This window comes from Amblyomma mixtum, chromosome 6, assembly GCF_055824585.1.
Source record: "Amblyomma mixtum isolate Tamu chromosome 6, ASM5582458v1, whole genome shotgun sequence".
Classification (NCBI taxonomy): domain Eukaryota; kingdom Metazoa; phylum Arthropoda; class Arachnida; order Ixodida; family Ixodidae; genus Amblyomma; species Amblyomma mixtum.
Genome location: NC_143017.1, coordinates 91,724,301 through 91,868,479, shown reverse-complemented (window position 1 = coordinate 91,868,479; position 144,179 = coordinate 91,724,301). Strand labels below are relative to the sequence as shown.

General features: G+C 49.6%; 4 protein-coding genes across 4 annotated transcripts in view; all 4 read right to left on the bottom strand.

Moving 5' to 3' along the window:
* LOC149339658 (uncharacterized) overlaps positions 1-137 on the bottom strand; it is a 2,486-nt gene extending 2,349 nt beyond the window's left edge. Inside the window, exon 1 of the mRNA XM_089550530.1 lies at positions 1-137. This exon is cut by the window's left edge and continues 68 nt beyond it. Coding sequence (XP_089406656.1) covers positions 1-137 — 137 coding nt within the window.
* Positions 138-1,143: 1,006 nt separating this feature from the next.
* On the bottom strand, positions 1,144-6,808 carry LOC149339657 (uncharacterized). Its single transcript, XM_089550529.1, has 3 exons — positions 6,569-6,808; positions 5,772-5,952; positions 1,144-1,236 (listed from the first exon to the last, which is right to left on the bottom strand). Exons 1-3 carry the CDS (start codon positions 6,792-6,794, stop codon positions 1,215-1,217), a joined length of 429 nt encoding a protein of 142 aa, XP_089406655.1. The 5' UTR covers positions 6,795-6,808; the 3' UTR covers positions 1,144-1,214.
* Positions 6,809-14,678: 7,870 nt separating this feature from the next.
* On the bottom strand, positions 14,679-16,162 carry LOC149339656 (uncharacterized). The gene is made up of 2 exons (XM_089550528.1): positions 15,967-16,162; positions 14,679-14,863 (listed from the first exon to the last, which is right to left on the bottom strand). Exons 1-2 carry the CDS (start codon positions 16,160-16,162, stop codon positions 14,679-14,681), a joined length of 381 nt encoding a protein of 126 aa, XP_089406654.1.
* A 7,205-nt stretch (positions 16,163-23,367) lies between these two features.
* On the bottom strand, positions 23,368-98,665 carry ci (transcriptional activator cubitus interruptus). Its single transcript, XM_089548357.1, has 13 exons — positions 98,101-98,665; positions 50,576-50,826; positions 42,635-42,748; positions 41,494-41,676; positions 39,943-40,124; positions 39,471-39,692; positions 38,339-38,488; positions 37,068-37,232; positions 34,035-34,292; positions 32,075-32,263; positions 31,135-31,300; positions 27,407-27,508; positions 23,368-26,534 (listed from the first exon to the last, which is right to left on the bottom strand). The coding sequence occupies exons 1-13, from the start codon at positions 98,259-98,261 to the stop codon at positions 23,764-23,766; spliced, it is 4,914 nt and encodes a 1,637-aa protein (XP_089404483.1). The 5' UTR covers positions 98,262-98,665; the 3' UTR covers positions 23,368-23,763.
* Positions 98,666-144,179: the final 45,514 nt, after the last annotated feature.

The window sequence follows — 144,179 nt, the reverse complement described above, 5'->3', positions numbered from 1 at the left end:
GGGGTGCAGGTGGTGTATGCGCAGTCGCTGTACCGTCCTCTGTTGCTCGGGCATGCCGCGTTGGCCAGACACGTCGCGTGCAGGACCAGTGCCAGGACAGTGAGAGCAGGACATGATGTGGAGAAAGACATCTTCATGTCTGCAGCAAACTTGTATATCCCACCAAGGAGGCACTGCAAGCTGCAGTCTAGGTTCTCCTATAGCTTTGATTCAGGCGCGTGACACCCGGTGGTGTGGCGTCAAGCGTAAGCGCGCACACCGACTTCAGAAGCAGCGCACTGGTTATACAACCAAGCTACGTGTTTCCTGACTCGCCAGACGCGAAGGATACGGAAAAAGCAAAAGAGGATGGATCGAACACATCCGAGCCCTTATCGCGGGTATTTTCCGGATGCAAACGCGCTCGCCGTCACCTCGCTACCTCTTTCTGCATCTGGTTTTGCCCTCAACGCAGTCTTCTGCTTTTGTTTCGTTCATCTCATATCTGTTGCCGCATTGTTTCAGCGTTTGCGCGTATGCGCGTATCATTTGTCACCGTCGGGAGTTTTTTTTTTTTTTCTAGATTGCTTTTCTGATGTCTACCCACCGTTGTCGCAGCCCTTTCCCCCACTGTCTCGTCTGACGGCGCGGCGACCGAGCACGTGTCGTCGCCCATATGCGAGGGGCAGGAAATCCCCCGCTTGCTTCCGTCAGTGGCAAGAGGGACACTTTTATCGGAACTGAAGCACGCGCTTTGGTATTATCTGCGTGCGGTATGCACGTGTGTATGATGCCGAGGATTGAGGCGCTCACGAGTGTCAGTAGTCACTAACACAGCGGTTGATTGCACCTTCGAAAAAGCATTTTCGGTGTTTCATAGGCGCAGCATATACCGCTGTTTATTCGACACAGCACAGACGAACGCTTCTGCTCGATAGTAATGGGGTGTCTGATCAATTACAGTAGGAAGCCTGAAACTGGTGCTGTCAAGATCTGCTGAATGATGGGCTCGTTTGAGAACATATTGGAGCATATTGGCACCCAGAAGCATCAACAGAGACCATTCGGCGCCGTACAATGATCACATGCTTCTGAGCAAGGCTGGAGTGTAGCTCTAGCCACTCGTACGTGGCTCTGTGTTTACCCACACAGGCAACAGATTCCGCTGCCAGCTATGTGTCCGTAGCAGTGATGACATCCTTGATAGCTGCCGGAAATGACGCCATGCAGTGACGTCAGAGGATCCGCCTGCGACTACTGCAAGTAAGAATCAACAGAAGTACGAGGAAATACCTAGTAGTGATCCGAACTCCGTCACTTGTGGTGGCGGTTGCAAATGACTTCGACGTCGAGGGTGGCAACAAAGTAGAAATAAATGAACATGGTTCGAAGAGCAAAAAAAAAAATGCTGGTGGTTTAGCATTGCTAAGCACGAAATACTGTGCGAAAGCACAGTTTTTTGCAGGTAGACACCACCGCCACGTACCTGAAAGCGCGAATGAGGAGCCCACTGATCCAGGGAGCCAGTGATGCGCGTCTTCAACTTTTTCATCTTCAATGCCAATTTGCCCAATGCACGTCGGTGGCCTATGCACCGTGCCACGTTTTTGAATTAATTTGTCAACGTCAGTGAGTATTGCTGCAGTTCCTTGTTTCTGCCACAACGTTTCCCAAGCCAATTCATACAACGCATATATCTCTGTCACTACTGCCACGTAGCTCAGAGAGCGTGTATTAGTTTGATAGAAATATTAGTTGATGAATAAGCCGATGTGCAACGCACGGCGTGAGACTGTGTTGCAGCTTAACGCAAGGCGTGACCGGCTGCGTCGGCAGCGTAAAAAGTCGACGCAGCCGATTACGCCTTGACTTTTTAGCGGATCAGTTTCCTCTCGTGATACGCTGTATATCCTTGCCGGCCTTTTACTTATGTTGTGTTTTCTATCATATTTGTGCCACGTAGCGCCTACCTAGCTGCTCTGTAAATAGTTTTTTTTTTTGTGTGTGTATATGCACACACGCATATATATGTATATATACCCTTTCTGTTCATAACCATGTAGCATAAATACCATGAAAGAAAAAAAATGCGTCGACAGCGTAGTGCTTTCGTGCAGTGCCTGCGAAACTTATCTGCTCACGCCGACGCCGGCTTGAGTCCCAGTCACGTCAATATTTATTTTATATATGGTTTGTCCAAGGTCACCCTCAAGGTCATGCACCACACAAACCGGTGAAACTTTCAGTCCTGCACTAAAAGTTGTGGGCCGGTGTGACACGCATTGCCAAATGGCGCTTGTGTTTTATGTGGTTTGCCTGACAGGCAGGAAGTGCTTGAAACAGTGCGCAATATTACTGCATGAGCCACCGTTGAATGGTCAGTGAAGTACATTAAAAGCGTTCGCTGTGATTGTACTCAAACAGTGGGCTCCCTGCACAACGCGCTCTATATATTCTTGACATACGGCACGCAACACTAGAAGAACAGAGGTCTGGAATCGAACCGAACACGTCTTCTCGTGCCACTTGGTTTCTACTGATGCCCCTACATCGCAAACAAATTATTGACACGCGCTCTTCTTCCATAGACAGACGTCAGCCTAAGGAAGGGGGCGGATTATTTTAGAGCGCAGTTCCTAAGCGCCCATTCGTGGGTTGAGGCGCGTCGCCGACATCGGTGTAACGCAGCCCAACCATAAATAAATGAATAAAAATAAACCTTGCCACAAGTAGAATTCGAACCCGCGTCAGCACGAACAAATCACCTTCACTGGCCACTGCACGAGGGCACTATAGGCTGTCGCCGCAGCCCATCACCCCCTCGTGTTCAACTGGAACACATTCTCGCGCTGTGCATTGCGTATCGTCGTCGTCTTCAACTAATACTGCTGTCGGACTAATATGGTTGGTTGGTTGGCCTCAAGTAAAACGGCGCATACCCACTACGGGGGAGTGGCCAAGACGCAGCAGAGCAAAACAATGAACCTAGAGAGACTGACACCACTAGGCTATCGCCACAGCCGATCACGCCTCGTGGTAAACCGCAACACACACGCACTGTGCGCCGTCATCTTCTACTAATACTGCTATCGAACTAATATACACATTCTCGCGCGCTGTGCATTACACATCGTCGTCTTCATCAACTAATACTAATATCGAACTAATATCGTCGCTAGACGTGCAGACGACCCAGCAAAACAATGAGCATACAGAGCCTGATAAACCTACAGAGCTGCGCTCAAATTTCACATTAGGGAGCATCATAATCGTCCATAGAATTTTTAGCAGATGATTTGTTGTGTGCCTGTTTGATCTTGATTTTACGAAATGTATTTTTGGCTCCAAGTTTGGGTAAACCACTGATCAGCTTTTTCACAATGTTGGCACAACTTTCGACCCAAAAAAAAAAAAAAAAAACGTCGAGCACAAATGTGCAACATGCGTCATGACCGGCAGGGTCTGCGCGTTCAATTGATAAAGATTGCTTCGGTCGATATATATCTCTGTCAGGTATGCTGTCTAGCGACCTCGTAGTGATGCAGTTCGATAGTCGTTGTCGTAAATTCTCGTAGAAACAAATGGGTTCAAGGAGTGCGTTTGTTTTACTAGCTTATACAACTCAGTTCACAAAAGGATCAACCTTTAACTAACCGGAACCTGCACGTGAGATTTCCTATACAGCCAGCACTTATTGGAGAACTTGCTGAATTTCGAACCACGGCTTGAGTTTTCTTGAGCGAAAACAAAGCCCGGCTCGAATATCTTGGGCTTGCGCGTCTTGGCCTCTTCCTCCCGTGTATCAGGACAATAGGATCAGTGACCCGACCGCGATACACCTCATCCTGCCGCTGTTTTTGTGCCTGTATAGCGGTGCCTGTATAGGACATTGCCATGCGAAAGTAGGGGGCGGATTTCCTGCCTCGCTGCCACTGAAAGCAGCTGAATCACAAGCATCGGCTCACCGAGTAGCGTACCGATTTCTTTAACTCGTATATGTACTTTTCGCTCAGCTGCTGCTACCGTCTTGCCTGATGTGCGTCCTGTTTTCAACAGGGAGCCATTGCAGGTAACACTCGGCGCTCGAAGAACAGACCAAGCCACACAAGGCATGAACGTGTCTGCATGAAGGCGACATTTGATGTCGAATAGAACACACGTAAATTTGAACATAGTTTATGACAGACAAGTAGCGACCAAACAGTTTATGTTCTGGTGAATAAGCGCGTTTTTATGACTGCACAGCTGGCTTTTGTAAGGTCGTTGCAATGCACTCATTGGCACGTGGAAATGTTGAGCGAGACCATGGATTATCGCAACGCTGATTTCAGTGCCCTCGGCGATCTCTTTTTTTTTTTTTACGCCGTTGGATATTTACGCTGGAACCGGATTTCGAAGCAAATGCCTCCGGCGCATTAGACGGATTCTGTACTCAAATGTAAACCTCAATGCCAAAACACTTTTCTAAGGTATGGTGACCGTGTCTGAAGCAAGACAAAGTTAACTGCGGGCTTGTGAGAGAGCATTTTTGTCTTGCATGGGATACAACCAGTGTGATGATGATGATGGCGTCGTTGACGACGATAACATGGACGGTCGAAGGCACATTAAATTATGTATCATGCGCTTTGTGAATTTCTCGAAACCGGTTCAGCAAGTTTTGACTTGCAGCAAAAAGCTACTTTCTCGAACTAGCAATTTCGGGCACGATAAAATGTATGTGCTTGACAATGCACAATGTAACGCACGCCTGTCAAGCTGTGCTGTTATTGCCGAGTGTACCGCTCGCTATACCATTGGGGCAGTGGACACTCTAAGCGCAAATACACCTATATGGGAGTCAAAAAGGAGTATGCTGTCCTCTAGCGCACACCCTTTCATAAAAGAGAGTGCGCCTGATGACAGCTTACTCACTTTTAACTCCTTTCGTTTTAGAGTGTAGTTAGGTCACGTTTTGGAAGACAGCCATGGAGCTCACGACAAAAGCGTTGTATACATGCACGACCAAGAGACATCACCAGAAGTTACTTGCTAGAGCACCGTCAAACCTATATCCAACATAATGCGCGATGCCATTTCTCCACCCATTCTTGTCGCACTTCGCGGTAGGTGCCTTTCGTTGGATTTCGCCCACATTTACTTGAACCCGCAGAAAATAAGGACATTTTACTCATTATTGTTCATTTACTACTCAATCGTCTGGCTTGGGAACAGCATATGAAGTGATGCCATGTCAAAGATTCATGACAACCAGTTCGCGTTTCGGTGTCGATGCGAAGAAATAGAATTTTCAAAAATTACTATTCGCTCTCCAACGCGGCACTCACTTCCAAAGCTACAGCCTCATCTTACTTTTCGGTTTAACTCGATCTTTTCGAAAGTAAGCTCCTTTATAGAAGCCAAAATAGCCGGCAACACAGCTAGGGAACCAATTTTCCTGAAGACTACGTCTTAGCAAGTTTTATTCGCGGTAGTTATAATGAATTTCCTAACCCATAGTGCTAAAGAAACCACGATAGAACGAGCACAGAAGACAAGATGCTGTGTGTTTTGCTTGTTCACCTGTTTTTCGCTTATAGCATCATGTTACTGCATATGCAAATCGTCATTCTCAAAAACAATGCAAATCAAATCGTATCAGCTGGCTAAGCAATCGGATATTCGCCCGGCTTCATTTAGCCTTTGATATTTGTGCACTCGTCTTTTTCTCTCAGAGAAGACGCCAGCGAACTGCGAAATGATTTTATTAAACTATTCGATGCTGCTAAGCAGGTCATAAACGATGTCATCACACCAAGCTTGCACTTCCAGGCACCTGGTAGCAGTAGTCCTCGTTGCAGCTGTTGCGGCAACAAATGAATCCCAGCTTGGTGCAGTTGAGTTCTTCGCAGGTCGCGTTGCTTCGGGGGCAGCTGTGGTCTAGAAGAACCGCTGTCGGACAGATTTCCGGGTATTCAGATGGGGGGCCGACACCTGCAAGTTGAACAAAACTGTTTAATAGGTGTAGGAAGCAAATATTTGCATATCTCCGGGCAATCTATCAGTTCGCGTAGTCTTCCCCAGGTGTCGTACATTGAAGCTCGAGAATTCAAATGAAGTGACCAGCTGTGCGATGCAGCCACAGCGTAGTCTTTCGGCGGCACTCGCTAATTCCAGACAGGTCAAAAACCTATTCGCTGTTGAAAGGCGCTTGCAGGCGTGGGAGCAACCACCGCGAAAGTTTGACATGAAATGGATAAAAACTAAATATTTATTCTCTACTGTAGTACTAATTGGCTGAAAGAAATTAATTTTCGTCGCTGCTAGTAATAATTTGAATCAGCAGCTGTCAGTTGTTTTTGTATGACTGACAACAATGGTATGCATGCCGCAATGTTTTACAGCCGGTCAATTTTTTTTTATCTGCAAAATAAATTAGATATTTGGAAGTAGCATTACTTTTGTTGCTTATACTTCTCCAGTTTTATTTTTTAGCGCGCAACTCTGCCCGCCCTTTGTCCGAGAGCGTCAGCTCACCAGCTCGCGTTTGTCACGTAAGCTTTACATGAGCCTATCAGCCGTTTGCTTACACTCAACGCCAGCACCGTACCTTTGACGCACCAGCTGCCTCCGCATGGCTTGGGACAGCACTCCAGGCCCTGGGTGGCGCACTGCTGAGGGGTGCACACGGTGTAGGCGCAGTCGCTGTTCACATCAGTACGAGGCTTCGGACACGCACCGAGCACTACCTCCGTCACGACGAGCGTCAGCATCGCAGCGACGCCGGCGAACGGGAAAAAGCGGCGAGCGCATTTATTACCGACAGGTGTCATCATGCTGGCAGAAAAAAACAGCCTGTTTCTCCGACGAACAAACTGAATCATAGGCCGCGCCGTACTGGGTTATATACGTTGGTCGTCCTGTGCTTACGACCAGGAAGGAGAAGAGCCTCATCGTGACGTCACGGACTGCAGCTGTGCGCATCTGGGGATGATATGGCGATGCATCTCACATGTGCACGTGCCTCGCTTCTGTGACCACTGTAACTGTCGCGGTCGTGCACTTTCGCTCGGGTGAGCAAGTGCTAGCCGCGCATTGAACCGTTCCCCTGGAACGGGGAATTTTTTTTTTTTTTTAAGAAGAAATTAGCACGTTTTGGGTGCCTCGGCTGTGCCATAATTTCCGTGGCCGGACACATTTTTCAAAAAAAATCTGGCCATAAACGAGCAGATGAGGCACCTTTTTGCGATTTCTTTTCTTTTTTTAAATGTATATGCTCCAAACACACGTCTACTGAGTGTTCTGTCCTCTGTTCTCATCAAACAAACCTCACCTATGAGCCTGGAAGCAGGGCACCAAGTTGAGGCGCTCTCAGTTTCCTGTGCAACTCACGCAGCTTTTTCGTTATTTTTTATTTTAACTCCTCTGCGCGAGTGAAGAAAAATTGTACATTGTAAATTATACATTGTAAGCGACAGGCGGGCTATGAGGGACGCCGTAGTGTAGGGATCCTAATTGATTTAGACCGCCTGGGGTTCTTTAACCTACGCTTACTTCGCGCATCACATGGGCGCTTTTGCATTTCGCTTCCGTTGAAAAACTGCCGCCGCAGCCGAGATCGAACTTGCCACCTTGAGATCAGCAGCCGAGTACCAACGTCACCGAGTCATCGTGGCGGGTGAGGTAAGGAAAAAGTATTGGGTATTTCCCCAATAGAGGCAGCAAACTTCAGCGCTTGCAGATTGGCAACACCGAGGTAACCTCAAGCCCTTGAATAAAAATAAATAAAAAAAAAACACTGCGCGCTTTTTCTTTCCTGCATTATCGCGAGAATCATTGTTTCGGCCAGAGATGAAAAGACAGTTATATTCACTCGAAAGGTCGCGCTTGGTGCCTTCCCCATGCGTGCGCAGGGGAAAGGGAGAGATATGGGCGGCTGCTACGAGCTGCTGCGGGCGAGCGGGAAGGTGCAGGGCACAAACAAAATGTGCACGCCGGAACGATTTACTAAACATGTGCAATAATTCACACAACGGGAGCAAAAGCAGGATTCAATGCGACTGTGCGAAAACATACGCCGCAATCTACAAGAGCATGATATTTTTACTCCGTCTGTGAAGCCCCACGGCGAGTTATCTGTGTTCCATTGTTGTTCGTATCTCATCGAGTGCTACTATCAATGATTGTGTGCGAGTTGTGTGTGAATATTAGCGATTAAAGCAAGTCGAGCAGCACGAAAATTGGGTAGTTGTAGAAATCGTCGCTGACATTTAAGGTGCAACTCGAAAGGCCCCTATACTATATGGATAGGCGCTACTGTGCTCCACTGACGACGGCGCCTAAGCAATGGCGCGTGGGCGCCCGCACTTGCTACTTCGCGGCAGCGGTCCCCGATAGCACTTAGACCTATGCTAAAACTCTCCATTGCCACGCACCGGTGATGGGAAGTTTGCTGGAAAATACTCGGGAAACTCGGAAGTGAATTTTTGCTCCCAACAGGAAGGAACTCGAAGGAGGTCGTAGCGATACGCGAGTGCTGCGACCGTCCGTCACAAGGCCGAGAGTAGAATTTTTAGCAGATTTTCACTGTTAAAAGAGTAGAAAACAGCGCTGTATGGACAAGGGCACTAGCATAAAAGGAAAAGCGCTGCTCTCAAGTAAGCTTCTTTATTCTGGCTACAATATATAGTGCACACTGTACAAGGCAAAGAAAAAAAACCCATGAAAGTAACAACCAGCTTACCCGAAAGCACACGCTAAGCCATTTTCAATTAGTACAGTGTGCCACACGCTTGGTAACGCAGATTATGCGATCCTGCGTTGGCGACAATAAACATGGAAGACAGGAAACCAGGTGCTCAGATCAAAAGAGGCAAAATAACTGAAAGAAAGCAAATGAAACAAAAAATGCGTGCTCTACGTTAGCGTCCATCTGTTAGCGGTCGTAGTGCGGCGGCTACAATCACGCGACGTACACCATTTCTGGGTTAGCACGGTGCCGGTGCATGCGCTGTATTCTCGTAGGGAACAACTTCGTAGTCCAATTGGCCCAGTGGTCATGGGATCTTACAAAGCCCCCAGTACCAGCGCAGCAGTTTTTTACGCAGTTATCGACGGTGAACACAGGTGGTAACTCCAACACACACGGCCACGTGACTTGTTTTCTGTGTCGTGACGACGTTGAAGCCGCTGACTTTTTGCAAGCATTTTTTTTTTCAATATCGCTCCATTTTTACCCCCTCCTCCACCCTCACCGCTCCCAAATTCCTTCCATAATACCGTTATATGGGTACTCCGAATATAGAAATAAATAACACTGTCGGGACGCGTCTGCAAGCTGCACTTGGGAAGAGACGCCGAGATTAGTTTCGTCAGAAATGTTCGGCAGCCTGACGTCCAGCGTGGTCATAGCTTCCCTGCCAAAGACGGGCTGTAAATGACACCACCTGCGTTGTTTCCTGAACAGCATTGTAGAAGATCACGTAGGACAGCACAGTGTTTTAGCTGTGTCCAGTGTCTGCAGTTCACATGCATTTTAAGCATGCCGACAGAGGACGCTCATTCATTAAAGCAAGAAACAATGATTTTTCTAATGTCTCGCTAAGTCATGCTTAAAAGCGCTGATGCCGGAACGCAAAGCGGCAGACATCACGATCTTGTGATGTCTGTCCTTCGCGCTGTTTTAAGTATTAACCTTAACCAACAAGCCCAATTCGCTACACATGCTAGGAGACTCAACTCACTTTCCTTGTATGTATTCCAACTGAGCACAGTTCTTGTATGAACCGCCAAGGGAGGCGCTGTGATCCCGCTCTTCTGTTATTGAGCACGATGTCGTGGGTTCGAGACCTCGTAGAATGAGGTTTTTGGTGCTTGTCAAGGAGCTTCAGTAGGTCGTTATCAGTCGGGAGATTCCAGTGCAGGCCATCCCATAGCCGGGATGACGTACGAATGACACCAAACCAAACAAACTAACCGTCTCACCTGTTCCCAGTGGTAAGAAAGCTGCAGGCTTGGGGCGGCAGCTTCCCGTTTGTGGTTGACTCGCGACTGCATGGAGCCGTCGCATTGCACCTATAGTTCCCACTCCACTGCGGACAAGTTGCCACAAAAGCATATCCTTGGTGCACCACGATCCATGTCTTTGCGCTCGGCTTTTATGCGGTGAAATGCTCGCAGCAATGGGCCTCTGAACGCCATGGCGCCATGCCAAAACAACTTGTGCCAAGGCGCTCCTTGGCCAAAGCTGTCCTCGCGACACTAAAATTTGTCGACAGCATCATCTAATATCATCGGCATATCTTCTCTGCAAATGACTGACATCGCGGCATTTATTCGTGAGTGTTTCTCGAGGGCAGCGTATTTATGAGTTTTACAAAGTGTGCATGAGTTTTTACCGTATTTATTTTTGCCGCCGTGGTGGCTCAGTGGTTATGGTGCTCGTCCACTCACCTGAAAGACGCGGGATCGATCCCGGCCGCGGCGGTCGAATTTTGATGGAGGCGAAATTCTAGAGGCCCGTGTACTGTGCGATGTCATAGCACGTTAAAGAACCCCAGGTGGTCGAAATTTCCGGAGCCCTCCACTACGGCGTCTCTCATAGCCTGAGTCGCTTTGGGACGTTAAACCCCGTAAACGAACCATAAACGTTTCACCGTATTTACAGTCCCATTTAAAGAGTTTTCTGAGGAGAGCCGGATTGCTATTTCAGCTTGTGCAGGAGGGGAGAGAAATGAAGCCTGGTATGCGGTGGAATATTCTAATGACTACGCGGAAAACAATACATCACCGTTTGAGAGCAGGTACAAGTAAAAGCTGAAGGGTAGATGAACAAGGTCTGTGCTACAAACTGCTGCGCGTGCTGAAAATGTTGTTTTTGACGACACATGCGGGACCTCTATACTGCACAGCGCTGTCGGTACCGCAGCTGCTCCAGCTGCCTTGCGACGAGCCACCATCACTACGACTACCAGAAAAACGGCTCGTCTGTTTTGCCTTATTGTTACGAAAACTTTTCTGGTGAATCCTGTAGCGAAACAAGGTTAAAGCGGGTGTTTACAAAAGTGTCAATTTGTATGAATGTGTCATCCTCATTTATGGGTACTTATGGCATGCCTATTTTTTTGCTGTTTGTTTCGTTTTTAACACGATAGCGTTATGGCTCCCGTTCTGCAAAAAATATGACGTCGACGGCGTCATTGTCAGCGAAAAAATCCCAGGAAAAGCAACCTAGGTTTGCCACATAGGTCACGTGACCTTATGGTGTCACCACAACCTGCCCATCGGATTGTGAGTCATTACGGATAGATCATTCGCTTAAAGTTAACGAATGCAGGTGCCAAACTGACCTTTTTAAAATGTTGGTTTTAGGTTTTATGGGGTTTAACGTCCCGAAGCGACTCAGGCTATGAGAGACGCCGTAGTGGAGGGCTCCGGAAATTTCGACCACCAGGGGTTCTTTAACGTGCACTGACATCGCACAGTACACGGGCCCCTAGAATTCCTCCTCCAAAGAAATTCTAGCCGCCGCGGCCGGGATCCAACCCGCATCTTTCGGGTCAGCAGCCGAGCACCATAACCACTGAGCCACCACGGCGGCCTTTTTAAAATGTATTTTGCCAAAAACGATTTCGGAATGAAATAAGCTGCCTGAGGACTAGTGGCCATATTATCAAATGGCTCATTTTCTCCCTTCATTTCACATTTTCTATGTACATAGATTTCGTGTTGTTTATATCACAGTTTTTTTTTCTCACCACCTGCGCGCAGTGGTTTTTGTATACCTTTCCTCCTCCCCTACAACGCCAGAAAATGACACAGGGGGAATTATATTATGATAAATAAATGAATAATTAAATAAACTGTCTACCGCAGCAGGTGGCAGTTAAATTAAAGATTGGTCGCATGAGGTTGCTCGGGAAAAGCAACCTGGGTCGCGCAAGCATCACCGATGGCAGCATCTGCCATCGCAGGGCAGTAGCGCATCGCTTACCAGCTGTAACCCTGGTCCAGGAGTGGTATGAATGTAAGGTAGAGAATGACTAATCCCGCGTATATGACCATTAACCCATTATATCCAATTATTTCATTTTCTTCGGTGAGTGCTACAATAGGCATTGTACTTACTCGTTTTCGAGCGCACTCCGCCTAGTCTTGATATGCAGGCGGTGGTTTGGGGAGCGTTGGTTCAGCCACGGCCGCTTGATGCAAAGCTTGTATCTAGCGGCCGTGGTTCAGCTTTCTGTAACCTTCAGTTTGCACCTTAGTATGGGAAGGTGTCAGCGAGGACTTCACTGTGATTAAGTTGATGGCACGATAGGCCACATCTTTATTCGAACGAGCCCTTCTTCGAATAACGACGTGGCTGATGAGTCATGGAAGAACTTCTCCGCCAAACTGCACCACGAAGAGAATGCTGCATTTAGCATTTAGCGAAATTAATTTTATAAACGAACGTTTCAGCGACAAATTGTTTCCAACAGCAAATATTCAAGGATAGAATAACACGGGCGGCACAAACGCTCGGCTTCATTGAATATTTATTTAAATGACGGCTTTAGGTTGCGCACACCAAGAAAGTCTATCTTCGCTCTTACAGTATGATGTTTATTTTCATTTTTTAGCTGAAAACATGATCAATAGGGCGCCAATCAATGAAACCCGTAAAGAGGGCAAGGAAGCATGATTAAATCAGTGCCACTTCTCTAAATTTTCTGTGGTTCTTTCTTAGCGTTTCTTTTGCAAGAAAAATGAGGAAATTAAGTGTGTTTGATACCTGTTGGCAATTAAATTTGCGAAAGTAAGGTTCACATCAGCACTCACAATCTCTAGTTGTACACATGGTCAGTGGTACTCGAAATTTTGTGCTCTAAATTAAACCACAGGCATTTCAGGACTACAGACATACTTATTGGGGCTATGGTGTTACAGTGTTGGTGGAACTGAGCCCCAAGCCCGAACTCATCGTTCTTTTTTATTTGTTAAATTTCGATTGAGAGATAAAAAAGCTGAGACGACGCTTACCTAGTCATAACAATACATGGCGGTAGGGTTAGAGATCTCTCGCGCAAGCGCTCTTTCTCTTTCATGGATTCGCACATCGTGTGAAGTCCTAATATCACTGCAGGAGCATTGCTGCAGCGCTTAAGCTATTAATTTCATACTGATTAACACCACGAATTAAAAAATAGAAACTTTCCTCTATGCTCTCCTTGCTTTAGGTCCTTCAAATGTATCTCATAACGAGCCCCTCATTACCGTGTACCCTCGTCTGTTCAGAGACAAGGCCAGGTTTTGCATGTGTCCTGGCTACACGAACTTTGTTTTTTTTTATTTCCTGAATTCTTCGCAACCCTTTTTTTCTGTTTTAGTGTCACAGCTATTGCTCTTTCGCTTTTGCCTCGTTCATTAAGCATTGATACTTGGTTCAATTTCCAATAAGTGAACACGACCTCTTAAATGCGATTATATGTCAGACCAAACGTGCCTTTCTCCATTGCCAGAATGTGTTGCACAAGTTGCCGCTCTGGCCGGCCTTAAAAAGTGCGCCGCGCGGCTTACAAAGAAATTCGATACAGTTACCGCCTCTAAAACTCCCCGGTTTTCTTCGCTGTCCTGTGGTGGGCCCCTTTAATAACACCAAAACGCTAGGTGGCACAAGCGTTACTTAGCGCTCTCCAGAGGATTATTATCGCTTTCTGCGCGCTGGTCGTCAATCTGCGTTTCCTTTTGTACGTTCATACTATCCTGAAGGACGATAGACCGAAGGGGCAGCTTTGAAGTAAAGATAAAACAATTATCTTTACTTTAGGCCCTTCAGAACACTTCGAAAAACTATCATGTTTACTTTTTACCCTGTTGAACACCCCGTTGATGTGTTTTGTCACGCATGCATGCTGCTCCTAATGCAATTCTTCTTAACAACGCGAGGCGGAAACGCTCTCAAATTTCTATAAGATAAGGCACATAGCATACTGCAATATCTGAGCAATTATGCGTTAGGTTTGGTTTATGGTTTGGTTTGTGGGGATTTAACGTCCCAAAGCGGCTCAGGCTATGAGGGACGCCGTGAGGGGCTCTGGAAATTTCGACCACCTGGGGCTCATTAACGTGCACTGACATCGCACAGTACACGGGCCTCTTGAATTTCGCCTCCATCGAAATTCGACAGCCACGGCCGGGATCGAACCCGCGTCTTTCGGGTCAGCAGCCCCACAGAGGTTTCTTGTTTTTCGATGTCTCTATACCGTTCACCGGGGCTCTAAATTTCTCGTCATCCAAATCAGAATCATGGTGTTACGCTGAATCTTCCGAAAACCATGCGTTATATATCATCTTCTAAAACAAGGTGGTCGGAATGTCTTTTTGCGAGCAGTATAGGAAAGACAGGTCGATAGAAAAAGCAGGGAGGGAACGTTCTTATGTGTTTGTTCTTGCGACGTATTGAGCGCCATTTGCAAAAACTGAACTTGTTTCGATGGTTTGCGGTTTGCTTCGCAAAACACCATTTCAGTGAAAATGCAAGTCTTTGTTCTCGGTAATGATAAATCAAATCATTCTAGTTGAGTAGGCAATCAGCTATGATAGGACCTTTGATGTGAGCTATCACCTTTGATATCAGTATATTCGTTATCTCTCAACGAATGTATGAACGAACTGCTGAATGGAATGCTTTTATTGGACTGTTCAACGGTGGTGCGCAGGCCATAAACGATGCAATATCAGACCGAGCTTCCAGGCACCTGGTAGCAATAGTTCTCTTGGCAGCCACTGCGGCAACAAATGAAGCCTAGGTTGGTGCAGTTCAGTTCTTCGCAAGTCGTGTTGCTCCGCGGCTCGGGACAGTTCTGGCCTCCAGAAAACGCCGCCGGACAGATCTCAGGGTATTCAGACGGGGAACCGACTCCTGCAAGATCAGAAAAAATACTTAAGAACCGTGCGAAGAAAAGCATCTTCATATACGAGTATCTGGGCAAGCGTGCAGTCCGAGTATTCTTCCCCGAGTTACGTATGTTCCAGTTCGAGGATTAAAAGAAAATGTCCAGCTGTGGGGTGCATTCACTGCATAGTTTTGCGATGGTACTTGCCTAGTCCCAAACAGCTCAGAATACGTGTTCTCCAGTTTTGATGTGGCTCCTGTAATTCTGCTGGCATGCAAACAATCAGGCCATACCCCTTAACTGAATCATTATTCGTTCTAGTAAAATGTCCTTTAAATAAATTTTGTTTTGGACAAGATGCAGTCTCATTTACGCACTTTTGAGCAGGCAGCTGTCTGACATTCTGGCATGACAAGCAAAAATGATGTGTTTGCTGCAGTGTTTTAAACCTGGTGACTCGTCTGTCTGCAAAATAAGTAACGATTCTGAGCTAATTATTTTCTTGGTACTTTTATGGTTTCATTTTTCAGCGCATAGCTGTGAGCACATGCTTTCATTGCTAGCATCCAAGTCCCTCGAAACCTCGGTAGAATTCCTCATAACTCATTTGACTAGCAGGAGCCTAACAGTAATAGAAAGCGAACTATTCGATATTAGTTAATTAGCCAGCTAGTTAGCAGGTCTTAGCTGCATTCAGATTTACTAGAACGACCACAATGCTACGTCAAAAAATGCGCTCTTGTGACTGAAAAGCCTATTTGTAAAAGTTGTGCAAAGTCTTACGTGAAACACGTTCTGTATATCAGGTGTTTCAGGCAAGCCCGAACCCTTGTGTGCTGAGGTTTGGGGGCTTGTTGAGAAACTGCAAGTGAACATGATTAGTTCGGATGCTTCTACAGCTTACCCTAGGGAGCATACAACTTCTCGCGTAAAGGTTACTCCAACAAGCAAACTTCCCGTCTCACAACTCCTTTGTATTGAGTAAACGCTATATACGAGAGTGGTGCGACCACTTCCTGGTGTCGGTCGGCTCGCACGAAGCCGTCACCTTGCGCTCGTAGCTTTCACTCTACTGCGAATATAAGTTGCGAGATAGGGGTCATCAACGCAGTAGTAGTAATGAGCTTACCTTTGATGCACCAGGACCCCCCGCATGGCTTGGGGCAGCACTCTAGGCCCTTCAAAGCGCATTCCTGTGGTGTACATGCGGTGTAGCGGCAGTCTGAAGCCCCTTGTTGCTTCGGGCACACAGCTTCGCATTCGGGAGGCGGGTAGCCGGCAATCACCAAAAGTGCTACTATCAAGAAGGAGCGCAACGTCGACATATCTTCTCTAGAGACGACTGACGTCGCGGTTTCGATTCGCAAGCATTTTTTTTTTTTTTTGACAGCTTATTGATCTAGCTTTAGAGAGTACACACGTACTTTTCAGCGTATTTACCAGCGTAATTAAAGCGTTTTAAAAGCACTGTGATATTGCTACTTCGCCATATGCTGGATGGGAGCAGAATGTACAGTCTGGTTAACGGCGTACAGCAGGAAGCATGAACGGAAAGGAAAATGAAAAAGGTATGTGCTACCAACTACTGCATGCGCTGGAAATGTTTTTAACGACACGTGTCGGCTCTCTCTAGTACAGCGCCGCCGCAGCACCTGCTCCTGCCTATGAGCCAGCGGATATGCGACTACCATGCGATCTGTAAGTGAATGAATGCTCGCTGTTTCCCGGCGGGATTTTCTTTTCTTCACCTGTTCAAAAACTTTTCTGATTAATTTCCGGCACCGAAACAGGGTGAAAGCGCAGATTCCCAAATGTATCAAGTTGTTTCAATGTGCTGCGTTCTGCATATGGCTACTGAACGGCGTGTAGAGATTTCCCCAGGAATTGAAATTATGGGGGTATCTAAACTGCAAGGATTAAGGAGAAGCGGTAGTGGGGCGTTCTTTTCTCTGCTCTGTCGCTTCGTGAAGCGGATAATAATCCCTTGCACGTTGCCTTGCCAAGCGGGCAGCTGATACAATAAGACATCAGCCTCTGTAAGCTGATGTACTACCTGCAGCTTATTAACGACTTCACTTAAAGAGGACACGTTTTCATCCTCCACAACAGGGACTCCGTGGACTTCTCGATTCAGTTACCAATTCAGAAATTAATATCATTCACCTGCCGTTGCAATTTTAGTATATGTATACTTTGGAAGTTTCGATGGAGGCGAAACGCAAAAGGCGCCCGTGTGCTGTGCGATGTCAGTGCACGTTAATTATCCCCAGGTGGTCGAAATTATTCCGACCTCAGCGATGATCCTGACCGTCAGCACTGGCTGGTGGACAGGGCCAGCGGAGCAGCAGCAGCCAGTGGACTACCGGACTAGGCGGCCTACCTACATGTTCTGAGAATGTTGAAGAAATAAAGAGGTTTTAATCAATCAATCAATCTACTACGGCATCTCTTTCGTCTTTCACTCCCACCTTCCTCCCTTCCCTTACGGCGCGGTTCAGGTGTCCGCCGAGATCTGTGAGACAGATACTGCTCCATTTCCTTTCCTCAAAAACCAATTTACCAATTTACTATCCCTGCCGTTGCAGGTCGGATTCTGCAGATGCATGCACCTTTACTCTTTCTTCCAGTTGTGTCACTCTTTTTCGAGCTCAATGGTTTCAGAAAAAAGAGAAGAACCTGCACTTAATCACGAACGCAGACGCGAAGACAAAACAGCCGTGCTGGGAAGGAACGAAGACGTCCGAATCGCTCAAGCAGCGCGTTAGAGAAGACGGAGAAAAAAATCCAGTGGGGCGCTTTGTTGACCTAAAGTGCTGTGAGGCGAAAACCTTGAGCACGGTGTAGCTGCTTGTGTCACTGATGTGTGGTTCAGATGTTAAGCTTCGCCTCTAAGAGTGAAACGCGAGAGCGTCTTGCAACGCTGCCAGGGAGTCCACAGAACGCCATCTTTTGAGGAAAGGAAATGTATCTGTCTCGCACACCTCAGTGGACATCTGAACCTCGCCGTAACGGGAAGGGAGGAAGAAGGGAGTGAACGAAGACACCGTATTCACTAGACGCGCCTTCGTTTACTCCAAACCAGCGAGCTGGCATGGCGGAGTGGTTAGTGTGCTCGTCTCGCACTCCGGAGACCCTGGTTCAATTCCCCAGCTCGACCAATTTCCTACTCGGTTTTATTTATGTATCTGAACTGACTAGAAAGGTTCATTAGGCTAATTGGTTAATTAATCAATGAACTAAACTTACTTGGAGCATCACTACACGATTCCTTTAATTGGTTGCATGGCTACCGGCCAAAGTACAATTGGCCTCGTTTGAAATTCGCGCACTGTGACGTAACGACCATTTCGACCAATTGAAAAGCGTGACATTTCTGTCGACAACTCCTGCTTTCAACGATGAGGCATTAAAGGCCTTCCGCCTTAAAAGTTAAGGGTCGGTCGCCAAGGCCCTGTTGGGATGTGCCATTAAGACTGAGGACAACATCATCATCGTCATCAAGGCCCCGTTCGTCGCGAAGGACGCCAAGGGGGTTCGGTTTCGAGAGCCTCCGCATTCGATGGACGAAGGCAGCACCGAGAACCTCTGGCAGCTCCTTCGGAAGGCCACCCAGGACATCCTTGAGAAGGACGAAAGCGAGCGGCGCCAGAAACAAGGGGCAGTACTCCCCGGCGGACTACGCGAAGCCGCAACCGATCACCTAGTGAACAAGTTTCGTCCGGCCGTCTTGGCCTCCGCTCACGAAGCCTTCCTGCAGACACTAAATCGAGCCTGGAACGACCATGAGTCAAGAATGAGGCAGATCAGGGACATGGGTTTGTGCCTGGAGACGATATACGTGTCACATAACAATGTGTGCAGCGTTCAAAATTTCGGGATGATTCTGTTCCGGGACGAGGTAGCGCACCCCGGAGGCATACGAGCAAAAATTCAGGGGACACTTCACCTGAACCGCACCGTACAGGAAGGGAGGAAGTGGGAGTGAAAGAAGAAAGAGGGGCCGTAATGAAGAAAATGAAAAATTCAGGGGGGCACTTTGTTGACCTAAAGAGCGGTGAGGCGAAAGCCTTAAGCGCAGTGTTGCTGCTTGAGTCACTGATGTGTGGTTAAGATGTTAAGCTTCGTCTCTAAGAGTGGAACACAACAGCGTCTTGCAACGCTGCCAGGGAGCCCACAGAACGCCATCGCCCGTTCGGCTCTACGCCTTGCTCGACGGTAAATTGGTTTTTGAGGAAAGGAAATGTATCTCTCTCGCATATCTCGGTGGACACCTGAAACTCGCCATAAGGGAAGGGAGGAAGGTGGGAGTAAACGAAGACGCCGTATTAGCTATATAGACGCCTTTGTTCATTCCAAACCATCGAGCTGGCATGGCGGAGTGAGTGGTTACCGTGCTAGTCTCGCACTCTGGAGACCCTGGTTCGATTCCCCAACTCGACTAATTTCCTATTCGGTTCAGAAGAATGCGATATCCCCCACCGCACAAATCTCTCAGCAGAGAGGAAGCTGTCACTTGGAGACAATTATAAACAGGCTCTTTCCCAAACCTACATATAGTAAACAAAATGCACCCAACGATATATACGCGGACAAATGTCCCTGGTGCGACGAAAAACCTATTCTATACCACATCACATGGGCCTGCCAAAACATAGACGTGGTCCCCAAAATACAAAACACGAGTGCGGAGCAGTGGGAGACTCTGTTGTCCAGCGACCGCTGTGAAGACCAACAAGGTCTGGTACAGCGGAGCCCTGGACTGAGGGCAACCGACCACTGATTAGAGGCGGACGACTTCGACAGAGAAGGCTCCTGGGGGTAGAACCAAGACGTCTCTGAAGATGCCCCCAAACCGCAGACAAAACCATTAGTGAAAATAAAGTTTTCCCTTCCTTTTCCCTTCCTTCGGTTTTATTTATTTATGTGGTCTGACTATAAAGGTTAATTGGGCTAATTGGTGTTTACCATTGTTCTAATGCCATGCATCATGTCCTGTCACTCACCTGTCAAGTGATGGAACTCTCTAGAATGTTCGACACAATGTCTATGAAACGTCTAACTATTATTAATGGTTAATGATAAGCATGACTTGCACATTTCGTGATACTAGATAATGTATGGTTAGTGATAATTAACGTGACCTTAACTAGTACACTGATTAATTAGTGTTAGTTTAGGTACAGGTGCAGTGCACAGTCGCACATGCCACTTCTTAGTCATTAAGTGCATTGATATAATCATGAAATCCCTTTATATCATGTTCCGATGTCTTTCGATTGCACCCAATTAAATATCATTGGCTATTGATTGGCATATGCCCATATAAGGCATGCATCCAAAACGCCGACACAGTTGCTAACGAGTCTTGGTCACGACAGGATGAGGCAATAAAGGCTTTCGCCTTAAAATTGCATTTGAGGAAAGTAAATTACGCAGTAACTGTCTCACGTATCTCGGTAGACACCTGTCAAAAGCGTGACACCTCTGCTGACAAGTTTGTGCTGACAACCTTCTGTCGACAACGATAAGGCATTAAAGGCTTTCGCCTTAAAAGCTGCAAGAGAGTGTACTTCAAAGGATGAGCCGCGACCGCGAGGGCGAGATGGTTGACAGGCTGGCAGCCAAGAGTGCCTGCCAAATGCTTGAAAAACTGGCCATTAATTCGAGATCGGTATACGAGGAAGACTTCAAGCGACCCTTTTTTGAACGAGTCATCAAAATTCTGCGCTCTCGAAAGCCAAAAGCAGTTGGCAGAAAAGAGCGCGATCGACTATATCGATATGGCGGAGCAGCGCATGAAAGAAAAGTCGGAGTGGGCACAGCTTTGCCTGGACACCGGCACCGAACGCCTCATCCAGCAAGTGGCCTACCACAAGCTGGTTGCCGACCACGTGAAAGCCAACGCACAGAAAGACGGTGTAGTGGCCATGTTGAACAGCCAAAGGGTGCAGGACCTCACGCGCATTTTTTAGGATGCTCAGCCGTGCAAAGAACAGCTTCAAAGCTGCAGCAGAGTGAGTGAGCAAGTATACCTGCGCCAGCTAGGCCGATCTCTAATTAATGGTGCAGGACGGCGACAAAGCTGACTCACTGCAATTAATAATCTTAAAGATCACTGCGACCATCTTCTGAATAGCTCTTGCTTTCAACGATATACGTTTTGTAAAGCAGATTATCACTGCCTACTCTGTCTCTTTTTTTTTATGCTCCCGAGATGCGCCTGCAAGATACGATTTTGCAAGGCTGTGAACCTCCGAATTAGTTATTTCGCACTAAAAGACGCGATCTTGCGTGCAGAAGCCAACAGAAGCTTCTAAGTACGCGCTGGGCAGCCGGGCAGCTCCGTGCCGATCGCACAACCGCAGCCGACGCTTGGCCACCTTGGCTCTTGCGCCATGCGCCATGACGTCAGCGGAGCGTAGTTGGCGCGCTAAAAGGGTCTGCACTGCGGACACCGACGAGGGCGCGAAGGAACGAGCCAAGAAAAGCTAACGCTTTAAAATAAGGTGATCTTGTAAACGGAGGCAAGTGCGTAATTCCTCACGTGCGTATTTCTGTATCGAAGCATGAAAACCTGGTGCGCGTCACAATGCAGTAAATATGGTAACTGAAAACCACATGGCCACAAAATGTGATCAGTTGCCAGCGTAGGCGCACGGATACTCGCTGATGTGCGGAAGGCGAGCTGCAATTCGCTGTCGCTTTTCACCAGCAGGTCCGAGTCCGCAATGTGGCGTGCTTGATTTAACCGTTGCGTAAGTTCATGCGTTCCAATTGACGGGCGTCTTCTCTTGTTGAAATACACCTGGTATTGAACGGACCGAAGGCTAGTTCAGATAACCGGAAGTTTAATTAGCGATATATATAGCTAATTTGTTTAAACATCCTTCCTATAGGTTCCCCTTATCCGATTCACTGTCTGGCATTAATATGCTCCTAGGGAAAAAATGATGAAGATTTTGAATTTTGTGGCGCAAGGGCATCTGCGACCTAAGGGCGCCATGACACAAGGTATTTGCTTCTATTCAAGGTGGGGTCAAGGACCCATTTCCCAAGCATTTCACCCTGAATAAGCCGAGCACTAGGCCAGAGGAAGCTTGCACCCATTGTATCACCCGTGGGTACCCAGCGGCACTGGGAATCGAACCCCGCACCTCCTGCATGCGAGGCGGATGCTCAAGCCACTAGGTCACTGCTGCGGTCTGGGGAAACAATGAACAAAAAATGATATTTGCTATGAAGCAAGGAGATGGTAAGAGGAAGGGGTGCTGAGGTATAGTGAACGGGGTTTATTCATGTAGATAATTTTTTGAGGAATGAGCGCATATAATGTGCATGACAGAGCTTGCGCTCCTCTTCTAGCTTACGGAGCATGGATCGCCATTTCTTTAATGGCATATGCAAGCGCAGAGCTGCGGCAGCTGTGCAACTGAGTGCATGTCTAAGAATCCCAGACATGGTACTCCTACTCCCTTTGAAAAATATAGCCGCCTCCGGGTGACCTAATTACCAATCCTTCTTTCCAGCAGTGGGAGACCGTGTTGGCTAGCTCTGACTCCAGAATGCAAGTTCTGGCAGTGGAGTGGGTTGACAAAGTCAACGAGGGCTATGTACTCTTGACCACTTAACACGACCTCTTAGCACCAAGCACTTTCCCACGAATAAAATGTTTTACAGTCAGTTCCTTTGCCTCAACTGGAACTCCGGGAGGACCTTCTGTGTGTTTATGTAGGCAATGGCATTCAAGCACCGTGCAGTTGCTGTGTCCTTTATTTAAGGTCCACTCAGCTGAAAAAAAAAGTCACTATATTGTTATGCTGTGTTGGGTTTAGTGGCACGAACATCTAAGGCCAAGCTCAAAAATTCACTGCACTCAAATAGTGACCAATGCAAGTATTACCCTCCTGTTTCCATTTATGATAAATACAACATACTATATTTCAGTTTGCATTGTAGTGCCAGTTAGACACTGGACTATATCCCAGTTAAATGGCAGTAGCAATGCTCTGATATTCCGCAACTGAAAACTAGGATTGTGGCAGTTTGTTAGCATGTTATTCAGATGGCTTTAAAGATTGGTTCTCTTGCAATGATGAAATACTGTTACCATTGCACCTTTGTCTAAGTGCGTTATCTTATCTTCCTCCTTTAAGTTAGATTTCAGAACTGTTTTGTTGTGAAACTCTCATCAAAGTAATCTGTTACTCTGTTACACTTGTACCCAATTTGACGCTTTTCAGAATCGACGATTTGTGCAGCACTCAATTGAGCCACACTATTGCAGCTTAAGCTTCCTTGGTTTTTGCACTGACCTGTACAGGCACACATGCTTTCTGTGCTGCTTGCCATAAGAATGTCAGGCAACGCAACTGATGTAGTGCTTACGTTGGCAAACTGTGGCTCAGCAGAGCCAAAGCTAAAGTCACTCTCAAAGCATGCTTTTAATTTGAAGCAACCTGCGTGGGATGCAGAATGTCTGGCTGGCGAGAAAAAGTGTGTGAGCAACACTGCCAAAGAAGACAAAGTCATGGTGAATGGAGCAAACAGCACAGCTTTAATAAAGCTACTTCATTATGGGGACAAGAACAAATAATTTATGAACTGCTGTTGCAAGTCTGTATACACAAGAATTGCACTTTGATAAGGCAACATTGGTGACATTGAAGCTGCAACAAGGCGGCAGTAAAATGATAAAAGAGCAGTAATGAAACATGGCTCAATGATACAACAAATGCATATGCCGATTTCTTTGTACATCTATTTACAAGTGCAACAGTACTTCCTGAGTTTATAAGAAACTATAGGAGTCAATCTTCACCACAAAACTGCTCTTCATGTTCAGGACACACCACACACCTGTTGAGAGCCACGTCTTTCTTAGAATACACAGCCACCCTAAAAACAAACATGCAGACACAACTACACTTCACTGTAACAGCTGCAGACACTTGGTCTCCTGCATAAGGGATGATAGCGTGGCACTCATGTCGTTGATCACCATGTTACTGGTGCACAGGAGAGGGGAATGTGGATGTGGTCTACTCTCCCTCGCACTCAAGGCCCTGGCCGAGTTGATGGGGTTCTTCTGGGTGGTCACCTTGTTAGGTGAAACCTTGGGCGATGGCACTGTGCCGCAGTTTTCGGTCACACCTGGCTGTGTTTGCTGCTGCTGTTGCTGCTGTTGCTGCTGCAGTCCTTCTAACAGAGGACACTGTGACACCTCTGACTTATCCGTGGTGCTGGTAACTTTGTTACATCCAGGAGACAAAACCATTCCCACCTGAGCTGGAGCTTCAGACGGCTGGAGTGCAGTGCCAGCTTGCTGTGCTCCAGCTACAGATGGCACAGGCACAGCTGGCTGCGTGGTAGCCGACTGTGCAACTGGAGGCACAGGCTGCACAGGCTGCACAGGAGGTTGCGGCAAGTCCTGAATTGCGGGTCCGTCAATGCCATTAGTGGCAGCAAGCTGCTGGCATTGCTGCACGTACTCTAAGGTGCGTCGATATGTGTCCGGAGGCATGGCTGCACGTGAAGACTGGCTAACACTGCGGCACTGAATCTCGGGCTGCGACCTTGAGCAGTTGCTGCACCTTGAGCATTTGTGGTTGCTGAGGCTCTGGCTGGCTTGGCTATATTGAGCATGCTTTTCAAAGCAGCTATTTCTAACAGATGCTGGGTAGCTGCTGCACTGGTTGCTTTGAGATCTGTGCAGGCATGCTCCCTGGCAGCTGCTGGAGTGCGATGTTCCGTACGTTGCCACAGCCGACTGCACGGATGGCGTCTGTGGCGCTGGTGAAGGAGGAAGCGGAGCACTCATGGGTGAAGCAGGCGGGTGGCAGACTTGCTGGGGTTGTACTACGAGATTTGGTTGAGGCATGTGGACTGCATTGTTTGGCATAGCTCTGTATGTGCCTCGGTTTTCTTGATACGGTTGCACAAGATTTGTTTGGTAGGCACCATGAGAAGGTGGCTGCTGATGAAGCGGCACATTTCTGCAAGTGGTTGCACCACACTGGCAGTAGGTGGCATACTGCTGCTGCTGCTGCTGCTGGCAGTGGCTTGGCTGGTATGGCGGAGGAGGAGGAGGTGGTGGTGGTGGTGGTGGTGGTGGTGGCGGTGGTGGCAATTGCTGCATCTGGTTGTATGCTGGCGGGGGCATGTGTCTGCTCACCTTGTGCAAATGGCAGTCCTGTGGCAGCTGCTGGTTTGCATGCTGCTGGTGACAACAGTTGTTGACTGGCTGGCTTTGAGCATGGCTATAGCTGCCTACACAGCCACGGCGCTCCACCTGCCCAGTAGCTAGCATTCTGTGCTGGTCACCGCCACTGTGCCCAAACTGGCTTCTATCACAGTAACTAGGAGGCTGCACATTGTAAGTAGGCTGAAAACTGGAGTGCTGTTGCTGTTGCTGCTGTTGATGGTGGTGGTGATGATGATAAGGTACTGAAGCTGAGTATCCCGGCTGAGAGATGTGGCCCGGTTGCTGAGCCTGTACAAAAGGCTGCTGCTGCTGCTCCGGGCCATAGCTGGATGCTGGCAGGTGCATATGTTGCGAGCTCTGGTGATTGTGATGGTGATGACCTGGAGACTGTGGAGCTTGGTTTGGCATTTTGCTGTGCTGTGGGTGAAGTCCCTGCTGGTGCATGCCAGAATGGTGGCCAGGCTGGTGAGGAACTTGGTGTGGTGGCAGAGGTGGCATGTGGCCCATTGGAACAGTGTGCTGCTGCTGCTGCTGCTGCTGCTGATGGCCCTGGTGCTGCATATGCCAGCTGTTGACAGGCTGGCAGCCTGGAACAGCTTCCTGACTAGGTTGATAGAAGGCCTGATTGCCTGATATGGCGGCAGGGACCTGCACAGGCACTGGACACGCACCACTGCTACAACTCTTCAGCTGGGAGCCACCTGAACATGCAGTGCTTGGCTGCAGGCTGGCCGGAGCTTTGTGTGCCTGACGGGAGTGCCTAGTGTAAGACGAGTTGGAATAACAAGAGTGGCTGTTGCTCAGGGGCCCACTGGCATTGGCTGCTCCGCAATTCTTGTTCCGAATCTCATCATACTGGCTCACACTGGACACAGCTTGACTCATGGCAGAGCCTGGTCGCTCTCTCTGTAAGTAGTTGATGAGTTCATCTGGTAGCACCAGGTCATCTAGCTCCTCCACTGGCTTGTCAGTGCCGCAGTTGAGCACTGCTCCCTCGTTCGGGTGTTGGTGATCCCCGTTGTACTCCACAGCTGTGGGAGGTGCACAGCTCGCCGTCCCGGCATTTCCTTGAGCACAGGCGCCGACCTGGGTGCTCTGAGAGCCAGGAGAGCCCAGCTGTGACTGCATGCTTGAAGAGTCCTCCTGCTCATGCAGAACCTCCATGTTCTGTGGTGTCGCTGGTGGTAGCATCATGCTGGCGGTCATGGCTACATTCTGGGGTTGAACAACGAGGTTCGACGTGTTTGCTAACGTTGGTATGTGCACTCTACGAAAATGAGTGGAGAGGCTGCTGATTGGATCATGAGCTCTCCTCGATGAGCAGCCGCTAGCGATGGGATCGCAAGAGGAATTGGTAGCAAGGCTACGTGAAGCTTCACTGCCAGTTGATGCTTGTGGGCTAGCATCGGAGCACATGCTGCTGTAGAAGGAGCTGACTGTACTCGTACTGCTGCCTCTTCGGCTTATCAGCAAAGTGGTTTGGCGAGGAACACAACCTGAAACAAAATTAATAAGCATCTTCAGAAACATGTCTGATTCACGTGGTTAGATGAATAGACTTGTCAAATTAATTTTACTTTGATAAAGCAATGAAACATGGCGTAGTTATGTCTTCAGATTAAATTATACCACCTAGAGTGCAAAACTTTCCTGAACTATCTGTGCCAAGCTACTTTTGCATTCTGCTTCCATAAAAGTGTGGCCACTGAGGCCAGGACTCAACCCACTACTTTAAGCCTAGTAGCATAATGCCATAGCCACTGAACCAGTGTGCATGGTAATACAAGTTTGATTAATGACCATTAAATCTCAGTTTTCAAGAAGCTTCGCATTACCTTCATAGGCCCAATGTATACCTTCCCCTTTTGTACAAGATACACATACGTGTTGTGCAAGGAACACATATGTATCATACAAGATGAAGAAAGATACAAAATTCATAAATGAAATGCATAGTTTTCTTTGAATGCATCTTGTATAATTCTGCAATAAGCATGTGGCTCATGAACTGCCGTATGAGACCATCATCACTGCTTTGCCAAAAAAGGTGCAAGAACCATGCAAGTTTTTCTTATAATGATCTTCTCAATATTATAATGCCCTGGTCACAAACGAAAGAGCCACTAAGAAAGGCACTGACAAAAACTTCTTAATTTCACAAATATACTATAGTCTTCACTGCAGAACACATCATTTCTGCAGCTGCACTCACTACTATAGCTATAAAATCTCACTAAAAATTTTTGTAAATAGTTCTTTTCAGATATTACGCTTCTCTTTTCGACAAATCTCCAAAAGTCAGCACGAGCTTTCCACTCCTTCCAAGTAGGGCATTAGTGGCTAATCATAAGCAGCCTAAATATTTCACCTGGAGCCTGAACTGAATTTGCAGAGTTGCATAGGTTGGCCAGGTTCTTCTGATCACCACTGTACAATTGCCGGCTCCCACTGTGTCGATGCAAGTGCATTCCTGTAAAAAAAGAAAAAGTTATTAGCACAGCAGAAAGCATCACCTCGATAGCTCAATCCCAGCGTGTACTAATTGCTTGACGAGATTTGAATGGGCGTATTACAAAAAATAGGATTTGCATTGCACAGAAAAATTTGGTGTTCCATTTGAATATACTGCACCAATTTGATAAAGCCTAGCAAACAGTTACGCTTTTCCAAAATTAAAAACATTACTTCTGTTTGAGAGGTGAAGTAGTTGTCATTTGTATAGCCAAGATTTGAACGAATTACCATATAAAGGTAAGGGCCGCACTTTCTTTTTTTCTAGTAAACAGTTACGCTTTTCCAAAATTAAAAACATTACTTCTGTTTGAGAGGTGAAGTAGTTGTCATTTGTATAGCCAAGATTTGAACGAATTACCATATAAAGGTAAGGGCCGCACTTTCTTTTTTTCTAGTAAACAGTTACGCTTTTCCAAAATTAAAAACATTACTTCTGTTTGAGAGGTGAAGTAGTTGTCATTTGTATAGCCAAGATTTGAACGAATTGCCATATAAAGGTAAGGGCCGCACTTTCTTTTTTTCTACTAAACAGTTACGCTTTTCCAAAATTAAAAACATTACTTCTGTTTGAGAGGTGAAGTAGTTGTCATTTGTATAGCCAAGCATTGAACGAATTACCATATAAACCATATATACCGCACTTTTTTTTTTTTCAGACTCGAGAGACAATTTTCGGGGTGCGGCCCATGCACAGGTGTACGACAAAAGTTTGTATTTTTTAAGTAAAAACACACCAATTGGGGAATGAGCGACATTTATTCTATCTTCAGTCATCACTCGCAGAGTCTTTAAACTCCGAGCTGGTGCTGTTCTCTGGTGCATGCCCATCCCACCATATGAAGTCACGCAACATGTCTGTTGTCAAAGCATAGCCATTGTTCCGCACTTCCATCACAAAGGTGAGCAGCTCTTCTTCCAGTTTAGGAAACTTGCACGGCTTGCCTCGGAAAGCGCGCTTTTTGCAGCTTGTGTTCCTCGACGCACACTTTTTGTTGCACCAATGTTGGGCGCACTTCTTGCCCTCGTCGTATTTCCAACCCGCCGCACCCTTGCCGTGTTCAAGAGAAAACTCCCAGCCATGTAGATATTAAGGTGCTTGCCCATCATGGTAAAATTGCAACGCTCAGTGGCAGTACACGAAAGTCACAACTACACCACGCTTCCACAACTCCCGTGCCTTTGCCAGCCACAGAAACATGCCCAAAAATGGAGCTAGTGGTACTGATGCCGATATGGATAGCAAGAGCTCGTGGCAGAGGAAAATGTTGATGACAGTGATCATGATAATCCGTGGCCTCGGGCGCCATCTGTGGGCAGCACCTCAAAGCTCCTGTGCACATGCATTTCAATGGCTATTCTCACGTGTGTCGTGGAAAGTTAGGGTAAAGCCCTTACACAGATCTTTCTTTTTTTTAATATTTCCTTTGGGAAAAAAGGGCCGTACATGGGTGCGGCACTTACATACAGGTGTTTATGCTGTGCAATAGCTACAGTCTGCTGCTCAGAGCTAAATAATACGTCGGGAGACAATCGAGGGCTTTGGGCCCACTAACTCCTGAGAATGCTTGTTATACCCTTCACACCTCAAGGTAATGGTCTCACCAGAGATGCAGTATAATGGATAGAAAAGGACTAGTAGAAGCAAGCATAAGAAACACAGAACTGCAATAGATTGCTATTGCACTCCCCTTTGCAAGAGTCTCATTCTCAAGAATGAAAATCTTGCATTAGAATAAATTTAAATTGAACATCACGAACCTCCATGTGGCGAATTCCTGAATATTACAAAGTTCCTCATTTCCTAATGTTTCCCTCTGACCTTTGTGTATCTGTGAACTCCGTGTAACAAACATGTTTCAGCAGTTGACGTTGATATAGCAAACTTATGTGCCGACTATCTATCAGCTAGTGGCGAGTTTCTTGAAGTTTTGTGCCTAAGTTTCATGACAATAAAACACTAACCACCATGACATGAACGTTTACAATTGCAAAGAGTGAATGCAGCTCAGAAGATGTGTCGTGTTCTAGCAGGATCGGTGCGTTTCCGTGTCAAATGCAGCAGCCTCTGTAGTTTCCCTTTGAAGCATTACATGAAGCGATACCACAACAGTTCATGTTCGTAGGGATTGCACAAATTGGCAGTGGTTTAGCTCTGGTTAAACCTGGAGGATTGCGAAAGCAACGAGGGGAGAGAGAGAGGAAGGAGAACGTGCGGCAGCAGCGACGGCCACGGCACGCTAGCTATGCGCCACTACTGCGCATGCGCCACTGGCGAGCACAACAGCGGCACCTCTGAGTCACCCACGCAGCGACGGCGGCGGTGCGCCAGCTGTGCACCGTGTGACGTGTCACTGCTCATCGCGGATGCGCAGTACGACCTTTCTTCAGCTCCGCGAAATGGCTCGGTGCTTCGCATAATGTTGCTTTCGCAACAAAAAAGAGAACGCAGCAAAGACACTGGACAAGCAAGATGTGCCCAATGCTGCTGCCCGGTTGCTCGCATAATTCTGGCGCTGCCAGCAGATACATGGCAGGAGCAGGGAAGGCGAAAAGAATACTAAGAGGAGGGACACAAGGGAAGAGGCGGGCACCTCTTGACTCCTACCTCCCTCACTTTCCTCACCCACATGGAAAGACGTCTCATTTTTTATAAAAGCGATCATAACAGGATTTCCCGTATTTACGACTTCCAGTGGCTGCGATATAATGTAAGGTTTCCTAGGTGATTTCATCTCCATTTTATTTTTCGTTTAGGGTTTCCATCCTGCATTGTGGTCTTCAGGAAAAAACTGCGCGTAACAAAAACCTCCACGTAATGAAAAATTGTCAACTCTTAGCAATTTTATTTCATCGAGGTTGAACTGTATTTAACTGTAGCATGTACCACATGGCAAATTTAATGCCATTAAGTGCTTGCTACCATAAGTTTTAATGGCATGCATGAATTTAATGGTATTTGCCTTACTTTCATTCGCAACCTACTGAGTTTGCCACAACTCATTTGCCCTAGCAATGTGTACCCTCATAGCAATTCCACATGAAATATAGTATGCCACTTTGTTAGTAACCACTTCCTAATATGTAGCAAACGGTTAGTCCATAAATTTTAGTCAGATGAGGCACCTCTACTGCATTTCTGATTTGAAGGGCGCCATTTTTACCAGCACCTCTGGCAGCTACTCCCGGCTCGTGTGCTGACACACGAGTTTATGGCCCACTTTTTTTACTTTTATTTGTCAAGCAAAAACAGCGGTATTTTCTTCAAAATAATGTTTATATTACATTTGAGCAACATTCTTGAGATATTCTGCTATCAGCGCTGTTTACATTCAGGTGAAATTTTTGACTGGTTTGCAAGCGTTATTGCCATTGTGACTTTCATATAATGAAATTAAATGTTGACGTGTAGCATCAACCCCGAAAATAATGGCATTAATAAACCTAAGGACTTGAGCCTTTACTGCCATCTCTTCCGCACATGTGGCACAGCCATTAAATGAATATGCTGTGTTAGATATTTATGCTATTTGTAATGAGAGCCACTGGCTAAAAGCACAGACCAGAAAAGTGGAAGGTAATCACCATTTTCACCAACGTGCGGTCCCGGCACGAAAGAGCCTCCACCTCCGATGTTTTTGAACGGTGCATGAAGCTTCCCTCTGAGTCTGTTGTGGGCATTCCTTTCAGCTTCTGTGTGGTTGCCTGATGATGTCACTGCACAAGTGATCGCAGCTGCAAACTCGTCAACCTGCATGAGAAAAAGTACACGGTAAGTGACAAGTGGTGACAGTAATAGGAGACAGTGAGAAAATGCAATACAATTTTGTACCTCTTTTAACCTTTCATGGCACCAAATGGTACTGAAAACCACATTGCAACGCAGGTCTTGACAGGGGACTAAGTTCTAGCAGCACATCAAGCATCTCCCGTTCCGGACTTCCATCAGTGGTCGTACAGAGTGGGGTGTGCATTTTTTTCCATTGTATATTCAAGGCTATTAGTGCATTATACCTATGTGAGAGTCATCAGCACCGTGCCAATTCGTCATAAAATGCGGGTTTCGCATGAGTGGGTAACACATAACCTGGGTTCCACTGTATAAAAGTGTGTGACCACTAAAAAAAATAGTCATAATCATAAATCAATAAGGCTGGTGTTGTAGTGAAGTCGTAAACTATAAACGATTACAGCACTGACAAGATTCCATGGTAAAATGAGTAGCAAAAACGAGGGGGAGAAGCATGTACAGAATTGGTGGTTGAGGAACCCGAAAAGATGGCCCATGAAGTTTAAGAGTCTCTCAAAACAGAGTCGGAGAACTTTTATAACACAGTATAACATCTTACAAGTCCTGCCCAGGCACTAAAAATCCCCACTGCTTCAAGAAATGACAACAAATAGAACTCAGAAGCCTCCTTTCCTAATCAGCATTCTGATAATTTCTGTAACAATGGTGCTGCAAAGGAGCAGAATACAATGACACTCAGTGTGACAGGTGAGAGGTTTAATATGGATACCTTACCTCAAGATCTGCAGGGTCCATGACATCCCAGCCATTGTCATTGGTGTCGAGAGCTTCCAGCTGACCGCAGGTGGTAGAGACGCTGTTATCACTGATGGGAGCATCTAGCGACCCTTGATCAAACGAGCCCAGGCCGTCGGTGGTGCTTTCTTCGCAAGGACTACTGTCATGCTGTGGCGAGCCCTGGTCCTGAATAAGGATTTTAAAAAAAATGCCATGGGAACACAGTTAAAAAGGCAGCTGTAAGCTCCAAAAACACATTCGAACGAAATGAAGCTCAAGTGGTTCCAAATCTGCTGTTGGAGCAAAAGCGGTGCACTGCATGATGAGAGTTTCAGTTAGATTGCATTGCCAAGCTGCTTTCCTGCAGCACCTGCTTTCAAGACAAGTAAGGAGGAGAAGCCTGTTTTTATCTAGTGACATGCCACCTTTTCTCATTTAAATAAGTGGACAACCCGCCTAGTATGCGGTATAGATCACTCTTGCACACAACAGTACTTTCACAACTTTCCAAATTTTCAAATCTTCCTCATTTTTCTTTTTTCTTTCAACTAAAAAAACACCAGAGTACTAACCTGCAGCTAATGATCTCAAGCTTTATCCTTATTTTCTTACTCAAGATTTATCACCTTTCAATTCTGCAGCAAATGCCTAAGTAGGGTCCTTCTATCTTAGGCAGAAGTATATCATCCGAGTTATAATGCTCTTATCTAGATACATGAATAAACTTTGTTAAATATGATTTATCCACAAAAAGAAATTTCCAAGAATGTAGAACAGTTCGGCCCACTTATAAGAGCCACAGTTATAATGATGCTCACTTATTATGAACGAGAGCAGTGCTGCCTTCAGAATATGTATTAGAACAATGGCACTACGTCTCAGATAAAACAATAATTTGTAGCCATACTACTCAGTCACAGCAAACAAGCATGTGCTCTAAACTCGCCCCTGAAGTCAAAAAACGTGTGCCTCCCGGCAGCATGGAGACAGAAGAGCTGCCCTCAACTACCACGAACCGCCTTCCTGTGAAAGATTACGGGGACCCAAAGAAAGCAATAAAAAAGGCAGTACTGAAACTGCATATAACCAGTAGCCACGTGCACGCCAACAAGCTAAAAGGTCAATCAGTGCATGCATAAGTACCGTCAGCAGAAGTGAAATATGAAAGCAAGGGTATGGTGGGTGCGAGAAAGGGCAGTGCTGAAGGACTACTACACACAGTCGATGATCAACTAATGGCGGCGACCTGTCAAGTTTGAATGCTAGACACATGGCATTCCTTGCTGATCAAGCTGCTCATGTGGTGGCCTACCTAATCCGCTCTCCACCATCCGCGCAGCATGCAGGCATGCAAATTGTACATTTTACACATTGCGCTATCCTCATCGCTGCATCCTTGCAACTTTAACAAAGATCAAACATGAGAACAATTTACCACTAGTTGCCTTGAACACTTCAATCGCAATGAAGTAGCTTTGCAACCCTAAACCAGCTGATCAGCAGCAATGGTCTCAATGAGCACATGGCCACTTTGGAGAGCTTGAAGAGTGCCGTAATATGGAAGCACATATGTAAAGTGGACTTGTTTAAGGAATAATAAATGCGAATTTTCTCTTACTTTCTATTTTTTACTGAAATATAAGAAGTCCACCTCCTACGAACTTCTAACACAGTGAATATAATTTGTGCAACCGTCGGGTTTGTTATCAGTAGGCTTGGATTTAGTGTAGTCAAATAAAAATGTAAAGTTTTAGGATGCAAGAAGATTACAGAGAAAAAAGAGGGAACAAAAAAAAGGGAAAGAAACAAAAATGCAAATGGAGACAAAAAGAACAAAAAAAGGAGATGGACTGTTTCAAATTATGCACCTTTGCCTCTCAGGCACAAAACACAGTGCCACTTCATTCACAGACACAAAACCAAGGTTGCATGAAACTTTTAAAAACATTGGGCCCACCTCAGACTTGACGCTGGGACTTGAAACACTTGCAAGCTTGCTGGCACCATCATCGGACCGAGGACTGCCTTCACTGCTCGCAGCTGGGTCCATGCCATCTCGGAGTGTCCCACTGCCATCTCCAGAACCGCCCTCAGAGCCCTTGTGCTTTTTGTTGGCATAAAACTCTGCCCCATGCACCGTCTTCACATGCTTTCGTAAGGAGCTCGGATCTGTGTATCGCTTGGTGCAGCCAGGGGCCTTGCACACGTAGGGTTTCTGAAAGAAAGAGAGGAGACACTGCTCTTACCATCCCTTACACAAAGACCTCTCTCCCAGCACGACAGTAATGCATGCATGGATATAAGCACTGTTGGCCATGCTACTCTGAATTTCCTTCATCAAATCAAATCAAATTCAATTTCTTACCAAAAAGTTTGCAGAGACACTCAAGATTGCTTACAAGTGAGAAGGCGTAAGCTTGCCCGCTCACTTTGTGAACACAGTCGCCGCGCGCTGCGGTGTGATGCAAGCCGATGCCACACAGCTTAGCAATTATACCACTGCATGGCTTAACGCAGCCGCCGCTGCGATGATGCCACACCCCGTATGATCTACACGCTAACTTCGTGAAGGCACTCGCCGCTGTACTGCGGCCTGCGCTCCGCTTCAAGGGTATAATGCGATAGCTAATGGGTTAATGACCATATGCGCAGAATTGGTCTTTCTATACTTAACATTCATAGATCTGTGACAGCCCTCATACAACTCCTGGCACAGTGGAGCAGCGGTTAAGCAGTGCACCACTGCCCCAAGATCACATGTGCTGCCACCAGTGAGATTTGTGTGATCCAGGTTGTCCCGAGCAACCTTGTCCGACCAATCATTAATCCAATTTAACTGCCATTTGCCAGGTTGCATGAGGACACCATCTTTTATGGGCACCATCAAGTGTTAATACACACACGTTCACACACACACAAATTAACACCAGACTAACTACAGGGAAGACGATGCAGATGTTAGATAATAGAATGCAAATACGAAATGCAAGAAGTGTTAACATAAATTACATCAAATCACCACGAGGCAATTTTTCACTCTTTAGAATGATACAGGGAAATACACTGATATGCTAACAATGTGCAAGAATTCCATTGAAAAAGTTTCAGGATCAGAATAGACATGACACGACACGCCACAACATATGAACACGATGAAATACAAAAATCTACCTGCCCACAGTTAACACTCAAATAGCTAGATTTCAGGTTTTTCCAGGTTTCCAAAAGAAATAAAGGCAGCCATCACTAGAATGACATGAAGTGCAAGCTTGCGCGGCTTGGACAGTGTTCGGTCAAAAACATGGCCTTGGCTGAAAAATTACAGCTTGCACCACAATTTACAAAATACAGGTCTCCTGGCACAACCTTCTCCATCAGGGTCACTAATCACAATGAAAACATGGTGGCCCCAAACATGTATAACTTCAACAGCCCCATTGTCCTAGTTGCTCGTCAGGTGTGTTTTACTAAGCACATGCATAAGCCTGCAAAAATAACTCAGTGTAGACCAGCATTAGCCGAAACAAGTTGTTAATAGAGAACCACTAAAGCAATGGTTACAAACTATCAGTACACATTTACATCTTGCCTCAGTATGGCAGGAGCCGCATAAATTGACAGAGCTTACAAGATCCCCTAAGAATAAAGGTATACCAACTGCCTTAGGCCTTTAATACATTCTCATTTTGAAAACTACCGTATTTACACGATTGTTAGTCGACTCGAATGTAAGTCGACCCCCCCACATCACAATTGTGAAAAAAAAAAACTTGAGGTCATTTAAACTTGGCCTTTATTAGTAGAACTAGAACGCGACAGTACTATCCTGTGGCCTCCGCTGATCACCAGCCGCTATCGGCTGCCGCACGCGGGAGTGCCCGTGGGCACATTCCAAAACAAAAATGTCTTAGTCACTGGGCTACTCGTCCACACTTGCGCCATCGTCCTCGCTAGCGCTGCCGTCGTCATGTAGTCATCGCTGCTGCAGACCCACAGCTCGTCGTTCTAACATCGTCATGCAGTGAAATCCTGCACTTCGCAAAAAGCCACATCATGACATCGCGAGGAACAGCTGAAAATTTTGCCTCGTTGTAGCTGCCACTCCTGTATCACTCAGTGCGAAGGTCGAACTTGCGGCCCGGCGCGCAGTTCGTTTCTTCGGCATAAAGAATGACAGACATCTTGAATGTAGCCGCGAACGAGCGCCGGTCGCTTATCAGACCTGGAGCACAAATGACGAATGACGAAGCACTACATTAAAAACTTGTGAAACGCGGCCGGCAGTAGTCGAATGCGTCAGAGCCAGAGAGAAATTTCGCGCGAGCGGCGTCGGCTCTTCCGTCGGCTACCGACACTCCCTGGTGCCGCTGCGGTTCGCAGGGGGGTGCCGCCACGATTGGAACAGCAGCCCTTCCATCAACTACCGACGCTCCCTTCGGCGCCTAGTGCGCGGTTGAAAGTAAACAAAAAAAAAGTAGAACGCGAAGGCGTTATCGGGCCGCCGCCGCTTATCAGCATACGCAATCTGCGGCCACGTGCGGGGAGTGGGTTGGTGCTGGTTTGCTGCTTATCGACAGCCACCATCAGCGGGCCACTTCGCGCGGGGGCGGGGATGCCGGTTCTGCGCGTTGACATAGCTGCTCAAGGCAAGAACGATGCGACGGAGCCGCGCAGCAAAAAATACAACCACGCTTGTCTCGTTTGTCTCGCCTTTATTTATAGTGTGATGCTTTGGTTTCGATTGTAAGTCGACCCCCCCACTTCGGATTTTCAAATTTTGAAAAATGGGTCGACTTACAATCGTGTAAATACGGTAATGAGACTGACAATCGCACACTGAAAAGCTCTAAAACCATTTTCAAATGTGAATAAGAAAGACTGCACATTCCCTTTGATATCTAAGGCTAAAAAACGAAACATACTCTTTCAAAGCAGAATCAAGGTATAAGACCTGGACATAAAGCAATGGCAAAACAGAAAGGATGCCCACCTCATTGGAATGGGTACGATTCTGGTGTTTGGCTCTGTCTGATGCATTGCTGAAGGCCTTGGTGCACCCTGGGAACTCACACATGTACGGCTTCTCCCCAGTATGTGACCGTAGATGTGTCTTTAGGTTCTCCAGACGAGAGTAAGCTTTGGAGCAACCTTCAAACTGTTAAGAAACGACACACAGAGAAGGAACTCCATTTAGTAGAAAGTACAGAGCAGTACACATGCCACAAGAAGAGGTACTGTGATCTTTATGGATAAAGGAATAAATGTGCAGAAATGAGAACGTAACACAGCACAGCACCAGAACATTTCTAGCTGCTGGAGCTGCAGCTACAGGTGTTTAAAATAAAACATGCTGCATACTACTGCTTATTTCCACTAATACCCTATATTGTCTGTAAATTGGGAACTTTTCTGATTAGCTAGCGCCAGTTCATTGAAGTGACTTGAAATGTGAAATACTACTAACAATCATATCTTGACTTTATAAAGCACCTTTTTGGTTAGCCAAGCAAAATATCTAGCAATAAGGTAAGTCGAAAGGATTAAGAGAAAACTGATAATACAGATGTGGGCCGCCTAACTTGAAATGACGGAAAGACGCCAACATCTATCACTGGGGCTGTGAAGCTGAGAGAATAGAAATTAATAATGGCAGGAACACTGGCACAAGAATGCAGACAAGTGCCTTGTCTCCCCAATATCATTGCCGGTGCATGTTCTCATGGCTGCATCTAGCCACCAGTAATTTTTGGTCATCATTTCAGATTAGCTCATCGAGTTCTAAAATCTCTTCAGTTGTCCTTTAAGTGCCGCCCTGCTGCAAGAGATTTTCTGCAGCTGTGCGTTATATAAAACAGAGGTTCTCAGACTAGATACCAAAGAGCCCTTCAATCCTAAGAGGGCTTTTTTGGTTTCCCCGAGTGCCTTAATTCATGAAAGCCTAACCCCGACATTTCCTTAGGCCTACTTTTTTGGAGGAAGCTTCACACTGTTTCACACTATAACGCTGTTTAACTATACAGCCAGTCAGTATTAATTGAATTTGTCCATTTTTTTTTAGGCGTTGTGCACCAGCGCACTCCATCTTGTATATGTATTAGATTAGAAGGGGCAGGAGTCAAGACACGTGCAGTTCCTCAGCACCTTTCAAATGCCATTGGGGCAGTACAAAATGGTCAGTGCTGTGCCATATTGTGCACTATACAACACGCATTCAAAATAAAAATTCACCCCAGAGTCCCTTTCAAAGACTGGAGCACTTACAGTGCACTTGTGAGGTTTCTCTCCCGTGTGACGACGCATGTGCACGACCAGCATGTACTGAGCCTTGAATGGCTTCTCCTCGCGTGAACAGTCCTTCCAGTGGCATATAAAGGATTTCTTGTTGCCATGGATGTGGTCGTTGTTGATGTGCTGGAGACAAAAGCAACCATGATGAAAACATTGAGAATACAAATGCAACATCAGAGCCCCTGTACCCTAGCTGTGCATTCCCTTTTTGTGTGTGCGTGTGCTATGCAACATGGAAATTCTGAAAAACCACAGAGCATTGAACAGGACAGACAGCAACATAGTCATATCAATTGTGTGTGTTATGTAACATGGAAATTCTGAAAAACCACAGAGCACTGAACAGGAGACAGCAACATAGTCTGTTACTTTTGCAATTCACAGTTTCATCGTTAACAGTTAACCATTCACAGTTTCACCGCTAAATTTTTGCCTTTACTGTAAACTTTCATGCATCAAATTAAAAATTTTAACTGTTCTACTATTCAACAGGCACAATTAACTGTCAGTGACCACTGTGTCAACTAACAGACCGTTGTCTTTCAAAATCACAGGTTCCTTAGCTCCCACATGCTTCAACAAGTGCAAATTTATGGTTTGGTTGGTTTATGATGTTTAACGTCCCAAAGAGACTTAGGCCATGAGGGATGCCGTAGTGAAGGGCTGCGGAATATTCGACCACCTGGGGTTCTTTAACGTGCACTGACACCGTACAGAACGAGAGCTTCTAGCATTTCACCTCCATCTAAATGCGACCGCCATAGCCAGGATCGCACCCAAATCTTTTGGGTCAGCAGCCCAGCACCATAACTACTGAGTAACCGCAACGGCTTAAGTGCAAATTTAGGACAGCGTCAAAATTTAAGAGATGAGCAATGAAAACAAATATCGGAAAACAATTTTTTTTTTTTATACACTAACTTCTAAGGCAAAATCTTGAATCACTGATTTGCCATCGCCGTTTCAGAGCCAAAAGTGATAACAGAAAACAGTACTTAAGAAAAGAAGGTATGAACTCTGCGTTAAACCACTGCAAGGCAAAAAATATGAGCTGGCATAAAGATGAGGAGAGATGCATGGCTCAAGTCACAATGGCGCTCGTTACCTTGACCAGATCATCTTGTGTGGGGAACTCGCGAGTGCACTCCTTCCAGTGGCAGTTGGTCTCGATAAAGTCTCCTGGTTCATCTTTCATGTCCCCCGAGCCATCTCGGTCATCGTCAACAGACGCGCCATCCATTTCCTTCTTGACCCGTCGCCGTGCCTCCTCTGTGTCCACTGTGCTGCTTACAATGTTGCTCGCTGTTTCCCGACCACTGGCAGCATCCTACAGCAAAAGCAAAGGCGCTCGTGTTACATATGGAGGACAGGATGACATAAAACATGCAGTAATTTCATCGCGATAAGCCAGTTTGCTAAAGGCTAGAAAAGCCAGCTACAAAGCTCGAGTACTCAAAGGACAGTCCTGAGAAAAATATTTAATGAAATAAGCTTCGCAAGCAACTTATTCTCTAGCAGCATGGCCTAGTCGATCCTGTCCAGATTCCCTCCAATTTCAAAAAAGGATGTGTTCTCACCTTTGTGTCAACTTTTCCCGGTGGGGTTCCCAAAATGACTGGTGCGGGCAGTATTGTCTGAGGTGTGAAGGCGCCAGCACCAGGCAACAGCAAGGGCCTCATTAGCTGATTCAGTTGATGCAGTTGTTGCAAATGTGTAGCCACAGCGGGTGCAGCCATATTCATGGCTGGACTAAGTGTTCCTGAGGAAGAAGCAATGTTAACATTACAGTGAGACTATTATCTTATGCTTACATATCATTAAAAATGTTTGCATAAGAGAAGTGAAACTGACCCCTTTTATGTCATGACTTAGACAACTGCATACTTTGCCAACGCAAGCCAAAGATACAAATTCTGCTGCTTTCAGGATAAGGGCGACCAGCACAGTGACAAAGCTTTTGGCATTCTCTGTTATACACAAATACAGTCATGCACCATTAATACAACCCTCATTCAATGAACAACTCAAATTTTGGACAATTTTTTCCTGTGAACAAATTCTTTCAATGCATTTATGCCTCGTTAATGCGAAAACTCACTGTTTGGTCAAAGAACAGAGTGAAAATGCACAGAGCCCATTTAGGCCCATGTTTTTGTGTCACGTTAATATGGACAGCATCAAGAAGTAACCTCATCTGCTCAAAGCAGATATTTCTATTCCTGTAATTTGAGTGCAGGACACCAGCAAAAAGCAGTGTGAAAGTGCAAATGCTTCAGTGATAGTCTATTTTTCCATGGTTTCATGCTTTACACAGCCAAAGTGGCCAGTCGATGTGCATTACCATTTGTCATATTATATGAAGGGCTGTGAAGCAAACATTACATGCAGCTTGTGCAACCGCTGGTAGCCAGCTGAGCACAAATATGTACTAGAGGTTCATGAGATGTGGAAACCCATAGCAAGAGATGTGTCATCATGCCATGAGACGCCATCAAGCGTCTCACGAACCACTAGGTGCTACAGACTGCACCACATTATTTTAAATATAATGGCTACTAGAGTAATGTACTTGGGGCTCCCAAGAATTTGTCTAATTTCCACTTCACTGCCGACCAATATGCCCAGAAACATACCTTAATTGTAATAAGCTTTCTTCACATTTTTGTTTATTTTGTACACTCCAATTCGTTATTACACACGACTTGTGTTAAGGAGAGTTTTGCTCAGGCAGGCTATAAACTACAGCTTGAAATTACAATATATGCATGTCATTTACCTTTGTGTTAGTTAAATGGAAACACAGTGAAATGTGGAGTTAAAAGAAACACCAAAGCGTGTCCCTATACTTTGCTAAATGTAGAATTCTAAGCACTTACCAATCAATGTTTTTCCAACATGAAAGCACAGCAAAAGAGGAAAAAATATCACAGTCAGAACAATAAGCTGCAATTTAGTCAAGTGCTTGCAACTTAGCCGTTACCACAGAATGACACAGTGCAGAACGAAGGCAAACCTGCTGTAATTTGTACAAAGTGATACAGATAGAATCATTAATGCAAGCAGTGCCAGTTTTATACATGCACAGTGCGAGAGCTGCAACCTGGTAAGAAAAATCATGAGCGTTGTACCTGCTGAAAGGTGCCCATAGGAGCCGCTGGCACTGGAGCTCCGAGAACCATTCATGAAGGACACCAAGGAGTTTGGGGACAGACGGATCATGGAGCCAATGTCAAAGCTTTCCGAGTAAGGTGAGCTTGAGAGCGCTCGCTTGCGGCCTCGCGCTCCTGCTCTGGGACTAGCAAGCCGGGACCCTGCAAAGATATTGTGGAAAACCAAACTGTTGTCAAAAACAAACATGAAAGTCACAACAACAATGTCACAAGGACTACAAAAAATAAACAGATACCTAAAAAAGCAAGCTGACCAAATGTTGCTTTAAAATATGCAACACTATTTATGGGTGCAACTTTGTGATGTGAATATGATATCAAAAACTTGCTACAAGCTATCACTGGCAACTGCACATGTGCAGAAAATAGTGCTTATATTGCAGTTTCTTACAAAATCACTAACATATGGGAGCTGTGACGGCAACATCGGAACCATAACATACTCCTATTATGCGAAGCATATTAACGTAGGTTTCGGGCCTTCGCGCGACGCCCGGCGGTGGCCACCATTGACCTTCAAGTGACCTTCAAGTAGGTCACGTGACATGACGTCACGTGATGACGTCACACCGGCTGCAGATGGGGCCTCATACCGCGCCGTCGGACGTCGCCCGGCGGAGGCCTCCACGCTTCGGTTCGCGCCGTCGCGCGCGACGCGGCGGCGGCGCCACCATCGCTGCATCACGTGATGTGTGACGTCACGCCAGGGATGAGGCGGCGCGCGCCCGCCGTCGCGTCAGTCTCTGTGCCCGCAACCGCGCCAGCGTCTTTGCGCCGGGCGTGTATGCGGTCAAGATGCCTCCAAACGCTAAGGACATGCTTCGCATCCACTGGGCTTAACCTTGATAAGCCTCCAATTTATTCCACTATTCTCTGCATTCATCAATGCATAATAACATTACGCTGAAACTGTTCTGAACTCCGAGATGAAGACTGAATTCCCAAATTCTGTTTTTCTGGCAGCATGCCTCTCGTTACACTGCCATAGCCCTCTCTGTCCCAATTCTAGTAACTCGCCATGAAGAACACCTGCACGACAATTATGCACATGCCAAACTTCTAAGATTCATGCAATTTGAATGCAACTGAATGACCGTACCTTCAGTTGAAAATGCAATGTCAGGTGTGACAGCTACACTTGCATTGTGGAAGTCCATGAGGCCCCGTTGGCCAATGGCTGCCATCTGATGGCTGATGTAATCCATATGTAGTCCTGAAAAAATAGAATAAAGAGAGGAAGCATTACACTCATTCGACAACTGCCAATATACAAGCCCACCACCACCACTCATGTTCAACACAGTCAGCTGCACAGAATGCTTACTGGTGAAGTGAAAGTAAGTGCCCGGTACTGCAGGTTGCATGTCAGTGGTTGAAACAATTTTCCCATTCATAAAGAATAGCAATCTCCAGGCGAAAAAAAACTCCTGGGTCCAAATGGGCTTTCATGTTGGTTCCAGTTGGTTCTAATTGGAAGGTCAAATTGGCTCCAACTGGATTGTCCCAACTAGACTTTCCATTCATTACAGGTACATAGCTGGAACCAACTGGACATTCCAACTGGACACATTGGTTTTTTTCATATGGGGCCTTGTTTTCCAATGACTTATCACTGCACATCCAAAGTTGTGAGGCTTGTACAAGCACTAGCAGCTCACAATGGAGGTGAGATAAACATCATTATACTAATAAACATCCATAAAAAAAAATAAGCAATGGCCAGACTAATTATCGCTTTTTGGTTGGATTCATTTTTTTTTTACACCATCAAGAGCAGTGAATGCAACAATAGCAAATCTAGCTAAAGAAGCACCTCTGCTTACAGAAATGACACACACCCATTTTCCAGCACCACTCAGTCTCTCCCACTTTGTAAGAAAGTAGATTTAGACAATAGGACAATTGCAAGTGTAAAGTGTCTGCAGCTGTTCCACGTGCTTACAATCAACATTTCACAGCTAATTACAGGTTAAGCTGAATGGAAAAATGCTTTAACGGTGCCACGAACACCTTAAGCGAGACCTAAATTTTGGGCACATACATGCACTATTGTATGCATTCTTGAAGCCAGGCCAGCTCCACTGAAAAAGGGACCAGCTCAGTTGAATGGCAGAGAATCTCGGCCGCGCAATGGCTCCTTCCCGCCACGTTTGCGGCAGCAGGCCGTAAATGGCCATTTGTGTCCCCTTATCGTTCGAAACGAAGGGAAAAAAAACACGAAACAAAAAGCGAGTCTTGAAACGAAATCCTCGCCACCGGCGCCAGGAGCGTTCTCTCGGACCTATAATCATCACGCAGCTCTCGCACGCCAGTGCAACGAGCGAGATTGTAGACGGCAGGGGCGGCGGTTTGGTTGCTTAAGCAGCGGTGCACATTCGCGCCGAAATTCAACGGGTTTTTTCGCGACAGTCCGTCGTGCGCAACAAAAAGGGGCAAAGGCAGTATGTGGTTGCATGCGCGCACGCGCTCAACTGCTCATTTGCGACTGGCCGGTTCGCCCGAAATTGGTGCGTTTTAGGTATAAAAGAGGGGACGAAACGCTAACCTAGATACTGAAATCGTTGTTGGCGTCCAGGAAGCAATCTACTTCGGCCGCCTTTCCTCCATAAAAACAATCTTCTTTACTCCATACTTTATAAATTCGCGCATTTGATTGGCGATTCCTTCCGCGGGCATGGACGCCTCACGCAAAAGTCAGAGTGCGAGTGGGCATGTTACGCACGCACCGCACGCGCGCGCAGACACTAATCCTTCCTTAATTTTTGTAGCAAGTCACCGCTGAGCTGCCACTGATGGAGGGTGAAAATGGCGCGCAAAGTGGAATCCATCTATCGATCGTTGTCCATCACCGTTACTTGGTTCCACGTGCCACTACATTGCGAACCTATGCTTCGCTGGGCTTGTGTCAACTGCATTGTTTTTATGAATTTTCGTCGGCGTTCATTTCAAACGACTTTGTTCACGGGAAACTCATCGAAAGCAGACGTTCCCTACCATCCAGGGCCTTCGAACTAAGCAGCCAAGAACTATCTGTCGCCGCCGCGAAGGGCTAAATTTGTACCACCTGGCACCGCACAGTACACGGGCTATTTCGCCTCCATCGAAATGCTACATCAGGGATTTCGCCGCAATCATCACAGGCATTTAACATCGCGCGTACCGCGGCCCGCCTCTACGCACGCGCTGATTGGTGCCGACGCTCAAGGTGCGCGTGTTGTTGGCGGGAACGTGGTGCCATCTAGTGCCATCAGGGCCATCTGTGCATGCGCAGTGGCGGCTCGCGATAAGTGATAGCGGCATGCGCAATGCTAAAAGTAGATAGTACTACACATGTACTACATCTTCCGCATACGTGCACCGTGTTACCTTTACCGGATTGCCGGCAGCCCACGCGCCGTCAGTGCGCATGCGCAGGTGGCCTTAAGGGCACCGGATGGCGCCAAGTACCCGGAAGTTGCGCGCTCGACTGCCGCATAGGGACCAATCAAAGCGTGTGCACTGGAAGTGGGCATGCTTCCGCTACTCTGGTAACGGTCACACGGTATGCTAAGGGTGTCTACTACCGCGTACCGATCCCCACCACTGCGCAGATCCCCCCAAGGACGCCAGATGGCGCCAAGTTCCGTCATCACAGCGCCTGCCTGCCGTGTCGGGACCAGTCAGCACAGTACGCGCTGTGCTAAAGGTATTTAGTATCTACTAGAGACTTTTAGCATAACACGTACCGCTACCGCATACTTCGTGACTCCAATGAACGAGCTTTCACGAAGCTGGCTGGCACGTGGTGCCATCTGGCGCCCTCGGGGCGATCTGCGCATGATATGCTGACAGCGTTATGGCGGTAAGCGGTAAAGTCTTTACTGGAGGGAAAAACAGCTTTCTCTGCCGATCTGTCCAGTAACGGCCGAGGTAAACAGTCTTAGCGGCCGAAATACGCTGTTCCTGGTAATGGCAAGAACAAAGAACTATATTTGACGAGTCCACCACCTCGTCCACTTGCGCCTTCGATAGACAAACTAGGCAGTTCAGCATATCTACCGCTGCCGCTAGCTACGATGACCATGGCATTCTGAACAGACGGGGCAATTCGAGCTGGAGGCTAGAAACAGATGTGGCTACAAACAAGCTACGCTCTCATATTCATTGTGTCCTCTCGAATTGCTGCCTAATAACTTCTCAGTAAAGCAAAGGGTCCGGCGCCGGAGGCGTAACAGTTGTAACACGTCAACACGGCACGGAACAAATTTACTGCGCTCCGCTCCGGCGTAGGCACAAGCTGGAGGGGTCTCTAACGTCTTGACGCACAGCAGCTGAAAACTGGTTATGAGGGAGGCAAAGGGCCAATAACTCATTCTCAGAGGCCATCTCAGTGATGAAGAAAGATGGTCCGTAGGGGAGAATTAGGACCTCTGAATGGGAAGGAGAATCCCTGCGTGATATATCCGAAGGCTGCAGGCTGAGCGAGCGCACTTTCACAGTCCGTTCAGTATCACTTCGTGAGAACAGGCCTGAGCCGCCCACGCGGCGGACATTCGCAAGGCGCCAAGCGAGCGCAAGCGTCAGTGAACTGCGGCGCGCGCTCTTTCGGTCATCAGCCGTGGGCGGCGGACACAAGCGCCGCACTGGCGTGGTGCTGCTCCTCCGAAAATAGACACGCGGCCGGTGAAGTCACCGCCGTTCTGTTCTCTCTGTCTGTGGAGCGTGCTGCTGAGCGCGCCCGGTTGAGGAGACGCGCATGCCGGATGGGACAGCGCAGCACGTCTCGCTCACCAGGCGCGCTCGGAATGGGAGCGATGCCGAGAGAGAGGGGGTCGCGGAATGATGATGCGCCCGCAGCGGCTCCTCAGCGATCAGCGGTGCAGAGAGTAGACGGATCGAATAAGCCGCAGCAAGAGTCAGGAGGGCGGTATCGCGATGCTAAAGTGCGGAAACATGAGCTGAGGGACACTGAAATTAGGGAGCCGGATAGCGGGCCGGGGATGCCGTTCCGGGCGCTGGCGCAGAGCACCGACTCTCTGGAGTCACTGGGCGCGTAGTATTTCGGGTGCCGCAGGCAACGTTGCTGACGCGCAGTTGTTTCCAAACCGTATATATCGAGGGTCCTATCTGGACCGGCTTCCCAGTCTGCTACAACTGCTACATCCCTCGCACAACCGCCGAGATTCGACGCCCCGATGGAAAAATACTTTCGTCACGACGTGGGATTCGGGACTGAGGCATTCTTTCAAAGATCTCCGGAAGAAATGAAAGGTAGAACCTTCACTATAGTGTCGGTGCGTACACGAGAACATTCGTCCAGCCGCAGTAAGAATCGCACCCGCCACTGTGGAACGCTGTCGTAACTCAAACGACGCAATCGCCACTCCGCATCAAAGGGGCGCGTGGCAACAATGGAGAGTGATGAAAAATTTGTCGCTACACACGCGAAACGATAGACGAAATTGCAGCACAGATGCTTTCTCGCCAATCGCTCACAGAACCCCTTGCATTCCATCGATGTCTCTCGAGGTCTCTCGCATCGTGGGCCCTGAAGGCTTTCGAACTGAGCGGCGATCAGTGTCAAAATCATTCCTGGTGTTTTAGAAGACAATAGAAGTGAAATCTCTTCTTCCTCGATGTGGCTGGTTCGTTCTTCTTGCGGAGACTGGTGCAATTGCCCAGAAGGTGGGCCCCGGGTCACAGACGGTGTTGAGAGAATTTAGACAGCGACACTTGATCAAAAGACAGGAGGTTAACTGAAGTTTATATACATACAATATTTACAGCAAGGTGGCATGAAACAAAACATGGAACCGGCTAGCTCGGCATACTTAGCCAAGATTTGTTATCAGCTCAAACCATAGCCAAGAACGACCTTTCGGGTTACAGTGCCCGGGTTTGAAACACTGCGAGGCGTGGCCCGCAATCAGCACTGACCAATCCCGGCAAAACAGCACTAACCAATCGCGACTAATTCTTTACACCATTGGCTCCCGTACTTGTAGCTCGCTCTCTAGCTTTGCGAATGTCCGTAACCCTCTCCCCCTAAAACATATACTGAAAAAGGAGCATCAAGAGTTACTAAAAACAAACCACATTCCCGGAAGAGAGCACAACTCGATTGGTACACGGGATTACATGCTCCGCCCTCAACTTATGCAGTGTTGACCAAACTCTCTCCCCTGCTGAAATCAAGCGAAAAACAAATGCAAGTGCGCCAAGTCGTTCCCACGGCATCGCCTGTTTCTGCAAGCACGTTCGGTCATCGTTTCCAAGTATCGGCAACCCACGGGTTGTCAGCTGCCGCTAAGCTGCTGGCGTTCTGTCCCGCGGCTGTCCGTGACATCCTTAAATTTACGACTTGTTTACGTCTTCGAGACCTCTCGGCCGCCCGAAGTATCGCGGTGTCCCTTCTCCCGTTTTAAGCCCTTTTGTTCCCGGCCCCCGCGACCATGCCGCACGACGCTTCACAGACATCACCCCGACAGGCGGGCGCCTCGTCAAGCCGTTCATCAGTGGTTCCTACCAGGAGGCACGGCGGTATAGCTTCCATATGGCGCGTCCCTGCAGCCGAATCGCGGGACCGCCCCCTTCCCGTCTCCCTTCGTGGAAGCCACGCGCTGCGTTAGCCGCGGCCTTGACCGCCAGATGTCTCAGTGGTTCGGCGCCGCATTCCTTCCTTTGCTCCCTTTCCGCGGAACTCCGCTGGTAATCGCGGCGAGGTGTTGACACACTAATGGGCTGTTTCCTACAACCCTCCTGTGCGTAGCCTCGAGCTTTACAATGGCCTTATGTAACAGTGGTAGAGCCGCAATAAATTAAATCAGTGACTCAGGCGGAGCGATTGCCGACAGTCCTGCCTGTACGTTAACAACACCACCGCCACCATCGTCTTCTCCTTCTGTTACTACTTCTTCATACCCTCTACTGGAAAACACGTATTACTCTTTAGGACAACTTCATCCATTTTTTTTTTCGTTATTATAATAAGAATTGATTTTATGGCTCTTGCTGACTACGGAGGTGTTATTCCGGCTGCAAAAGGCGCATTTACTGCACACTCCACTGAAACTTATGACGTCAAGACCGAAAATGACTCCAAGCAAATGACGATGTAACCTAGCGGCTGGCGGTGCTGGTAGTCGTGGTGGCGGGGTTGATGGTGGTGATAGTGATGATGTGGTGATAGCGGTGGTGATGCTGATAGTGATGGTGGTAGTGATGGATATAATGGTGGTGAATGTACAGGCGGTTAAGCCTTACAGTGGCCTGTCGGCGATTGCTCCGCCTGAGCCACTGATTTCAATGACTGTGTCTCTACCACTGTTCTACAAGGCAAGGGTCCTCTAAAAACCTCATGAGTGCTTGTGACACTGCTCGCCGCTCAATTCGGGAACCCTCAGGGTACACAATGCGAGAGACGTCGTCCAATGGAACGTTTAATCTCTTCAGGTTGCCCAGGAGTGTCGCACACTCAGCACAAAAACACGGAGATGCTAAAACAACGCCACAGTTTACGCACGTAGGTGAGGTGGCGCGGTGAATCTTGTGCATCCATACCGGCCGTCAGGGAACAGCGCCCAAAAACTTATGTCGACGCGCAGTTTATTTGTTAAGTTCTCAGTTGAAATTGCTTCGTCATTATGGTAATCGAACCGTACAGCCCAACTTCAGTTTGTTATCAGTGTCACTTTTTAAGACGTTCGTGGCATTTATTATGTTGAAGTAGACTAGGGACCGCCCCCCCCCCCCCCCCCCCCACCCCCCGACATTTTTACGGTAGTGTCGAAACTATAGGCCATTCAGGATTCGCCACTGCAGCACTATGCCTTCGACGTATGATTTAACACAAAGCGTGATAACTTCAGCGTCGCGTGCTATCTTTCATGCCAGAACACCTATCAAAAACAAGTGAGCGCTTCTCAAATGGGCAGAAATGGAGTAACTTTCCTCTTTTAAACTTCGTCGGGACCTGCCAAGTCGCTTGATTGAGGACCCATTGTGTTACTAACCAGAGTCAGCGTTATCAGGCTGAGGGACGGCTCTAGTTGAAATCCGGACGCTTTCTATAGCGGATGCGAAAGTCGTGAAGCGGTGGCCAATAGTGTCTTATGTGGGCCACACAAGGAAGCTTCTTGCGCATGATAAACAGTTGGCACCATTTAATGCGCACTATTACGGCAAGAGCTGCGGTAAGAAGAAAAAAAAACTGCATCGCTATCTTAAAGAATACGGAAGGCCTGTGCAAAGTAGTGACGGCAACAACGCCTTCTACAGGGACCATCTTCAGTTCATTCAAGCGGACATTTCGACGCGAAAACTGTGGCTCACACTTGTATTATCTCGCACTGCCCATCGCCTTCCGCGGCACAGCTGGCCGTGGCCCTGAAATCCTACGTGCGACGCTCGCCTCTAAGGCACCCGTCTCGGTGGACCCTGGTCCAAATCGACAGCCTGCATCTGAGCTACCTTTTGGAAGAGGAAATAGATTCTTCTGAAGCAACTACTAATGCAAGAAACCTGCGAGGCGCAGATAAAGTGACTATAGGGTCCTTCACTTTCAGAGCGAAACATTTACGGAACCATCAAACAGATCACTGCGACACCGTTAATGATGCAGTCATGCTCTAGAACTGACTTCAAAAAGCAAGCCTTGACGAGCGGTCTCCAGACATCATTTCGCTGGCATGTTGCTGACGGCTAGAAAGAGGACACTAAGGCGACAATCGCAGACCTCATGATGGATGTACAGGCGCCCAAAAAAGTTTTCGAAACACCGAAACCAAGAAAAAAGTTCAATTTTTTCGCTACCTAAAGGTGCGGCCAGGCATTGAGGTCCGGAGCATTGCGTAGATAGAGCAAGCAGGTGCAAAGCGCATGCATCCGTTCGTGCCTGCATGCCTAGACTGCGAAGCAGTTCGGGCTGTCTTTTTTTTTTAATATTATTTCCGTGTTCCGAAAACCTTTGTGGGCCCCAGCACGTACCGAAGAAGGCACTCTTCGACACCTTGCAAGGACCAGTGGAACTGGTACAACGGAGCAACCACCCGTTCCCACTTACCCCTGTGCTCGAGAGGGCTGAGCACCCGCATGGCCAGTGGAGATCCCGCCTGGAACGGACTGTACACCTGGTCCATGTACGGGCTGAGCCGGTACTGCGACTGGAGCGCCGCCGCCACGGCCGCAGCGTCGGCGCTCTGCCGACGCTGCTGTTGCTGCTGCTGCACCTGCTGCTGCACTTGCTGCTGTTGCTGCTGCTGCAGGTAGGCCATGTCCTGCAGCCCCGCAGGCGAAAGGCCAGCCCCGGGCAGTCTGGAAAAACAGAAACAATATAAAGCCATGTTATAGCAGGCTGCTACAGGCGACAAATGCACAGAACGAAGCACAGATCACTAGAACTTCACTGAGCAGATGGATCCCAAACGGTGCCTGCTTCGTGCTTCTAACTTAAGCACGAAAAATAACCTTGACGTATCAGAATTCGGGCCCAACCAGAAATACACGGTACGCCCTCGATAATGGAGACGCCCACCGAGACCGCTTCCCACAACACGCGGGCTGAGGCAGCTCCCGTGCTGAAGATACGGTAGTGACATTTTCGCCACCGGCTGCTGTCCCTCAGCGCTTATGAACCAATTGTTTCAAAAGATCTGCCTGCGCCACAAAACACTGCGGGAAAGTCATTTGCGCGCATTCCTCTTGTTATCGGGTTTCCATTCAACTGTGATGCAACGCGAAACTTAGCCGTGTTCAGCTGGAGAGCCGACTTCCGTACAACGACTCCCTGGCCAGGAATCCCACGGTAGACCGTACGAAGAGCGACAGCCGTTCGTATGGAGGGCCGTTTATTGTTCCAATCGTTGTTCGTACGTTAACCACGTTGAAATCGGGTCAACGAAAAAACGACCTCACTTTCACTTACAAACTAAAAGGCGGGTGATTTGCTCACTCAGGCGACACAAGAGGTCAATCGCGTACGGGAGAAGACTAATTCCGAGCGGTGTTGACAGCTGTGCTTATTGGCTGCTGTTCTCACTGCGGCTGCACAGGACAAAGAAACTACACGCACGCCGAGAGAACAGTCCCTGGGCAGGACCTCAAGGCAGCCACCTTGGAACACACCACGGACTGGCAGTCCACAGGTCAAAGGGCAACCGCACCATGACAGACGCGATAGCCATCCGCTCATTAAGCAGTGGGCAAACATCGGATCCAGGCATCTGCATCGCACCGCACAGCCCGGGTCGTACGGAAAGCGCGCGTGTCACGAAGAGCACGATTCAAGGCGGACATGCGTGCCCGAGGGCCATTCATCAGCGTAGAGGGAGTAAGACACACAGCGCAGGAGCAGGGTGACTGAACGCTTCGGACGTCACGTGTGGTCAAGGTGAACAAAAGAATGCGCGGACAAAGAGGGGGCTGTACGAGGGACAGGTGCGTTGGTCCCGAAGTAGAGGCTGGGACAACTACGAATTGGATCATTAGTAACGCTAACAATGTCAGAACCAAGGATCAGCTGCTGAATCCGTCTTTTGTCGCACACATCCCGTTGCAAAGAGCTATACAATGTGTATTGTTAGAGCGTGCAATAAGTGTGGACGCAAATATAAATGATTCGGTCTCAGATATCTCTACTGTATCGTCAATGTACCCCGTCTGTTGAAAAAAAAATATACTCAAAAGACTACATATCCCTCAGACGTCAAATTTACATCGGTGCGTAACCAAGATCGCAAGACGCGGATCACAATTAGTCAAGGATAACGCCAAATGCGTGCAGTAACTCGCAGACCCACGTGATAAGAGTTAAAAAAAAAAAAAACTCGTAAGACACAAGAAAGACCGGAACTCCGCACTGCGACTCGTGTTGAAGCCCCAGGATTCCAAACCTCCGGAGATCGAAGAAAACTTTAGTTTTCAATCATTCGCGGCTCTGAGGGGACAAAAGGACCCTGCCACAGTGACCACCAGAAAACCTGGCAGTTCACGCTTACTTTTTGGAGCTTTTTAAGAGGTCAGTGCATGATAGCAGCGGCTAAAGTTACGGCATAGTTCGCCGTGAGCTCTTAGCAGTACCCAGAGGTTGTCGTAGTAGGCGCGTTTCTCAAGAGGTGTGCCGCAATATTACTAGATGACTGGGTGCAACCAGATCCCAATTATCCAACACATGTAGCGCCTACGCTGCCTACTACGACGACGTTAGCGCGCGTAGTCCGAAGCGCCAAGCTGGCGAGGCTAACATGTTTGTGATAAAGAACGCGTCATTAATTAGCTTAATGTTTTCGGCCTTGAAGACATCAAACTTCAGCCGCCAGCTCATTGGCGTTTTGGGGCTACTTTACGTACGGAGAAAGAACGCAGCTCTGGCAATTATATATGGGGAGGCAACTTCCGAAGGATAAAGCAAATAGCACTCCACGTTGAACCAGCGAAGGCATACCTCCAGCAAATCTGCGTACGCGCAAGGTTCACCAAATGGTCAGCGTCCTAACAGTCCACTCTAGACCGGCCCTAGCAATCAGGCGCACGCCGGTGTCCGGCCACGGCGTCGTCTATGCAAATAAAACGCATTAAGTAATAGACGCACGGGTCGACGCAGGACAATTTAACAACCGTGTTGATAGCGCCCCACAGTCCGCTACATGGGTCGGGTCATTAGGAAAGTTATTACGGCTTGCGCGTGCACGGAGTGCAAGGAATCGGACGGTGGACCCTGCCGTTGCTTCCCGTAATGAAAACAATGCAAAAAAAAAACTAAACGAGTTTCACGGCGTACTTATCGAAAAAGCCGCAGTGTTTCCGCGCACTGCACTCACTTGGCCCTCGGGGCGTGCAGTGACCAGGACCCGAAAGACTGGGGAAGATTAATATCGCAAATATATGCGCATAAGTGGTGCCGGGTCCAACAGCCTGGTTTATCGCGGGGCAACATCGAACCCGGGAAGTGCTTCGATATGCGGCGAGATTCGCGAAAAAGCGAAGCGCGGAGAAAGTGGCCGCTTGAGGGCAGACATGGTTGTGAGTGCGACTGGACGCCGCGACGAGACAGCGCGTCACGATGAAGTGTGCGCGGCGGACAATTGGAGAGACAAGTGCGCGACTGCTCTGCATCGTCGCGCTTAACAGACTGTCCTAGCGAAGAAAACCGCACTAATGACACAAATTAGAGCGCCGGTAGCACTAGTTGCGAGAAAATGGCCACCTCTGGTCCGGAAACACTGGTGTGGTTTATATTCGAAGTCACCTTTCCAGAAAATATGGGAGACCTGTGTCGGCAATAATGACGCAGGCCGAACAGCTTAGAATACGTGCTACTCAATTTACACTTTCGATACACCAATACGTATACTCATCTGAGCTTACAACGCAAACTCTACCCCACACCCTGCCCTAACATATGCCCACACTGTTAGGAACACCCTTCCCTAGTGTACCACACCTGCTGAACGCAGGTGTGGTACCCCTCTATCCCACACCTGTCCAAATGGGAAGCTGTGCTCTCCAGCTCGCACCTGGTGACCAGCGCAAGCTTGTGCACCGGGCTAGGACAACACCACCTGGCTAGGCAGACGCCAGTCGCTGCAGGAGCCCTGCACCGAGGGCCACTCCCACCCAGACGAGACAAACTTCTCATTGGACCCAATAAATGTTTTATATCGCCAGTGTAAATCATGCAGATCCGTCATAGTTGAATAGATCAGCATATAAAGAGTAGCAAAGAAATCTGTTCTAAGAGTATCAGACTATTACAAAAAACAACGGCGAAATGACACAGCTGTTTAGCACAAGCAGTACTTCAAGAAAAACGTTATTCTTGACCGAGTTTGTTATTCGCTAAAGGACATGTAGAAGAACACGTAAAACATGGCTACAATACCAGTGATTTGTGAACATTTGTCCTGTCTCTGGATTCTCTCGTTGTCTCTCCCTGTACTTGTAGTTTCAGCATTGGTTACTTTAAAACCGCGGGAGTCTTGGTACGGAATTTTCGTTAAGGCACATATTTGCCGGCTATCAATGGTGAATGTCAAATTCGAACACGTGTATTTATATTTTAATTATTTATTCGTGCATTTATTTTTAATTAAGCGCTGACCGCGACCTCACGATCGCATTCGCAAGTTAGTAAACATGGGTCTTCAGTCAGCACTAACGCTAAGTCACCACAAACGGTTCCATGCACGTGGACAGCTACACACACGACGAAGGCGCTCGAGAACATGAGCGTGACCGCCTCTTAAACGCAGGGCGGACGAGCGACCTCGCGCCCTTCACAAAGTGGCCGGGACCAGAACAGTCTTCCTTCCGGAGGACACGTTTGAAAGGGCAGGGGCGAGTGACGACGCCCAACCACGCCACGCCAGCGTTCATGACCCGACAAGCGGTTCCTGACGCATCGTCAAACCTGACCTGACAACCGGCGCCCTCAACGAAGGGAGCAAAGTGTCCGTCGGACATTAAGACAATGCCAGCGGCGGCGGCAACAACCGAGTCCACCTGATCGTCGCCAGAGGAGAGACGTCGAGCCCGGGACAAGCCAAACAACCTTCGCCCTCCTCTTGCCCGGACTCTCGAATTCCGCGCAGGCCAGCGAGAAAATTGGCATGCGCACGTGCGCCCTAGCTGCCCAGCCGGCGGCGGCGCCAGGCAGTCAGGCGCAAACGGAGAGGAGCAAAGCTGCCCAGCAGCAGGGGCAGGGAAGCAACAATCCCCTTCCACCGAACCCGTAAAGGTTGTGCAGTGGGCTCGCGGTGAGCCCCCCCCCCCCCCCCCCCTCACCCAACTCCAAAGCAACAACCCCCTCTACCTGCCAGCCTTTAACAAATGGGCAACGGGGAAGGGCACACCGGGGGCAAGCACACGGATGCAGCCAGGGGCGAGCGGGGGGGTGTGGAGAGAGCGGTAGAAAGAGACTCGGCTATCGGGCAAGGCGAGCCGCTTCGCCGGAACAAGAGGACGGCGGGAAGGGGGCTTCGTCTCCGCGAGGGTGTAATGGGCGAGGGGGTGGAGGCGAATAAAGAAGCCTGACCGATATATAATGAAATATCTGCGCCGCCGCAATTGCAGGCCGTCCGGCCGGCCGGCCCTTGGCGAGCATCATCGGCGAGATTAACCTGTCATTGTAAGCGGCACGCCTTTGCGCGCGCCGCGCGCGCCCGCTCGCCCCTCCGCCAACGCTCTTCAGCGCGCGCGAGAGAGTCCTTGCTGGCTGGCCGTGGAGGGGGGCTGCGCGGCGGCCCGTCCCGCGCAATTGGCACTGCGTGCCTTCTCCTCTGTGCCGGCGTCCCGAGTCGTCGTGTACGATGGCTCCGCTGACCGTTCCTGTAAGCACGTAAGCGGTCGGGCGCTGGAAGGAGATGCGAGCAGCCGATAGGCGCACCGCGATGCGACCCGAAGGAGCCTCGGTCATGCCACGACGACTCGCGATGATTCAGTGCGCGCACACCAAACTGCTCTCACATAAATTTCCCGCGGTTCGCGTCGCACCGGTTAAGAAAAAAAGCGCACGTCGCCGGAGCTCGAAGGAAGCGTTGCCGTGTGGGGAAGGTAACTCTCCAGCAGCTACGAGGTTGATACGCATATAAGACGTCCGTGGACGCCAACAACCATGAGATCGTAAGGGACAAGTCTGGGGCGTCTGTCAGCATCTTGCACCGAGTTCCAGAGGAGCATCTCCACACTGAAAATGAGTCGTCCGACGTTTTCCGTTGCACTGGCTCGTTGTTTCCTCCTGGCTTTTCTGGAGAGCGTTTCTCATGTCTGGTGAGCCTTGGACATTACTTCATCTTTGGTCAATTCTCCAGGCACTTTCTGGCCGTGGCCGTGCATGAGATCAAATGGGCTTTGGTTGTCGTGGCGGTACTTCGTGACGTTGGTGGCGAATGTCGCCTCAAGTAGTTTCTTTTTTCCAGGTACAAGACTTGCTTATTACTTTTCGTAGTACTTTTTTTTAGGGTTCCTACCATTCTTTCGATTAATCCGTTTGACAGTGGCCAGTACGGCGGAGAATTTATGTACTGAATTCCAAAGCCTACGGTGAACTTGAGCTGTTCGCCTGTTCACGAAGCCCCTTGCTTGATCAGTGATGATAATGCTGGGAACGCCTAATCGGGGAATCCAACGGTGCGTAAGAAATTCCAAGTAGTGTTTCGAACAGGTGCTCGATCTACTTTAGATATAAGATACGAAGGCCCGTTCGAGAAAACACTATTGAATGGCCCCAACATGGCTGTCATATGCAGGATCCCTCACATTACCGGAAAGTTAAACGAGAAAACTGCGAACGTCGATCAACTGGGAAAGTACAAACAACGCGCCCTGGGCACCGGCGACGTGCGCCTGAGGACAGGCGCAAATTTCGGAAGGGCCATGTCAGCTTTCCTGTGACTCAAACTTCACGTGAACACATCACGGGTCCAGATTCCCTGTTAACCCAAGACGCAAGGCTTGTCTGAAGTTCTGCGCATGCGCATTACCACGTGCCAAACTTAGGCACACACGAGGCGGCTATGGGGCGACTTGGATTGGCCTAGTCATGACTAATTAGCCATGACACATGACTATCATTATTGGTTAATGGCTAACTAGTCATGACTAATTAGTTGATGACTGGTTAATGACTAGTTATTCATGACTGATAAGTTAAGGACTAAATAGTCATGATTGGTTAATGACTAACTAGGCATGACTTGTTAATGAGTAACTAGTCATTACTAACCAGTCATTATTATAATGACTAACCAGTCGTGACTGGTTAATTACTAGTTAGCCATGACCTGTGACTAGTTATGACTTTCACTTCAGGTGTAACGGACGGACGGACAGAGTCATGGCCGCGAGTATGACCCATTAAAGGCTTTCGCCTTAGAATTAAAGCACATTTGTACAGCTGCACTGTACCAAGAGTTCGCACCTTTTTGTTTTTAGCCTAATCAGAAGACAGCAAACACACTGGACAACTAAACCGCATCCGCTACAACTTAGTGAAAGTAACAGAAAGGCATGGAGTAAACCTTCAAAAGCACGGTCAGAGCCAGAGTTTTCAACCGTACGACACAGCTGCGTAAGCTGAGAAGCCTACAGCGAGTGCGGCAGCCGTTAAACCTGCAGTCAGCGCTGATGTGCAGAGCGCCCTTGTGGAATTGTTCCTTCATGTCTTCGCCCCTGACAAACGCCTACGTAAAAGGCGGCCGTCGCGCTCCTGCCGGTAATGCATGCAACTCGCATGCCTGCTCGCTGTTAATGCGCTGCCCTCCCTCTCATCTTTCCCACGTCATCTCAGTAACTAGTTGCGTGCACAACTGCCAAAGCTAGGAACCGCGCGGACGAACTACGGTCCCAACACGACACAAGTGGCTTAGAGAGGAAAATAATTCGCCAGCGACAACGCTGCCATCTAAGGGCGTGGTATACGTCCGACCAGCAGTCTTCTCGGCCGCGCCACTCATCATCATCGCGTTGCTTGTATAGCAGCTCCCCACGGCAGTTTCAAACAATGCGCCTTGCCTGATTACTCACATCTCACGGGCGCAATCGGGACTGCGCATCACCTGAAAGAGAAGCGATTGAGAAAAGTTCGACTCATTTACGGCGCGGTCGTCCGATCTTTCGCTTCATTCCCGAGCCAGAAATTGTTGAGAAGCAGGCATTACGGTTGATTCAGTTACGTTCTCCCGAACAGTGCCAAAATAGTGTCTTTTAAATCCTCAACGAAGCAACGGCTTCGTATTTGAAATACAATTGTGTCTACTACCTTCATACAAAAATAAAAAGAAAATGGGTTTTTACACCTGGTCCCGAAATGCACACTTCATAAAGCAGCTTATTTCAAGACCGACAATGGTTTTTAACATTAAGTTACACTAAGGAAGCAAAAATGTTCTTATTTTTGAATCTCCTCTGCCGTGATTATCATCTACAACATTATTAAAAAAAGTAGCATGCACTAGTGAATTCTATCAATTTGGAGGTCTTCAGCCCCATTGGAGAAACAAGTATCGACATTCCGTAAACTACAATTCAGAAAGGACGCCGCGGTGGCTCAGTGGTTATGGCGCTCAGCTGCTGACCCGAAAGACGCGGGTTCGATCCCGGCCGCGGCGGTTGAATTTCTTTGGAGGAGAAATTCTAGAGGCCCGTGTACTGTGCGATGTCAGTGCACGTGAAAGAACCCCAGGTGGTTGAAATTTCCGGAACCCTTCACTACGGCGTCCCTCATAGCCTGAGTCGCTTTGGGACGTTAAACCCTCATAAATCAAACGATTCAGAAAGGTGTCGAAGGTTAAAATGTACTTCTTAATTTTAATTCCATGTAGTAGGATTATACTCAGTGAAACCTTTGCGAAACTCAGCAACCGGCATGTGTTACAAATCCGAACATTCTCAAAAACGAACTTTCAAATTGTCCACCAATTTTCGTAACTTCTGAATAAAGAACAAGGCAAAAACACAAAATTATGCTCGCAGTAAACACGATGTCTTTAATTGCACTTTTAAACGACAAGCTTTTATTCTAACCGGTTCGACGGCTGTCGAACCAGTTCGCGGTAATGTTTCGCCCTTTGCCAAAAACATTAAAAAAAACCTCCGCCTTAAAACCGCCACCGTGAAGACGTGCCGTTTACAAAACTCAATCAAGAGGCTCTGTGTTGTCCTGTCCTATCCGTCATTTCTAGAGCTATCGAAGAGAAAGAAAGATTTTTAGAATCTTCGGCCTGCCTTTTTATGGCGGCTAGATCGGGTCCGAAAGTTCGAAGTCGATTAGCTGGACGGCAGCCTCTTATAATTACCGCTCGACTAAACGATCGAATTAATGACATGCAGCATAAAGCTGGCTCCTGGGACGCTTAAATGCCAACAACTGCCTAATCTGCCACTGTCCTAGAGCAGTGCGTTCGGTGCAGACGCGAATCAGTCACGCCGACGAAAACGTCCTGCGAATGCAAACGGTGTTTTTTTTCATACCCACGCCCCAATGATAACTGAAACTACCCTGGACGCTCTCCCTTTGCCATCTGTAAAAGACACACAACAAGCAGTAGAGTAACAAGCCAAGCTGTAAAGAAGTACCCATAGACAAGAGCGGTCAGCGTGTCTCGGTCGTTCACCCTAAAGGGACACCCAAAGGGACCTCCAGTTACTGCGCCTTCAATTTCCTCATAACCAATTAATACTATTAAGGCGAAAGCCTTTAATGCCTCATCGTTGAAGACAGAAGGTTGTCAGCAGAGATGTCACGCTTTTTCTAGTTAGACCAGAAAAAAAAAAATCATTGTGCACGATGGGAGTCGAACCGCAGCCGAGCGCGCTAATGGCTACGCTACTTCCTACCAACGAACATGCAGTTCTCCTTGTCTAGGACGCTGGATAGAGTTCGCAGAAAGGCGTCGAATCAGACGGATGCCTCCCAAACGCCCTCCAGTGTTTCCAGCATTTAAGATTCACAAACAATTGTGTACTTAATTAGCATCTTAGCCACAAATCAGTGACACAAGCAGCAACACCGCGCTAAAGGCTTTCGCCTCACCGCACTTTAGGTCAACAAAGTGGCCCCCTAAATTTTGTATTGATATTAAAAGTGAAAATTGCATTGTTTTTGTGTGTTACGGGCCAGTGCTCGGGCCCTAGGGTTGTTCCTGGGCACCTGGACAGACCGGCTGATTATCATTTTCTTTTATTGTTACTAGCTGGAGAGGATAGCCGAGAGGGATGGGTGGAAGTAATTTTCGAAGCATCGCGAAACGACGACGCTCGGCGCTAACGCGAAAGACAGCGGAACCCAGCGGCCGGGGAATTAAGAGCAGCGCGCGGAGAAGGAGGCGTCGTCGTCGCTGGAAATCGCGACTCGCCTCTTCTCCCCGAGCAACAAGGCGCGCGACAGCGTCTCCGCGGGTCAAAGACACCCCGCGCCGGCGGCGAGGGACGCCCTCGCGGCAACGCCCCGCGCCACGCCAGCTCCCATTAGACGCAATCACGCGACACTGCTTGTCGGGGGACTCGAGTCAAGGCAGCGCCGCCGCCACGTCAGGCACGCGACGCAAAAGGCGCGCGAGGCAAAGCGCCCTCAACGGCGAGGCCAAACGAAGGAAGCCTGCGGGCTATGCATCAATCAGGTGCGTACGCCTCTCCACGGCGTACCCGTTATCATAAGTAGCAGCAAAGCGCCTTCGGCCTGGGTACACACAGCCGACTGTCATCGCAATGGAGTTAATAAGAGGGAGAAACGATTAGATACAATCGGCCCCTGAAAAGAGGCGGGCGAGAGTATACTCATAGAGTAACAGTATCACCGTACCGCTCGAAAGGCGCGACAGCAATTTCCTGATAACGGGGACTCGGCGTGTTTTCGAAATTACTTCTGCTTACAAACGAAAGGCGTTGCTTTCCTGACTCGCTCTGTCATTTATGTTTTGCGACTTCTGTATCGCTTTGGATCTGTCCTGGCACGTGGTTAACCGGAACGGTCGGCCTGTCGATAGGCAGAGTCCTGGAAACTTATAACAAACTGGAAGTCAACTCTCCGTGCCTGTTGTCGGCAAGTGAGTCCTCCCAACTTCGACGGCCCGCCAACGGCAGTGTGCGTAAGGAGGGGCAACATCATAGCGTCTATCACACACAAAAGACAACTGCATAAGTGCCGCGCCAAATGCGCGGAGCGCATGCGAGAAAAAAAAAGAGGGGGGGGGGGGGAGACAGGATGGCGGCGGGTCAGAATGAAAGGAGGGAGGGGGGTGAAATGCGTTCGATATTGTGCACATTCAAGCACCCCATACTGTTGGAGCTGCATGATGCTCAAATTAATCGTACATTTACGACACATATTTGACCACTCAGTAGTTTTTTCCTCGAAGATGATGACGATAGTGTTGCCTTCCCTTTGAAACGGGCGGGAGCCTAAGTGCCCTGACGGGATAAGCACAGAGAAAAGGAGAAAAAGAACTACATCGAGAGCGAAGCGGCAAACCTACACACAAAGAGCGACGAAACTATCAATGAAAATAATTGGCTAATGTCACCACCCTTCTGCGGTGTAATCTAGAAGCTGCACACGTTTCCTTTTTATTTTTGGACATTTCGGCTCGACCCGTCATTTTATTTTTTAGGATTGAATTGATGGCATAACTGGCCCCCTTTGAATTTATCCGAACACCTTCGCAATCTCGTTTCCTCTTCACATCGTTCACTGTGGAGACATTTGGTAATGACTTCCCTTGCATTTCAATGGATCATTTCGGGTGGTACTTGGAGCACGCAGAGATGCTGGAAAGTACTGCCAGACTTCCCTCCCTTTTTCAAAATGAAGGAGTGTCAGCGCTGGTTTTCATGGCTCGCATCACCAATCCTTCCTACCTCACACTCGAATACGGCCGACTCACGGGACCAAAGAAAGAACCGGACCACGTGACGCCGATGGCACGTCCTCATTGGACACGAGGCCAACCAGGCAGTCCCCTATTCTCGTCCGTTCGAAGGTGACCGCGAGATGCCGAGAAGGTGGCGACATTGACCTCTGGGTGCTAAGACAGACATACTACGACTGCAACGCCGGAGAGCTCAGAGAGCCCCTCCCTGATGCTGCAGCTGTCGCCGTAAACAAGTGAGATTTACCGCAAGACCGCGGAACAGCCCGACCCCGTGCACGGACGACATGTCCGCATCGTCACTGCAGAGGAGCAGGGTTGAAAAGGTCCGACCGACGATGGCAAAGAAGGAACCGCCAGCACCGAAGTGCTGTAGACATCCCACTACGCCTCGAGGTCGGTCGGGGCTTGCCCAAGGAGCGGGTTCCTCCTCCCCCCCCCCCCCCCCCCCTCCTCGCATCACGGCTGCGGCGACCGCCGCCGTGACAGAGAGGAGCGGGCCCGCAATTGAGCCCCTGCCAACCAAGTGGATCAAGGGACGCCCGCCGCCGACGGACGAGAACAAGATGATGGGTAACCTCCGCCGCCGCAAGAGTGAGGCGCGCACGAAACTGCTTCGACTCCGCGCCGTGCCCGTCCGCGCCGCCGCCGCCGAGCGCCTTTGAAGAGGAGCCGCGGTCGCGCCTTCGAGCAGCCGCCGCAGCGTGAGTCTCGCAAGACGCCTCATCTTGACTCCCTACGCAATGGGGGCCCCTCTTTCTACCTCTCTCTTTCTCTCGGCGGTCGAAGGAGAGATTCCTCGGCCCCTGCAACCGCCACCCCCCTTTCGTCCCCCATTCTTCTCTTCTCTTGCTTGTTTCTGGGGCCCTGCTCACACTGTGCACCGCCGCCGACACCACTTCATAACCTGTCAGCCTGAGGAGCAAGGCAGGCGGGCCGTTGCTGCACCGCCAGATCTCGACGCACAGGCGCCGATGATGCTGGGGAGCCAGAGAGAAGAGGAAGAAGAGAGGCGCGAGCGCGCAAACAACGCCCAAACATTGAGGCCGCGCGCTTACAGCCCAGAACCGGAAGGAGGTTCTGTGGCTTGGCAAACCGCTCGACTGCTGTCGCTGACGGGATATCCCATGGCTTGGCGTGTGCCTTCTCTGGGCATCATTTTTATTAGCCGGAGGCTAGTAACAAAAAAGATGAGTCGGAGGGTCTTATTGGGCCTTTATGGTTGTTTATTACTGGATTTTGTGTGGTTGTTTTGGCGTTGCCCTCTCGGTGGAAGAAGCACACAGGGGAAGCACACAGAGAAAAAAAATAGAAGCTAGAATGTAAGCGTATTGCCACGCACATACTTCTTGAGGTGACTGTTATGACCAAAAGCATGTCGGGTCTCCGCAGTTTCAAAGAATCTCGAAACGATGCCCCCTTGCGCGGTCGATGCATCTTTGCAGTAACGATGCTCACTGGTAGCTACGATAATCCCTGCTAGCTAGATGCTACATTGTAGCAACGCTGCCCCTTTGCAGTAGCTATGCTTCCTAGTAGCAGTGATGCTCATTGTAGCAAAGATGCTACCGTGCAATGATACTTATAATAGGTGATGTTAAAGGAACGACTATCTACGCCGCTTACGACACTCCAGGGGCGTTTTAGGAGAAAAAAAAAGCATCCAGTAAGATGCCAACAAGCAGTTTCCCAGAAGGGCCATCAACCTGCGACAACTCGGGCCGGTCGTGAACGCTCGAAAAGAACGCACCGACTCTGTGATCTTGTGCGAAGTGCTTCGAAGAATGCGGAGAAAGCACGCAGAACAGTTTGTGTACGCACGCGATACAACGCTCCACACCTCGGAGATTGGGGCGCCGTACTCCGCTTCCAGGGAGGGGGCGAGAGACCATGTCGAAAGAGACCCTGACCGAGTGAGAAAAAAAGAGGAGAGATGGCCAGGCGATAGTACAACCCACCCCCTTTCCCCCACCCGAACGGCCCGTTCCCGGAACGGGCCACGACGGGCGAAAGGTGTTCCGGCCAGAGCGACGAGCACTTCCCCTCCTCGCTGCCGCGTCTCCTTCCCTTCGCCGAAATCGTTGCTTCCTGCTAGGATCACCTGCTGACGCGCTTCGCACTCGGAAGGCAGGCGCTGAACTGTTTTCGTTGCTTGCTGCTGCTGTTTACTCAGCAGATGAGGCGCGTAAAACGCCAAAAACCTCCCTGCTGAGAGTGGGTTCCATCATTCCACCCTGTCACTAAAAGCTCTCGCCTTTCTGCTACTGATAGTATCCCCTGCGCTCCAAGAGCAAATGAAACGAAAAACCGCGCGCTTTTGTCCCTCTCTAAGGGGCAAGAACATAGAGACAGATGTGCTTTACAAGAACAGCATCCACCCACTCAGAGCATCCACTCTAGTGCCCAGAGACCACACGAGTAGAGATGTGTCAGCTGGTACAGTTGGCAGCGGACACAGTAGGGCTAGTTGACCACTGAATGAACGCGCCATATTCCATCCTCAGAGGTCCCAAAGTAACCACGTGGTCTCGAAGCAATGACGTCACCGAATTCTCTGTTATGAACGAAATGCTGCCGCTACGTTTACACCCGCGACCAGGAGACTAATTCGTGCGTAAGTTATCCAATACGGCTCTGCCATCGTGAAACAATATAAATAAGTCACATTTATGCACAAAAAGAAAATCCCGCAGGCTTACTATTGCAACGGGCTTTCAAGGGTTTCTTCTACCGCACTGCTGAACTGTCTACACGTTATCTTCCATGCATGGAATGCACGCGACGTGAGATCTTACGTGTTCAAGCACCAAAACCTCACCTAATCACTGCAGGAATCTATCTGGGTTCATGTCGCGAAATATCTAAGTGACTGCACAAGATCACGACACAGTGCACGTTCGCGGCGCGCTCCGTCGTGTCTCTTCGTCCGAGTTGTTCCCGCTTGTCAAACGTTCCTACCAGACAGTGAGCTCCGGAGGACAGGCTACAAGCGACGCGGAGGGACAGCTCACGAGTGAATACCCGGTGACATACGTCGGCGAAACATTAGCCAGAACGTTGTGCTAACCTCTTTCTTCCAACAATTCGCCTGTCGGTTTGTGACGTCACCGATGACGGCTGTGCACGCCTTGTACGAGTGAGAAAAAGGGAATGAGAGCGGCCAGCTTCGAAGACGAGTTTGTATGACCTCCTTCACTAAGTCGGCGAGAATTAATAAAACGGACAGCTCTCAACAAAAGCGAAACTAAAATACCGAGGCGTACGCACCGTTCTACCGCCTACGGAGGTTCGCACCGCACCGGCGTGCGGGTTCGAACCGGCGTTCGCACGCCGGATACCGTCGAGAACTCTTGCACGGCTGTTCTAGCTCATCCTGCAGGGATCATAGGCAAATGCTGGAGGCGGCCTCGCGTCCAATGAGCTCAAGTATTACACACTTGCAACAGCCCACGCCAAGGAGTAAAGAATGCTTCTACGCGCACTGCATGAACTCAGCTCGCGGCAGTTTCACGCGCGCAAAAAAAAAAAAAAAGAAAAACGAGCAACTCGTTCCTCTCGAGGTGTGCACACACGCTCTTCCCTTCGCAACAGCATGATCGGTCTCGCGCGTCGTTGGACCTGTCAGCGACGAATAAATCAAGCTCTAGAGGAGAGAGCCTTTAGAGTATGCTACGCGAGCAGCAACAACGCAGGTCTGCCCCCGAGACTCGCAGGAGGAGATAACAAAAAAAAAAAAGGAATTCTGGCATCGTACACAGGCAGGCGGTAGGCTGTCCGCCTGCCGACCGCTGTAAGTGGTTCGACCGCGCAACACAAGTGGGCTGAGTAGTGCCGCAGCGTAGGGTGCTCTCGCGTTATCGTCGGGCCATCGCGCGCGCCTGTCCATGCAAACACGCCTGCCGCTTAACCACACCGCCGCAGACGCGATGACGCACGCGCTGATCGGCGCTCCTCGCAAGAGCTCGCTGCTGCGCAGGAAAAAGGGCGGCACCGCGTCATTATCGCTGTCATGGCGGAAAATTGAAACAACAAACAGAGAAAAAAAGTGCGCGGGTATCGCACAGGTTGTGCGACAGGCGCCGTTTCAAAGAAAGCCAGCAGCAAACAAACCGCACGGCATGGTATAAGTAGGAAGAGGATCTCCGTTTATATATTGCGGAGAGGGACGGCTTTTCTGGCGGGTAATCAGCAACCCTTTATCAAAATTTATCATCCGCGCTGAAAAGTAGGCTTTCGACGCGAACCCACCCGCCCAGCCGCGCAATCAAGCACGGGAGAGAGGGTAGGAAGGGGGAGGAGCACGCAGAAGTGTTTGAGAGACTCCTCAATCTTGGCGAAGAGTTGTCGAGGAGCCGCTTTAGACGGAACAATGATCCCTTATCGCAAATTGGTGCGCCAGAGAAGGCGTAATCTATCCTCTCCCGTACAAACCAGCACACGAGCTCGTCCAGGGGTAGCACCGTTCACTCTACGAACCGTTTTTCCAAAGCGCGATCGCGCTCGGCGCCGGCCAACATCGCGCGTTTCTCCAACGAGGCAGTACACATCACTACGAGCGCACGCAAGTACTGCCTCAACAGCGAGCCAGCGCGCCGATAAGGCACGACGAGGCAAAGCTCGCGCGGTCGTGCTGCTAATCCACGGAGAGAAAAGCGCGCGCTCTTTTAAAAAACGCGCGAGCGCTGCAACACAGCGCCGAGTGCAAGTTACGAAAGCTTTTTAGGCTCGCAAAGCGGCCGCAGCGAGCTTCCGCGTACAACGATTTAGTTGGACGTGAGGTCACGCGAAAAGTTCGCGCGCGCGCGCTGGACACGAAGATCGTGCATCCCGACCCCGATACACAATGCCGCGGGCCCCGCGGGGGAGGAGGAAAGACGAGGTGGAAAGGGAGAGAGGTGTGAGCGGGAAGAACGGTGAGGCATTCTCCGAAACGGAGTGAAAACGCTGCCACGAATGCGCAGCTAAGGTGCCCTGGCGTGCGCCCCGAAAGCACCTTGTGCACGCTTGCGCAGCGTGCGATGGCTGGCTGTCCGCAGGTTCGAAAAACCTTCCTGCCGGCGGCGGGCCAGCGGAGGTCGCTGCCATCGTGAATTGGACCATTCCTCGAGAGAAACGATGACGCCGCGGCACAATTCCCCGACGGCTTTTATACAGCGTCGTCGAGTGGGGGATTTGGCGCCTTGTGTACGGTCGTAGAGCGACCGCTTAGCCGAATTTTATGGCCGGGCCGTTTGAAAAAGGGGCGAATACAGCAATATGCAAAAGGACTCCGGAGAGTCCGCCCCTCATTCTTTCTTTTTTTTTTCTTCTTGCCGCTCCTCTAGCGCTCAAGTTTCGAGGCATCTTTCTCACCAGCTTTGATCGCGTAAATGCGATCGACATGCCCGAGAGTTTGGTGTGCTTTAAGAATTGAATAATATCAATCGCATCTCCTTCGTCAAGCTACAGCTCCTAGTATGGCGCCGTTTAGGGCAATTTGATACTACTCTAAATAAACCTCGATGCAAACCCAGGTGCCAACACAAGAAAGTAGACAGAATGGGCCTTAGTTTGCTTTCTTGCGTCCCGTTCTTCTGTTATTTCGATAACCTCACTGAAGACCGCAGTTCAAAATGGCGCAAGCAATTCATTTGGAGCACCGCAAAGCGGAAAAACGCAACACGAATAAACGCCGCACGGAAAAACGCAGCGTACCAGAGGGCCAATGCTTGACTTCACAGTACGGTAAAGCATCAGTATGACGGGCAGATAATTCATTTCAATGAGGCAATGCAGACACATTGCGGCATATTTACAGGGCTGGGCTGTATCCATATCGGTCATTAGTGCAAATCAACGCAGACATCCACGCCCCAAAGCGCAATCAATCCCATTCATCTTGAGGCTTTCAGAGGTATAAAAGGGCAGGCAGCAGAGCTAAGTTGAAGAGCGTCACAGGTGAACGAGCGTGCGGTACGGTCACCAGCAGTGTGCCTTCGTAAGAGAGGGAGCCGATGGCACCGTGTTTCGGAGGCCGTCCGCTCCGGTGGCGGAGATGGATGCCGGCGCCGTCGACGGTCCCGGAGGAAATGGGCGTGGCTGCCGCAGACGTGGCGCTCGGACGGTCGAAAAAGGGCGGCGGTGCCAGTCACGTTCTCACAATCCTGCCCGCAGTAGAAGCGGCTAGACAGGCGCCCGAGTAGAGAGAGTTGTTGCTATGAGGGTTCTCGGCATATAGTTTCGTTTTTTGTTTTTTCGTTAAAAATTATAATTATTAACAGTGGCTATTTATTAATAAAATAGCAATGGGATGAAAAGGTGTTGCTAGCCGCGGCACCTGCCGTCGAAACCTGAAGTGCCTGAGCTGCACATAGGGTGAGAAAAAGGACAGGGAAAGGGAAAGAAAAGGGGGAACCGATAGAAAGAAAGGAGTAAAGTTCAGGTTCTCTTCCTTCCTTGCACCAGGGGTGCCCCGTCGGAGACGGTCTTTCGATGAGTTGCGATGCAGGGATAAAGGGAATACTTGAAGTTTATGTAATGTAATGTAATGCGCCTGCCCTTTTGGAAAGACTGGCTGCTACTGACGCTGCGCAAAAGCTGCCCATTTGAATACGGGCCACGCCGTACTCAGCAAAGCTCGATCTAACGCCAATGGATAAAGAGCGGAAAGTAAAGCTTGCGGAACCTGCACTAACCAGCCCGTCCGGATTAAAAAGCGTCGGTAGCACGCCCTACTTGAGCTGCGCTCGAATAAGCCTTCATTTCCTGCCGTAGCCTCGGATCGCGAACGTGGTCAACCGGCGCCAATTGTCTCCCGCAAACCCCACCACGCTTGTCCGCTGTTTCTGGAAGGCCGATGCGTTGAAGCCAGACACGGCTCAAGGCATAATCATTTGGCAATTTGCCCCGAAGCGTGGTTCGACTCCAGGCGCTGCGTATGCATGCATCCCACGATGAAACAGGGTTGAGGCATTTTCCCCGCACACTGAACGATCGAGAGAAGCGATAAGCTGAACACAGCCCGAGAATGCAGCGTAATGATCTAGTGAGGCGACCAACTCAACATGTTAGCGAGCGCCTCTTCATTACAACTGTTTCCGTCAGTTTAATTCCTTTTAGCAAGAGTCCTATTCATTCGGAACGTTTGTTTCCGTGAGGTCTCTCCTTCGTTTTACGACCGGAGTGGCGAGCGTCCCTTTTGTTCGGAAGTCGGGAGGCGTGTGAGCCGTCATACGAAGGGCCACAACGGGGACGTTTGCGCAGCTAAGGTCCGTAGAATTTGGCAGGTGCCCAGAGAAGGCACCTTCCGGCCCGGAGGCTGTCCGGAAGTTGCTCTGATCAGCCAGGGGCGATGGGGGGTTTCAAGCTTCACGCGCACGCACGCACGCGCACGCACACGCACACACACACACACACACACACGCACACACACACACACACACACACACACACACACACACACACACACACACACACACACGACGGGGCGGACCGTAAACTGTCACCTCAGACGAGGTTCGTGGGTCCTTGCGTGCACAGCCTCCCCGCTAACAAGCCGCCACCTTCACGTGACATTTTCAACAAACGACGGCTCTCGCCGAATCTTTTAACTAATCCGTAGCACATTCTTTATCCCACAAGTTGTCTGCAGCACTGTGGAAGCTACAGCTTCCTCGTCCAATCTGGGCAGCAGGAACACAATAAACAGCCCTCAAATATTTCAACAGCGTTGAACTATTTTTGAAACAATTATTGCCGTAATTGGAAGGATTGCTCAGGCTTTTCCTAGGGAGGGGAGGGGAGGGGAGTACTGCGATCGTTTATTCACTGATTTAATTAGCGAAGAAAGACCGCACGGTCCCAGCAATGGCGTAGGTCTATTGAGAAGCTGTGCACCACGATTTGCTAACATGGCGTCCGCCGAGTCGGCTGAGTTGCCAGCACGCAGCAGCTGCCCACTGGTGCTCTTTCCTGTCCAGTGATGGAGCCACCAGTCGCGGGATGACGGAAACGGAGGAACACATTTCTGCAGCGCGCCGTTCAGGTAGGCTAAGATTGTCGTAGCAGTCACAGTGCTGCAAGCGACTCGTGAGATGGAGCACAGTTTCGCCAACATTTTTTTTTGCGGCGCCGCAGCCGGGTGTTCGAGGTCAACGGATGGCCAAAGCGCGGACCCGGGAACCCTCACGAACGGCACAGAACACGCTGAAGAATACACGGACTGGGACTAGAAAGTAAAAAATGTAGATTCTGTGCAAGTGTGTGTGTGTTGCGAAAACGAAAGGTTCGACGGAAAAATGTGCGCGCGAAATGAGCAAACGACGCGACATCGTAGGAACTATAGCTACGCCAGGAAATACCGCCGCATACAGGTACACACCTGAATCCTCTCGCCAACAAAATTACTGTCCTCTGCACTCAGTGACGGGAAGCGCTGCTCCTTTCCAGACTTCGCTTGAAAAACGCGTCCTCAGCTTGGGATCAATTTGTACTAAAGGTTACCTGAAGGCTGTGCCGCGTCCAGAATCCAACTGTTCTTGGCAAATAAACGCTCCATGGTGACTGTAACCACAGTCGCATTCTCATTTTGAGATAAGCCCAAGCAAAAGAGCCAGCTTAATCGTTACTACACACACCTCAAAATACGAAAAAGACTGGCGCTTTATAAAGCCCTTCCGCGGCAGTAGCCGCCGACAGCAAACGCCAGCAGCAATGCGATTCCCGCGGCAAAACCGCAATAGCAACTTCACGTTGTTCTGCGGTATCACGACCAGCCCACTAAGGAAAAAAAACATAACTATCCTCCATCTACTAACCGCCGCAGGCGGAGATTGCTTCTGCCCTCCCGCTTACTATATACACGCCGGCAGCTTAACTTCTACGAGCAATAGCCCCCCCCCGCCGCCGCCAGGCGCATGAGCGCGGGGCGCGCTCCATTACGCCCCAGGATTTATGCGCTTCGTGAGATGCGCGAGCATTCGCCAAAAGAGCGGCTGCGGCGGAGGGATGATCGGCGCGCGTGGACGACGATCGGACCGACCTGCCGGCAGTTATACACTGCCGCGCTATTGAGCAGGCACTGCATGCATCCCGCACATAAGAGTGTGTGTGCGTGCGGAAGATACGCCGGACTGATAACCGGGGCATCTCCGGTGGAGCTGTTAAGGCGTGTGAATGCCGACCGCAATTACTATTCCCTTACGATGTCCCACCCTGCGCATTCACTGGGCGGTTTCCGAACGTGAGAGTTCTACGGTCGGAAGACGTATAATATCTTTGATGGAGAAGGCACTGAGAACACGCTCCCGCGCGCGTTTTCAGAGGTCCTTGTATCGAAGAAATTTATGGCGCGCTTTAAATGCGCGCGCTGCAGTGCAGACCGCACCTAGCAATGACATCGGCAGGTGGACGTGAGCTTTATTTTTTCTCTCATTCTCATCTGTGTGTGTGTGTGTGTGTGTGTGTGTGTGTGTGTGTGTGTGTGTGTGTGTGTGTGTGTGTGTGTGTGTGTGTGTGTGTGTGTGTGTGTGTGTGTGTGTGTGTGTGTGTGTGTGCGTGTGTGTGTGCGTGTGTGTGTGTGTGTGTGTGTGTTGCGAGCGCGCGCCACGGAGAAGCTCTGCAGGCAATCGAAGTGCTCCCCTTCTTTCTCTGGTGAGGGAGTGTTAGCTACAGCGCCGATTTCCAGGCAAGCTGACAGAACGCGATTACAGCGCGAATTTATCGACGTGTATGCCGTGAAAATTGCGCGCGATTACGCTAGATCCCGATCACCTCGGGGTTACCAGTTTCTGTTGCGTGCTGCGCGTAGTTACGCGGTAATCTCCGGAGCTGGCGTCATTAATCGTGACGCCACCCAAGAACGAAGCAGCAGGGGTGCTCACTCATTACGCTGCTCTGCGCGCCCTCTGCTACAATGTTACGTCCCGAAAGCAACTGGCGCACCTTCGTCTCGCTGCGCGCGCGGGTATGAATCGTTCCCGAATAATCCACGTATAGAGAGTCACCACGTAATTATTGCTTCTGTCAGCGGCCCAACGGTACACAAAAAGATTAACAGCTTCACTCTAAACCCGAATACGCCTTTATGGGAGTGAAATGAGAGCAGGCAGCCCTGTAGCGCACTCCCTTGCATAAATGGAAGTGCGCTAGAGGGCAGTTTACACCATCTCCACTCCCATATGTTTACAGTGTGTCAGTGGTTACTTCAGGATTTCGTACGGAGCCTGGACAGCTCGTGATCTGTATGCCAATCCCATATAACCCCTGTTAGAGCAACGGATCCTATATGAAAATCGACAGCGCGAAATGAGTAGCGCAAGCTTTAAATACTTATTACAAAATTTACCGGCAGCAACCCTCGATTGGACTAGCACGTCACACGTTTCTGTAAATTTACAGAAAGTCTTAATAAAATGTATGCAGTGCCAAGCGAAAACAAACTTCGGAGGAAAATTTTAATGAAGTTCGATTCGGAGCGGCGCAGACAAGATAAACAAGAAGAAACGGCAATTTTGACGCCTTGTTTCCTTACCGCGATCATATTTCACAAGTATAAACACGAATGACAGTTGAATGCGAGCAGAAAAGAATTTACACAAAGACAGTGTTCATGACTGCAAACCACTGTTTCCTTGCTACCATCCGCAACAAATGGGCGAACTGGTGACACTAAGCGTAGGTGACACTGGAGAGTCACGGGCAGTCCTGCTTCATACGTAGCTACTTAATCACTTTACGATGCCGCATTCGAGCTATCGAGAAAGCTGTCTTTCTGGTTTGGTTTATGGGGTCTAACGTCCCAAAGCGACTAAGGCTATGAGAGACGCCGTAGTGAAGTTGAATAGCACAATCTGGCGGGCTAGTTGGTGGGAATCCATACGATTTCAGCAGCGCGAACGCGGTTAGGAAAAGACAGTAGGGACAGGACAGAGCGCTGTCCTGTCCCTACTGTCTTTTCCTAACCGTGTTCGCGCTGCTGAAATCGTAGTGAAGGGCTCCGGAAATTTCGACCACCTGGGGTTCTTTAACGTGCACTGACATCGCACAGTACACGGGCCTCTAGAATTTCTCCTCCAAACAAATTCTAGCCGCCGCGGCCGGGATCGAACCCGCGTCTTTCGGGTCAGCAGCCGAGCACCATAACCGCTGAGCCACCGCGGCGGTAAAGCTGTCTTTCTGTCCAGACGTAACAGGGGTCGAATCACAATTTGGTTAAGAGCAACTTCTGAACGTTACTCTTAACCAAACTGATCAAAGTTGCGACGAGAAGCATCGTCTCCTGATTTCACAAGCAGACCATTGGCTCCCAACTACGCAACGAGTACACAAAGTTCCGCAACGCCAAAAACCTCGCTACAAGCCCGGGCCGTAAGCCACCGCCCGAACCTTTCTCCCACCAAACAACGAAGCCGCCTTCTTCGCAGCCCCATCGCACAAAAAAAAACCGATTCATCTAAGCAGTAATGAGTACGCAGCCAGCTCCGTCCAGCACATGCTTTCCCTCGAAGAGAGCTATCCCGACGAGAGCGCTATCTAGCACCAGCATTCCTGGCCCCTCCTCCTTCACATCGTCTGTTTCTCTTTCGAGTGAGCCCAGCCTGGTAAAAAAAAGAAAGGCGAAGGAAAGAGAGGAGAGAAAAGATGAGCAAGAGGAAGCGTATATAGCTGGCACACGCATAACATATTCCGGTCGACCCCGCGCCCGCGCGACGGACCTCCGAGAGGGGCTGCGCCATTAATCTTGCGCGGGGCCCAAGCAGCCGTCGCCGCGTCGGGTGCCGGCGCGCAGCTGCATGAGTCTGCGGCGGTCTTCCACCACAGCACTCCCGGCGTGCGTGACCGGCACTGGAAGCGCTGACAGGCGCGGTTAGCGCGCCCGCTCGTGCAAAGGCCGACACGTCTCGCGACTGAGTAGTCCGTTCGCACCAACGGCAGCCGCAAGATGCACTGCGAACGAACGGAACGGAGTCGCTGCGGTAAGAACTCCTGGGAACGACCACGTCAGCGAGTTTAGGACGTCGCGCGGATAGTTTTGGACTATGAACCTTACGGGTACACTCCCGACTGCTGTGGGGCTCCGCGCGCGTAAAAAAATCTACCCTTTTGGTGTGAGCCTGTTGGTGTGAACGTTCCTCACAGGCAAAGTGCTGTGCCGGTAAGCCAAAAGTGGATAAAAAGCTATGTACCGGTCAATAACTCACGTCACGAAAATGTGTCCTTTTGCGCTACAGTCAGGTTTGAGGGCCCGCACCGGGATTCCGTGCCGTCATCCAAAATGTGTGAAAGGGTTTTCACAGCTATGCACACCACACTGGGTCTTCCTGCTGCCGCCTGGGTCCGTTCACACTGCTTCGAAGTCGTACTTCGAAGACGCGATCCGTGAAAGCCCAGCACTGACACAAATGCTGAACGAAGAGGCGCGCTATCTTCGCGCCGTACTCCGACGCAGACTCTTGTATATATAAAAAAAAAAAAAATTGAAGCCGGCACTACCTAACCTGTCTGAAGCGTACATGATGGAAACCAACAGTCACCGGAACCAATAAGCATATGGGATCTTTTTTTTTAACCTCTAATTTTTCACCAATTGGAGATTATTAAAAGCAGAAGAAGAAAAAAATACTACCTCCGCGAAATTCGGAGGTAGTTAGTACGGATCCCATCGGCGTCGTGGGGTTATTTTTTCTTCTTTCATTAAATTAATCTCCCATTGATGAAAAACTAAAAATAAAAAAAGACATTCCCCCATGCTCCTAGGTTTCGGTGGCAGTTGGTTTTCGTCATGTGTGCCATAACGAGCGCCTCTTTCCATTCCCTTGTCTGCTTAACTATCTGAAGCGTGTCAGTTGTAACGACCCGGAAAGAGCAAACTGCGGTGTTCGTGTGCTTTCTGAAAGCCCTTAAATTTTTGAAGGCTTCACATGAATGCGTATTTGCAGCAACAATGCAACACAGTATGCGATTACTGCAGGAAGCCTTGCCCGGGCGCTAAGCGCAGACTCGAATTTTTGTTCGCGCAGGAGTGATCGTCTGCACAGTGGAGAAAGTGAATATCGCTAAAAACAGCAAGGCGGAAATCAGCCTGGTCATTCTCGCAGGACAGCTGTAAATTAACGCACGTTAAATCTTTGCCACTGAAAGTTGCTGACAGCGAATACATTCACGGAGTTGGCACGCACGTCTTGGTACACGAAACTGCACTTCCTACGCGGCACACAATTCCCAACGCACAAATGGCAAGGGCGAAAAAAAAAGTGGTTTAAAAGCACAACCACTAAACTATACCAGAGTAGATACGCGAAGCATATCTACGGAATGTCCCTGTACCTTTCAACCTCGCATCGTGCAGTGCTTCTATGTTGCATTTCTCTTTTTATGCGCTACTTTCTCCACCACCGACGACCTTGAACACCCTCTCCTTTTTACAGCGTCAGAACAGCACTTTTCAGCGCGCCGTGATGCACCTAAACCGAGCCTGACTTTCGCCGTCTGCAACGACGACCTCACGACTCGCACGTTAGCTCGAAGGAAGACGAATAAACGTATAACTACACCCCGTGCGTGACCACGCGGGTCAGCAGAGTTCCTAAATGGCCGGGTACCGCTATGCAAGCACCCCGCACTCTCCGTTCCAGTTCCACGGCGCCGAGTTTTCTTTCCAGAGAGAGACTGACGCGTAATGACAACCTCATAAACCCACTCAACTAGCCAGAAGAAAAACGACCTTAACAACCCACGCAGCTGCCTAGTTGCGTAAGAAACAACGTAAACGACGCGCAAACATCCACGTCACGGCATCCGTCAATTCCGCTGAGAGCAGCTTTCCTTTTCCGCCCTGCTAGTTTCAGGAAAGCGTTGTTTTCCCATGTGGAACGACGAGTTCACCCACATTAGTAAAACAGCGAAGAAAAAGAAAAGTTGGACAGTTTGGATGGATATGCGCTACATTAGGGCAGAAAGTAAAAGAAATAAAAAGCGCCGGCAGCGCCCCCTCTCCCCTTTTCCTCGCGTAAACGGGGCGAACCGTGGACTTCATCACTGGGCGCCGTTGACGGAGCACGCATTTTCGAAGGCTGCTGCACCCATCGCCGGGCTGCTGCTTCCGTAGCTTCGCGTGATTGAAAACAACAGCCCCCCCACAACAACGGCAATTTTCCCCTCCGTCCGGGGTGCGCCCCTCTTGTTTACCTCGAGAGAGCACCACAACTATTACAGAGGGACGCGCTGCGGAGGAGCTCGCTGGGCGGCTGGCGTGCCGGTGATGCCTAAACGCAGTGTGTGGCGCCGGGATGAGCCCGCAAGGAGGGAGTGGCCGATGGTTTGTTGCGCTTAAAGCTACTCCCCCCCCCTCAACCAACCGCCGTACAGTGACATAGTATACGCTCCATCCCACCTTATTACTGTGCAGTGATGTGGAAACTGAAGCCCCCGGCTCGTCCAATCAAAGGGAAGAAGACACACGCAGTCAATCCGCCCAGGAGCAGTTATCAGTATATCGCGCATTAGTGCTGCATGCATGAAGGTTCAGGAATATACACCATTACCAATTTCGACCCCCTTTATTTGCTATTGTGTGCAGGACGCAATTGCGACGACGGCGACGTTTTAGAACGCCTGAAACACACGAATGCGAACGAACACGATCTTCACGTTTTCAACTTCTACCACCTTGCACGGAATTATGATTCCCGACATCCGTACTGAAGACTATACGCGCGGTGTTACAGGGACCACGCCGGAAGCAAATTGGCGGGTCGGTAACGTAATGCCAGTCGACGAAGTAAGCTCAGCGTAGGAGGAGTGAGCTGCAGTGGTCTCCGTGGCAGTCAGCGCTGTCCTGCGTAAATGGGTCAGCGGAAGACCACGCCTCTGAAATTCCGGACGAAAAGTAAATGCCTATTTCCCTTCACCTCCCATCTCCCCACTCCCAAATGCGCGCACTCTCACGCCCGTTTCAACAACGCATGACCACAGATTGCACATTTTTGGGAACTCCCACATGCGCAGCCTTTGTCAAAAATATGCAGCCCATTGAGTTTGCTTCTATAGACCATGCAGTGCGGCCCTTCTTGCATCGTCGATGTTCCTGATTGCTCAAATGTGAGACGAATTCTCGTCCGCACTACTCCGGAGCATACGACCTTTATGATTGCCACTACTGTCAGAGATCCTGAGTGGCCTGTGTACTTTTTTACAAATATAGCACGTTACGACTTAGGTCATCTGTACAGCCTTTGTCAGAAGTTTAGAGACCAGGGGGTTTGCTTCAAAGCACTATTGTGGCGCTCCTGTAGCACCCATGGAAGTCCTACGCATCGGAGGGAGCAGTACGAAAAAATCTTCTTACCTTCAGGAGATTTGGGACGCTGAGCGCGCATTGCGAGCAAAGCAGTGTGGCCCAGAAGCAAACCCCCTGGGCTCTAAACTTCTAACAAAGGCTGTACCTTACACTCGACCACCGAGCGGCGAGCGGAGTCTTCGAGTCTGCGACATGCTACGTAGGCGCCATCGGCACGGTGAAAGTGCCTAATGAAGCTGCCATTGAAAAAAAGCCAACAAACGAATAAAACTCGTAGACAACATCAATGTCTCGTAACATGAGTGCGCTTAAAGGCAGAATGCCTGCCTCGGCCCACTGCAAGCATCGGAGGTAGGGAATTACATGTCTCTAAGGGGCGCTAATTCCGCACCGAGAAATCTGGACGGGTTGCCGAGACGGCTACGCCTAGCATCAAGGAGGAGCAAGCACACGCCCTGGTGGCGAGGACCAGGGCCGAGGAGAAGCAGCGCTCATGTGCGCGAATGACACACGAAACCGGCGCAGGGGCGAAGGCCGCGCGCAGCATCTCGGGCGAAATGGCGAGCACAAGAGAGAACCCTTGTACCTCGCGAGTTCATCGGCCTGTTCAGCGCGCGCAGAGGGAGGGGACGCTACTCGAGAGAGCGCAATCCGTGCTGACACAGCGCGCGAGCCGGCGAGACTCCGCGCGCCCGCGAGCTGACTGGCGGGTTCGATTCGGAGTCCCGAGGAGCGAAATGAAATGAATTCCCAGGGCGCGCCTGCCCCTTCAGCACTCCCCCCCCCCCCCCCCCCCCCCCCCCCCAAACACACAGCTGGAGCAGATAGACGAGTCAGTGCTCTTCGAGAATACTTGCTGATGAGCTCGCGGTAACGTGAGGAGTTTGTTTGAGGCATACCGTTTCAAAGGTTTAATATCAAATGGTTTAGGGCGTACCAAACTGGCTGGGGTCATAGATACTCCTCTTCGCCGACCGTGACCTCCGCACTTTCATTTTTTTTTTTTTTATTTCCCAGAGGGAGCTCTATATGGCACTTTTGTCAGGGATAAACGACACCACTGCCGCCAGATGTCATTCCAGTGGGCGTCGACCTACATGAAACGCAAGCGTCACGTACGCCGATGAGTCTCGTAAGCCTGAGATCGCAGAGTAAGAAAGAAACGAAAGCTGGCACAGCTTGGCTAAAATCTAATTAGGCACCTTGTTGGCATGCTTTAATACCGTAGCATTAGAAGCCTCATCGGAAAGAAAATGCGCCGTCGGTCACATATGATTCCCAGGACAGGAAGTTACGTCAATAGACCGGGCAAATATACGTTTCCTCAACAGGCGTGACAACTATACGTTTCGAGTGTATTTTCAACTCGTCTGTGTCGCCACCAGTACCTATACACCTTCGGGAAAACATTTAACCACTAGCCATATGATCCGAAGGGATGCCTGGTTGTGTCAGGGGGTCCGCAGCACAGCCATGAAAGAACGACACAAAACTCGATGTAAAGGCAACAACACCTTCTAATGCTATCGTAATGCCAACGCATAATGTAATTAGGTCTCCCTGTCAATTTTTTCGTGTCATCTGTGTGCCATTCGCAAAGGTTTGGCGAACTGGCGTCTTATATGTTACCCCCGAGCCCGTAGATAACAGTGAGACTGGGTCCGGTCCTGAACCGGTTGTCTCTTCCCAGCATCCCTTTACGCGTGCGCACGTCACGTGACAGCTTACTCCTTGGTGACGCATCTGGCACTGCGTATCGGGGCCCCAACTTTGATGAAGGATTACTGCCGCGCGGTCTATGTTAATCAAATAAATTACATGAAGTGCGCCGACACCCTTATCGGCCTGTTTTAGACCAAAGCTTTCCTTCACCATCGCAGGGGTCAAAAAAGTAAGCCGTCCTTGAACCCCAAGCAGAGCACAGAAGACAACATTTTCGTGGACCTGTCCCATACATACTGGCGAAGGAGAGCCCTTGTTAGACGTCAGTGTTTCAAGCGGAGGAATCTGGCGCGTCTCGATATATAAATGGTTCGCCTTCCACGCGAAACAGCGGGCCGAACAAGTGAATGCAAATGAGGCATTAATATTGCCGCCGCGGCGCGGCTAGCAAAAACTATGATATAGATCGGTGCCGCAGATTCGAGGACAAGGCGTGCACGGCCGCTAAGAGTATACGTGTTCTCTAAGCGACGGCGCAGCAGGAACGATTAATAAACCTAACGTGACGAAACTACTCTCGTAACCATGTTTTCAATTCTAGCCGTCTGACACCGATCCAGTCTTTGATATCACTGTGGGTGCAGCTAAAAGAACTTTTAAAATATGCCGTTGTTCCGAGGTCCTTACGGAGGCTTTACCAGCAAGAAACTAAGCTCTTTAACGCGCTGCGAACGAGACGTAGGAGGTTTTCCGGAGCGCGAGTGTGCCGCCTCGGCAGCACGCAGATCTGTAACACCGAAGACAAGACACGCGGGAGCAATGCCCAGAAAGACATACGACCCGGCGCCGCCTCTAGTCCCCGCCAGAGGATCGGCCGTCAAGTGCGCGCGGGCATCCATTCTCAGTCCGGTCCCGCCGAGCACCGTCAAAGTCGTGTACGCGTTGTCGCTTGTCGTGATCCCCAACAAGAAAGACCCGAGAGCGTCCATCCTCCTCCTCCTCCTCCTTGCCCCCGCTTGTTGTCCGGCGAACGATGAAAGGAGCGGCGCGGGAGGAGAGAAAATGGCTGCACCTGGATCTCTTCTCCCTCTGTCTTCAAAGACTATGGGCCTCTTCTTTCCGTCTGATCGGATCTGGTCCTGCAAAGACGGACGACCTGTGGCTCCCTAACGAGCGGTCATTTCGCAAAAAGAGCCGCAGATAGCGAGGGGAGAGAGAAAGTAGAGAAGGAAGAGAGAAAGGATACAGAGAGAGGTGCGCTTTGCTTTCTCTCTACGTCGGAGCCGCTGCGAAATGCTTCGGCGGCGGCCTCATTGCGCAACTCAGCAGCAGCTCAGTGTTAGCGAGTGAACCTCTCGCCTGTGTGTGAGAGAGAGAGAGAAAGCAAGCCGAGATAAGATGCGAGATCGTGATGCAGTATGATCTATGGCGCTCGAACGCGATTACGACGTCAGCGCCGTCCCCGAACGCATAGACAGAAGAGAGGGAGGGAAACATGTCTTCGTCTCCCACCATGCGGCCGAGCCAGTTTTCAAGCCGGCCGCGCTCTTCGGGAAAACACATGACTGCACCCTTCCCCCTCCTCACACCACCACCACCCAACATCTCGGAGGCCAGTGCGGAGCATGCACTCCTGCTCCGAAGGGTGCAAGGAAGAGGGGGGGGTGATGGGGGGAGGCACCGAATCTTGCCTCAGAGACGCCGAAGTCGACGAAGGAGACGCATTTCTCTGGGCTAGCCGCCCTGTCGACCCTGACAAGGAGCGGCGATGAGGGGCGAACACGCGCCAGTTACCGCGTCCACACGATGCACCACTCCTCTTTGTCAACCGCGCCGGGCTATCGCCGATGAAATATTAACAGAGTGGCCCTGCAGCGGCGGCAACGCCAGCCGGAAAGCACAAGCAAAAACAAAGAAGGCAAAGGGGAGGGAGCAAAAAGGAGAGGAGGATGCGGGCCTCCCGAGAAAAGAAAGAAAGACTGGGAACTTTGCGCAGGGTATCGCGTTCGGAGTAGGTATATATTAAAACGCCGCAGCCCGCTGATGTAACCCGACTATGCGCGCTATGATGAATACGCCCGCCCTTTGCGGACGTTGATCGTATCCTTTGTGTGCAGCGCATACACCGCACCCTCGGTGCAACCCTGGTTGCGTCCGCTCTAGCAGCGTTATTCTGAAGACGGAGTCGCCACTGTAATTGATCTCATGAGGCAGTATATACAGTGCGCGATGGTTGGGACGTTTCTGGTTTCCTTCAGATTCGGAAGGAACGAACGGATCGCTTCTCAGCCACAAATAATGGATTCTGGCGATGACAGGAAGCCTCGGAAGGGCTACGATTCCGGAGTATAGGATGGCGCTGCGGAAGATGGAAGCTTGTGCCGCATCGGCTTCTTAATGTCCAGGAGTGTCCGTTTAATTTACCGCGAAAAGAATTCGTGTAGCGCGAGTGCTTATCTGCATTGTTTCATTTTTATTTTTGCTCTTGTAACGCCTGCAGTGGAATGAACTCAAGTACAAAGCGGGCGCGAGTGCGAAGTGATTTTTATAGCTTCCTCGATAATCTGTAGACATGCCCATGAGTTAAGCCGCGAGGTTACGCAGGCGGTTCCAGCAAGGAAGAAAAAAAAACTATCTACACCAGCGCTACCTTCGAGCACAGTTGTTCGCAGGTGAATTAGAACTCCTAAAAGCTTTCAGTAACGTATACTCCAACTCGTCAGGATTGTTTGTTTGTTGTCTGCTCGTGCATGCCACTAACGGTTCTCCACTTTTCTGGTTTACATGTGCAGTCGGGGACAAAAGTCTCCGGACCACGTGTTCCTCAAACGAAGCTTATAGCTCTACTATCAGACAGCGGCGGCAGACCGCACTTGTGGAGATTAAAGAACAAAAATTTAACTTTTAGCTCCACAAGTGTGGTCTCCTGCCGCCGAATAATAGCAAAGCTATCGGCTTCGTTTGAGGAACATGTGGTCCGGAGACTTTTGTCCGCGACTGTACGCTCCAACAGACCACTGCTCCTATGCAGGGCTCACTCCGAGACATCTGAGCATGCGTATTAATGTCGAGCCCGTGCCGTGCCCAGCGCTTAAGACCGGATACTCTATGTTGCGCAACTTTCCATTATCGTCAATGTTTGCACGAATTTCAGCACTATGTTTTGCCCCTTTTGCCTGCGCCACATTAAAGCCCTGCGTTTAGTGAACAGTCTCCTTGATGCGCGACGTGGTAGGCGTTGGCAACATTTACGCTCAAGTGGTTTTCCCCGCGCTTCTAGTTTCCAGACACCGCGACACGATATTACCATACCCCCATATTTCATTCTAGGCGCTGACAGAATAAATCGTGACGGCCGTGTAAAGCAACCGCTGCGGAGCCTAACCTTTCACAACAACCTTCTTTTTGCGCAAGCTAGTTTCGTGAAAGAGCGAGCAACGGCTGGTCACTTGCATCAGCGGCATCGCATCTGGCACGGCCTCACACTTTTATTTTTAAGCCTTCTTTATTAATCTACTATATTATTAGTGGCACCGCGCAGCACCGCAGCGAACTGTATAGATTTGAAGATTTGGCCCCAATGTCTACTAAACTGCCTTCCGTTTGGACGAGCCACAGCAGAGCATTTTAACTGCACAACCGCAAACCTGTATACTCCAGCTGTAGAAGCGCTTCCAACAACTGCTTTGTTGTTATTCTCTGTACTTGTTCTTATCCTAACTGCCCGTATTCGATAGCAATAACCCCAATTATCACCACTTCAAACCATTTTAATGAGTGCAGTTCTTTTATAAGTGCGTTGTTTTTGTTTGTAAGTGCAACCATTAAGCGTATGCTGCTGGAGTTATCAAATGCCACCACGTAACGATATCGGAATCGAAGTTCCGAACTGATCTGTTGACTCTCCCTGGAGGTTGACAGTGGAGGCGCCTTTATGCCGGGGCCGTCTAATTCAGCATTACCACCAAGTTTCGGGCTAGTCAGAGTTTGATACATGGGTCCAATAGCGGTGTTTTGCCATTTTGCCACTGGTACGGTCAAACCAGTATGGGTTTCTGCTACACTGAATCATTTGACTTCGTGCTTGCGGAGTGAAGTCACGTGGTTCGCAAACTATTTTGTCACCTGAAAATCTGCTATGCGATAAAATCCCCCCCAAAAAGGTAAAATCATTACAGCCACCGAACAGCGTGTTTACAAACTTTGACTAGGACGTATAATGGCGATATAATAGCGTCCGTGACGGTCAGATAGGAGAGGGAAGTAGCCAATGTCGCCGCGTTCCAGGAGCACGCATCAAACACACATCTTCATGCTGGATACCACCGGTCGTTCCGGAAAGACTGCGCCCCGCCACTGCGTGCCGTAACACAGCCGTGTCTACGCGACGCAAACTTCCGATAACAAGGACATTACAGAGCCTTAGTATAGTGTAATAGTGACAGCGAACCTAATGGAAATACGATAGCGTGCCGCAAGCAACTTATCCCATAGAGTGTTATAGTATGGACCTTTGCATCGGGCGAGGGTGTTGTCAAAACGCCTCCTCTCTGGACTGTCGGAAACCGATTTCTCAGCCGCTTCCACCGTGCTAGCGCGAGGTGCTTACGACAGTCTAGTGAGCATATGGCAGCACCCAGGGAGCCCTTGTTGTCAAGGTCTACAGAGAGTTCAGGAAATGGTAAACGCAAACTACTTTACACGATTGCGAGGGACCCAAAATGGTCCCCGCTGGCACTAATTTGCCAAAATATTATATATCGGTCTTTTACAGCTAATTAATACAATAACGCTTATTCCCGCCAGAAAAATACACAAGCAATGCCTCGGCGATTAACGTTATGCAAAATAAGTACAAACCGCTCTAGCAAGAATACTTTTCATTACGCGACAAGGAATGGTCGAAATAATTTCGCAAACTAAATATAAATTGCCGTGTTAAATTGCTGAAATACATCAAACAGAGTGAAAAAGGTCGGAACATGTTTCTCTAATGTTCCTAGCATTTGCAGGCGGTCGCAACGTAACTGGAGGTCCCATTAGTTCTCGTTGCCCCAGAATGGACAGTCTGCCTCAGACACTAGGCTGAATTACGGCTTGCACTTTGTCGTCGAAGCAAGGTCAGTCATAGCGAAAGGCAACAACGCCATTAGTTACCAGCAAGCATGCCGATCAGAACAGGAACGACTGCTTATTCGGTTGAAGCGAGCGGCTACCGCTTGCGAGGACGCCGCCACGTTTTCATGCTAAGTGCGCAAAAGCCCCTACGCTAACGCTATTTCCCTACTAGCGTTCTGCGCATGCGCGCACTGGACCCGTTATTACGCCAAACACGCAATCACACAAAATCCGGAATACTCATACTCTATTTAGCATAGACCGCCACCGCGTACCGCGCGCCTCCAGTGCGCAAGCGCTGATTGGTCCCGACGCGGCAGGTGTGCTCGAAGCTGGCGGTCAATGGCGCCATATCGCGCCCTCAGAGCGATCTGCACATGCACGCTGCCTGAGCTTGGTACGCGCTATGCTAAAAGTACCTAATGTCGTACGCACTTAGGACACGCTGCTTCGCTACTTCGACAGCTATGATAAACGTGTACCACTAAAACTGTAAATGAATTGCATCACGCTGACAAGCCTGTTTTCCATGACTAGCATTACATGCGTCGTATACTCAAAGCTTTGCAGCGTTCTCCTGCTATTGTACCACAACAATATCGGAGTAAAAGACAAAAAAGTAAATGTCTGACTAAGCAGTCTCTGTAAACACATCCTTCCAAACCGCATTTTCAGCAGTGCGAGCCCCTCTTGAAACCTGTATTTGTAAATAAACTTTTCTTCTCCTTCTCCAGCAGTGCACGTGAGGTGAAAAGAAAAAGCAAAGGACTGATGCAATTCGTTAGAAAATGTAACCAGCTCAGAAGTGACGCGTGTAACCCTCAACCCCGAAAAAAAAAAAAAGAAATCTCAGAAGGGAAAGCAATTGCCAATCGCGCCGATTATATGAATAATAGGCGCCCGCATATTACGTGTCTCTCGACGCGTAATACACGCGTATGTTTTTGCATACAAAAACAGGCGTCGCACCGGCAGGCACTACTTCGGGAATTATCCACGCAAGAACGGAGAATTTCGAGGGCAGCGCAGGGGCACCTCTAACAAGGGAAAACGATGCGAGACGGAGATTGGCAAAACCGGCGAGGAGTAGGTCCCTTCGATACCAGACAGATGCTGCTCTTTCACCATTTCGGCGATAACGTCGCGTGGGGAGTGTGTTAGCAGGCAATAGGCACGTAGCGGAGCTGTGCCCGGACAGCGACCGTATCAGAGTGACACCTTAAAAGGGTCCGGCCCACAGTGATGCCGATCCCAGAAGAACGGAGGGAGAGGAGGTTCTGACGCCTCCCATTGGCCGCGCTGATGAGAGCCGACTGCGCGATTGGTCGCCGCCGCTAGAGAGAAAGCCACGTACAAATGGAAGCCGTAAAAACGAGACAACGATAGGCAAGGCGGCTTACAGACGCTCCTCTCCGCAGTTGGGTGCACTCGAGAGGAATACAGCGGCACACAGTCGGTCCAGTCCGAGAAGTTGGAGAATCTAAGCACCCCATATCACCCCGGCAACGAACGTCATATCACTTGACTTAAGAGGTTCCACAGAGCTTACCAATTCGCCTCTCCTGCGACTCAGACGCGGAGAATCATAAAACGGACAATCAGCGCCGTAGGTTGAAAGGTAGCCCGAACTCGGGGTTACATGCGTCTTCGAAGAAGTAGCACCGGCAACGCTGCATGCAACTGCGACGGGGCGTTGCTCCACGGTCGCCCAGTCAGCCGCAAGGTTGGCTATCACTATCGGAGACCGGCCCGCGAAAGTCACGTAGCTAATGGCGATTCGTTGTGGGAACGTCGATACAAATCGAATTCTCCCTGTCAAATGTTCGAGCCGTGCTTTGCTTATAAAAGCCCGGAGCGGCATTCTTCCGCGCGTACTCGTTTTTTTGCTTCTTCTTCCCGGGTCTGGATGAAGTTATTACGGCTGACTGGCGACGGCGCGAACGAGCCGTGCCGTCATCGCCGCACAGATTGAGGAGGTCGAGGCAGGGGTTAGATGGCCCTTAAAGATGGCGGCCCAGAGCTCGCCAATTAGAGATAGTAGCCGCGTCCCGAACGGCGAAGAAGCTCGCCGCCAGGCTGGAATGTTTGAATTCGAGTAAATCGGCGGCCTCCCCGAAAGAGGAGATAAAAGCACGGATAAAGGCCCTCCCTGTCAACGCGTGGTCTTTCGTGCTCGAGACGTTCGCTTACAAAGGAATGGAAATCGCTTGGCGCTACTGATTGCATGCAGGTGCATTGGCAAACGAGCTTTGAAAGTAATAGCACGTCCAACTTTTGTCGAAAGGAGATTGCGCTTGCCAAGTAACGGTTGTGAAAAGTTGGCTCACAAAAGGATGCCTGTCAAAAGCGACAAAAACAACCTCTAATAGAGGCTTCTCTAACTGCAGGAAGCTGCTCTGGTAACGGTCGAATCAGTACGCTTCATTTGATTGTGCTCCTGTTAATGATGATTGGTTTAGATTTGGTTTACAGGGTTTAACGTTCCAAAGCCACTCAGGCTATGAAGGACGCCGTAGTGAAGCTCTCCGGATATTTCGACCACCTGGGGTGCTTTAACGTGCACTGACCTCGCACAGTACAAGGGCGGCCTCTAGAATTTCGTCTCCACCGAAATTCGACCACTGCGGCCGGGATCGAACCCGCGTATTTCGGGTCAGCAACCAAGTGCCACAACCACTGAGCCACCGCGGCGGCGCTGTTAACGATGAGAAATTGGTAACAGGTGTACGGACAATATGGAGTCAGTATATTGCAGCCAGTAGCAGCTAGTTCACGGATGACGGAGAGCGCGCACTTTGCGTACTCGGTCGTACGACCTGCTCAGGAACAAAAGTCGACAACATTTTAGTGTAAGCGAGGGCAAACGGATAATTTGTAGCGAAAACTGGCAGCTTACTAGCTCGTGTAGTGCGTTTCCAGACCATAAGTAAGCAGGTTTTACTCCTCGATCCCCCGTTCTCGCCTTTAAGAACAAGATAACGACGCCTGGAATGTATTTAAAGACAGCGAAAATTTTGAATACTGTCAGTCTGTCACTGATAGCCACGCAAGGCTAAATGATATCCGAGTAAAACAAGATCAATGTATGGTATCCTAGAAATAAAGTCTCTGTCGGTTTATTTACATTTCTCCCAACACAGTGATTTTCACCACGATGATCGCCACGAGTTGAGGTGAGATGACAACAAATGGTTCGTTCGTTTAAAAGTATCTTGTCGCCGTTCGTATGCTGAACGAAAAAAAAAAAAAAAGCCCCGCCCATTCGGTTACTGCTAACTGACTCCGCGCACTTACAGCATGCGCGTAAAAGCGACGCGATGCGCTTAGCACCAGCCAGCAGGGTCGACGTCTCGCTTGCTCATCACCGGATAGTGCCCGCAGTGACGGAACGCTCCGCTTGTGCTATTCGGACGATATGCGGCCGGGCGCCCCCACCCCGGGCCGCCTGTGCAGTGTGGCGCGCGCGCGATTAATTAGCGGCAGAAAACTACGTGCGCGCGGTGTAGTGTCATCAGCTTGGCTACACCCACTACAGGGCAAAGGTCTCTCCCATGTCTCTCCAATTAACCCTGCCCTTTGTAGTTGCGGAAACCGTATCCTCGCAAACTTCTTAATCTCATTCGCCCACCTAACTTTCTGCCGTCCCCTGCTACATTTGCCTTCTCATGGAATCCACTCCGTTACCTTCAGTGTATACAGAACATTTTTATGTTATGTATATAGTTTTAATGGTAGCTCGCGTGCAGTTACGTTTCAGGCAGTGTATGGTCACTCGCGTGGCAGCGGAGCATATTTTTTGTTCACTTTTATTGCGAAAACAATACTACGCTCATGAACGGCCTTTCGCGTAGCGGCGGCCGGTAGCCACGTTTGACCTTTAGAATGACCTCTGACGTCATACCTGGGTGAGAGATGGCTACCAAGTCGAGTCGTCGCGCAGCGGCGGCCGGTAGCCACGCGTGACATTTAGAATGACTTATGACGTCAAGTCATGCATAGTGACGTCATAGCGTGACGTCATACAAGGGTGAGAGAGGGGCTACCAAGTCGAGTCGTTGCGCAGCGGCGGCCGGTAGCCACGCGTGACATTTAGAATGACATCTGACGTCACGCCATGCCTAGTGACGTCATAGCGTGGCGTCATACCAGGGTGAGAGATGGGCTACCAAGTCGAGTCGTCGCGCAGCGGCGGCCGGTAGCCACGCGTGACCTGTAGACGCGGCGCGCCGCGTTCCTTCCGTTAGAGGCGCTGCGCTCGCTTTTGCAACCTACCAGGCTTAACTAAAGCTAAGCCCCCGCCAATTTTTGTGCTTTGTAACTAGCCTACGTATAGCTCTCCCCTGTTCCTTCTCGCTAACGCTCTCATCTGTACTTCCCGCGATCCTCTTTTCATCCTTTTAATTTTCGCCGGCCGCACCTCGGATGCTTAAGATATTAGATAGCAAATATTGTGGCTGACAACCTCTCTCCCTTCAATTATTGCTATTTTTTAATAAAACCACTACTAATCCTACCATGTGCTTCCAATAAAACAACTCAATTACGACGCGCAGAACACACTCCTATCAGTCTGATCGCAATATCGATATATAGTACTCGTTTCGCCCGTGCACACGGCTTCACTGAGCTTTATACGCGTGCCGCACATGCATAGAAAGGAAAGGACATTAAGCGCGTAATGCCTTAATCACTAATAGCATCTGTAGGAAGCCACACGGACTAATTTATTGCCGATCGCTGTTTAACGAGCTCGCCGCAACTCTTTCGCCCACGAAATGCGCAGTCTCGTTACCACCGCTTACGTGGATCAGCTTACTGCTTGGTTATGGCTCATGGGGTTTAACGTCCCAAAGCGACTCAGGCTATGAGGGACGCCGTAGTGGAGGGCTCCGGAAATTTCGACCACCCGGGGTTCTATAACGCGTCCACCGAGATATGCGAGACAGTTACTGTGTAATTTAATTTCCTCAAAATACAATTTTCATTTTCTTCACTACGGCCCTCTTTGTCTTTCTTCTTTCACTCCCACTTCCTTTCTTATTGTACGGCGCGGTTCGGGTGTCCACCGCGACGGTTGCTAGGCAACGGCTCATATGGCCGCACCAACAACACAACAGCGCGATTCAGGCGTCCACTGACCCAGGACAACCGTCCCTCGGTTGTACAATGTTACAGGGCGGCGTCTTATGTCGCCCGATACACAGTGATACAGAACGGCGATTATTGTCGCCCGACACACAAAGACACAGAACCGCGACTATTGTCGCCCGTCACACAGATAAACTGCATTCTACTTGAACCCAGACCGCTAACGAAGCTAGAAACTCATCGCGTGTACCATTAGGGCTACTACGTGGAACGGTCGAAAGTGGACTGCGCTTTTAAAATAATGCAGAGGTTTTTCTTTGCAGCTTATTGGCGTTTCCGCATGTGATGCGCAAAATATTTTCTATATTAAATGCTGCTTTAATCTTCTAGTGAGTGCAAATAAATCAAGAGACCTTTCAAATGTTATTGACAACGCTGGCGCTCACCACTAGCAAGCGTAATTTCTACAAATCTCTCATACCTTTTATGCGAAGCATACTACTTTAGCTACCACTTCAGCCCTTCACCGTGGTTATGCGCCTCCAAATCACGTGATACATGACGTCACACCACGTGACACGATGACGTCACGACAGTGGAGAAACGGGGGCCCACCTCGCGCCGTCGCTGTGGTTGTGCGCCTCCAAATCACGTGACACGATGACGTCACGGCAGTGGAGAAACGGGGGCCCACCTCGCGCCGTCGCTGTGGTTGTGCGCCTCCAAATCACGTGATACATGACGTCACACCACGTGACACAATGACGTCACACCACGTGACACGATGGCGTCACGACAGTGGAGAAACGGGGGCCCACCTCGCGCCGTCGCTGTGGTTGTGCGCCTCCAAATTACGCGACACGATGATGATTCGCATTCTCCAGGCTTAACCAAGTTAAGCCTCAGCCATTTTTTTTTAGACGGCTTGAAAGCAGAATTCTTCCTGGCGCTTGTCATTGCGGCCAGCAAGTTCTTGCGGCTGCGGTTATTGAATTCACTGTCTGGAATTCATAAACGCTAAGCGAGCCGACACACAGCGAAACTCATGATATTTGTGGAAACAAAAAGAATGTCGATTCTCAAAAATAGTTCCGCAGGCTCTTTCCCAAACCTACATATACTAAACAAAATGCACCCTACGATATACGAGGATAAATGTCCCTGGTGCGACGAAAAACTCACTCTATATCACATCACATGGGCCTGCCGAAACATAGACGTGGTCCCCAAGATACAAAACCCGAGTGCGGAGCAGTGGGAGACTCTGCTGTACAGCGACCGCTGTGAAGACCAACAAGGTCTGGTACAGCGAGCTCAACGGGCAGCAGTGGCCAGCGGAGCCCTGGAATGAGGGCAACTGGCCATTGATTAGAGGCGGACGACTTCGACAGAGAAGGCTCCTAGGTGTAGAACCAAGACGTCTCTGAAGATGCCCCCAAACCGCAGGAAGAAGGATTAATAAAGTTTTCCCTTCTTTCCGCAGGCGCGGCTTGCTGCGCCGAGCAACAAAGTAGAGTGCGATGTGAATACGAATCCCTGCTAAGAGGCATTCATTTATGCGTGTAGCAAGTTACATCCCAGACTGGTCAAAATAAGGAGAAATATGTTTCTCCACTTTGCGCCACGGCGCGACTATGAGTGATACCACGAGCTCGAGAAGCCAATCAGCGTAAGAGAGCAGAGTGTAACTGCGCATTTATTTCGGAAGTGACCTGGCGCGCTACTAAAACTGCACGACGTAGAACTGCAATACTAAAGTGAAGCGAATACTAAAGTGAAGCGAAATTATCGCACATTCTTTGTACTGTCATATTGCCAGGAAACGTCCAAACGCGTACGAATCTTTGCCGATGGGTGAAGTGGATCCAGATCTCCCGGTACGAGCGGTCGTGGGTGGAGATATATGCAGCATCGGATCAGGAATTGATGTGCAATAAACTTTAAGCCGCCAAAACAACGCCGGTGCGGTGAAACCCGCTTTAATTATAACCACTTGAGATTCTGTCACGTGACCGGAAACCCTAGTGCGCAGGTGTTTGTTCATACTTGAATAAAACGGTAGCGCAAAAGAAAAGGCGGTTGAATTTCTTAGGAGGAGAAATTCTAGAGGCCCGTGTACTGTGCGATGTCAGTGCACGTTAAAGAACCCCAGGTGGTCGAAATTTCTGCAGCCCTTCACTACGGCATCTCTCATAGCCTGGGTCGCTTCGGGACGTTAAACCCCATAAACCAAACCAAACCAAACCACAGGAGGAAGACACCACAAACACGAACGACGGGTTTTTGCATTTAGCCGGCGTCGAACGAGGCCGCGGCGGCCGGGATTCGAACCCGAAACTCACGCTCACGCATGGATTCCGAAGTTGCCAACGAAGTGCAAAGTTTTACTTTTGTTTGGAAGAATTCGCCATTTCCGCACGTAAAGAATAGCAATTGATCGAAAATAAATGAAACGCGCTCCATCACTAACCCGACCTCTGGCATCCCCGGCGTTGTAAGGAGGTGCCGAGCGGTGGCGCCAGCTAGGGACGGGCAGCGGCAGTTGTGCTTTTTCACCATGGATATAAGGGACGCAATGTAGCGAAAGTTAAGAGAAACTTATGTCCCACAAAGTCCAAATAAGCTCTCGGGCAAGGCACGGTATATGTAAGGCAGGAATTTTTTATTTTGTTTCGTACACAGCGGCACGAATGGGCACGCCTTTCAAATGAACCACGAAGGCCTCTTCGCCAGCTACGTGTCAGTGAACGATTACGCTTTCAAGGCTGTAGCCAGGTGCGACCAACAGATCGTCCATTCATCGCATGAAAATTGTTTCGAAGACTTCAACGTGAAACTGCGAGCTTTTATGGCAACAGGGAGAAGCATGATGCAAAAAACACGATCGTAGCGCGCGTTTACTAGTCCAATTTCATAATCGCTGAATAGCACCACGAAGTGGCTCATTTCCGTTTCAACTATTTCTAGGTTTAAATCTGCCGTTCGAGCGCAGTAGTACGTTTTCACACATAAGAGCCAAATGCCGGAAAGGGCAAACGGAAGTAGCGAACACGTGGACGCCAAAAATGTCTGCTCCTTTACTTTGTTCGGTCGTGCTTTTTCGCGCTCCTATGAGAACATAATGCCCAACAGGACGTGTTAACAAGCTTCCCCTGTACAGCATGCTGCGCACAGGTGATCTACATATCCAGCCAGGAGGGAGCGTTCTGTGCGATTGTAGGGCCTGCCGCCCTCACAGTGATGTGCAAAAGTTTTACGAGATGCGGGTTGGCTTTCAAAAAAAAAAAAACATTCTGTACGGTCATGCAGAGTAGTTCAATGAAAAGCCTTAAATCACGAGGGTACACTAATCCTCCATACGCATGACAGAATACTAGCTGCGCGGATAGCAACGCAAACTTCTGTTCATGACTGTATGTACACCTTGCGCCCAAGGGTGACGCACAAGTTCGATCACATGCCACTACGCGAGAGTTTTCAGTTCCGAGGGAAATTGGCGTTTTCGTTCACCCTGTCCGTAATCAGTGGACATTTCTTCTATCTTCTTTCGTAGTTGTATCTTGCACGCGTTGAAAATATTGCGAAAGCGCGACTGCGCAAGTCAAAACCTCAAATAGGATAAATAACTTCATTACGTGGCGTTACCATGTGAGGTGGACACTTCAGTCGGGAAAACCAGTCTATGGAGTGAGCCCGGAAACAGCCTGCTCAGCGAGCATCCGGTTCCGGAGCGGTGCTTTCTGTGCATTCGTGTAAGAATCGCAGCTATCACACCGTCACTTCGAATGTTTACGCGGGTGTCGGCAAACTTCCAAAGCCCACCTGCGTTCGATATCAGAGTTACCTTAGCAGATCGCATCCTCATGCTTTGGGTTTTTCGATCCGAACCACCAATCAACAAGATAAATGATTAAGACTTCAGTGAATGACTGGAGCTTTTACTACTTATAAAACTTAGGAAGAGCTCGAAGCACATCGCAGCACAATGAAACCTACGTACGTACGTCAATGCGCGAGGCGTTTTGTCTGCAACGGACTAACGAACCAAAATCCCTCAAACACGTATTACATTAGCGCTAGAGCAGAGAAGTACCGTAACGCGGGAGGCGCACCAAGGGTTTTTCCGTTTAGGCTAGGCAGTGCACCTCATGACAGACTCAACCTAGGCAACAATTGGTCAAGCTTGCAGGACTGCAACGACAACAGCTCCGAAATCATTAAGTCCAGTTACAGGCGTAGCATTAAAAAACGCAATAACCTCCTAATTTACGATGGATGTCTTACGCAAACGCTATGCAACGACATGCACGAGTCGTGTTACGCCTCGCTGCGAGCCTAAGTAGTCAACAGAGATTTAAGATTCGAACATGTTAATTTTCAGCTGGCCCCTAATCAGAGGAAGTGCAACTCATTACACGAGCGCGACTGATAACTTCGTCCCATCGTGCTTGCAGTTTCCGACAGGCGGCGTTAGTAGTCTCGCCGTTGCTTCATAGCGACGTACACCTACGTGGGTCGACGCATTCCCTCCACGTTCTTCGGGACAAAATATACGTTGCTCTTCAACGGGAGACTAAATTTACAGTAAGCTAAAAGGCGAACAAACAAGCATTTGATTTCAGCGATAAAACTCGCATCAGGGAACGAGTAAAACAAACATGGCGCCGCTGTGCGAAAGCTGCAATACGGAGCAGCGAGGACGACCTCTACGGCGGCGAGTTCGTGATTTGGAAGGCCCAAGAGAACAAAAAAGGACTAAACCATACCTAGCTGCAGACTAACTAGAAGAGTTAAGCGTCTAGAAGGGTCGAACGTCGGGACAAAGCCATGCCCACACAATGCGCAGTTTTGAAAAACGGTGGAAAGAGAAGATCCAAGTTATGAAAGGCCCCCGAAATCATGGCGACGATTTTTATCTGTCCCCGAGAGAAGGAAAAAGCGGGAGCTGTTTTCGGTACCACCACGGCGAGACACAGAAACGGAGGCGCGGACGCAGCCCTCTTCACTCTGAGAACGGCGCCACAGATTCAGAGGGAAGTCGAGAAAGTCGCTACAAAGCAATGCCCGGCACGTATCGAATATGAAAGAGCTCCGCCACTATAGAAATAGGCCCACCGTCAACTGCGGTTGACAAAAAAGACTGAAGCAACCGAGGCTCTCTGGGAACAAATCTTCGAAGTCGCAAAGAAAATGCCTTCAAACTGAGTGAGAAAATGAAAGGCAAACTCTTCACTATGGGCGCACAGTGATCATGTTTCCAGAGCCATTTGTAATGCAATGGGCTACTGCAATGGGCTCTGCCGGTGGGGTGCGTCACACTCTACGGACTTCTACCGAAACTTCTGAAATCTGTCACCCGTTTTGAAAAACAGCGGGGTACTGCATCCCGGTCTCTCATGATACAGATTGAGTGCACGCAGATGTAAAACACTTACTTGCTCTTGCGAACAGGTGCGGCGAGATTGAGCTACTGCTGCCATTGTGTTTGCGCTAGATGCACACAACAGCCTAGCGAGCAATATGGCGACGCCCACGGAAGGCCAGAACTAACAATGTCACATTACTGTCCAGTACGGTGAAGTGCAGCTGCGCATAAATTTAGCGGCGACTCGTGAGAGCCGGCATACACAGTTTGCATCGACGTCAGAGCGGCCGCCATCTTTGGGTCCAGGAAGCCCGGAAAAAGCCTGGCTGTTTTACTAATCCGCTTGTCGCCAACCGATGTCTTTTATCGCAGTGCTGCAGACGCTAGAAGGGAAGGGAGAGAGACGGGCCTTTGTCCCGGTGCCGTTGGGGGCGGGTTTTTCGTTGTTCGGGCTAGGGGCGAAGTCGGAGAGACGGTGCGGTGACGCCAGGGCTGAAGACTCCACTCCCCACGGTAGGGTGCAAAGGACCGTCTCCTGTCTGATCTCTGCTGCTCCCAACATGGCAACAGTGACGTAACGATGCATGTCATCAGACGGTTCCATTTGACTTTCAGTGGGTAGATGGATTTTACGGAATGCGTTGTAGTGCGTGGCGTGCGTTTAGGAACGTCTAGATGTATTGCTGCTGCTGTCTAGCATGCGACGTTTTCTTGATTAAAAGAAATTCCGTGATGCAAACGGCCCAGCCGCGGCGCTCCGACTTTATTAAAGCAGCCTACCTAAATACTAACTGCTAGCCATGCATTATGCATCGTGCGTCAGGAACGTTTAGCATGCCGTCGCTGCGATTTCAGATGTCAATACGCTATAGCGCTGTTCATGTCCTAAGGTATCAGTGATGCGCAACGTATGATGTGGTGTAAATGATAGTGCTGACGAGATGTGAGCAAACGCGAGCGTTCCATGTGCGAATAGACCGCTAGCGGATATCTGTAAGTCAGCTTCTCCGCAAGGCTCGTTTTCCAACCAAAAGGTCTCGTTCCCAGACGACACTCTCGCGTTTTTTGTGGAAACGAAAAGGGTCTCATTCTCCCTTCTCAGCAAACTCAGGAATGTCCCCAGTTGACTTCAGAGAGAGCTGTTCAAATAATAAAAACAGAAACAGGGGATAGCTGTCAACCATCTGTTGCACGGGATAGGTAGGAAATCGAAGGAAAAACGGTCCTTTGTTCCCGTGCCAGCAGAAGCGGGCTACCTCTCTAAATTTTCATAAAATGTTCTGTGCTGTACAAATCAGACTGACCCGCACAGTCGCTCCAACTTCCCTTCACCGCTCACAGCCCAAAACACGGGGACAAAGGCCGGTCAGCCCCTTTGTTGTAGCCTTTGCTGCAAGCAGCGCGCTACCGGCCAGAGTTTTAATTTCTACGAATAATGTGGATGTCGTCTGGGTTCGAGACCTTTTGGTTTGAGAACACGCCTTGCGGAGAAGCTGACTTACAGACATCCGCAAACGGCTTTGTTCGAGTATGCTTTTAAAGTACAAAACGTAGTGCGTTATGGTGCACGTCTCATCATAGAGAAACATGTTAGGGTTATAACGAGGCAGCTTGTAGTTGTGGCAGCGTCTCGACGTAGTCTGCAAGAGAAATCTTTGCACGTACTGCGCAGAGTTTTAGATAACACACCTAAGACCTACAGTCGATTACAGTCGATGAAGTGACAGAAGACTGTACCTGGCTTAAAATTTGTTGCTTAACTCCGTGTGACTTTAGGCTATATGATTTGGTCAGAATTGGTAAGATTACAAGCTGTAGGTTTTCTTTTACTCGCCTTTATTCAGAGGTGTAATCTTTCTAAGCCTGATGAATTTCTGGAGGAGGCTTTTTCGTTGCTGCGCTGCAGGTACACTTTTCCACATCGCCCAAGCCATGTCATATTCTGGGTAAAAGGAGCTGTCAGAGTAGCCGGCGAACGCCGTTGCGTGACAAGCTGGCGGGACAGAAAAAAAAAAACTTTAAAAACTACAAAAACCCATAAGCGGCTCGTATGGAAGCAGCACAAGCCATCTGCGAATGTCGTCTCGAGCTCCACGCCTTGCGCTAAGCATCACAAACCGGTATTTCGCCTATTCGAGCACGTTGAAGTGGACAGCAGATGGAGCAGAGAAACACAGAAAGAGCTCCTACGGGCACAGGTCCGGCCCAAGCAAACAGCTCGGGACAATAATCCCGGTGAATCTTCTTTCTAGGAGTGACTGGACGCTGTGACAGTAAAGTCCGAACAGACGGACCGTGCACGCGTTTCAGCTGCAGGCAGGTCCATCCCCGAGTTCGTTAACGAGCGTTCCACGCTCGCTAAACCATCACTACCTCGAACTGGCAATAACGATGTGCTCGATATAACGAAATATGCCTAACTGTGCGCACGCCTTGCATTTGGACGATAGCGAAGACCTCACGACGGCTGTGGGTGCGTGTATAAGTTGGCGCAAGAAGAGCCAAATAACGCGCCTAAAATTCATGCCACGAAGATAGCTTGCACGAAGTTTCCAGACGACAGGGCTTAACAAAACAGAAACGTAATAATAATGTGCGGTCCACTGTCACTGTACAAGGGACGCTTTATGGGGAATTTTACTGATGGGACACAGAAAGTGGAGAGCTGCCAGCGGAATATTTAGTGAAAGCCATCAGGCGTCGTCCAACGAGCCTTCTTGATGGGTGCACAAAAGTATATTTACGACCACTGCATATCTGTGGCACGGTGTCCGCGCAGCAATCGCCATCTTGCGTATTGCGTTGACAAGCTCTAAAAAAGGTTGCCCTACAGTTCGGTTCAATATTTTTTTAGTCAGCCTTCTGTTCCGGTTAAGATGAGAAAGCCTTTTTGAAGCGGCACACTATACAAACAGGAGTACCACTTATATGTGGTGGATAATTATGACGAAGCTACGACTATGCAAAAGAATAAGCTGATCGTGAGACGAACGCGTTGGTGTTCGCACGTTTTGATGTCGTTCACATGTTGGGCATGGTTTAGCTTCAGATAAAGGGGCGCAGTATCGTGTGGCTTAATGTACACGTAAACGCAGCTTCCACATTAACATGAAGATACGCTGATCAGCCAGAGGGAGGCCTTCCTACCGTCATCGTCTCCGCAATGTCGTTGTACAAAACAGGAAGAACCAGCAGCAAATTACCACAGTAACGAAAGCTATGTAAAACTAGTAAAATTATGGCGAGTAATTCTAAACACCCGCGTGATGCCAATATCGTCCTGGCGTTTGAGCTTCACAACATAGAAGCTTTACTTCCAGGGATGAATGGCGCGCAAAAGGTATTGCCGCCAACAATTGAAGCAGAATCCCTGAACCAGGCGGGCTCTTCATAAAGCGCTAAGAATTATGGACGATCGTTTTCCATTCATCCTTACGCAAACGATCAACCGCGCTTCATAGACGATGTGTGGATTATGTCGGCTCCTCCCACCGCATGTCTAAAAGCAGCACGTGTCATGCTGTCAGATGCTGAAGTGCATCGCGATTCATAACGAGCTAGTGTCACGTGTTCATTCGGTTTGCGTAACGAACATTACAGCCGCAACATAGATCCGCCGATCCCGCTGCTCGAGAGCACAGACACAACGACGCGCGCAGTAACAGGAACGATGTTGGCTTTGCCGGGACGGAGGGTGCTAGAAAGCGCACACTCACCCAGCTGCCGGGGCATGGGGGAAGGCGTGGAGCCGCGGCTCCCAGACATAGCGTCCTTCGTGCGTGCGCTGGTCCACGGGGATGGCGGCGTGCACAGCCGCGAAGGCACTGGGGAACTGCAGCGGCAGGCCCGCGGCCGCCAGACGCGGCACGTCAGACATGGGTCACCAGCTGGTGAGGCATCCTCAACGCGCACGGCACGGTCGTTTTCAAGGGAGGCCCGCAGGAGCCAAAGCACAGCCACACGACGACGACGAACACTGCAAACCGGCGCGCGCGCACGGAGTAGAGATGCGCCGGACGGGAGACGGTAGAAGAGCCAGCCAGCCGGCCGCTTTCATAACAGCGGGCCCGGCGGACAGCAGAGGCCGTCCCGCGCCAGCAAGCCCGGCCTGTCGTCGTCCATCGAGCCGTAATCCTCGTCGACCGTGGCAAGTATCCTGAAGCTAACAACACGGGGCTTTAACGACACGGCGGCGGGCGAAACCCGCGCAAGCGTTTTGGAGCAACAATCCGCGCACTCGAAGAGAACTGCGCGCACGTGCACTCAGCGACAGCAGGAGCAAATGAAGACGCCAAGGCGTTTCGCCGCGATGACACGCCACGGGAACGAGAGTATGCGGCTCGCTCTTTCTCTCTCTCCCCTTGCTGGAGCGCCTCCTCATCCTTCGCTTGGCTCTCTCCCGGGCACCAACCTCCTCACCGATGCTTTTCCTGCTCGGTCGCCGTGAGTTGCTTGGAGGAGTGGTGCCCCCTGCCTACCACCACCGCCGCCTCTCGCTTCGGCATTGCAAGGGGCTGCGATGCTGGAGAAGAGCCTCCTCCTCATGTTTTTCGCGAACTGAGAGGAGGACGGCCGCTCCCTTTCTCTCTTTTTCTGTATGACTCTATCTCGGACGGCCATGTTGGAGGGTCCTCCGCAGTACCACTTTTTACCTGGCGGAGGTGAGCAGAAAGCGCAGGCCGGCGTTTGTGGTCTACTCATGACACTATGACTCGGAAAGCAGTTGGGAGAACCGCGCGTTCTCCCACGGGCTCGGGTGCCTGGAAAACGTTCTCAGCGGGGCGGCGAATTCACGGCGAGTGTTGTTGGCGCGGACCCGGCGATCGAGTTGGTAGAAGTCGTCATCGTGTATTCGTGATAAACCAAGAGCAAGTTGCAAGTTTTACACAATTCTTGTCTGTTGCTACTAGCAGTAATAAATAAAGGCACCGTGACTTCGTGGAAGAGTAGACGCATGAGATTGTCGTGGTAAACGTGAGCGATTTGATTTTGACCGCGGGAAAGCGAATTTATCGCATATGGCGAAGCAGCATAATTTGCATTCCCCAGGGCCGTTCTAAGACGAGATGATCACGGCAGTAAAAACAATTCCAGGGAGAGGTATCAACGTACTGACGGCTGACATGATTGTGTTGCATGAAGGGCGCTCAGTATCTCGTGTACCCTCACCGGTTACTGCGCTCCTAGAAGTGGCCGAGAAGACCAGTTGCGTTACAGGGCTTCTTTCTTGGAAACCTGCATCCAACGGCATTCCAGAAAAAGAAAGCGCTCCATCACACTGACAAGGCACCCATCAAGCAGGTGTCACACACAGGCCTGCACATCAAGATACCGAAAGTTCTAACTACCTGAAATTCGAAAACCGCCTGCACCTTGGCCAGGTGCCCAAAATGTCAGCAGCCGTTTCCCAGTGTTCCACCATAGCTTTCAAGGTTTTTTTTTTTTTTTTTAAAGGCTAGACGACAGCGCTTCTTGTCGTAGAAGCCGTGCGAGCGTGAAAAATTGGAACTGGAGAAATTCTCTCTTCCAGAGTACATGTGTGTTGGGGTCGACGACGACAAATGCATGTCGGCGCAAATTTTCGTGTCGCCACCCCTTCTCCCAGCATCCTATTTTTGAAGACTTGCCCGGGGCGGTTTAGTGATGTAGACGCCGGAATCATTTCACGCAGCCGGCTGTAAACGGAACGCGTTGAGAGCGCAGCTGCCGACGACGCCAAGAAAACGACGACCACGATCCGCGGCCGCTCCTCCAGTCGGGGCCCGAAAAACGCCAGCTCTGGCGAGAGAGAGATGGCGGTGCCCATCGCGGTGAGTGGCCGGTCCGGGCGGTGGTGTAATTAAGTTTTCACGGGGTTTTCGAGAAGCGCGCGCGCGCGCACATACACACACGGGATCGGCTTGGAAAAGAAGGGGAGGGGCAACCGCGGGGGCCGCTGCCATGCAGAGGGCGCCGGGGCTCGGCCTGCCCGCCGTCAGCCGCACGATGGATGGCCGCTGTGTGCAAGGCGCCGTGCATTGAAGCTCGGGTATGTGTGCTCGCCAGCAGCCGCGGCGTGTTTCTTCGCTGCCCCCCTCTTTCTCCACCCTCCTTCCATCCCGATCTGCAGCTCGCTGCAGTTCATGCGCAAGCGGGCCCGCTGGGCTGCCGTAATTGAACGCCGCAATCCGCTGGAGCGGGCACGACCGGGGATCCGCGAGGATCCTCCTGCCGTGCTTTCTTCCCCGTCGAATCTGGTAGTGAGACCGGCTGCTGTTGCGACGGCGTTGTGCGTCTTGCTTATTGCTTCGCTGCCAGATATACCTTGCAAGGGGCAGCACCGAAGAAGACAGTGTGTGTGAAGCAATCGGGGCTGCTAGCTTTTGCTTCGAGCGAGAAGCGCCCTCACGCTGGGTCACTCTGTATGGAGCCGTCGTGTGACTCTCTACGCGCGTTCGCCTAGTGAGCACCTGCTGCTTCCACGAGCCACGCACAGGGCAGGAACGCAGCCCCGAAAGCCTGACAGAACGAGTGGCCGGGTTTTCTCTACGCTCGGTGGGACACGTTGTGACGAAGCACCTGCGTGCCATGTCTTCTCTGTCACCTCCATCACTCTGTCTACTCCTTCTCCCTTTCCATTTCGGCGCTCAACCGCCGGGCCAAAGTTGAGTACGACTCGGCAGGAGATTCCGTTTACCTGCAATGTATCACCTTTCTTCAGTTAGTTTCCCGCTGAGCAAGGCAATTTCGGAACACTTGGCGGTAAGCATGTTCGTCTTGATCTTTATCATCCATTAACTGTGATCATCTGCGTGCACTGTATACCTAATGAGGATAATTTTCCAGAGGTATCAGTGTCGAAAGCGAAGGTGAAGACAGCACTACAACCGGTTCCCTTGGTTCACGAATTAATGAATGAAATAATGAAATCAGATCAAGCAGGTTTTCACTGTTGCATCTCTAACTGGAAAAGAACTGACCTAAGCAAGGAAGTCACGGCCGGCAGAATTCGCAGCAAAGCGTATGCTATAGTACTGAAGCCAAGCAAGAGCTTGTGGCTCACTTTCGATCAAACAACACGACATTTGTCGTATATCATCCCTTCCCAATGCTTAGATTTTCAGGGCCAGCCGTGGAGTCGCTTCCGCTTTTTGCGTCGCGAAGGTGCGTTCAGGTGGCAGATCGTAAGAAGCGAATAATAAAAATATCCAGCGAGTGTGACCGGCCGCGCAGGGCGAGAAGCGAAGGAAGAAAGCAGCTCCCGCGACGACGAGCAGGCCGGACCGATGCGCTGATAGAGGCGGCATGCCGGGCGCATCATCTCACGACGGTGCGGCGGCGAGACAGGCGAGCGTCAGCGCGAGTACCCGGCTTCTTCCCGTGTCCGGCTTTGTGTTCGGCCACCGTAATGATGACGGATTCGCCCCAGCGCGCGATCAGCGAGGGCCTCCGAAACTTGGCGCATTCACTCCGCCAGCGGCGGTACGTGTGAACAGCCCCGGCTGCTGACGCCACCACTTCGGTGGACACGGAGGGGCGCAGACCACGTCACGGCGCGTGGACCCTGCATGGACGCACGGGTGATAGCGACCTCGGAGGAGCGCTAGCTATTGTATAGAGCCTAACGGCAGGTGTCAACCGGAAGGCGATTAAGCGTGTTTACTTGATGTTGTGCAGCCTGGCACAACGTGCATATCGTCACGTCTCCACTCAGGAGCCAGTGAAGGCCCGTGTCGAACTTTGAAAACCGCGCTTATTCTTAATCAGTTCAAAAGAAAGCAATACGATTCATCTTCGGCCGCTACGATCGCAAGTTTTCACCTTCTTCCCACATGCACAGCTTATCTTTGCAAACTTTAGAACATAGGCGCACACGTCAACGCATCATTATGCTGCACAAGATCGTTCACTCGTCATCTGGCATTCAGGCACCCTTCACATTTGTGTCCTCAAGCGCACGTGCAACCAGACGGAACCACCCATTAAACATTGTTCCCTTCAAACCACATATAGATTGTTTTAAATTTTATTTTTTTCCTCTAACTGTTGAAATTTGGAATAGATTGCACGGCTCAATTCGTTTATTGCCAATTGAAGAGTTTGTTGTTCAGTTGCCTGACAATTTGACCTGTTGATCTGTTTTTAATGCTTTGTATTATCTATCTCTATGCTACCCATGTTATTTGTTTTTACTAATGTATTTACCCACTCCTGCTATGTCTCTCCTCAGAGACAGCAGTATTTGTAAATAAATAAAAATAAATAAAAAGCGCTGTACGGGCTTCTGCAATCGATGGTCGAACTTGGGAGAGTAATCTTTGGTTGAATATCAAGCAGGGAGTCCCAGCTCCAATCGAACCATACTGAATAGAGACGGGTACTTTTGTGCCACTAGTCCGTGGTCCAACAGACGAAGCAGACAGACAATTTGGCTCATATGGAGAGGGACAAGTTATGTCACTTGAAAAATTCCTTGAGTGAGGAGCGTATGGAGGATCCGGAAGGATAAATGTATGGGTCTTGGAGCTTGACCATGATTACTCTGATGAAAACAGATTACAATGAAATAACATGTGGACGGATTCTTAAAGCTGTTCAGCCACCGGTTGATGTCTGTGAGCTCAGTCGCGAACCATTCCTGCGAAAGGAAAGATTTTCAACCTGTCAGTTAAAAAAGGTCAGAATGGCCGGTTCGTCTGATCGTATGCTCGTCCGGCGACACGTTGCCGGTTGGGGCAGCCACTCCAAACTTCTTGAGAAGCAAAAAACTAATTTATTGAAGACTGGAGCAAAATACGAGGACTTAGAGAAAAACGCTGTTTAAAGAAAGGCTGTTTAAAAAAAGGCTGTTTAAAAGAAGGGCCGTATAAAGGCGGCCGAGACTGGGACTCGGCGCGCTCCTCCCGCTCTTTGTTTGCAGCGGTTTTATCTCGCCCAATTCTAACCAATACTGCAGCAGTGGCACTGTACATACAAGTAGGCGGAGCTCAGTGCTCGCCAGAGCCCGACTCCGGCAGACGCGCACTTTTCCTGAAACATTCGCACTTTCCGAGGCGCCAGCAAAGTCGACTCCACAGCTTAACTATCTCAGAAGTCGCCGACCTTACTGACCCCCCACCCACTTGAGAAATATATTTTCAATGGGAGACGGTCGCCGACCCCTTGGTCCTCGACAAGGCGGTCGCGTTCTTTCACGCAGCCTTGGACAGCGTCCGAAGCGCGCTACGCGCTGTCATCATTGTCAACCCCTCCCGACTTCAGACGACACGGTAGGGGGGGAATTACCTACTGGCGCCATAGGCTTCTACCTTAACACTGTCCATTAAACAATTTCGCTACAGGAGTGTACCCTTGTAGTTTTCACATGTGGTATCCATGTGGTGTGCACGTGTAGAGTTCACATATCGTCCCCACATGTAGGAAGCAGTTGACCGAAGCGCTGTCGCCCCTATGGTCTATGCGCATGACATGACGCGCGCTACACCGTGGACTAACATGTGGGTAAACAAATACTTCTGGACAAAGACCAGAGAAGAAGGAAGACCACATAGCGGCTGGGCTTGGTGAGGCGAACGGCTGAACGTCCGCTGCCCAGGTTTCACTTCAGCTCATTCGGCTCTGGGAGACGTGAGCTCGAGAACAGCCCAGAGCGATGCACCGTGTTAGTAAGCTGTAGAGGCGTTGGTAGGAAATGTGCGCGAAGTACGCTTTCCCCAGAGAATTCCTTCGGCCGGTATAGGTATATGTGTCAGCAGGTCCAACAGATGCGGAACTATTGCTGGTGTTGTCCTTGCGTTATATAGTATATAAGAGAAACAAGTGTGCGAGCAAGAGAAAACATCGTCACAACTTCAGTGTTTTACAATTTTTGCTGTTTCCAATTTTCTCGCCATGCTTTATTTGGGATAGCAATAAATATGCACAAGAACCTTACACTGTCCTGCGTGTCCGTCTGTCGCACAAAGGGTACGTGAAAAGTACCCGGAATTCTTTAGGACGATTTTGAGAAGAAACAAGTCCAACTTCTGATTGTCAATTACGTTTAATGTAGCATTTATATTTAATAACAGCATCTTTCTTTTATTTCTAAATTGCTGAGCTGAATTAGAGGCGAGAAATACTAACATTAAACCAAATATTATGACCACGGCTAGTCTCTTGTGTAGATAACTGCGGGACATCTCCAATCCAGGTCTAACTTTACCTATTGCGTAAAGGGAGAACACAGAGAAATAAAGGCCTATAGTATCGAAAGAAATGAGGTTATCAAGGTCAGCCTTTTCTCATAGACAACATCTCGAGACATCTGAAATGCGAGAAGCGATAGCGGGATAGGGCGACCTCTCGTTCGCGACCCCGCGTAGGGACCGAGGAGTCTGATGCGCGGCAGCTTCGATTGGAGAACATTCTCAGCTCGGCGGCTGGCTGACGGGACGATCAATGTGCCGGAAAGAAGACAGAGGGGGAGAGGGAATGGCGAGAGGGCACAGAGGTGCACCGAGCCGGCATCCTCGCTTGTACAAAGACGTTACAAAAATACCGGTTTTTGTGCGGCAGGTTCATGGGCAATCTACGGCGGGTACGCCGGCGATCGGATACCGCGTCTTCTCGAATACAAGGCGCACGGGCCTCTAGCGCGCTTGTTGTTGGCGCGATCTTGATTGTAGTGTTCGTGTAGAATGCACATGCAAGATCTAGTGCTTGTGGCTGAGAGGTGGGATACTGAGGATGTGCTTAGCTGACGCAAACCATGCGCCATTCCTTAAAAGACACTATCTGCGCACTACTCCTTGCCGGTACGGTTGTTAATAAAAACTAAGACAGCAGTCCACCTGCATTTGTTGAAGTGTCCGTAATATGGGATGGTATGGCATGGTACGAAGAGTTTAACATCCGTAAGTTACACGTAGGCTATGAGGGTCGCTTGAACGGAGGGCTACGGATTGGTTCCGATCACCTGGGTTTCTTTGCGTGAGCGGCTCATTCGGTGAGTCATTTTTGTTTTCCGCAGAGGGCTGATCGTAGATTTTCTAGGTATCTAAAAGGGGGCTTTCTGTGTCGTCTCAGTGTCTCAACGAGGGAACGTAATCAAGAGGAACCAAACTGCGAATCATATACGGGGCTTATCTTCGCCCAGCACATCGCGGACCTTATCTACCTGGAGCGGCCACAACTCGTCGCCACATTTGTATACACCGGGCATCGAGGAAGCGAACTAGCGAACCATGTTATACACCAGCAAATGCAGGACACTGGCCGTTTTCTTTCGCTCGCACGCAACCAGCGAGAGCGGTGCGAGAGAATAGAATAAAGGACAGGGAGGACACAGAAAGCAAAAGAAGTGTGCATAACGGCCGCAGCTGAAGGGCGAGAAGCGAAGATGGAAGGGCAGTTCGCCAAAAGGTCCAGAGGCGGCGGCGTCGGTGCCGGAGACGGACGGGTCTCCGCCGATCGAGGCAGCTCTCTGCGGTGCTGCTCTTCGGGAGGCGCGCGAGCCGCGCGGCGACCACTTCTTCATTTGGCGAGCCGCGCCGGGTTGGATGGCCCGAGTGACAGGCCGTCATGCGCCAGGCGCCTCGGGCCGGCCCCGAACAGGTTCGCCGAATTCCTGCGTCACACGCGCTACAGCAGAGGAGCCTGCTGCATGCAGCGAGCTGCACGCGCGTCTCTGTACAGCGGCCGAGCGCGCGATGATGAAATCGTGAGCCGAGGGCTACCCCCGTCCCCGCTGCGTCGGACGTGGCCACGTCTCGCCTGCCTCTCCTTTCTGCGCGAGGGGCTCACCTAATCTCCCCGCCTACCCCAAAAGCACTGCGGTCAGCTTGCGGGTCGAAGGTGTTGGTGTACTATCGGGAAAAGAACTCATGGACGCACAACTTGCATCCAAAACGCAGAGCTTTGTTATCGGCTCTGAATACCGGACCGACCTTTCGCAGGTGAAAGTTGGACTTGGCTTCTCTAATGTGTGCTAATGAAAGCAACCGATTCTTGGCACACATCACACCAATACGCCTGGACGCCTATTCGCGCGTCCTGGAGACAAGTTTTTGAAGCGAAAAGCTTCGCTAGGCTAGTCAACACCGGGTCTGGCGTGCGCCGTGATCAATTTTAGCCACATCTGCGCGTGCGCGAGTTCGCCGCATCACGTCACTGGAGAGGCGCACGTGGTCGGCGGAGCGCCGCCGAGCGCGGCTCCGTCGGTCGACCTTCGCCGTCGTTGGAGCGCTCTGCGCGTGTTTACCGAGTGTGCATCGGCGAGCGCTCGGCTTCCTCGTATGACGCTCACCAAAGCTTTTCGCTGATATCCAAGCTTAACCTAAGCTAAGCCATAGGCAATTTTTTTGTTACGATTTATGTCTACAACGCCTGTGCGTTCGTTTACCCGCAGGTTTCAGCTGCATATTTAAGCCTGTAGTCAAATCAACGTGTTCCTAAGAGTTTTCAGGGGTCAATGGACTTAAAACCAGGCGTGCAGCACAGTAGGTAGTAGCTGTCCTTATCTGAAGACAACCATAAAGTATGGCCGTACCGCTCCCCCTTCCAACCTACAGCAGCCGTGGTCAGCACCGGGAACAGAAGGCCGGCTTAGAAAAAAAGCCATCAAGATACACCGTTCGCTTTCCATGGAGCAACAAGCGAGACGACGGAGAAACGTCTTTGCCTAAACGACCAAAACCGTGTGTGTGTGTACTCAGAAGCCGTTAATCTGACAATACCTTCAAACGAAACCATGTTTGAGCACTAGGGAAAAACAGGCGCGTTTAACAACGAGCGGCATCAATGAAAGACGGTGGCGGCGGTCCTTTTCGTTTCTACTTGACGACTACAAACATTCCTCGCGTCTCTGAAGTGGTCGTGTAAAGTTTCTGTCGGTTTGGTCGTTTGCCTCCTGTAGCCCTGCGGCTGGCGGACAGCTCGTTTTGAAAACCAGCGGAAGTTGCCGCGAAAGGTGTTACCGGCTCGTAAAAAAAAAAAAAAAGGGAAGCCATGCGATCGCAACCCAGAAGGCAATGATGACCCGTCGCATTATAGTTTACGAGCCCGCTGTGGCTCTCTTTGGTTGTGCGCCGGCGGGAAGCATTTTCTTGTCGCCGCGTGTACATTGTAGCCCTGGGCCACGGTTTGCAACCGATTCCTCGAGTCTTCGAAGAAAGAAATGCAAGGGGAAGAGTGAAACGAGCGACACCCCGGACGCCAATAACAAAAGGTCCCAGTACAAGAAACCGCGCCAGAAGTTGTTGACCGCGCGTGGACAAAGCGGTGCGGCTTCGGATAGGATGCCGACCTTGCCTGAAGAAGAACGAACGTGTAGAAGGGACGGGTCCCGTGCGCCGGCAGCGGCGGTAGGGGTATCCTCGTCGTCGTCGACTCTCCCCTCGGGAGAAGACGCACGGGACAGGAGTCGCGCGCCGAAATTGATGATCACTGGAGGGCACCGTGAGGAGGACGTAGCTTTTTTTTGTTGTTGTTGTTCTCGGCTCACCAGGCGCCGGAGGTTCTTCTCTTTGTCTAAAGGGGCGCGAAGAAGGAAGGGCGGAAGGAACAAACAAACTTGAGGAGTGGCACGACGCGAAGCACCTTGGGCGTTGGCTCCGCCGCGCTGCCTCGCACTTGAGGTTCTTTGTGCCGAGGCTGTGCAGTGCCGCTTCCAGTGCCATACACCTTGCTCGGATCCCCGTGAAAGAGCTTTACTGAGGGATTTGCGCCGGGCTTTTCTTTCTTGTCGCTCTTGCCTATCTCTCGATTTTTGCTTTCTCTCGATAGTGAACGGTTCGCCGTCGGTTCGCGAAGACCTGTTCAGCTGAGGCACAACGCCCAGCGCACTGTCGTCGGCCAGGTCCTATCGCCTCGAACACTGTATATGTATACTGCGCAGAGGCCCACGCAACCGCCTGCAGTGTTCAACCACGCATGAATAGGGGCCCCGGGCGGCAGAAGTTTCTTTGCCTCGACAGACTCTCGAGCCGGAGAAGGCAGTGTTGCGAGAGAGAAGCGCTGACGTCGGGTGGGTGCCATGGGGGAGAGGGGCGACACGGTCTGTGCGCATGAAATGTATTTAGCGTCGCCCGGCGCGCGCGGCGCGTGCACCCTGTCCCCGCCCCACTAATATGCAAATGAGTAGCACGAGACACCGCCTGCACGCGCACGCGACAAAGCTCGGGGACTAGATAAAGGGTTACGAAAGCCACTTGGTCGCCGTTGTTACCTAGTTACTGCCCCAGTCTCTTTAGTGGCGTGCAACCTGTAAGTAAAACGGCTGCGACGCTCTCACCCATGCATCGGTTCTAAGGTAAGTATCTAAGTATTGCGTCCGAGGCTGTGACTTTTTTTATAAGTGATGGAAACGAAAGATCTCGCATGCAAATGAAAGCTTAAAACGTGATTCCTCGATACGGCACTTCAATATTCGATACTGCGCCCTCAGCTACGATATGCCACAACCAACCAATTTTTCTTAGGACATATGGAATTAGTACCAGGCATTTACAACTTTAAAGCGACATTAAGAACAATTTTAAATTCGCCTTTAACTATACAGTGCCCAGTTCTAATGCCAAAGAGAGCACTCTATCAGAAAAAGGAGCTTTTTATAAACTATCAAACACTAAAAAACGAAATACGGGTGGCACTGTCATGGCCAGATTTCGCAAGTTAAATACATGCGTTGTCACCGATCATTTTACGTGCGGATCTCAGAAGCTACTCTACAGCGCCATTCACTTCAAAGCGATGACAATCCGTCCCCTTTGGTAAGGAAGTCACGAGTTTGAATCGACTGGCGGGAAGATTTTTGAATCCCATATTTTCCCAACTATAAATGCATGCGTCTTTTGCAGCCAGAAAAACGTCAGCGTACCAAGAAATAGTCGTAGGATCAATTTTATTTAGAACACGTACTAATTGGATGAGGGCCCAGAGTCCCTTTAGAGCATAAATAATTGCAGAAATACGTGTTTTGTGCAGACTGACTTCTACCTTCAATATCGGAGCTATTCTCATCTCGCCGCTGATGAAGACTAATATAAATGTAGTGGGCCTCCACAAAGAGCACGTTCCAGACTTTCGTTTGAATGTAACGTATTTTCATGCCACCGCTTAAAGGTGCACTGAAGAGGATTCTGAACTTGTCTTTTTGCCGCGGGAACTCGATCTACACGTTCCTAGCATTCTTAGAAACTGCAACTTACTGCCCTGTATGGCCGATTTCCCTAATTAAATCGAATTAACGTCCGGCTCCCGCCCTTTTTTTTTTAATTCTGCCTCGTACGATGGGCGGAGTCGACCAACGCGTGAAGTTCCTTTCAGCCAGCTCCGTGGAGGCTTTGCTTTCGCTTTATTTTGTTTTTTAGGTTTCCATGAATAAATAGTTTCATAGAAATAAAAATACGCGCGGAATATTTGCTACTACGGACTACTACGTATTACTCCGCCGATGGCAGAGCGGCAAGTCGCCACGGGACTGGGTGAAAGGCACTCCACGCGTTGATCGACTCCGCCCACCGTACGAGGCAGAATTCAAAAAAAAGGGCGGGAGCCGGCCGTTAATTCGATTTAATTTGGGAAATCGGCCATACAGGGCAATAAGTCGCAGTTTCTAAGAATGCTAGGAACGTGTAGATCGAGTTCCCGCGGCAAAAAGACAAGTTCAGATTACTCTTCAGTGCACCTTTAAGAGATGATTTATAGCGCAGGAAACGAAGCTAACTGAGCACACGTCGTTCGAATTCCGTATGACTACCAGGTATGCCGCCTGGGCTCTCCCGGCCGCTTGTGGCTGGATTCTTTCCGAGTTTTGTTATCTATATCAAGGGAGAAAAACAAGAAGCAAACAGAAAAGCATCTTTAACGAGGCTGAACTGGTCTCAGTGGGGCCGATGGGTGCCGAATAATCCAGTGTAAGTCTGTAACCAAAAATATCTGATATGTCCTGAACCCAAACCAAAATAATGCATCGGGCAAACTCGGAGACATCTCGCGAAGCGGAACGAAGTTGCATTCTCCTCCACTCGGCCAGTGGGGCTTGGTCGACTACCGAAGGGAGAGGAGTCTTCCCTCACATCACACAACACACATCGTGCTTTCAAGAACAGGCAGTGCCGCGTCCACTCTTCCGTGACTGTGCATCGGTGGAAAAAGAGAGCAAAACTGAACTACACGACTCGACCAGACCACGACACGCGCAGAACAGGATCAGGGCATCCCAAGCATCTAAACAAGATCCAAACAAGCACGCACAGACACAAAGGAAAGAACGACGCGGTAATCCCCGGAGAAAACGCCAGCGATGTCCGATATACAGCCGAGACAAGGGGCAGGAAGCAGGACTCAGGCTTACAGTGTACGCCTCCCTCCATTCGTGCGTGCAAGTCTCTGTTCGTGTGTGTGGGTGTTTGTGCGCATGCGCCGACACGTGTCTGGTCGAAAATAAAGCGCTGCCAATGACGCCGCTGCTGCAAGAAGCCAAAATATGCAAAGAGACGCGCACCAGGTGAAAAGATGAAATTAAAGCCGCTGCTGCAGGCCTCTCTGAAGAGACGCGGCGATATAAATAAGGCTCAATAGAATTACCCAGAAGGGATCTCCGGGGCGGGGGGAGGGAACATGGCGCCCCTCAATCGGAGAAGCCTGGACGAGCTCCACCGCGCAGGCTGCAGCACCGGCAGCAGGCGGTGCTCCAGAGGAGGAGGAGGAGGGAAGAGGAGAGAGAGTGCACAGAGGAAACGAGGCTCCCCCCATAATTACGGCGGGCCTGTCATTAGGGAGACGAGGGGATAACTGCTATCGAGCAGCCGTCGAAAAATAACACGTACACCGCGAGGTGACAGCTAGAAGATGGCCGGCCTTCCGTCGGCTGTGGGCTATCTCGCCTTCTCCCGACAGAGCTCGGAGCGCAGCCGTGCCTGCAGCCAGGGCTCTTCCCCTCTCCCCTTCCCCCCTCTCTTCCCATTCTCGCCAGCCGGCGGCGGCGGCGTTCGGGGCGCCACCTTGATCCCGCCTTCTCGTGGCGCGCGCGCCTTTGGCTTGCCTCGTTTTGCGAATGTTGCTTTGTTCCGTACTGTCTTCCCGAGACGGACGGACGGACGTCAGACGCCGACTCCCTCCGGTGTGGGTCTACCGCTCATCTCGGCCCAGCGGAAGGGACGCACTGATCAAGCGCGGACAAAGGAAGCGTTGAACGAGGCCTAAGGTTTGTGCGCCACGGCTGGGTTCCCCGGATGAATGCGCGAGTATAGAACGCAAGTCTCACAAGGACGACCTGTGTGGAATGGCGTGTTCACCTTTGCGCCACAGAAATTACACGCCGGAGCACTCGGTTCTCGACCTCACAGAATACAGTCGTAAAGGTCCAAATAAGCGGAATCAGATAGCACAGCACAGCAGGGCTTTTCAACGCTATATCTGGGTGTATGTAGTGGCATATCATGGAAAGGCTTTGCCAAACAACGTCCATTACGTTAGTAGTGGACGCCCAAAATCAGCCAGACAGGGTAAAACTGCGTCGGAGGAGGTAACTCGTTAAATAATACGAAATCGACGTCTTTCATTATTTTTGATCCGCATGACAGATATGTATACTTGGACCTCGTTCTATCGAAGTTTAGGGGACCCGGTGTTTACTTCGTTAAAACCGTAGCTTCGTTTATAACCCGTGTTGACGGAGCTTCCAAGGGGAGCCGTCATTCCTTCGTTACATAAAATATTTCATTACAACGAAACTCGTCTTATATCTACAGCTGCCAACAATTGCCTTATCTGCGGAAAGGCGGAAGATTAATCCTAACTGACCATTATCCAGCTTCCCTCCAACTTGAGTGCACCACGAGTAGGCAGAAAACACGGTAAGGAGAAAGAATCAAGGTCAGCACAAGACGACGTGACGTGTTCTCGTCTCTCCCATGTGTGAGGGTCGGGTGCGCGGTACGAAAAGGCGTGTCCAGTCCAAACGCAGTAGACGCGAATCTCCGCGAAGTCGGCCTGAAGAAGCCATTTCGAACGAATGCGTTCCGCTTCTCCGACACACGGGCGCGCATAGAGTGCATGCGGTTGCCTGTCTGGCAGCGTTTTACGCTTCCGGTGTTGCTCGGAGGCAACTCTGCGGGAGGCCGAGCTGTCGTGGCGACTCGGCCTACGCTCTGCGGTGCTTACGCACAAGGCGCCCGTTCTCTTAGCAGACATCTTGAAAAGCGTGAAAACTGCATGGCTTGTCACGCTAGGGACACTGAGAGCATTTGGCGAATGCCGTGTACATCGTCGATGAAGTACTTCCTTCGACCGTTGCTGTCGCGACGCTTTCTATTTATTTATTTTTTTGCACGTAACTTGAAGCGTGCTTGGTTTTCGTCTTCCTGGTTGAACCTGGTTTCGCGAGGATTCGACATTACGATGAAGCCTAAACAAGGAAAACGAACAGGTGTTGTATTTCATAGAGCATTTTGCATCATGCATACCGGCAGTACTCTAACACCGCCGTGTCAGAGAAGCTGCTAAACACTGGACTAAACTACAGGATGCTAGTTTAAGAGCCAATCTACAGGGTGAGGTGACTCCTGTGTTTGTTCATAATGCCTGTGAATGCTCTTTTTTTATTCACTGCCCTTCTACCCCGCCGCGGTGGCTCAGTGGTTACGGCGCTCGGCTGCTGACCCGAAAGACGCGGGTTCGATCCCGGCCGCGGCGGCTGAATTTCGGTGGAGGCGAAATTCTAGAGGCCCGTGTGCTGTGCGATGTCAGCGCACGTTAAAGAACCCCAGGTGGCCGAAATTTCCGGAGCCCTTCACTACGGCGTCCCTCATAGCCTGAGTTGCTTCTGGACGTTAAACCCCAATAAACCAATAAACCAATCAAACTGTCCTTTGATGGCATCATCGTGATCACCCTATTTAGCATCAAATACAAGCTGTATACAGCTGTACTGCCCAAGCACGTCACTTGATTGAGCTCTAGGGACGCATCCTTATAACGTGTCCATGGAAAATTAACAATGCCGGATTAAAAAATCGATGGTTTTATCGAGATCTCCAACTCGGATGACGCGTTAACGGAGCCATAGACAAAATATTCGACCTCTTCATGGAGAACGTAATAGGCAAAAAATTGTCTTAGTACATTGACAACATAGAAGATTGTCTCTCCCTCGACATCTTTCCCTTCTATTTCCTCTCTGGAAGATGCAGGTGTTCCTCTTCTGGTGGCTAGTGGCCAGCCTGTTCCTTTTCTTGTATCTACCTTCGTCATCGAACCAAATTATATTAGGATATGGAATGAAATGACTGGTTGGTTGGTTGGTTAGTTGGTTGGTTGGTTGGTTAGTTGGTTGGTTGGTTGGTTTATTGGGGTTTAACGTCCCAAAGCAACTGAGGGACGCCGTAGTGGAGGGCTCCGGAAATTTCGACCACCTAGGGTTCCTTAACGTGCACTGACATCGCACAGTACACGGGCCTCTAGAATTTCTCCTCCAAAGAAATTCAGCCGCCGCGGCCGGGATCGAACCCGCGTCTTTCGGGACAGCAGCCGAGCGCCGTAACCACTGAGCCACCGCGGCGGGGCGGAATGAAATGAAATAACGAAATAATAATAGAAGGTATGGCTCATTTTCAGTACATGACTGCCGGCTAGTTTTTCCGCTCACAAATCGCAAGCTGCTCGTACTCGTACCTATGTCCTGGTCAGCGCTGATCAGCGCGGAAATAGCCGTCTGTCGGCCGAGAGTCTGTGCGTGTGGAAGGGAGGCGACCGCCAGCTCGCGGCGAGTGATGAACGTTATCGTCTTCTGCTGTCTTCGCAGAACTCTCGGGTAAAAGGCGTGGAAAATAAATAAGCGGGAGGAAAAATGAAACAGAAAGCGGGTGTATGGTGTATGGCGCCTTTCGTGCGATGAAGCCGACCCAGCGGGAGGTGCGAATGGGTGGCGGCGGCATCTTGTCCTCTTGAATGCCGCCCCGGGGACCCCTGCATGCAGTGTGGAGGCCTCCCGGGTTTCTATTCGAAAGGCACCGACCCGACCTCACTCTCCGGCCCATAGGCAGCGTGTGAGCATGCATACCCCGTGAGAGAGGTGCAGACCGGAGTGCCTCTGGGAGTGGTCGGTGCGTTACCTCGGCGGCGAGCTGAGAAATTTATATTCGCCGGTGTGTCAGCGGTGCCGGCGCGTACGTCAACACTAGGGTTTCCGAGGAAATGCTCTTCTCTGCAGTTCTGTAATAGCAGTCACCCTTATCCCACCGAACGCAAACTATGGCTTCGTGTAGACTATGGTGGAATGACGACCGAGCTTCCGCCCTTAGTCTGCACGAGATAACTAACTAACTAACTAACTAACTAACTAACTAACTAACTAACTAACTAACTAACTAACTAACTAACTAACTAACTAACTAACTAACTAACTAACTAACTAACTAACTAACTAACTAACTAACTAACTAAAACTCACTCACTCACTCGATCGCTAATAATTGTAGAGAAATTGAATTAGGCTGGAATTTTGTTTCTGCATTTGCTCCGCAGAGTAGTTAGGACTACTTTGAGGGAGGAAATGCAGAACCAGAAGATGGAAACACCCGATGTGCTGATCAAATAACGCTGACGTCCTGCTGCGGTATGTGTAGCACGAACGTCAGGAAAAAATTAAGAAAGCATTGAAAGCAACCGTACAAAATTACATCATCGCATCTTGCTTTACAGTGAATACTCTTCCAAGAAATGAAAGGGTTCTCCTAAAGAATATCGAAATTGTAAACTATGCACACGAAAGGTAAGTTTGAGTTAAAGAAGCCAGGATATGTGTCGGCGTTCTGGCAGTTATATGAGTTCGACCATGATATTGGGTGAGCTATAGTCAAAGAACCACAGTTCACTTCCCGAGGCTCAAACTTCAACTGCTCAGTGAGTGAGTTTTGAAGTGTGGTGTTCAAGTGCGTGTTCTTCGTGATAACACTGAGAACAGAAAAAAAGGTTTGTTTGTTTGTTTGTTTGTTTGTTTGTTTGTTTGTTTGTTTGTTTGTTTGTTTGTTTGTGAGGGTTTAAAGTCACAAAGCGACTCAGGCTATGAGGGATGCCGTAATGAAGGGCTCCAGAAATTTCGAACACCTAGGATTCTTTAACGTGCGCTGACATGGTACAGTACACGGGCCTCCAGAATTTCGCCTCCACCGGAATTCGACCGCCGCGGCCAAGATCTTTATGCGAAGCATAATACTAGAGCTACACTACAGCCCGTCGAGCGCGGCGGTGGAGCTACCATTGAACTTTTAGCGTGACCACGTGACACCACGTGACAACATGACGTCACAGCAGAGGAGAGATGGGCTGCCGGCTCGCGCGGTCGGCCGCGGCGGTGGAGGCTCCACATCAGAGGCGCGGCGGCTGTCCACGTGACAACATGACGTCACAGCAGAGGAGAGATGGGCTGCCGGCTCGCGCGGTCGGCCGCGGCGGTGGAGGCTCCACATCAGAGGCGCTGCAGCTGACCACGTGACGCTACAGCAGCGGTATAAAGCTGAGCTTGCCTCGCTCTCCGGGCACTAGAATGAGTATCTGTTCTCGCTTCGGCGAGCGCGGCTTCGGCCGCTTACCTGTTTTTTGAGTAGCGTCCGCTCCGGCGGACGCAGTTGTTGCTGCGACGCGCGTCTTTTCTTTCCTTTTTCTCTTTCTTCTGATCTTTTAACTCTCCCCTGTCTGCACGTGGCAGCGGTGGTGGCTCGGCTCGAGCCAGTAGGCAGGCCCGTGCAATTTCCTTTTCATCCTCTCAGTCACAACAACAACAACAACACAACAACTCTCCGGGCACTTACGAGGCGGCCAGGTGTTGGGATGCCGCCTTGAAGCAGGGCTGATTTGAACGAGAAGCGAAAGCTTCAGCGTGCCACAGAGACCGATGAAGAGCGGGATGAACGTCTGGCTAAGCGGCGTGCTCAATATGCGGCTCGGCGACAACGTTCTACAACAACTGAAGAACAAAGCGAGGAACTTTACCAAGCCTAGCCATCAATATGCTTCGCATCTGACTAGGCTTAACCTTAGCTAAGCCTCAGCCATTTTTCATTTCTCTCAGCCAATCCAACTGAAATATCCGGAACAATAAACTACCTGCTTTGTGTTGGCTGCCCTTGCAATCGCAATATTCTTCTGGCAGTGAAACTGAGTTTGCCTTTTTTTTATTTAATAAGTATGTGACAGGGTGAAAAAACACATGTAGTGGTCCCATTCACCTCTCCCTAATGAAGGAGTGTGGGTTCGAGTGCGAAGCTGTGCGGATGTGTGACTGAGTGGTACGGTGATCGAAAATAGTGTTTTGTTAATAAATGTTGGTCTTTAATTACTTCACTGCAATTTAAAATATTTAGCACCGTCTTGATAATTATGTTGGACACCCCAGGCTGGAGCACTGCACGAGCCGGGCCACACAGATTTTCTCCGGGCCCGGGCATGGTCAGGGTCGGACTCAGCCGAACAGGGATCGGTTGAGTCCCTGCTCGTTGAAATCCCTCTCACCGTACCAGACAATGCGCCACCTTCCTTCATGTCAGAAGCGGATTCAATGGTTTAGGGAGGGAGTCGCGCCAACAGCAGTGGGGAGGGAATATTTATAATTATTGCAGCCGCCTAGGATGCTCCCTGGCGAGGCGACTTTGTGAGTGCCCCCCTCCCATCCCAACCGCGTATGCTTGGTGCAGCTTTTAGCCACAGTCAAAAAAAGTCGGAATGGCCGGTTGGTCTGATCGTATGCTGGGCACTTCACGTCTTCGTCCACTCGTCCGGCGACACGTTGCCGGTTGGGGCAGCCACTCCAAACTTCTCGATAGACAAAACTAATTTATTGAAGACTGGAGCAAAATACAAACACTTAGAGAAAAGGCGGTTTAAAAGAAAGGCTGTCAAAAAAGGCTGTTTAAAAGGCTGTTTCCATTCTACTACATTAAAAGAAGGGCCGTAGAAAAGCGGCCGAGACTGAGACTCGGCGCGCTCCTCCCGCTCATTGTTGCAGCGGGTTTTAATACCTTCGATAATTGGGCGGAGCTTTATTAAATTCGCTCTCGCCCAATTTCAACCAATCCCGCTGCAATGGCAATGTAAGTACAAATATGACAGAAGCCAACAGCCACAGAAACCAAGGGGCACAGGGGATTTTTTTTTTTTTATTTATTTTGTGGTGTTGATCAATTTAGAATATTACTGAATATGTTATCGCTTAAAGAAAATTGATTAGAAAAGCAGAAGAAAAAACAACCACATGCCGCCGGTGGGATCCGAACCCACGACCTCCGAATTACGCGTCCGGTGCTCTACCTCTGAGCTACGGCGACGGCTGTCAAATCTTCTGCTTTCGGGGGTATTTATGTTTACAAGTAACCTAACCTTGAGAGTGTTCATCAGCGCCACCCACGTTCATAAGCGGCGGACGTAGAACGTCCTGAGTTACCGCAGAGTGTGACGTAGAACGTCATCGAACGGAGAGGGTGGATGCTGCGTGAGAACCCTCTTATGCCTCCTATGGCATCGAGGCTGCCAGAACCGAGGCCCTCGCTAAGCAATTAAGCAAACAAGGGAAGGGGAATGAGGGGCTCGTTATAAATATGACAGAAGCCAACAGCCACAGAAACCAAGGGGCACAGGGGATTTTTTTTTTTATTTATTTTGTGGTGTTGATCAATTTAGAATATTACTGAATATGTTATCGCTTAAAGAAAATTGATTAGAAAAGCAGAAGAAAAAACAACCACATGCCGCCGGTGGGATCCGAACCCACGACCTCCGAATTACGCGTCCGGTGCTCTACCTCTGAGCTACGGCGACGGCTGTCAAATCTTCTGCTTTCGGGGGTATTTATGTTTACAAGTAACCTAACCTTGAGAGTGTTCATCAGCGCCACCCACGTTCATAAGCGGCGGACGTAGAACGTCCTGAGTTACCGCAGAGTGTGACGTAGAACGTCATCGAACGGAGAGGGTGGATGCTGCGTGAGAACCCTCTTATGCCTCCTATGGCATCGAGGCTGCCAGAACCGAGGCCCTCGCTAAGCAATTAAGCAAACAAGGGAAGGGGAATGAGGGGCTCGTTATAAATATGACAGAAGCCAACAGCCACAGAAACCAAGGGGCACAGGGGATTTTTTTTTTTATTTATTTTGTGGTGTTGATCAATTTAGAATATTACTGAATATGTTATCGCTTAAAGAAAATTGATTAGAAAAGCAGAAGAAAAAACAACCACATGCCGCCGGTGGGATCCGAACCCACGACCTCCGAATTACGCGTCCGGTGCTCTACCTCTGAGCTACGGCGACGGCTGTCAAATCTTCTGCTTTCGGGGGTATTTATGTTTACAGGTAACCTAACCTTGAGAGTGTTCATCAGCGCCACCCACGTTCATAAGCGGCGGACGTAGAACGTCCTGAGTTACCGCAGAGTGTGACGTAGAACGTCATCGAACGGAGAGGGTGGATGCTGCGTGAGAACCCTCTTATGCCTCCTATGGCATCGAGGCTGCCAGAACCGAGGCCCTCGCTAAGCAATTAAGCAAACAAGGGAAGGGGAATGAGGGGCTCGTTATAAATATGACAGAAGCCAACAGCCACAGAAACCAAGGGGCACAGGGGATTTTTTTTTTTTTATTTATTTTGTGGTGTTGATCAATTTAGAATATTACTGAATATGTTATCGCTTAAAGAAAATTGATTAGAAAAGCAGAAGAAAAAACAACCACATGCCGCCGGTGGGATCCGAACCCACGACCTCCGAATTACGCGTCCGGTGCTCTACCTCTGAGCTACGGCGACGGCTGTCAAATCTTCTGCTTTCGGGGGTATTTATGTTTACAAGTAACCTAACCTTGAGAGTGTTCATCAGCGCCACCCACGCCGATGCCATAGGAGGCATAAGAGGGTTCTCACGCAGCATCCACCCTCTCCGTTCGATGACGTTCTACGTCACACTCTGCGGTAACTCAGGACGTTCTACGTCCGCCGCTTATGAACGTGGGTGGCGCTGATGAACACTCTCAAGGTTAGGTTACTTGTAAACATAAATACCCCCGAAAGCAGAAGATTTGACAGCCGTCGCCGTAGCTCAGAGGTAGAGCACCGGACGCGTAATTCGGAGGTCGTGGGTTCGGATCCCACCGGCGGCATGTGGTTGTTTTTTCTTCTGCTTTTCTAATCAATTTTCTTTAAGCGATAACATATTCAGTAATATTCTAAATTGATCAACACCACAAAATAAATAAAAAAAAAAAAATCCCCTGTGCCCCTTGGTTTCTGTGGCTGTTGGCTTCTGTCATATTTATAACGAGCCCCTCATTCCCCTTCCCTTGTTTGCTTAATTGCTTAGCGAGGGCCTCGGTTCTGGCAGCCTCGATGCCATAGGAGGCATAAGAGGGTTCTCACGCAGCATCCACCCTCTCCGTTCGATGACGTTCTACGTCACACTCTGCGGTAACTCAGGACGTTCTACGTCCGCCGCTTATGAACGTGGGTGGCGCTGATGAACACTCTCAAGGTTAGGTTACTTGTAAACATAAATACCCCCGAAAGCAGAAGATTTGACAGCCGTCGCCGTAGCTCAGAGGTAGAGCACCGGACGCGTAATTCGGAGGTCGTGGGTTCGGATCCCACCGGCGGCATGTGGTTGTTTTTTCTTCTGCTTTTCTAATCAATTTTCTTTAAGCGATAACATATTCAGTAATATTCTAAATTGATCAACACCACAAAATAAATAAAAAAAAAAAAATCCCCTGTGCCCCTTGGTTTCTGTGGCTGTTGGCTTCTGTCATATTTATAACGAGCCCCTCATTCCCCTTCCCTTGTTTGCTTAATTGCTTAGCGAGGGCCTCGGTTCTGGCAGCCTCGATGCCATAGGAGGCATAAGAGGGTTCTCACGCAGCATCCACCCTCTCCGTTCGATGACGTTCTACGTCACACTCTGCGGTAACTCAGGACGTTCTACGTCCGCCGCTTATGAACGTGGGTGGCGCTGATGAACACTCTCAAGGTTAGGTTACTTGTAAACATAAATACCCCCGAAAGCAGAAGATTTGACAGCCGTCGCCGTAGCTCAGAGGTAGAGCACCGGACGCGTAATTCGGAGGTCGTGGGTTCGGATCCCACCGGCGGCATGTGGTTGTTTTTTCTTCTGCTTTTCTAATCAATTTTCTTTAAGCGATAACATATTCAGTAATATTCTAAATTGATCAACACCACAAAATAAATAAAAAAAAAAAAAATCCCCTGTGCCCCTTGGTTTCTGTGGCTGTTGGCTTCTGTCATATTTATAACGAGCCCCTCATTCCCCTTCCCTTGTTTGCTTAATTGCTTAGCGAGGGCCTCGGTTCTGGCAGCCTCGATGCCATAGGAGGCATAAGAGGGTTCTCACGCAGCATCCACCCTCTCCGTTCGATGACGTTCTACGTCACACTCTGCGGTAACTCAGGACGTTCTACGTCCGCCGCTTATGAACGTGGGTGGCGCTGATGAACACTCTCAAGGTTAGGTTACTTGTAAACATAAATACCCCCGAAAGCAGAAGATTTGACAGCCGTCGCCGTAGCTCAGAGGTAGAGCACCGGACGCGTAATTCGGAGGTCGTGGGTTCGGATCCCACCGGCGGCATGTGGTTGTTTTTTCTTCTGCTTTTCTAATCAATTTTCTTTAAGCGATAACATATTCAGTAATATTCTAAATTGATCAACACCACAAAATAAATAAAAAAAAAAAATCCCCTGTGCCCCTTGGTTTCTGTGGCTGTTGGCTTCTGTCATATTTATAACGAGCCCCTCATTCCCCTTCCCTTGTTTGCTTAATGTAAGTACAAGTATGTGGAGCCCAGTGCCACGGCCGCTTGATGCAAAGCGCACCTCGCTTTGCGCTTTGTATCTAGCGGCCGTGCCAGTGCTCGCCAGAGCCCGACTCTAGAGGCGCCAGTAAGTCCACTGCTTCGGGGGTTTCAAAAGTCGTCGACCTTACTGTCCCCCACCCCCACTTGACAGGTCATCTCTCTTCAATGGGAGACGGTCGTCGGCTCCTCGCTCCCTGTTTCCCGCGGCCTTGGGCAGCGACCGAGGCGCGCGACCCGCTGTCACCATTCCTAACCCCTCCCGACTTCAGACGGACACGGTAGGGGGGGAATTAGCTACTGGCGCCGTCAAGTACTGTTGTCGAGCTCTTGCACCGAATTTCGCAGCACCGCTGCTAGGAGGAAAAGGGAGAAAAGAAGCCATGAAGGACACGGACAGAATCCAATTAACTTGTGCGCTGTTCCCGCGTTTAGGCTGAGCTGCGGGCGTAGTACGCGCGTGCGTGCGCGTATGTGCGCGACTGCGCACATGTGAGGCTGAAGATAAGATGCTGCATGCAGGTGGTGAGCAGGCTGGTGCCCACTGCACAGAAACAGTGCCGAATCCGAACGCTAGCCAGAGTAGAGCGGGCCACCTCCGAAACTGTCCGACACGTGAGCCGGCCGCGGTCTATACTGACCGAGGTCCCGTGGCCGGAAAGCCGCGGACGCGTCTTTCCGAGAACCGAAGGGGCTTGTCGTCTTTTTCCATAGGAGGTGGAACGAATTAAACAGAAGACATGCCACTATGCACCCTTACAAATTCTTTTAAGCAGTTGATAGCCTTTTCATAGATTTCGGTCCATAAAACCTGTAGACTTTCTATAGACACACCCTAGGGAAGAGTGTATAGGCAATATAAATGCTATAGACAGTCTATAGACAAACTATAGATTTATGGCCATGCACTTTGAGTAGACTTCTGTCTATAGACTATGAATAGACAAAAAGAAATATCTGTAGGAAGGCAATAGAGGCTACAAAAGTCTTTAGACTGTCTATAGACCATTTTTATAAGGACTTCAGGAAACAATACTAGAGAAAGGAGAACTGAGTGACGTCGTCAAGAATAGTTAAGGGTGGGAGAGGGTAAATTAGAACAGCGGTGCGTTGAGGACAAAGAAAATGACGCCTGTGTACATTGTAAGGAATTCAAGGCCTATGCTCAAGTCTGTCTTGTTTTGTGCCCAGCTTGTCTGTGCAGGTTCTGTTTTCCTAGTGCAATTTTTACCAAGATGAACCTTAGAAAGCTGAAGGAAAGACTTTTGTCAGGGCAGTTCAAATTTGCAACAAAGAAAGCTGAGAAAAGTGGCGTTTGGAAAAAGAAAATTATTGAAGTTCTTGAAATTCTTGCAGTTGATTTCTTGAAACGACGACGTCAGCGTCGATGGGAAATGTGCAATGCGGTGAATCAAAAGCTTCCTTGAGGTACCATTGCAGCCAGAGAGGATCCTAGCGCCTGAGTCGGCACAACTGTAAGTTATTGCAGGAATTGCAGTTTCTGCTGTTTCCCGGATCCCGCTGCTTCATCGCCATCCGCTGCCGCTGAGCGACCTTCGCTCTCGCCTGCTTTTTGGCCATACGTAGTTGGTGACCGATTTTTCATCTGGCAACATGGATCTTCAGCTACTTTCTCCGACATCGGCGACGCATATAAGAGCAAGCCCGTAAACACCCACCTCGGGCACGGCACCGTGAACGCCATGGAAATCTTACCGCTGCGGATTTTGCAGGTTAGTTATTTGGAAGGCGCTGCCTGTGTGAAGAGCAGTGATTACTGTCTATTTACGGTGTCGTGCCCTGGAGAGTGTATTGATGTACTGAAGCGTGTATTGTCTTTGCCTTCTCGCCTTTACCTATTTTTTATGGTACGCTGCTCTTGTCGGGTGACATCGAAAGCAATCCTGGGCCTATGAATGCAACTGAAAGAGAAACATTGGAAGCCCTCTTGCTGACTGTCCAAAGAATCGAAGCTGGCCAAGCTGTAATCCTTAATGAAATCAAAGGTGTTAAAGAAAGGCAGGATGTCGATAAAGAAGTCAAGCAGCTGACGTTGAGAGTGGCAGCCCTTGAAAGAACGGCAACCTGACTTGATAGGCCTGATTCTATTGTAGCTGACAATGCCATACAAGCCATTTCTTCCCAGCTTTCTAGCATTTACTCAAGATGTGATGATGCTGAAAATAGATTGCGCCGAAATAACTTGCTTTTCTTTGGCATCAACGATGTGGAAGACGAAAGCTGGGCAGATTCTGAAGGGAAAGTCATTGCATTTTGTTCAGAGCACCTAGATTTATCAATGACTGCTTCACAGTTTGAAAGGGTTCATAGATTAGGCGAATTCAAAACTGATAGGCACCCAAGAAGACCTTCTTTAAAGACAAGCAGAACGTCCTTTCAAATGGCCACAAATGGAAGGACCCCAGTTTTGCAATCCGTGAGGATTTTTCCGCTATACAACTCGTGAGGCTAGAAGCAAGTTGACCAAATTTGCAAAATCACAATCAAAGGCTTATAAACTGGCATTTGATAAACTTCGAATGGACAAACAAACATATGCGTATGACCGAGCCACTGATTCGGTCATATTAGTATCACCATAGCTAGGCAATGCATCTAGGTTGCGTGGGAATCCTCAGTCCACGTCATGCCCACCGGCTCCGACGCTGCCCCTTTCATTTTCTAATATCCGAAGCTTGATGCCTAAACGTGATCATCTCTGCTCTTTTCTGCAAGACAGTGGATCTGATATAGTTGCTTTAACTGACACTTGGTTGCACGCCGGTATCAAAGACAATGAAATCTTTCCAGACGCCTATGCTTACAATATCTACAGACATGACCGTGCAGATAAAAGAGGGGGTGGGCTGCTTCTTGCTATTAAAAAACGTTACCATCCACTGCTATCAGTTCCAACTCTGACCTGGAAATAGTATGGGCTGCCTGCAAAACTATATCTTCGAATTTGCTTTTTGGGGTGTGTTACCGTCAGCCTGATTGTGGGACTTCTTTCATTCATGACCTTCGGTCTAGCATTGCTGCTGCTGTCGAACATTTCACCTAGCAACATCTATTTGTTGAGTGATTTTAATTTTCCTGAAATAGATTGGCCTTCTTTGTCTTCAACTAGTCATGCTGCAAAAGAATTCATTAACCTTACACTAGATTTCAACTTATTTCAAGTGATTAGCCAGAATATGCGCGGTTTTAATGTTCTTAATTTAGCTCTATCCACTGCTGCCGATGCCATAGGGCCGGTTGTGTATCTTGACGGATTTAGCGATCATAAGATGTTGCAGGTTGATATTCTAGTTCCGAGCTTGTTTGCAGGTATTACAACTAAAAAAATTAGAGATTATAGTAAAGTACGATATGATGAAATTAACACGGAACTCGCCACATTTTTCAATGAGGTGTTTTTTCCGCTAAGGAACGAACGATCTACTGAAGAAAACGGGTTGCTCTTCAAACACAAACTATCTGCACGGATAGAGAAACATGTTCCTCTCATTACAATAGCTAATGACATAAAAAAATCCATGGTTCAACAAGACCCTCCGTCGATTACGAGATAAAAAGAAGCGCCTATACAGAAAAGCTAAATCTGCTCCTTCTTCGACCTCATTGGAAAGATATAAACTGTGTTTGAAAGCGTACTGTTCTGCTGTTACCGCTGCCAAAAACAAATACTTCACTCATGATCTGCCGTCACTTTTGCAGACTAATCCTAAGAAGTTTTGGCAGACTATATCTCCCGAAAGTAAACATGACCTAATACAACTCCACAATACTGATGGCTTGCCGCTAGCTGACACTGAATGTCCAACCGCGTTCAACAGATTTTTTGCATCAGTGTTTACTAAGGAAGATCATTCCAGTATGCCAATTGTTCTCGAGTCTGACTCCCCATTCATGGAGCCCATCACCATTAGTGCTGAGGGTATCGCATCACTAATTAAAAATCTAAAGTTATCATCATCTGCCGGAGTGGACAACATTAACTCGAAGATACTTAAAAACACCATTTCAATTTCCAGCCAGATTTTGTGTCATATATTTCCGCAATCGCTATCCACCGGGGAACTGCCCACTGACTGGAAAATAGCCAAAGTCGTCCCTGTCTTCAAAACGGGCAACAAAAACTCTCCTGATAACTATCGGCCTATTTCGTTAACATGCATATGCTGTAAATTATTTGAGCATATTATCGCTTCTCACATTTACAACCATCGGGAACGAAATGACTTCTTCTTTTCAAATCAGCATGGTTTTAGGAAAGGCTACTCATGTGATACCCAGATATTTGAATTTACTACTGACCTGCATTTCAAAATGGATGATAACCAGCAAACAGATTGCATTTTTTTAGATTTCTCAAAAGCATTAGACAGAGTTGCACATGGCCGGCTGTTTACAAAATTATCTACCCTTTCCCTTGATTCCCTCACGTTATCTTGGCTTCGAAACTTTCTCTCATTACGTCAGCAATTCACAGTTGTCAACGGCTCTTCCTCATCCCTATATGTGACGTAACCTCAGGCGTACCACAGGGAAGCGTGTTTGGACCCTTGCTTTTTCTAATCTACATTAACGACCTTCCCACTAACATTTCATCCCGCTTACGCCTTTTTGCAGATGACTGTGTTGTTTACCGTAAGATCACTTCTGAGACTGACCACCTGACCCTTCAAAATGATCTTGACACTATTGTTGATTGGTGTAAAAACTGGCACATGATTCTTAACCCTAATAAACGTAAATCAATGACTTTTGGCCGCAAGAATGTTATTTCTAACTTCATATACTCTATAAATAATACCTTCCTATCAAGGGTTACGTCGTACAAATACCTTGGAATTCAGTTCACGCCAAATCTTTCATGGTCTTCTCATATTTCTAAAGTCTGCAACAAGGCATCGAGGACATTAGGTTTCATACGCCGGAACCTTCCGTTCGAAAACTTGCATATTTTACATTTGTTCGCCCACAGCTGGAATTCATCTCACCTATATGGTCTCCCCATCAAAAATATCTCATAGATATGCTCGAGTCCATTCAAAGCAGAGCTGCCCGGTACATTTTTAGCAATTATAGTCCCCTCGCAAGTGTATCCCAGCTTAAAAACCTTAATGACATACAGATGCTTGAAATTCGTCGCTCCATTTCACTTCTGTGTTTGTTCCATAGTTCCATAAATATGTTCACACCCGTTCTTCGTTGTTACCTCTGGAATCACCTTTCCGCTCTTCACAAAGCTCACATAATGAACTCAGATTCAACCAGATATATGGGAAGACCGTGTCATTTAATTCCTCTGCATTACCTAGAGAAATAAAACTCTGGAATGATCTTCCTGGCAACGTAATCTCTTTCATTGATCCTGGTTAGTTTAAAAAACATCTATGCATACATTTATTGCCTACAGTGATGTTCAAAATGTACGACAGTTTCATTTGTTCTTAACATTGTTTTCCCATTTATCACTTCTTCTGTTGCCCCTGGTTGCTTTTTTTTTCTCATGTTCGTGTTTCGCTTTTTTTCTTTGTATTTTCGTGTCTGATGTTATTTTAACTCCGTTTTGTATAAATTTCGTGTTCCTTTCATGTATTTGACTTGTACCGCGTTCTTGTACCGATATTATAGTTTTTTTTCTACTGTATATTCCTTTTTTCGTTTCCCCCCCCCCCCCCCTCACCCATTGCTCTCCGGGACCTGTGAGGTACTAGTAAATAAATAAATAAATAAACTTTGAATGGGCAAACATCATTTTTTTTTTTTTACTGCAGATCAGTCCAGAATTCCAGCAAGGGTTAAAGATATCCTGGCAGTTTCTTTTGTGGGATTCTGCTTCAAGGATATGCGGCCGTTTGATTTTGTAATGGAGAAGGCTTCGCTAAGCTCGCAGACGAATTGCCTAAAATGGGCACCTGTTACGGAGATGCCCTGCCAGTGATCTGCTTCTACATCCAACAACTGTGTCTCGGTTCTCGAAAAGCCGCTAATTCAGTCACTGCATTGCGAAGCGTTATGGAACCTTTCCTTTTTGGCCGAGCCGGCCGGACCGGGTGAGACAGGAAATCAGTGGACCCGGGCCGAGTCGGGCCTCTTAAACTAGGCCCGTGCAGTGCTCTGCTCGAAGCCACAGACATAAATCTCTAACTAGAGCAAATTGGTACAAGCCCTGTGGATGGCATCACTGCACACAGTGTTCGGAGATCGTGACTTTGTATCACAAAGACGGTATGTGTCTTTCTTTTCTGCAGGTTTCTGTAAAATGATTTCCTCTTTAAATGAGCGCGCCGATAATTTCTGTCTAAACGAAAACATCGCCAAGATAAAACCAGTTTTCATTTTCCTTGGCTTCAGACGCAGGCTAGATACTTTGGCTATTGATCAGATTAAGAATATGGATCAGATCAAAGCTATCTCTTCCTCACTTCAGGGCAGGCCAAAATACCTGGGACCTTCTTTGCAGTTTCTCGCCTCTGGTTTCCAAAATTCACTCGAAGGCTCTTTTCATTTCTTCTAGGCGTTCAGATCAAACGATTTTGGCCAAGAACTGCATTCGGAATTCCTATTCATTCCGAGACATCAGTATTGCGCGCAGCGCCGTTTTATAAACTCCCATCTTCGCCGCGGTCCACCATTTTCACTCACTTCCCTCACTCTGGCTAAAGCGGACTAGGTGTCCCAATGGCCCGTACGGGGCACCCAATATTTCACCCGAAAACGAATCAAGTAAAACGAAGACGACACGCTTAAGTGCCTGAGCATGAGGGGCCTCGTAGCACCTTCGGGACGACAAAAATCTCCGGCGCCAAACGGCCCGGAATCGTTAAAAGGTGGAATAAACAAATAAAGAAACGCGCCGCAACCAATCTCCGCGAACAAGACAATCTTTGGCTGGTCGTAAAAAAACCTCGAATGCCGCGGCGTCGGGGTCGCGAGGAGACCGGCAGCAGTTGCGGGTGGAGTGAGTGGACCACGTGCCCTTCTCTCCACTCGGCTTCTGCGGGAAGAGGAGGACGGAATGAAAAGAAAAGAAGTAGAAAAAAAGGGAGGAGCAATGCGAGCCCTGCAAGTTCAGGCGTGAAAGTCCACTCGTTGGCCAAAAAGAAAGCGTACGAAATAGGCGAGCAAATCGGAAGATTTACGCGTGCGCCCTAGGACCGACGCTTCATCTTTTTCTATCGTGCCATCCTGCACGCCGCCCTCTCCCTCTTATTTCTCTCTGCCTTGATCATATCCCCGCTTTCTCTCTCTCTCTCTCTCTCCAGTGGTGCCGCCAGTTACCGCCAGTGGACGAGCGGGGCGCCCCTGCGGTGACTGGAGTAATGACCAGTCTGTCTTACTCCGTGGTAATGACTTTCGATACGGAATTTCGCCAGCGTGCCCGCGCCCCCTACGACTCATCGCATGCGTTTCTGTCGAACGGCAAAAACTATATTTGCTGGTGCGATCGAGCAACGAAATTACCACTTGGTTATCGAGCAGCGACTGCGTTGCTTTTCATCGAAAGTGTATTGGCACGTGTTTGTAAACAGTGATGGCTTTGTGAAAGCACCTCACGAAGCTTAGCCGACTTCAATAATTACTTGGTGGTTTCACCATGAAGCAGGTATGCAGCCGCGGGTCAGTTAAAGCGCTTTGCTCTCGAATATGGGTCTTGCAGTCTGGTCTTGAGAAACCGATAATTTTGTTTTTGAGAAACTTGACAGTCCCTACTCAGTGTGCCATAACTCAATTATTTCTGAGCATTCATGCACTTGACAACAGCACGCGTAGTCCACAGTTGGACGGCTTCCGATAAGCTTCGTCATGGTGCAAGTTGTTACTGTCACTTCCAGATAGAGAAATGTGGTCGATGCTTCCACTACTTTGCTTTCAATTCAGTTCTGTCTCCGAATACCTAACTGCAAAACTACTCTGAACCCCATGGCCTCCGGCACGATCTAAACCTGCGGATGCTGTATAAGTAGGATTGGTCGTAAATAACGTCTATGAAATAATTAATTATTCCAGTGAGGAAGTCCGGGCGAGAGGAATTACGTTCTTAAGCGGAGTTAATTGGGCGCGAACTACATTATCCCGCGGACGACTCCTCCCCCACCTCCGGCAGTGATGGGGTCACCCGTGTACCTCCCCACGGGGCGCGGCGCGTCCTCAGGGTCGTTCGCTGGCCTGACGGGCCACGAACAGGCAAGAAGCGCAAACACTTCCCATCTGCGGGAGGGCGTAATTGAAGCGGCGCTTCTGTGTCGACGCCTGCGGCCGCGCCGTTCTTCTTTGGTGTCGTTGTTTGCTTCCTCTTTCGCTGTGCATGCACTCTGGCAGGCGCTTCGGCACTTTGGACATCGGCGGTGCAGAGCGGAGCCGAAGCAGCAGCGCCGTTCGCAGTGGGAGTGGCAGAGATAAGGCCTGCAGGAAAAAGAAAGAATGTTGACGAGGGTGAGCCGAAGGCAAGGTGCACAGTGATGGCGGCGCTGCGTGTAACGTCAGTTGCCGAGAGCTGTTAAGGACGCTCACGGAAAAGGAGTAACGAAAGCGCCGTGATCGTCATCCGCGTTGTATATAACCGAGGTCGTATGAATGTTAGACTGCTATTCCACATTAGAATGTTGCGACACGCCTGTCTAGATTCCAATAAAATCTGCGGCCAATTCGATACTGATGCCTTGTCCAAGCTTAGATGCTAGACGCTGACGCGCAGGTTTGCAACTAAGTATTGCTATGCCTGCTGAAGCTGGAAACCACTATCGGGCGGACATCTTCGAGTGGTCGTGGCATGCTCCACTAACAGGACTCACGAGTATGAGCCATCCTATGCGCGCGAAAAAGAATTCCCCGTGTCCAAGTTTCAATGAATCAATCAATCAATCAATCAATCAATCAATCAATCAATCAATCAATCAATCAATCAATCAATCAATCAATCAATCAATCAATCAATCAATCAATCAATTAATCAATTAATCAATCAATTAATCAATCAATCAATCAATCAGTCAGTGAGATACTCAATCCATAACTAACATTTTTATTATTGATTGTATGAATTAACAATTCTCACGCAGCACGTTACTCCTAGCCATAGCACAGCTATGACTCCTATGCTATATATAGGGCGCATGCGTGGGTGGGTCATTCAGTTTGATACCTGTCCGTTTGCGCTTCCGTCGCACGTAAGTAGGGCGTCTGTGCTTCTCACCAACCAAGAGGAAGGAAATGAAGGCTGCAGGGTGTCACGTGACGCTGTGGGGCAACGCCCGTTCAGGAAATACCAAAAGTCCAGAGAACACGAGAGAACAAGAGACGAAGAACCACGCTCGAAGATAAATAACTGTATTGAGTCCGCCAAGAGCCGCCGACCTTTAGCCATTAAGACGTCTCCCTTTGAGATTCCCACGGTCGATGTACGTGGGCCGCTGTCAGCGGGTTTTTGTTATACGAGCCGATGATAAGCCTCGGAGACGCAGGCATCGCTGCTTCGCCTTTCCCAAACGCCCCCGATCAAAGTCCGAAATCGCCGTACGTGAACACTCCGAAGATCAGCAGAGGAGCCGCTCAATTTTAGCGCGCCGTCGGACGCCGAACGATATCAATATATATAAACACCACAAATAAAGGCGCCAGGGCCTTTAACAGAGAAAACCGCTGCAGGCCGTCAAAGAAGCAAAGCCGTAAAGATGGTGGCTGGACGGACGCGCGCATCGCGGCAAATTAAGCATCCTCTCTAGGGGCCAAGGGACAGTCATTTCGCAAGCTGAAAACGGAAGGGGGGGGAGGGGGGGGATACGGTCGCGTCACGCCGCGGACCACTACCGCGATAAGCCACAATTTAGCGATGGTTCTCGGCCGATATCGAGTCGCTTTCTGCTGTGAACGTATTCAGCACGTGCAGAGGGCGCGTGCGGCGTGGGAGCCGATTATGCGATAAACGTGAGAGGAACGATGCCATCAATTCTGCCGCGAGTCAGCACTTATTATCGAGCTGCGCTGGTACAGACCAGAAAGGACTAGCGCCATTGCGGCGTCCCATCGTATATCCAACTCTGGTGCGCTTCATGCCTAATCTAGGCACACACGCACGCCACCTCTAGTCTACCGTAGACGCTGCATTGAATGGTCGGCTCAGAGAGCAACGCATTATGGCTGCAGATGGAGGCGCCCTGGGGTCAAACGCTCAAAGCGTTTACAGCTGGCAACATAGGGCACTGATTGCCATCTATGCGGTTCCTGTCTTTCTGTCAAAGCTTCCAGAGACCCATTCCCTCCCTTCCTTTCCCCTATTTCCTTCCTCTCAGCTTTCCACCTTGAGCTGACTCCGACTGGAAGCCATGCGGGCGCGCGCGCCCCTCGATCTGTGGGGTTTCGTTTTACTCTTTTACGCAATCTTTATTCGCCTCCGACGCCGTACCGCTCACGCGGCGTAGTTTCCGCGAAACCTATCGTTATCGGAAGCTCGTAAAACTGTCCCCATAAATTCCAGGACCAAAGGTGATGTCTTCGAGAAGCGGGTACCCTCCATTTTCTTTTACTCGCGATCTTCCCTGGCATAGACGAACGCGGAGAAAGACAGACAGACGGCAAGAAAAAAAAAGTGCGCGGCGAGTGGCTCTTCCCGGGAGCGTTTTCTGTTCAGTGCGTACTTGAGCGACTGAAGAGAGAGAGAGAGAAAAAACTATACGTCCGCACACAGCCTCGGGCGAGCAGCGCTACAGAACCCAGGCGCGCGCGCGCGTTCCAGTCGCTGGGCGTGAGAAGTGGTCTCGTCAAGGGAATAAATATCTCAACCGAGGAGTGGGAGAGAGAAAGAAAGAGGCGCTATCACGGGAACAGTGTTTCTTTTTGCGCCGCTCTGATCGCCCTTTTAAAAGGCGCCATGACCGTGGACTGGAGTCGATCCCATCGTAGAGTGGCCATCGTGTGCGCGGAACTCAGGAAAAAACAAACGTACTAGAGGAGGGGGGAAATACTGAATGGGTGAAGGCGATGCACTAGCGTACATTGTTTCAAACGTAGACAGTGGTGGAGAAGCGGAGAACCGCTTTAAACGTCTTTCTATGCAAGCTTGTGATATAATAGCATGCTTCGTGGTTTTATAAACACGCGCTTCGCGGATTATCGGTGTAACCTTGACTGCAGCGTATTTCGTCTTTCGGATTAAGCTTCAATCACGTAGTAAAGGGTTTGCAGGTTTGACAGACGAGGCAAGTTGGCCGCAGTCACCAGGTCTGCAAATTTGAACGTAAGTTGTTATTAAAATGTAATTTAAAACGCACGGTATTCCACCTCCTATGAAATGTCCAACGTCGTCACCGGTGAGGCACGGATGGTTACGCCAGCTTCTCAGCCAGAACTGGACAGAGCAGAAATAAGTCGGTACACTCGGCGTGTCATATCGTCACGGCAGAGATTCCGAAATCTCGTGGGTGAATGTGGCCGCAATCGCCAGTGAAACTACGTGAAACGATAATCTCACTCTGGTTTACGTTGGTTTACTATGGTTTGCGTTTGTGGATGTGAAATCAAGGATTGATACGTCATAACGTCATATGTAGAATGTGTTCTGTAGATGTGTAGATGTGTTCTGAAAAAAAAAAAAAGAAGAAGTGATTGAATAGCTGTTTCAATAATGAAAATTTACAAATTTTTCAACTCCCTATGAATACGACCGCGGCGTAAGGCCGGACCGTTTACAGTGCCTGCACCGCGATTGGTAAATACATCTCGCACTCTTGGAGCGTCTTCGGGGCCTCTGCGGTAGCCTTTGAACAATGGTCACGTTTTCTAAATGTTTGTGTTTGAAATGGGCCGTAAACTTTCTGAAGAAGACATATTAACGGTGCACAGTGTGAACTGAATAGTGCAGATCAAACCGCTGATATTTGTTTTCAACGCAGATCTCATTTCACAGTTTGTGAAGTGCGAATCGGTGCATTATATATTACATAGGACGATCCATGAAACTGGTATCTGCAGGGTATTAAATGCTGAAAAAACGTGCTGATGAAGCAGACGTTACCGGCAGCGAGGGTTCAGAAACACTGCTCCCGTTTTCGAGAACGGATTCCATCTGCCTTGTTTGCACTTTTCGCACAGTGCTAGAGCAAAACATTAAGATCAAATAGTCATTCGACATGGCCACCTTCAAGTCTAAATTCCCAAATGACTTTTAAATAAATTCCACGTAACATTGAACACCCGATTTGGACATTCTTGGGACAAAAGTCTCCAGGACGCGCAACTGTCGGTCTTGGCACATAGGTGCAAAGTGTTCCAATGTTAGGCTGATTTCACCAGCACACGTCAGAAAGCCCACGGGCAACTTTCACCATAGCAAGTGTCGTCTGCAACCACCAGATGATAACAAAGCTATACGCGTTAGTCGCCGGTCGCGTGTCCGGGGGACTTTTGCCCCCGAGAGTACTTACCTCGGTTTAACTTGCTCCTAACGTTGTTTTCTGATGTATACCACTGTTTCTGTTGCCCTTGGTAGCCTCTTTTTCGCATATTTGTGTTTCGCTCTTTGTGTTGATTTTCTATTTTCGTGTTTAATTTTATTTCAACTTGGCTTTGTATCAACTTTGTGTTCCTTTCGTGTCTTTGCGTTGTACTGCGTCCGTTGTACTGTTATAATGGTTTATTATTCCTTCATGTTACTTTTCTTTGATATGCCTCCCTCACCCAACGCTCTTCAGGGCCTGTGAGGCACAAAATAAATAAACAAAAATAAATAAAATGACAAAATTGCGGGAAACAATCCAGAAAACCTTACTCATACTAGCTGGAACGGAGGAAACTGAGCAAGTTCACGCTAACCCAGTCTACTCGAATCCCCCCCCCCCCCCCCCCTCCCCTGCCACCCTTGCTCCGCAATTACACGCACAACGCACGCGCACCAGTCCTCTCTTCCTTCTCCCTCGTTTCGTCCACGTCCACGGCGTGGCGCGACAGTAGGAGAGGCGGCGGCGGCGAGGCGAAAATCGTCCATCCGTCTCGGCTGAACGAGGCGGCCATCAACGCGCTCCCACCGTTGCCCCGTGCAACCCAGATGGGCCGACGGCGGGCAGACGGGAAAAGGCCCGTCTCCGGTTACGCGGCGAGGCGAGCCAGGGACCGGGCTGCCGCCGCGGCAGGGTCCACTCTGCAGATGCGGGCGCCGTCGTCGTCGTCAGTCGCGGACTCATTCTTCGCTTCCACGCTTGGCAGCTCAGCTAGCAGCAGCAGCTCCCTCTCGCAACAACAAACAACCGTTGTGCGCCCGCTCCCAGCAGCGCGGTACACTGCGGCGCTGTTCTGGCTCTCAGTGCGAGGAGGACGCGCCCAAGCTTTTCTGTCTTTTGACCGTAGTACTCGAGCACTCCTCTTCCGACTCCTGTCTCTGCTCCAAGGAAGCTCGAAAGGGGACGGGGCGGGCTATTCCCCAAAAATAGCCAGTTGTCTCCCCTGCCGTAGAGGTCGTGCTTCCTATCCCCCGTACTAATGCAGCGTGCGAGCGGGAAGAAGAGACAACTGTCGCCAGCCTTGGCAGTGTCCTCTTTCAGACCAGTCGACGGTCTCGAAACCCTGCGCGTAAAACAGGAAGTAGGCCGCGGTCGACCCGAGAAGAGGCGACGTCCATCATATTCTTCCTCCTGAAAGCAAGTCGCCTTCTGCTGACATGAGGGGCTTATTTTTTTGTCGCCGACATATGAGGGGCGAACAAAGCATCCTCTCTCAAAAAGCCGCGACCCCCGGTAGCCGCCCTATTGGGAGTGGCGGTCACTGTTGTCACCCCCTCCTCCTTGTGATCCCATTGGGAGACGTGGCAATTCAAGAAGGATTTGTACGTCGTTAGCATTCGGTTTCAGTCTCGGCTGCCTTTTGTGCGACATGCAGTATCAGATTTTATCCGGTGTAGCTACATGTATGAAGCCACCGTGTGCTTTTCGTAATGCTATGTACCCCCTCCCCCACCCCCAGAGAAAAACGCGCGAGAAAAGCAAAGCTACCAGAGCTGTCAAACTGGAGACAAGCTCGTCGGTCGAAAGATGACCACCGTGGCAGAATGCTGCCGCAAGCTGAGCTTCTCTCGGAAATCTTACCTTTTTTTTTTTCGTTTGCTACCAGCGAACAAATCTTTCCTAGGTCAATGAGAGAAGCAACGTGGCCTTTGACCTTATAACCAACATAACAAACTTAGGCATTTTTCAAATCTCCTGACTTAGCATAGAATTAATATACATAGTCACTGAGCTATGCGGACTTCTTGGCACAGGCCGGCGAACTCACTCATGAGTGGACTCACCCGGCCTCACTCACGATCATTTCAGTCGTGGGTGAGTCCGGACTCACATTCAGATCATGATCTCAGTCGTGATTCCGGGCTCACATTGAAATCGTCGTGGTCAGTCCGGTCGAGTTTCCTGTGCACTCGTAATACTTATTGCGCTTCTGATCGAGATGATGCAAAGCAATTTCATTGTTGCCTGATATGTTTCCTGGTATGTAGGGGTGATTCACGCATTCAAAAAGTTTACTAATGCGAAACTGCTGAGACAAATATCGCATAGGCAAACCTGAGGGTGACACATTAAGACAAATGTGCTATATATAAAACAGTGACGTGCCGGCAACCTTTCAGCAAGTGCAAAGGCGACATACAGTCTAGTCGGACACGACCATCACCAGCCACACACTTCGGTTAACATGACCCATTATCAACCACTATTACAAACCCACATAGGAGTGAGAAATTGTTGCCGAAAGTGAACGGCCAGCAGCCAACTCGTATAGTTTATATTTCGGATGATACAGCGGGGCTAGCTGGAGCATCCTCGCGCGAGCGGCGACGCTCAGCAGCGGCCTTCCGCCGCTGCTGCACTGTTGCACTCTAGGAGAATATTAAAACACGAGAAAAGTTTATTGGCCACCGCGCCTGGTCTCGTTGTATATTACCTGAGGCTGGCTGTAAAGCGGTTGCAGTAGTTCTCCCTTTGCTGTTTCTTGGTTGCACAACATGTACAGCGGTCTCAGATCTTTGCGTCCCGCGAGCGACGGGCTCTTGTAACGCGGCGTTAACTTCGAGTGAATAAGCGAGCGAGGGAGTGAATGAAGCTACATCTTTGCTAGAAATAATGGAAAGCCAGCATTTTGCTCCCACATACTATGGGAAACAGTGCATGCTTTTTATAGATCTTTGCTAGCCCATGAGACTGCACTGCTCTATAGACTATACCAGTCAGGGGTCTTTGCTGCTTGCTATGGACCTCGCGTTACCGACCGCTTTTTCTGCGCTTGCCTCAAATACACACAACAGTGCAGCGAACAATATCGTGACGCTCAGGAAGCGCATTTTGGGAAGGTTTATATGAGTCGGAACTGACGACTGTGAGGAGCCGGGTCATATGCCGGTTGGGGGGGGACTGCGCCTAATTCAGCCCGAGCTCGTATATCGCCCCCGCATGAAAGGACGAGGAGCGCGCTGTTGACATTCGCTCTGAGCCAGTAGTTCGGGAAGTGACAGGTCACGCCGAAACTCCATCTTAGAAGCCGCAAACGACCCGGTGTACGCATCATATATAGCTCGGCCAGGCAGGCGCTGTATTGTGCAGCTGCGCGAGCAGCGTACGCCTGGACGTTCCCGGATGAGTACGAGCAACGCGACCTTGACCGCCGCTGATGACAGCCCGCTACGTATTCCGTAGCTGGCCAGGAAGTAAGTGTATCTTGAGGGTCCATTTGAGTCGGATATGTACCTAAATTATTTCGCAGTACTGCAACATCCAGCGCTCCGAGCGCACTCGCCTTGCCTTTTTTATTTTTCTTTTAGATGCAGGACATTTAATAGGGTAACGAATTGCGGACGCTCCCGCAACTGGCGTATAGTGAAAACCGTCCTCGTGTTTCCTTTATGCGGCATGGCGGATCTACCGAGCAGATTGTATTATCGGCAACAAATTAAGCGCGAACAGGACAGCTGAAACGCGAACAACAAATTGAGATCTAAAGCCAGGGCGAAGATCTTAGCCAGGGCGAGTTAAATAATAGCGTAAGTTAATTCCACTACGAAGGCGTGAATATTGTCCTTTAGAATTGTTAATTAACCTCGACTAGCAAAATTTCAATGGGTAAAACCCGATCAAGATCTTGCGAAGTTTGTGGGTTTGTATCGAATGAAATAAATAAATAAAAACAAATCAAATAAATCTCCGCTTCTGGCATTCGAACCAGCGGCGGCGCGAACACATCAGCTTCACTGGCCACTGCACGAGAGCACTATGCTATCGCCGCGGCTTTTTTTTTTTAACATGGTAGTTATTACAGTGAAGCAATGCTCTATGTACACAACTATGTACAAAGCCGTGAAGACCACAATCTCAAATTCACAGTGCATAATACGACACACCTAAACAAGCAAGCGCGAGAAAAGATGCAACACAGGGCTTATCACTACGTGATAATACGACACACCTAAGCAACGATGCACTGGAAAACGGGCAGCGAAGAACACAACGCTAGGAGTAGTTGCCGCTCTGGTTCAAATTCAGTCTGGGCCACGGGTCTGGGCACACAGTTCTTTTAGTTGAACAATTATTCTGCTGAAGTGGTCTCTTGCAGAAACAACAGGTTCACAATGTCGGTCCATCATGCGCGTTTTCCAGAGGCTGTGTAGTTCAGTCAAAAAGAACATGTCTAAAGGTTCCGCAACCAATGGCAGTGCAGTGAGATGTCGCACAGAATGCGCGATGTCAAATTAAGTTACTTCATCTTCTACCGAACCACATTGCGTCGTCTAATGTATCTGATCGATCGTGTTTGCGGGGCTGCATGCCTGAGGTGTATTTGGCTGTTTTTTTCCTGCCGCAGCCGAACACGCTTCGTATTAAACTGCCACACACTCTCACGCTTATTTTCTTCTACTTCTTCTTCTTTCTCTTTTTCTTTCCATTTTCCTTTTTCTTTTTCTTTTCCTTCTTCTTAAAACATGGCACATGCCCACATGGTGTAGTGTGGTGTAGTGGCATAAACAAGGAAGTAGTGTATAAACAAGGTGTAGTGGCATAAACAAGGAAATTTCCATAGGCGATTACGGCTCTCACGCTGTGCATTGCAAATCGTCTTCTTCATCTGCTACTATCAAACTAATATTCGCGCCTTGAGCTACGTGGCGCGGTAGTGAGAGAGAGTGCGCTGCATGCATTGGCGTATGCAACGTTTTGGCAGAAACTCGGCACTACAGAGTGTAATGATCGGGGGCCCAGCCAGCGGAGAACGGCGAGCCGGGCTGGCGCCATCGGGCTACGCTGACCTTTCGGAAAGCGCTGCTGTTTTTCGGAGAAGACGAAAGAGACACTGCGTGAGGCAGCTACTGGCGACGGCGTCGTCGTACACAAAAGCGTCTAATCCCCTTCGCCGGGAGGGCTGAGTGTGGTGTTTCTCCCGGACTGCCTGTGGACCGACGGAAGAGACCCAGTGGCGACGACGGCGGGGGCGACGGCGCCGCCAACTCATTGCCCGCGTGCGCCCTGAGGAGCCGACAAAGCGGAGGGGCGACACGGCTGATTTGACCCTGAAGAGGTCACCGGTGTGAGCGGTCAGCGCTCGCGTCCCCATCGATCAGGCTCATCACACAGCAGCAACGACCTTTGGGCCTGGTCGGCCCGCGGAAAACCAACAGTTCGCGACTGAGAGACGCCAAGTTCCTCCTTGCCCGTATGTGTGTGTTTGTCTGTGCAGGTCTGTGCGGTGTGCGCGGTCACGTGGGGGGGGGGGGAGGGGGGCGGAGCCTAAGAAGACGCTAGCAGCCCATTGGACGCTCAACCAGAGATCAGATTCCCTAGCGGGGTGCCCGGGGACTCCTCCCCCATTTTCTGACTTTGGCCTACTTGCTGTTTTGTAAATATGTAAAATAAACCTTCAAACTTGCTATTCCTCCCGAAGGCTTCCCTTCGTAGTCTGCTGCTTCGTCCTAATGCGGTGAAGACCCTGGTCCCGATCCCCGAGCATATCAACTGGTGGCAGCGGTGGGGTGCTGCTGCCCCGATCACATCAACTGGTGGCAGCGGTGGGATGCTGCTGCTCCGATCACATCAAGAGCAATACGCGCCTGCGTTGACAACATTGCTGCAGAAACGCGGAACTTTGTTCTCTCAATCCCTCCTTTATTTTTATTTTTATTCATTTATCTGCTAGCCTCACCCTGGAGCCTTTTACAGGACAGGGACAAATTATATACACACGCCTTACGGTGCGGTTCAGGTGTCACCACAGATGTGCGACAGATAAAACAATTATCAATTTTTCATAGGCCGCCGGCGTACATTGGGTAAATTGGTATTGACGATGAAGTTGAAGACGCGCATAACTGGCTCCCTGGGTCAGCGGACACCGCAGTCGCGCTTTCAGGGACGTGGCAGTGGTGTACGCCCACCCGCAAAAAACGGTGCTTTCGCACAATACTTAGTACTTAGCAACGCTAAACCGCCAGCCATTTTTTTCTTCTCCAGTAGCAAATATATCCGTATATTATGCTGGCATTTCAGTTGTGTTGTTCGCGTTCCATTTGTTGCTGATAGCACGTCCGTTAACGGGCAGGAACTAGGAAACAGGGGGCAATCCCTGTTATATATGTTTTCTTATCCATTCAACACAACAATAAAAAAATGTGCAATAGTTAGCTATGGTTCCCTTGTTTTCAAGGATTGTTGCCTTTAAAACTGATTATTATTATAAGTAAAGGAAATGCGTGGCAACTTTCGCACTTTCGATGAACGCCTGGACCGCGCAGTGAGGGAAGGGGCGAGGAAGAGAGCGAAAGAACAAAAACTCGATGAAAGAGGCGCCATAGTGGAGAACTCCGAATTAATTTCGACCACCTGGTGTTATTTGAATCGCAAAGAATGTCTTTTGCATTTCGCCGCCACCGAAAATCCGGCCAAAGAAAGCGTTTTCTGGCTGTATTCATGCGTGCACAATGTTCGGAAACGCTCTTTTTTTTTTTGCAATAATGCGTATAACCTCTCCTAGCATTGTGCAGAGTACTTAGCGTCATCGGTTTTCGACAACCTCAAGCTTGCACTTGATTTTTTTGGTGACTAAGGTAGCCTCGAAAGCTGCGATTTCAGCTAAGCGGTGTCGTAGAAAGCGGCCTCTTTTCCATTAAAAATGCAAAAAAACGATTTGCGTTTTTCTCGATGGCTTATAGAGAACGTGTGACCTGATGTATTACCCAGGAAACTGACAGCGCACCGCAGCTGTAGACGCAACAAACACAAGGGCATTTATCACGCTACATCCTTTGTCGTATTACTCATATTTATTGAACGCGCTCTAAATTTTAAACTGAAAAAATCAGGCTTTTTAGCGAGTGTCTATGGCGTGCGATCGTACGTGCCTGGTACGCCGCCCTCATCCTTATATTAAAGCGCTCGGGAAAGATTCATTAGCCGCGCGTAGTAATTACATCTTACCGGCTTTCCTCTGAGGCGCGCGCGTACATGGCAACTATAATATAGTATGTTCAGCGCAACGAATGAGCAGCTCGGACGAACTTGTTTGCATTTCCGTGGAGGCCAAGCCAATGACGTTGTTAATAACTATCATTAAGGCAGCCTTAGCGACGCATTCCTGCTTGCCGGAATACCTCCTCGTATATATATAGCAAGCCTTCCTCGTAGAGTCTCAATCCAAGTTGCTGCTATATGTATGTGGGCAGCACCATACGTGCCGCCTTCGTTGAGACCCTTACATTGGTTTCTAAAGTGGTCACCACGTATGCAGCAAGGTCCGAACAACTATTGCTAATGGAGTTGTCGCTGAAACACTTACTGTCACCGCCAGGACATACGTATGAAGCACTGCGAAATGCCATTGCTGTTCGAGCACTGATTATGCGTTGTCTGAAAACAATTGTTCGCACCGGAGTTGAATAGTTCGAGACGATGGCTCAAGCATTTGTGCTGGTTTCACCTGCTTGTGTGCCAAAGTTCTGGAGGCCGTCTCCACACCACTGTCAACAATTTGTGAGACGAAGTTTAAATTCATCGCAGAACAGCACTTGCTTTATCTATCACGGATCACCATGTGCTAACATAGTTCGTATTGACTCACGGGCTCTTACTAGAAGCAGGCAGCCTTTCTATAGTGTAACAAGCCGCAAGAGAGGATTGGTGGACTACTAATTACCACTTGTAATCGAACTGATTAATGAATAGTTTGATTACTACAATAATAGCCTTCGAAGTGTTGTCTCATGCCTTTAATGGGTTTGTGGACTTACTAAATGGCTATTAGTAATCTAACTGATCAATAAATAGGTTAATTACTGCATTAATAGCCTTCAAAGTATTAACTTATGGATTTAAAAGATCTCTGCAGCTTTTAGCCCCTAAGCGCACTGCCATGGTCGTTACGTTCAAAAGAACGTTGCTGAGTATTTAATGCTGAGCAAAGTCTTATTGCGATTCCGGTTCAACGCAGTATATTTGCGCAAAAACGATGCAATTTGCACAAGACAAGATGATTGCAAAAATACTTGGACATGATACTATTAATTTAGTTTGCCTTGGCCTGCGTCTTTGTGCAGAGCAACGGTGAGCTTGAGAACCTATGAAGCGAGTAGGAACAGCAAATTATGAATTGTAAGTACAGATTAAAAATAGTTGCTTGCTTAATGTTTCGTATGAGTCGGCAATGACCCCCTTTTTGTAAACGCTTGCAAACTCCGTGTGGTATTTGTTCCCCTGGCGTTTGCTATTCTTATGCTCGCGCTTGAATCACATCCCGGCCGTGCTTCATATGGCGCCAAAAATGCAGCCAATTAGCTGAGCCGGACAACGGCACATTTCGCAACGCAAGGCTATACTCACTTGTGATCAACTATGCTTAAAAAAGAACGTTAATCTCCCGCGCTTCTTCGTATTGATTCTGAATGTTTTCGTTGCCTCGCCATAAACCGAATCTTCTTGACAAGGGAACTCAGGTTCCTTGGAAACGGTCCAAGTTATTACGGAAAGTGGCGCAACACCTTTGGTTTGCGGCAAGGCAAAGGCGCCGTCTAAAAATTCCGCCACGCCTCTGCTTCGAGACATTCGAAGCTCACGAGACGAAAAATAAAAATGCCGGCGCGCTTCTAGGGAGAACCGCGCCGGTCCTGCCGAATGACTACAGGGAGGCCAGGTGGCCGAAAAGGTATACACACAGCGCAGCACACAAAAAGAGGCAGACCGACGGCGGTAGGCACACAAACAGATGGCAAAGAGAAGACATGTAGCGTATATATACACACACAGAGACCGAGCGTCATCATTACATCGGGCGCTGCGCGCCACCTCGCCTTCCGGCGAAGTCGCTTCTTCTTCGCTCGCGGCGAGTGTGTCCTGGCTATTCGCGCGTCGTCTTTCAAGGCCCGAAGAAAGAAAAGAACGTCAGAAAGAAGAAGTAATAGAAAGAGGGTTGCTTGTACCAGGATGCGGCGTAGCGGCGGAGTGTTTCAATCGAGCGCCTTTTATTCCCCCTACCCATCCCCTTCAACCCCGGCAACGTTGATGTACACGCAAAGGAAGGAACGAAAAGCGAAGAGCGCGGATCAAAACGAAATGTGACTGCGATCTGCTGGACGAAGAGAGGGAGGAGCGGCGACTGACTGCTCCCGACTTGACAGCTGTCCGAGCTAATTCCGTTGCCGCCCCTCCCCACTTCCACAAAAGCCATTCATCTCGCCAGGCGAGGCGACGGCTTCGCGCAGTGCTGCTGCCAGCCCTGTGCCGCGCGCGAATCTAAGGGCGCTCGCATCCGTACAGAGAGAGGGACTTGGCGGTGCAGTGCCTGCAACTTCAGCAATACGAACAGCAGTACACAGCGTCGGCGCGTGTACGAACTCGAGGTCGGCCAAACCGCAGTTGCCGCATCCCGAGTCGCGCTGTACAGCCGTAGATAGAGACAGGCTTTAGGAGAGGGGGAGAACTAGAGGGTGAAGCTTGTGGGAGACGGAAAAAGTAAGAACGTCAAGAGGAAGACGCTGCGCGTCCATCGACGCCGGGCGCTCCATCTTTCTAAGCGGCGGCGGATGGCACGCGGAGGAGGAGTGTATGAGAGAGAGAGAGAGACCCAATACATTCGCAATTCCCGGTCAGGGCTATTAGAAGAAAGACCTCGCGGCGCGGCGCGCGCGCGAGGGGATCCCGCGGGACGACGAAGACGACGGAGCGGATAGAAAGCTCAAATCCGGTCGGTGAGAAGAATGGGCGATTCCCGAACGAATGGCTGGGCGTGGCGTCGAACGGCCTCTGGAGTCGATGCTTGCTGCTGCTGTTCGCAGCAGCGGCGGTGGTGGCGGGAACGCCGACGTTGTTCGTGTTGCGCGCGCAGCAGGGTCAGGGACCTTGGCTGGGTCAACGTGCGACCAGCCGACGCCGCCGAAGCCGTCGCTTTCTCCGCGCCCGCAGCGCGGACACAACGCAGGGGGAAAGAGGAGGGCTTCTGCCGCTGCTGCCCGATCGCTGTCGTCTCATAATGAGGCTGTCACGAGAAGCGATCGACTTCTTCAGCGCCGGCCGGGGCCGCTCGCGCGCGGGCGTAATGAGGCGGCGCCTAATTGAAGCGTCTTAGGGGCGTTTAGCGGCGGACACTGCCGGAGTTCCCTCCTCCCTTCAGAAAGATTTGCGAGCTCGCTGGGGCCCGGCGTCGTCGCCGAGCGATGTCGCGACGGGTGACGCCGGGAGCTACGCGCGTGTTGCGCGTGTATCAAAGAGGAAGGCAAGAAGCGCGAAATATAAACAAGCATGCCAGGTAGGCGAGGAGTGGACCGGCATTCCAACGGTGATGGAGTTTCGAGAAGCGGGTTTGCCGCCGCTGCTGCGTGCGTTGACGACAGGCTTGGGCTGGCTTGGGCCGAATGCGTCAGCGGAAGAAGTGTTTTGCAGAAGGTGTGTGCGCGCGCGTGTGCGAGTTGACGATCATGTTTCGGGGGCAGTATGCTATAGCGTGTGCTGCGGCGTGCGCTC

Excerpts from the sequence above, each read along its gene's own strand:
- LOC149339657 (XM_089550529.1), bottom strand. The coding sequence starts at position 6,794 with ATGATGACACCTGTCGGTAATAAATGCGCTCGCCGCTTTTTCCCGTTC. Across the intron at positions 5,953-6,568 it reads AGGCAGCTGGTGCGTCAAAG|GTGTCGGCCCCCCATCTGAA; the intron begins GTACGGTGCTGG and ends TTCAACTTGCAG. Across the intron at positions 1,237-5,771 it reads CCTGGAAGTGCAAGCTTGGT|TAGTCGCAGGCGGATCCTCT; the intron begins GTGATGACATCG and ends TCTTACTTGCAG.
- LOC149339656 (XM_089550528.1), bottom strand. The coding sequence starts at position 16,162 with ATGTCGACGTTGCGCTCCTTCTTGATAGTAGCACTTTTGGTGATTGCC. Across the intron at positions 14,864-15,966 it reads GGGGTCCTGGTGCATCAAAG|GAGTCGGTTCCCCGTCTGAA; the intron begins GTAAGCTCATTA and ends CTGATCTTGCAG.
- ci (XM_089548357.1), bottom strand. The coding sequence starts at position 98,261 with ATGTCTGACGTGCCGCGTCTGGCGGCCGCGGGCCTGCCGCTGCAGTTC. Across the intron at positions 38,489-39,470 it reads CACAAGATGATCTGGTCAAG|CACATCAACAACGACCACAT; the intron begins GTAACGAGCGCC and ends TTTTGTCTCCAG. Across the intron at positions 27,509-31,134 it reads ACCGCACGTTGGTGAAAATG|GAATGCACTTGCATCGACAC; the intron begins GTGATTACCTTC and ends CTTTTTTTACAG.